The sequence below is a fragment of the Coffea arabica genome, chromosome 9e, assembly GCF_036785885.1.
Source record: "Coffea arabica cultivar ET-39 chromosome 9e, Coffea Arabica ET-39 HiFi, whole genome shotgun sequence".
NCBI lineage: Eukaryota > Viridiplantae > Streptophyta > Magnoliopsida > Gentianales > Rubiaceae > Coffea > Coffea arabica.
Window position 1 is genome coordinate 37,541,762 of NC_092327.1, and position 127,043 is coordinate 37,668,804.

General features: G+C 36.1%; 10 protein-coding genes across 23 annotated transcripts; 6 read left to right on the plus strand and 4 right to left on the minus strand.

Moving 5' to 3' along the window:
- The first annotated feature begins 1,948 nt into the window (after positions 1–1,948).
- On the plus strand, positions 1,949–12,907 carry LOC113710213 (uncharacterized). 2 transcript variants are annotated; one of them, XM_072066031.1, is made up of 13 exons: positions 1,949–2,398; positions 3,148–3,319; positions 3,415–3,632; positions 4,734–4,803; positions 5,822–5,894; positions 6,628–6,705; positions 7,547–7,708; positions 7,898–8,062; positions 9,782–10,244; positions 10,408–10,794; positions 11,082–11,285; positions 11,636–11,769; positions 12,429–12,907. In XM_072066031.1, exons 1-13 carry the CDS (start codon positions 2,009–2,011, stop codon positions 12,601–12,603), a joined length of 2,691 nt encoding a protein of 896 aa, XP_071922132.1. In that variant the 5' UTR covers positions 1,949–2,008; the 3' UTR covers positions 12,604–12,907. The 2 variants fall into 2 exon arrangements, with proteins under 2 accessions (XP_071922132.1, XP_071922133.1); XM_072066032.1 differs by lacking the exons at positions 7,547–7,708; positions 7,898–8,062.
- A 1,087-nt stretch (positions 12,908–13,994) lies between these two features.
- Positions 13,995–47,076, plus strand: LOC140014775 (protein ILITYHIA-like). Of its 3 annotated transcripts, none has more exons than XM_072066176.1 (60): positions 13,995–14,361; positions 18,456–18,832; positions 18,944–19,075; positions 19,210–19,591; positions 20,233–20,379; positions 20,518–20,702; positions 20,805–20,931; positions 21,061–21,134; positions 21,521–21,597; positions 22,644–22,680; positions 22,761–22,927; positions 25,044–25,227; positions 25,978–26,055; positions 26,854–26,973; positions 27,062–27,121; positions 28,494–28,619; positions 28,712–28,810; positions 28,911–29,075; positions 29,669–29,971; positions 30,109–30,225; positions 30,318–30,419; positions 30,503–30,652; positions 31,607–31,771; positions 31,845–32,021; positions 32,277–32,399; positions 32,586–32,666; positions 32,754–32,870; positions 33,329–33,501; positions 34,235–34,312; positions 34,632–34,779; positions 35,322–35,444; positions 35,561–35,617; positions 35,751–35,861; positions 35,949–36,140; positions 36,219–36,392; positions 38,351–38,461; positions 38,573–38,642; positions 38,737–38,815; positions 39,065–39,167; positions 39,247–39,417; positions 39,516–39,638; positions 39,742–39,855; positions 40,460–40,566; positions 40,664–40,715; positions 40,802–40,908; positions 41,004–41,063; positions 41,153–41,267; positions 41,422–41,532; positions 41,623–41,760; positions 41,831–41,953; positions 42,089–42,160; positions 42,529–42,641; positions 43,915–44,073; positions 44,283–44,379; positions 44,462–44,644; positions 44,917–45,111; positions 45,472–45,651; positions 45,736–45,868; positions 46,011–46,089; positions 46,551–47,076. In XM_072066176.1, exons 1-60 carry the CDS (start codon positions 14,229–14,231, stop codon positions 46,594–46,596), a joined length of 7,902 nt encoding a protein of 2,633 aa, XP_071922277.1. In that variant the 5' UTR covers positions 13,995–14,228; the 3' UTR covers positions 46,597–47,076. The 3 variants fall into 3 exon arrangements, with proteins under 3 accessions (XP_071922277.1, XP_071922278.1, XP_071922276.1); XM_072066177.1 differs by having other exon boundaries at positions 28,712–28,805; positions 28,906–29,075; XM_072066175.1 differs by having other exon boundaries at positions 35,949–36,392.
- A 4,083-nt stretch (positions 47,077–51,159) lies between these two features.
- LOC140014776 (protein neprosin-like) lies at positions 51,160–56,784 on the plus strand. 2 transcript variants are annotated; one of them, XM_072066178.1, is made up of 7 exons: positions 51,160–51,549; positions 51,665–51,751; positions 51,996–52,268; positions 53,582–53,752; positions 53,928–53,981; positions 55,768–55,914; positions 56,175–56,784. In XM_072066178.1, the coding sequence occupies exons 1-7, from the start codon at positions 51,304–51,306 to the stop codon at positions 56,550–56,552; spliced, it is 1,356 nt and encodes a 451-aa protein (XP_071922279.1). In that variant the 5' UTR covers positions 51,160–51,303; the 3' UTR covers positions 56,553–56,784. The 2 variants fall into 2 exon arrangements, with proteins under 2 accessions (XP_071922279.1, XP_071922280.1); XM_072066179.1 differs by lacking the exon at positions 55,768–55,914.
- A 4,509-nt stretch (positions 56,785–61,293) lies between these two features.
- On the minus strand, positions 61,294–69,969 carry LOC113710552 (solanesyl-diphosphate synthase 1, mitochondrial). 3 transcript variants are annotated; one of them, XM_027233615.2, is made up of 12 exons: positions 69,379–69,969; positions 68,743–68,835; positions 68,127–68,207; positions 67,982–68,053; positions 67,214–67,345; positions 66,456–66,542; positions 65,885–65,956; positions 64,962–65,047; positions 63,801–63,933; positions 62,754–62,843; positions 61,827–61,925; positions 61,294–61,667 (listed from the first exon to the last, which is right to left on the minus strand). In XM_027233615.2, exons 1-12 carry the CDS (start codon positions 69,538–69,540, stop codon positions 61,488–61,490), a joined length of 1,287 nt encoding a protein of 428 aa, XP_027089416.1. In that variant the 5' UTR covers positions 69,541–69,969; the 3' UTR covers positions 61,294–61,487. The 3 variants fall into 3 exon arrangements, with proteins under 3 accessions (XP_027089416.1, XP_027089418.1, XP_027089419.1); XM_027233617.2 differs by lacking the exon at positions 68,743–68,835 and having other exon boundaries at positions 69,379–69,806; XM_027233618.2 differs by lacking the exon at positions 69,379–69,969 and having other exon boundaries at positions 68,668–68,805.
- An 8,100-nt stretch (positions 69,970–78,069) lies between these two features.
- LOC113709737 (uncharacterized) lies at positions 78,070–83,110 on the plus strand. 2 transcript variants are annotated; one of them, XM_027232586.2, is made up of 7 exons: positions 78,072–78,393; positions 79,397–79,471; positions 80,348–80,436; positions 80,909–80,993; positions 81,512–81,593; positions 81,796–81,849; positions 82,758–83,110. In XM_027232586.2, the coding sequence occupies exons 1-6, from the start codon at positions 78,223–78,225 to the stop codon at positions 81,825–81,827; spliced, it is 534 nt and encodes a 177-aa protein (XP_027088387.1). In that variant the 5' UTR covers positions 78,072–78,222; the 3' UTR covers positions 81,828–81,849; positions 82,758–83,110. The 2 variants fall into 2 exon arrangements, with proteins under 2 accessions (XP_027088386.1, XP_027088387.1); XM_027232585.2 differs by lacking the exon at positions 81,796–81,849 and having other exon boundaries at positions 78,070–78,393.
- A 392-nt stretch (positions 83,111–83,502) lies between these two features.
- Positions 83,503–96,126, plus strand: LOC140014518 (ammonium transporter 1 member 2-like). Its single transcript, XM_072065455.1, has 11 exons — positions 83,503–83,894; positions 84,014–84,073; positions 84,174–84,221; positions 86,204–86,336; positions 86,446–86,522; positions 86,978–87,076; positions 87,164–87,234; positions 87,327–87,417; positions 87,496–87,602; positions 94,053–94,489; positions 94,758–96,126. Exons 1-11 carry the CDS (start codon positions 83,667–83,669, stop codon positions 95,870–95,872), a joined length of 2,466 nt encoding a protein of 821 aa, XP_071921556.1. The 5' UTR covers positions 83,503–83,666; the 3' UTR covers positions 95,873–96,126.
- A 1,297-nt stretch (positions 96,127–97,423) lies between these two features.
- On the minus strand, positions 97,424–101,344 carry LOC140014819 (uncharacterized). Its single transcript, XM_072066321.1, has 2 exons — positions 100,832–101,344; positions 97,424–98,272 (listed from the first exon to the last, which is right to left on the minus strand). The coding sequence occupies exons 1-2, from the start codon at positions 101,237–101,239 to the stop codon at positions 97,748–97,750; spliced, it is 933 nt and encodes a 310-aa protein (XP_071922422.1). The 5' UTR covers positions 101,240–101,344; the 3' UTR covers positions 97,424–97,747.
- A 525-nt stretch (positions 101,345–101,869) lies between these two features.
- LOC113710341 (uncharacterized) lies at positions 101,870–105,992 on the minus strand. Of its 5 annotated transcripts, none has more exons than XM_027233295.2 (9): positions 105,694–105,992; positions 105,287–105,346; positions 105,094–105,171; positions 104,842–104,909; positions 104,608–104,748; positions 103,835–103,876; positions 102,761–102,891; positions 102,430–102,531; positions 101,870–102,295 (listed from the first exon to the last, which is right to left on the minus strand). In XM_027233295.2, the coding sequence occupies exons 3-9, from the start codon at positions 105,168–105,170 to the stop codon at positions 102,167–102,169; spliced, it is 690 nt and encodes a 229-aa protein (XP_027089096.1). In that variant the 5' UTR covers position 105,171; positions 105,287–105,346; positions 105,694–105,992; the 3' UTR covers positions 101,870–102,166. The 5 variants fall into 5 exon arrangements, with proteins under 5 accessions (XP_027089096.1, XP_027089094.1, XP_027089095.1 ...); XM_027233293.2 differs by having other exon boundaries at positions 105,647–105,992; XM_027233294.2 differs by lacking the exon at positions 105,287–105,346.
- A 914-nt stretch (positions 105,993–106,906) lies between these two features.
- LOC140014713 (protein CANDIDATE G-PROTEIN COUPLED RECEPTOR 7-like) lies at positions 106,907–108,214 on the minus strand. The gene has a single exon (XM_072065813.1). The coding sequence runs from the start codon at positions 108,212–108,214 to the stop codon at positions 106,907–106,909; it is 1,308 nt and encodes a 435-aa protein (XP_071921914.1).
- Positions 108,215–113,602: 5,388 nt separating this feature from the next.
- LOC113710267 (bifunctional TH2 protein, mitochondrial) lies at positions 113,603–120,901 on the plus strand. 3 transcript variants are annotated; one of them, XM_072066006.1, is made up of 8 exons: positions 113,696–114,122; positions 114,567–114,675; positions 117,403–117,693; positions 117,869–118,283; positions 118,404–118,670; positions 118,999–119,049; positions 119,940–120,545; positions 120,656–120,901. In XM_072066006.1, the coding sequence occupies exons 1-7, from the start codon at positions 113,725–113,727 to the stop codon at positions 120,350–120,352; spliced, it is 1,944 nt and encodes a 647-aa protein (XP_071922107.1). In that variant the 5' UTR covers positions 113,696–113,724; the 3' UTR covers positions 120,353–120,545; positions 120,656–120,901. The 3 variants fall into 3 exon arrangements, with proteins under 3 accessions (XP_071922105.1, XP_027088982.1, XP_071922107.1); XM_072066004.1 differs by lacking the exon at positions 120,656–120,901 and having other exon boundaries at positions 113,603–114,122; positions 119,940–120,440; XM_027233181.2 differs by lacking the exon at positions 118,999–119,049 and having other exon boundaries at positions 113,607–114,122.
- Positions 120,902–127,043: the final 6,142 nt, after the last annotated feature.

The window sequence follows — 127,043 nt, forward strand, 5'->3', positions numbered from 1 at the left end:
TACACCGCATCGTCGCGGTGTTCTCCTCCTAGTTCATAATATAAGGTTGAAAGTTTGAAATTATAGGGTGGTGGTGATGGGAAGTCATCAGTCCTTGTTTACATTGCAATTTAGTGGAAAATTTTCTTGAGTTTCTTAAGAATATCTTTTAAATATATTTTTGAATAAATTTATATTTTATAAACATTGCATTTAAAAAAATAAATTGTATTTTTCTACAAAACTCTCCAAAAAAATGTAATAAAAGAGCAAGCTCTTACTCTATGGTAGAGATTTAGTGTAATGTACTTAAGTTTGTATTCTACAATAGCAGAGAAGAAAGAAAGAAAGAAAAAACCATTTAACAGTATCAATTCCTTTTATTTATGAAAACTATCAACAAGCTGACTATATAGAAAATTTGTAAAGAAATTACTCAAAACACACATTTTCTTTTGGATATAACCAGTTGTTATTTAAAAAAAAAAAAACTCCAAATTACTTATCATCATAAGCTGTTTACAACTTAAAATTATCACTTTAGTTGTAATGGACTAGTAACACATATAAACAATAACATTTTCTTACTGTATGCCTGGAATAAGTTTAGTATAAATAGGGCAAAAAAATGAAGCAGCCATTAAACTATATGTTACTCTTACACTTTTAGTCGCTCAACTATTTTATTGATTCAAAATGGCGGTTCAAATGACAAATATGTATTTTAGTGGCCATTCCGTCCAAATTCTTTATTAACGGTAACATAATGAGTTGCATATAACATTGCACGTACCAAAATCATCGTTAAATCCGTTCAAATAGATGAGACAAAAATTTTAAACAGTACTGAACTAAACAAACGATATTCTTTTAGCACTCAACCATTTTTTATTTCAAGTCGGTCCTTAACTCACCAAAATCGTATAATAGTAATCTTACAGTCAAATTTTGTCATTAAATCTACTATTTTCATTAGTTTTTAGGGATCCTGGAATTAATTCACAAGAACTTCATTAAAATAGAATCTATTAAAGTAACTCTTATAAATTCTAATTTTTTAGCATTGAAAAACCTAATACTCTTGTTGGAAAACCTCTCAAAAATTGACCTTTTAAGATCAAAATCCAGAATCAAGTAAAAAACAAATCTTAAGAGAAAAACCGATAGAATTGAGACTAGTTACCATTTTGCTAAGTTAAATGGGCAATTTGAAATGAAAATTTTTTAAGTGGCAAAGGACATACAATTTGCATAGATTAGCGGACAATAAAATTTGTCACCCTATGGTTGGACGAATTTGTCATTGTATTTTGGCATGTGAAATGCGCATGGAGCTCATTCTAGTAGCATTAATAACGATATTTGACTAAATAACCACTATTAAGAGTTTAGTAATTACACTAAAACAAAAAATACTTGAGTGGCCGAAAGTTTATGAGCCGAATAGTTTGGAGGCTGCTGGTGTTTCTTTCCCCCCTGTAAAGATTTAAAATTACCATCCACTTTAAATTGGATGAACTTACCAAAAAAGAAAGATACAAACTTTTATGTTTTAAGAAAAAAAATATAGAGTTAATTTTATATACATGAACAATAATATATATACTATTCTGGGTAGATGCCTAACAAATATGTAAAATTTAGATTTTAAATTAAAATTTACATTACTTATTTTTGCATTGAAATCTACCAGTATATACACTATTAATACTAGTGCTTAACGCATACCTAATGTTCTCAAAAAAATGCATATCCAATGTGTATGTAATCAAAAAATACATAATAGCTATGGTCATAATTTTGAATAAAATTTTTATTACTGAAGCAAACTTTAATCTTTTAAATAATTTTCATAAAATAAATTTATATTGATAATTATAATGTCTAGGTGTGGTTAAATAGTTAAAAGCAAACTTAAAATAATTTCTATTCCCTCCCTTTTCTAAAGAGTAAAACCCCCCTCAACCCAAGGACCCTTATCCACTCCCCAGTCCTGTTCCAACACAAGCCTGGCCACTCCGGGAGCCAAATGGCCAGTCTCCTCCTCCTCCCGTCAAATTTCTATCAATCTTCTTCTAATCCATTTCCACTTCCCCATAAAACCTCCGTCGTGTCTGCTTCGGTGTCATCATCACCAAAAAGAACGAGAAGAAAGAGGCAGCAGCAGCAGCGGCGCCAGCAATACATAGGAGAAGACGAGAATGGCTCCTCGGGAGCACTAGTTTCCATGGCGTCCAGTGCCGAGAAGGTCCTCAGACTGGTGTTCATGGACGAACTAATGGAACGCGCTAGAAATGCTGACGTTTCTGGAGTTTCTGATGTTATTTATGATATGATTGCTGCTGGACTTAGTCCTGGACCTCGCTCTTTTCATGGATTGATTGTTTCTAATGTCCTCAACCGCGATGAAGAAGGCGCTGTAATTACCCTGCTTTTGATATTTATATATAGCTCTAGTTATATTATTGCACGTGCATTTTCCTAGTTGATGCTGGAGTTTTTGCATTTAAGTGTTGCTTCACTATAGCTTGCCCATTAGGTACACTATGCTATTTTTTTGGCGATTATATATATATATATGTGAAGAAGTCAACGAAAAGAAATATTGGAGATTGATGATGCCTTGTCTGGGGGAAAATTTTTGTGGTCTTTGGAGATAATTGATTAGATTAAAGAGCCAGTATATTTACCTCTTCAAGAGTGGGTATTACTGGTTTATGGGAAATTATGAGGGACTCCTTTTGGTTCAGGTGACAGATTAGTAAACGATTGTCTGATCGACTTTAAAGACTGTTTTGTATCATGTACATTAGTGTTAATTGCTGTTCTGCATCTAAATCGCAAGTTCCATTTGGTTAATGAACAAGCGCACTCGTTCAACTCTCTCATTGATTAATTGCCTAGAAAATTTCAATGCTTCATGGTTATGCAAATGTTAAATTTATATCTAGGCATGTTTATCTATGTATTGGTTTGTTTAATGTCAATGTACTTCTCATCGGCTTGCATGGAACATCTCATTTGGCATTAGTGTTAGCAAAATGGTGTGTGTTGCTTACTCATAAGGAGGAGATGCACATCATGTAACATTATATGCCTATGTGAAGTTCACAAACTGCATACTGTATAGGGTAAGATGTAACTCATCAAATAGCTGCTACATTGCAGATGCACGCTCTTAGAAGGGAGTTGAGTGAAGGTCTACGGCCTCTTCATGAAACTTTTGTCGCTTTAGTTCGTTTGTTTGGTTCAAAAGGTTTATCTGCTAGAGGCTTAGAAATTCTGGCAGCCATGGAGAAATTGAACTTTGACATTAGGAAAGCCTGGCTAGTCCTTGTAGGTATAGTGTACTCAAGCCTGTGATACGGTTTGATGATTTCTTAATCATTCCTTTCTTTCTTTATTAAATTGAGTTGGTCCCGTTCCTTGGACCAGAGGAGCTCATTAGAAGCAATCATCTTGAAGATGCCAACAAAGTTTTCCTAAAGGGGGCAGAAGGTGGGCTAAGAGCTACTGATGAGCTATATGATCTCATAATCCAAGAAGACTGTAAAGTTGGAGATCATGAAAATGCACTGACGATAGCCTACGAAATGGAGTCAGCTGGCAGAATGGCAACCACTTTCCACTTCAATTGTCTATTAAGTGTGCAGGTAAGTCATTTGAAGCTGGTGGTGACCTTACTGGTGTTATTGTTTTAAGTGAATAAGTGGATTTTAAGGTAGCTGTCGGTGCAAAAGGTTACAAGTGTTGTAACAATGGAATTTGATGATGTTAAACTTTTTCAGACCAACAAAGTTTTATACCTTTGAGTTTCATTTAATAGACAACTTTTAATATATGTGCCTCCAGTGCATAGTGTTATATAACTGCAATTTGAAAACAAAGAAACTGATTGATACTAGGAATTTTTTCAAGAGTTACCTCTGTCTTGCATTGGTTGATGTTAGCCACTCAACACCATTTGATAAAAGCTAATTAACCAGATATCTAAGTCCAATAAATCATAATTACCCTTGAGTACCAATGTATATCTCTCTTTACAAGTGAAAAGTTCTACAAGAGTCTTCTAAAAATTATTGTGTCCTTTCCTGCTTCCATAACCGCCTTTGTCTGCAGTAATTGTTCTCATCATACTGTAGGTAATAGCTGATCCTGAAGTACTTCTATCTCCTGAAATAACATCCACTAACTCTGTTTTCTTTACCTATATTTCCTGGTTTAGAGACATTGAAGTTTTTTGATGTTCTCTACCATAATGGCACCGTTCAGCTTCTGATACTTATTTTTGCAATCTGAAATTCTCAGTCATGATTGAGAACAGTATTCCTTTTTCTTTGTCCTTTAGGTTCTCTTGTAATAGAATCTCAAGATTGTTTTGCGATGCATCACTTTCACGACTCATTTTCTGTAATTTAATATCTCAAGTTCTTGCAAGTTACAATTGCTTCATCTTCTCTGACACCAATTCTAGCTGAGGAAGAGACTCCTTACTTTAGCTAAAATATGTTTCATTGTGTCTTGTCTTGCTTCTCTTATTGGTCTTTTCACAAGGAACTGAACTTGAATTGGGGTGGATGATTTAAAATATTGGAGAGAGTTCTCTATCCATTTTATGCTGTGGAAGTTTCCAAATATTCCACTTGAATTGGGGTGCATGATTTAAAATATTGGAGAGAGTTCTCTTTCCATTTTATGTTGTGGAAGTTTCCAAATATTCCACTTAAGTGAAATTCCTTATCTTTTTTGGCTAGGCTACCTGTGGGATACCTGAAATTGCTTTTTCTACATTTGAGAATATGGAATATGGAGCATATGGAGAAGGTCTGTTATTTCTTTCCTTGTCAAATTTGTATGAGATCATTCTTTTCCGCTTGTGATTCTTTAGCTGTCAATGATTTCTTGTTGTTCAGAACTTTTTGCTTCTGTTACATGTTATATTATGTACGTCTGCATGATTTTTAGGTAATTCAGGCATTTAAGGTATTCTTCTGGGTTCTTCTCGTTGTGTAGCAGAAATTGGACTTGCTATTTCGCTTTCCAACAGAGATGATAAGCATCTCTTCTTAATAGTTGTAAATGTTTGTAATCACCTGATGAAAAATCTGCAAGTTTCTTTCTGCAGATGTCTGAGTAAAAGCCTGACTGTTGCTGTGCCTTGTTCTTCACAATGACATCTTTCCAAAAATAAAAAGGATCAGTTTTATTATAGATAAGCTTTTTGTGGCTATGAAAACAGTTATTCTTCTAATTGAGCCCCCTTTAATTATTTTCATCTAGTTGTAGGATATAAGGTCAGCATTTGCTTGATAATTTAGGTTTCTGAAACCTCAGAGTAAGTCCTATTTATATTCTCCCACACAAATTTATGATTTGTAAAGAAATTTTGCTGCAAAGCTGGCTTCCAAGGCTTTAGTGGTCTTGAAGTGTACCAGATCATATGACCTAGAAAATGGCTAGAGAGTGGGTCCCATACCCTCTTCCTTCCTTACTGTGGTCCTAAATTTGTCTTAAAAACTTAACCCGTAACTGCTGTTAAAAGATCCGACCAAATTTCTCGAGTGAGTTTGATCTGATGGCTAATAAGCATTCAATCATCAACATCTGGCATGGCCCCTGTCCTGCGAAGGGTCAATGGACAAGGTGTCAGTAACTACTTTCTTGATGTATTCTATTCTGACATGTGACTGTACAGTTGTTGGGCAAGTGAAAACTTTCTGCAGTTGTATATGATTGTCATAATTGAGTGGAATCACTGGCTGTGTTTCTTGGTCACTATCAATCCTAGTTCTCTCATTATTCTAAAGCATTTGTTGAATGACTTTCTACCTTTGGTTGGCAGATTACATGAAACCTGATACGGAAACATATAATTGGGTGATCCAAGCATATACAAGAGCTGACTCTTATGATAGGTAACTTCTAAAGGACTAAACTACTTTTTTTTGGGTGATTTATTCATCTGGTACGTCTTCTGCACCAATTTCCTTTGAATCGTTTGATGATTGTCTAGTATTTAGAAGTTCTATGACCTTGTATTTAGTAAATTGTTCTACCTGTGTTGCTTTGGAGCATAATTTTCGGTTCGTTAAAACTATTGCACTTACAACGTGGGGTTTGCCACAATCTTTAGTCGTTTGGACATCCTTCAGCCCGGGTGCCTTTGTCATCTTTTTAGATTCTTCAAATAAAAAATAGAAGCATGAAAAACCATATTTGTGTAGCATGTTTCAATTTCCTTCACTCCGTGAAAAGCCTACTCACTACCAATATGATCAAATCTGTACATCGAGGAAGGCCCAGAGCTTTTGTGATTAAGATCTTTTTCCAGATCTGGCATCATCTTTCTGATGCCTAGCTCGTTTGCATTTTTTATGCTTTTGTCTGCCAAGTCTATATTTATGCTATACTCTATTGCTTTGGATTTCGAAGTTAACGATCAAATTGTTGAGCCTTATCCTTGGCATGTTTGTTTTTTTTTTTTTCCCACATGCCACACACTTTTTTCTTCCAGCTGAATGCATACGAGAACTTTGCATGTTAGTGAAAAATTATTGTGGTAAACTCTAGTGATCAAAGATATCTGAAGCTTTTCTTTATCCTGTATTAGTGTAGAATTAAGGTACTGTAATTTGACCATGGATGTAGGGTACAAGATGTTGCAGAGTTACTTGGCATGATGGTTGAGGACCACAAACGTTTACAACCCAACGTGAGAACCTATGCGTAAGAAAATCTTTTTTTATTTTATTTTTATCCTTGTTACTATTGGGTAGAGATACTGTTGTTCATTGGAATGACCCATCCTTATTGCTATCAGTACAATCTTTGGAGATCTTTTTGATGTTCTCTTATCGATTATTTAAGAGCTCGTAGCAGGTGGCAAAACAATAATGTGCATAAATTTTCTGGAGAACTCTTCCAATTAGTACTCTTCATAATCATGAACCAGTATCACCTTCTATGATCGGGACTTAATTTCCTATAGTGCAGTGTCAATAGCAGTAAAAGATGTTTGCTTGAAATTGAACTTGAGATGTGTGATGAGCATGACACTGGAACTTAAGCATAGAAAGAGTTATAAACGTAGGGTAATAGGTGAACTAATGACAAGTCAGCTCCAGGTTTATAAAAGGCAATTAAGACCCATTTAGTGAAATGTTGATTGCCTTGTAAGTAGTGTTTGAGCGTGTATTTAGCTAATGCTAGGAAGTTTGCTGCCCAACATGAATATGAGCATAATCCTATGAGCTAATGGATCAACTTTCATACTTACCACATCAAAATTTTCTGGCTAGTGTCCTAATTATTGAAATGATGTAGTGCAAGCGGTAGCAAGATACCACTAGTGGATTTAATAGGCAGATTTGGTTGTAGTGATAAATAACTTGTGCATTTATAATGCAAGAAATAATTACTTTAGGATATCAACATTAATATTGATACTTGATTCATTTGCAATTGCATCTGTTATAAGTTAGGTAGGCTGCCTTCCTATAACCCCTCCAACTGAATTGCAGATGACTTTGTCAATAATAGTTTGGTAACATGATAAGCGCTTATTCAGGTTGTTGGTTGAATGCTTTACAAAATATTGTGTTGTGCGAGAAGCAATTCGACATTTTCGTGCTCTCAAGAACTTTGAAGGCGGAACCAAAGTTCTGAATAATGACGGCAACTATGGGGATCCTCTATCTTTGTATCTTCGAGCCTTATGTAGAGAAGGCATGTTTTTCTTGTTTGCTTTCTTCTTTTCCATCTCATATTGCTATTCTCTCTCTTCAAGAAAGATGAGTTCTTTGTTCCTTCTCACATTTAGACTTTTGTCTATTTTTAGCCAAATATTGTTGAATATCATCATGTCTCATGGTCTTCAATTAAGAAATTTGAGTCGGTAACTTATTTTTACTTCAGGAAGAATAGTTGAGCTACTAGAGGCCCTAGAAGCTATGGCAAAAGATAACGTGCCAATCCCACCTAGGGCTATGATCCTGAGCAGAAAATACCGCACGCTAGTTAGCTCGTGGATTGAACCTTTGCAAGAAGAAGCTGAACTTGGATATGAGATTGATTACATAGCCAGGTTTACATTTCTGTACTGTTTTTCATCAGTCTTTGTGCTCATGTAGAAGATTAGAGGTATATTTTCCACTAAAATATTCCTATTGAGCTTTCAAGAGAATTTAGTTTAAGATCTCAATTCTATGTTGCCCTCATTCTTGATTTCAACTCTTTTTGCTGTGAAATATCAACTTAATGCTTACTTTTGATAAGTAGCAAAATTATTTTAAATTAGACTTTAGTTTCTGTAGTTTCATTTTTGTTGATAGCTTTTGAGAACTGGTATAGTCGTACAGATCCTTAACTGCAGAATTGGACGACAAAATGATTGCATTCTGTAGATTTTTTTTGTTTTGTGTGTTGATTTTGGCATATCTCTTATTAGTCATGGCTGATAATGTCAGCAATAGTTTCAATTGCAACCTAAGCTCAACCAGTTGATGGATTAGAAAAAAGTACATGAGACAATTTGGTGACTCACGAAGCTTAAAAAATATGCTTCTTCTGAGATTTACTGTCATGGTAAATGATTGAGTTCAGAGGTGATAGTGTCTGCTCCATGTGTCAGAAGTCAGAAGTTCTGCAAGTGGGTATGGCTTTTTATAGCTGGACCTTGAGATAGGAGAGCAATGAATCATAGTAAATCCTGAGGCCTTCTGGTTCTGTTTAAGCTAAACAAGAAGTTTGTCAAAGAATTCTTCAACTTTGTGTTGACTATCCAATAAGGACAATGACAAATTTTATAAATCTTTCTGACATTTAATAATGATTCCGCCATCAATATGGGACAGACCCGAAGTGGGGAATGTACCAAGGAAATCCTTCAACTGACCTTTTGGTTGCGGACGTACTCTCTCTCATTTGCAATCAGAATTCTAGTTAATGTTTGTCACATAATTTACTAATATCATCTGTTTTATTAAACAGGAGCATCTTACTTGATTTACTGGGAGATTTTTCCATTACATTACTATGTCAAACATGTATGCATGGTCAACAATATGAATAAAAGGAAAAGTGGCTCAAACTAAGAATCTGAGCTCCTTTTAATCTTCTCCTTTTTGGGTGGGATGCGAGAGTGTGTTATTTTGTACTTTTCATCATTATATTTGTGTTATTGTAGAACCTTCAGCCATCAAATGTGCAATCTGAATGAGCTTTCTTGAACCAAAAATTTACCCTGAAAGTTTAAGAAATGCTCCTTTTGTTTTTAATTCATATCATATACTATATAGTGCAAATTAAAGTGAAATCTGTAGTACTGATTATTTAATACTCATAATCTTATCCTTTTCTTAATGATTCTAATGCAAATTAGCCACATCAGCCCTTGTCTGCTTTTGATCGTGGATACTTTTTAAGCAAATCTGTATCTCAAACTGGTTGTTCATCACAGTGAAACATGCATAATTGAAGCCAATAAAAAAAATCCTTTCATCGTTTTTTAGAGACGATCTTCATAGTTGGTTTCAGATGATTTTTGAAATTTTGAAATCTCCAGATTGTGCTTTAGTGGCCAAAGATATATCTTCAAACTATTGACACTTCCTTTTTGAGGATGATTTGGTGACGTTTTCCAAATGCCTATTTGGTAATTTTATGAGTTAAGACATTCCTGTTCTGCCAACAACTGTGATTTCGAATGGATTTATTTCTTTTTCCTTATTTATTTGGGTGGTTGTTCTTTCTTTGGCTCTTGCCTATTCTAGTTGAGGTTATATAAGGTTGGCTTTGCAATCAGGTATATTGCAGAAGGTGGGTTAACAGGTGAATGGAAGCGATGGGTCCCCCGAAGAGGGAAAACTCCTTTGGACCCTGATGCTGACGGATTTATTTATTCAAACCCTATGGAAACCTCCTTCAAACAAAGGTGTCTGGAGGAGTGGAAGATCCATCATCGAAAACTTTTAAAAACCTTACACAATGAAGGACCACCAGTGTTAGGGGATGTATCTGAATCAGAATATATCAGAGTTGAGGAGAGACTGAAGAAAATTATTAAAGGTCCTGAACAAAATGCCTTGAAACCAAAAGCAGCCAGTAAAATGTTAGTATCAGAGCTAAAGGAAGAGCTTGAAGCACAAGATCTGCCAACTGATGGAACTAGAAATGTACTCTACCAGCGTGTACAAAAAGCAAGAAGAATAAATCGTTCTAGGGGTCGACCACTTTGGGTACCTCCTGTCGAAGAAGAAGAAGAAGAGGTGATCTGATCTTACTAAGTTGATTCTGTTTTTAGAATCCGTCTTTTTGTGATGTTGATACGTGTATCCCTCTTTGTACGTAGCAGAAATCAGTATTGAGTTTGTTGAAAGCGGCTAAATCAGTGATACTTTGTTAATGAACTAAAAGTCTGTGATTTGACAGGTTGATGAAGAGTTGGATAAGCTGATCTCGCGGATCAAGTTGGAAGAAGGTAATACAGAATTCTGGAAGCGTCGTTTTCTTGGGGAGGGATTAAACGAAAATCATATCAAGTCCATGGAGGAGAACAGTTCAGAAATTATTGATGTCGCGGACGAAGGCGATGTTGTTGATGATGTTGCAAAAGAGAATGAAGATGATGAGGCAGATGATGAGGAGGAAGAAGTGGAACAAAGTGAAAGCCAGGAAGTGGTTGACCAAGTGAAGGAAAAAGAAGTTGAAGTGGTGAAACCACTTCAAATGATTGGTGTGCAATTGCTGAAAGACTCAGATCAGACAACTAGCTCATCAAGAAAATCAAGGAGAAAGACTTCTCGAGTATCAGTTGAGGTATAAATAACTTCAGTGCTTTTCTCATTTCTTTGACTTTTAACTACGATTCTAAAATATTCTAATTCCCATTCATAGGTCATTAATAAAGTGAAGAGTGACTAAAATGAAAGTTTGCACAAAGAAACTTGTGAATGACTCTTGTTTTTTGTGGCCTTTAACCAAAAACTCATATGTAAAAAGAAGAGTATTTGCTAGATCAGGATGTTTGTTTGTTATCGTGTGATTACTCAAGATTCTGGCCTTCAAATTTGAAGATCCTTAGTAACTGTATTTTATGAATGCAGAACGATGACGATGAAGACTGGTTTCCTCTAGACATACATGAAGCATTTAAGGAGATGAGGAATAGGAGAGTATTTGATGTATCAGATATGTATACCATTGCTGATGTTTGGGGTTGGACATGGGAAAAAGAACTGAAGAACAAAGCTCCTCGAAGATGGTCACAAGAGTGGGAAGTTGAATTGGCAGTTAAAATAATGACTAAAGTATGCTTCGTGTCCAAGATTATTTGCTCGCCATGTGCTAGGCCAATTTCCTTTTGTTAGATCGTGGCAATCTAAAAATTTTTATCAGAAAAAGAAGGCCATGCATAATGTAGTGAACATTGTAATATTACTAAAAGAATTTGAGATGTTCTTGTGTGCGTGTTTTTGTGTGTGTGTGGGTCCTGTCATGGAAACCAAAAATATCATGTTAAGTTGGTTGTTTCCATACATCTTTTCAAGTTCCATTATTAATACTTGATATATAGCAGTGCTCTGTGCATGCTATATTTATCTTTTCCAGTTTGTTCCCACTTTGCTGATGCATGAGCGTGTTAATACTTGTATTTCAGGTTATAGAACTGGGTGGGACACCGACTATCGGGGATTGTGCTATGATCTTGCGTGCTGCTATACGAGCTCCCATGCCTTCAGCATTCTTGAAAATGTTGCAGGCAACACACAACCTGGGTTATTTTTTTGGCAGGTAAACTGGTTTAGATAAATGTTGTTCACCTGCTCATTGCCTCGTCGAAATGACAAATAATCTATTGGTTTTGGATACACCTGGAACTTTTGAACAAGACCGTGATATCATCTTTGCAATGATACTAGAAACATCTATTTGTTATCAGTTGCTACAAATTCCTTTGCCATCCTCCCCTTGACAGCTACTATCTCCCAAACAAGCATCTGATTATCATCTTAGCAATGATTACAAAAAAACAAAAAAAAATCAACTGTTATCAGTAGCTACAATTTCCTTTATCCATCCTCCCCTTGATGCTTCTGACTGGTGACCCAACTACTGCTATTTTTACTTCCTCCAGTACTTCTGCCCAAAGAGCATGAACTGCATATTTGAGGATCTGATAGTATGAGCTGCATCTTATCATGCTGCGCAGCCATATTATAGCTTACAGATAAAAGTGAAACGGACTGAGTAGCCATGGAGTATTGCTAGCGTGATCAAACAAAATTGTTTGCTCTGTCATGTCCTGTGCCTTCTCAGCTGAATGTGTCGCCTGAATGTTGTTATCATTCACTTGCCTTATTCTTGTGCTCCATGTGGCTGTGAATTACCAGTTTTTTAGTAGAGGATTAGATATCAGTATTCATGTTTAACTTGCAGCTTTTTTTTTTCAGCCCCTTGTATGATGAAATCATCTCCTTGTGTCTTGATCTCGGGGAACTTGACGCAGCTGTTGCCATTGTGGCAGACTTGGAGACCACTGGAATTAAGGTCCCAGATGAAACCCTGGATAGGGTTATTTCTACAAGACAAATGAAAGACATTCCTTCTGATAACGCAGCCCAGTAGTAATAATCTTTTATCTTCCTTTCGTACAGTCGGATTATCCCTTTGTCATTATAAGGTGCACTCTTCAGGAGGGATAAAAGAGATTGATTGGACCCATTTTTGACTTGAATGCATTCTGAGGATCCGCAATTTTGACGCTTTTGTATATAATGAACTGGCACAATATACGCGGACTAATGGATTTATTCTATCGGTAATAGGTTGAGTACCTGATCCCTTGAATCAAGTTCCACCGTGTTTGCATTGCCGTTGAGTATTTTCATTACATTCAGTACCTTTTGTAAATAAAGAATTTTGTCACTCAGGCCCCTTCTTCTGATGAGGTTGCAAAATAACTTGGAAAAATGGATTTAAAGGATTCATTTCTTTTCATGTTGTTTGTGGATTTGTACTTGATGAATTTCCGTATGAATAGAAAGGCTGGTACCAAGGATTATTTTTGGAAAATGAAATCAAGCATAGGTGCTATTGTTAGCTCAGCGGATGTGAATATATTGCCTGTGCAGTGGAAGAGAGAAAATTATCCTTTGGTTCTTGCACTTTTTGTTATACTTCGTTCTTGGAAATGAAAGTTAGAAGTTAGATGATGTAGATGATCCTTGATTTGATTTTTTTGACATTCCTAATGCATGACATGATTGGAGCAAAATTAGTAACCTTGATAAGTTATGAACAAGAACAGAAATTTACTAACCTTCATCTGACCTCACCAGTAACCCTTCACTTTTAGGCGAATGAAAACCTAAATCCAAATGTAACTTTTCAAACAAAAATATGTAGCTGTACTAATTTGACCAGCTAAGTGATAATTTTCTATCAAATTGTTGTACCTTAAATTTTGTACAGCCATTTAATGACAAAATTCAAATAAATGTATTAGTTAGAAAATAGAAATTCACATTTTATAAAATATTTTGGATAGGAGATTAAAAAAATTTGCTATCCAAGCACTATTGTATGTTTTAGATTGGTATTTTAATTAGGGGTGATAACAATTAATTACTTACAGGAGTGTAAATGAATCCAATTAAGGCAAACACGGTGAATACCTTAACGTTCAGATTAGATTGATTATTTGTCGAATTGAAATTAAAAAAGATTTTCGTCAAGTTAGAGTTTAAATTTTATTAAATATAAAATGTTGTTCAAACTTTAAATTTGGTTTGATTAGATGACAATCAAATTCAAATAAATTTTTACCAAATCGACAAGTAGTTTGATTCATTTTGAACTTTAGAGAAATTAATTCAGAAAGAAACAAAATGAAGAGCAAAAAAGAAAGAAAAAAGAAAAAGAAATAGAAAGAGCAATGAAAGAGAGAAGGGGCAGATGACACAACACATTAGCGCATCACCTTTAAAAGCTTGCGCATGCTCTGCTCAGTCCTCTCTACTGTATGCTATACTACCTAAAACCCTAAAGACGACGCCATTTTCATCACTCACCACACTTCATCATCATTAACTTATCCGACGCAAGGCGGCAACAAGCCACCACAATTCGCCGCCGGCGTCTCAGCTCCATCATCATCATCATTATTGACAATAAAAAATTCAGTAGCTCTGTTTTTTTTTTTTTTTTTTTAAAATCAAGACTGAATCTCAAATTTCTAGGACTCAGTTCCGATGGATGCTGCCAATCCAATGGACTCACTGGTGTCTATTGCCGCGTCGATCTCTACGCCATCCACTAAACGGCGAATCCAAATCTTCAGCAATGAAATTCCGTTCCTTGTTACTAACATTCCTAGTTATTCAGGTCATGTTTACGTATATTTATCATATATATATATACCATTGCTTATTGAATTGCTGTTTTATAGGAGTAGTAATGTTTTGCATAATGCATGGTTTGTTTGGACCATCGGAAAAATTGTTATTTGGACGGTGAATTGCAATATCTTTCTCATAGTTTGCATTTAGTTCTTGTTTAAAAGCAAGGCCATAGTTTATTTGGATATTTGGCCAGTATTATGAAGAGCCTGAAGTGTGTGTGGAGACTTCTAAACGTTCGGATATTATGGAGTAGAAGTGGGACAATGTAGCTGATAGCTTAACAGGAGAACCATATTTTTTTTGGATGAAGTTTGTTTGGAAAACTTTTGTATCATTCACTGTAGCAATATTTTTGATGTGATGATGTGTCTAGAAAGATAAATGTGGTTGCAAAATGTGTTTAGGAATAATGGAAAAGTTTTTCTTTTCAAATGATCTCACTTTTAGAACTCGCCTTGATTTCTTGGTAGTTTATTCCATGGATATGATTGCTAGTTTGCTGCCAACGTTGTTCTTGCTTCATTTAGAAAATGTAAGCTTTCTTAGGTCTTTTGCGACCTGTGATCCTTTATTGGCAATCTTCTCTAGACACAATTAGTCACTAGGTATGACATGTAATTAGGGTACTCTATCAATTGGCGCTGTTTAGTTTGGCATTGCCCTATTACTCTTTGTTCAAGGGGCTCTATTAAGTTGAAGAAGCTGAAAATGCGTAATGATTGATGAAATTGGTTATAGGTGAGACAAATCAATGGGACACTTGAAGATTTATTGTTTGAGAAATTTCATTAGCTATTGATAACTTTCCTTGGCTTGAGAGAAAAATGCCTTTAGAACCAAATATTGGTTTTTGGGGAATGAGACTTGGCAGGATAATTGTGAGGATATTGCAGATTGAAACTTTAAGCATTCTAAACTCCTTTATTTAGTGGATAATCATATCTCTCTTTTGTATTATTGGAGTGTTAACTATCAAAATCACCTTGTAGTTTTTGCTGGACAAGTAGAAAGCCCTGTGATGAGCGTGCTTTTGTCTGTTTTGATCATATTTGTTCCACTTGCTGTGATTTTTCTTTTTTTTGGTAAAGTAATAATTAGGTGTTAAAGTATGTACAGTTGAAATGTACTAGTGTTTTTCTCTCTCAATGCACAAAATAGTTAGAAAAAATCAGTGTAAAAAGTTGCAATAAAAATCCTATTGGATTTTGTACTTTAGATTTATGGGCATTGTGCTATAGCTTGCTAAGTTCTTGCTAGATGCATAAGGCTGACTTAAAACCAATTTAGTGCTAGAGTTTTGCGGTTCCTTGTTAAGTGTTATTTGTTTTCAACTTTTTAGAACCTATAGTGTTTAAAACTGATTCAAAGTATAATGAATAAACAAAAACTCATAATTTCACATTCGAATGTTGACTTATAATTTTTCAGTATAGGGCCCATTTGGTTCATATATATTAAGTGGGAGAGATTTTGTGGGATTGTGCAAAATTCTTTTTCCTTTGTGAATCATTTATTCCTTATCATTCCTTTGATTTTCATTTAAAGTTTTACTATCGATCTTAAGAATGGAGGTCTAATATCTTTGAGATCGTCTTTAAGGGAAGTCAAAATAAAGTTATCGTTTGGTTGTAAATTTGTCATTTGTTAGCTTGATTCGCTTTGTTCACATCTGAAGGCAATTAATTGTGGGGTATTAATTTCATGCCTAAACAAACCATGTAAGGTTTAGGACAATGTTCGTGGCCCAATCTCATCTAATCCCATGAGGCAAATATGCTCCTAGAGTGGGAATGTGCTCTATCATAAAAGAAGTGAGAGAATGGCAATGATAACTCCATGATGATGGGTTTTAGCAAAACCTTTTCAGTTGTTTGGTATTGTAACTACAAGGACTGGATTTTCACCTTTGACTTGTTTTTTCTTCCATTTTTCTTCTTTCTTCTTCCTCAGTTTCTCAACCTTCAACCACCACTACCAACTTTGGCGGCACCTTCATCACCGCCATCAGAGTTGGTGCTACCGCTGGAGATTTTCCCTAGGAGCTTTTGAACTTGATTCTTGGGAAGTTAGATGTAGTTCCTGATTGCATCCAGTTTGGGGCTGTAAGTGAATGCAAATCATGGCATCAGTTTATCTGGACAAGAAACGCAAACATATAACAACTATGCTCCAGGAACTCAACTTGTTCTTGATCCCCATCCCTAATAAGAGTAAACAATGTTGCAATTAATACAGCATTTGTTAGCTCCTTCCTTTCTTTTTCAGTTTCTCAAACTTCAACCATCACCACCAACTGCAGCAGTACAATTGCTCCTTCAACCAAATCAAGATACATAAAATAGTAGGGCATGGTGAAAGAATGAAGCAAAGAGGAAGAAGCTGCTGGGTCTCTAATGCCTTTTTCTGTTTTAATTGTTTTTGGCTTTTCATGTTTTAAAATTTAGAAATGGGGTAAAAGTGCCCAGTTTGCTTGGGAACAAGCATTACCCACTTTTGGATTTTCTATACCAATAGATACATACCCATAGGTACCAGCCAAACATCATCTAAGCTCAAAACCCATAGTGTAGAGGGGGATTCCCCACAACCAAATGCCTGGTTAGTTATTTAACTCCGATACCATGAAAGAAATTTAGCAGGCTTGAGATTTAAAAGTAAATTAAGGTGAAGGAGATACTTCTAGGATGGTTTCTCCATGGATTGCTTGCATATGTTGTGGGGATCCTATATAGGGCATGCTTTCAATTTATTCTGGTTTTTTAAAAGCCAAAATCAGAATCCAAAAAGCAAGTATCTCTTTTTTTTTTTTTTAATTATATATACCTCTAATTCCTGGGTTCTCAGCCTTAACCACTAGACCAAGGCGTTCTCAGCCAAAAGCAGATGTCTTGTAGCTTCTAATTTTTTTAATTATATATAGCTTTAAAATGCCAAAAGCTGAAAGAAAAAAGCAGTTGAGAACATTGCATAATAGATTTTCTGAAATCAGAAGCTAAAGCATGTCCGGAAAATGAGTTTAGAACAGATCCATCTTCCTAACAGATTGGTTGTCTACGATATCTTTTATTTGGCTGGATGAGGCAGCAGTTGTTACATATTTGAGATCACTTTACTATTGAAATATGACTGCTTGATGGCTGCATATTTAGCACAAAAATTGGTGTTGTAAATCTCAAGTAATTCTAGCTACGAAGATTGTAGCTAAATACGACTTAAGTATCGACAGTGGTAACATTACCTCAAAACAGCACCAAGCAAAGGTTCAAACTCTGGATATCCGATAGTCACTAAAATTTTCAGCTTTATATTCTAGATTCATTCAGGGTAATTGATACTTAATCTGAAAATAATAAAGGAAAAAGTAAGAATCAAGATCACATGATATCAACAGTTTTTGACATGCATTATGAGGCACTGTTTGGGATATTGATTTCTTCCTTCTTTTCCTCTAATATGCGCAGCTCATCAGGAAATACTTTACAATCTTAGGCATACACTGTTATACACATGCTTTACAGAGCACGCTTTGTGAGGAACTTGTTATCTGACAATAGCATAATAAAAGGGTGCTAGTTTCCTTTTTCTCATTGCAAATTGCTACGAGATGAAAGTGGTTGGTAGTTAAGTTACAAGAGAGTGACTTTTTATTTCATTTTTGTGTCTATGGTTCAAAAAATGACAATTTGCATTTTGTTCCCCTTTTGTCAATTTGGCATGTCCTTTTTTTGAATGGTTGAATCTGGGCTTGATAATGGCTTAGCTAGTGGGAAGGTGATTTAGGGGTCACAAGATGATTTTACTTTTGCCTTATCATGAAACATAAGAGTGCTAGCCGCATATATTGCCCTTCACTATATGCCTGCCTTTGTGGCTTTGATATCTATTAATGTACTGGAAAGTTTTTGTGAACATACACTTTATATGGTGTGTGATGCTTGTTTATTTTGGCCATACACTGATTACCAGATTCCAGCTTTTTTCTTTTCCATTGTGATTTAAATCTGTGTCTTTTCCCTATTTCAGCTTGTAATTCTCACATCTTAATTTTATTGATGGATATACTTTTGAATCATGCAGATTTGACCACTGATTTTACATCCCTCTTGGTAGAAACAATATTTAGAACATTGTCCGTTTATGATGATCGGGGATCGAGAAAAGCTGTGGATAATCTGATTGTAAAAGCTTTAAATGAAGTTGCATTTATGAAAATTTTTGCGGCAACACTAGTGCAGACAATGGAAAAGCAGTCAAAATTCCAGTCACATGTGGTCTGCTATAGACTTATCAAGTGGTCTTGCCTTCTCTTAACAGAAAGTCGGTTTACCTCAGTATCAAAGAATGCACTACACAGAGTAGCTCAAGCGCAGGCATCAGTATTTCATATTGCTATGCAGGGATCATTTCGTGTAAAAAGGGCATCCAAGCAATTACTTTTGCATTTATTCTCTAAGGTATCATCTTTAGTGACTGTATATCATCTTAAGTGACTGTATACTGGTATTCAATAAGATTGTTAAGTGATTTGAAGCAATGTTCTTTTTCTAAACATGCATACTTTGCAGTCACCAGACATTTATTCAACCTACATGGAGGAACTAAAAAATTCAAGGATCTCTTATAAAGAATGTCCTGAATTTCTATTGGTGATTTTGGAGCATTCAAGTGCAAATTTGGTTCTATTTGATCACTGGAGGGTAAGGGTTATTGATCACTGATCAGCTTGTAATGTCATTGATGGTATTTGGACCTTGAGAGATCATATTAGTTTATGTAGCTCTGCATCTTATCTTTTAACTTTTGCTTGCACTGTTGCTTACAAATCTGGCAGGAAACTTTTCTTGATATGTATGTTAAGGCTGTTCTAAATGCAAAGGAGAAGCCAGTGAAGGGCCTTATTGAAGCATTTCTTCCTTTGTTCCCGAAGTTGTCCCATGAAGATTTTAAGAATGTTGTCATCCCCACATCAGTTAAAATGCTGAAGCGGAATCCTGAGCTTGTTTTGGAGTCGGTTGGGGTTCTTTTGCAATCGACCAACCTTGATTTAAGCAAGTATGCAACTGAAATCCTTCAAGTGGTTTTGATTCAAGCTAGACATGCAGATGAAGCAAGAAGGCTTGCTGCCTTAGCCATAATAACATGCTTGAGCCAGAAATCCAGTAGTCCAGATGCTGTAGAGGCAATGTTTACTATTGTGAGATCTGTAATTGGAGGTTTGTACTTATTTCCTGTTGAACAAGAACATGCATTTTTTTTTATTTTGGTTTTTGTTTTTGTTTTTGATGGGTAATTAAACAGTCTGATGTCGATCTTTTAGATACCACGAACAATGCCATTTTATTGCAAGATCATATTTTCTCTTAAACTGTTAAGCTGGAAGCTGTTAACTCCTGAGCCAAAAACTAATTCGCAGCACTCAGAGTAAGATGAGTAAGAAGAAGAGAACATCATAAAAGAAGTTAAACAACTGAACAATGGTCTGGACAGTTAGGACTTGATCAAAACTTGAAGGGGATGTTGTATGCCTCTCTGCTTTTTTGTTACTTCGGTTGAAGTCCCATTTTCATGTTCATGAAAATGTTGAGGTAGTGGGCCTCTAGGCTGTTATATATGTGAAACATGGCATAAACTAAAATAACATGGTATCCACACTGATCCGAATTGTAAGTTAATTGGCTTGGATTTTGGGGCATTGCTGTAATAGGTTAATTATCCTTTGTCAGGTTTGGGAGACATTATAGAAAAGGGGTTGCCACCCCATCATTTTAGTTTTGCTTTTTGATGCCATGCCTTAATGGAGTTATGAAAACTGCACGGTTGCAGGCCATCTCATAATTTAATGTGACGTGAACAGGTTCTGAAGGGAGATTGACATTTCCATATCAGAGAGTTGGCATGATTAATGCATTACAAGAATTGTCAAATGCTCCTGAAGGAAAATATCTCAGCAGCTTGACACCAACTATATGTAGTTTCCTTTTGTCTTGTTACAAGGATGATGGTAAGCCACATCCTTCTGATTATCCTTGGGCTGCGTGAGCACACACTCGTCCCCATTGTGTTTCTTTTGGGGGATTATGTATGCTTATAGGCTACTGATTTCTTTTTCAATTCTTTGCCCTCCCTCCTGTTTGAACAGGGAATGAAGAGGTTAAGCTGGCTTGTTTATCTTCTTTAGCTTATTGGGCTGCAAGATCTGCAGTTGCTATTCAGCAAGATGTAGTTTCATTTATTGCTTCTGGGCTCAAGGAGAAAGAAGCACTAAGGAGGGGTTTTCTTCGTTGTTTGCGAGTTATATGGAAAAACAATGATGCAGTTATCCAGGTGGGAAGACTTACGGTGTTTGTATTTGGAGTTCTTATGTGTTTTAATCATGCTGTCCTCGCTTTTTATTATCTGGCTAGCACTTTTGTTTTGTATTTGCAGATGTCATCCTTGCTGGTGCCTCTTATCCAACTAGTCAAAACTGGTTTTACAAAAGCAGCTCAACGTTTGGATGGCATTTATGCATTGCTATTAATGGCAAAAATTGTTTCTCTTGATGTTAAAGCAGGTATATCCTGTTGGTAGATTTTCATTTTTCTAATTAGCCTTAAACCCTCAGTATTTTTCCTATACATAAGCTGATTTTTCTTAATGTTGTAAACTGACATATTATATAATTTTTTTCTCCTTTCTCCAGATGAGATGGTAACCAAGGAAAAGATTTGGTCTTTGATAGCACAGAATGAACCTTCTATTGTGCCACTTTCTCTGGTAAATGTCGTCTATGATTTACATCTATATATTTCCCTTTAGTCTTGGTGGATTTTTATTTTATGCTTTTGTATTTGATGTTTTTACTTGTTATAATTATCAGCTTTTGATTAATTACTTGAATTTGATGGCCAATTTGCACTTGAGTTCTTCTTAGTCTTCATATTATAATGATCTATGTTTGCCACAAATTTGCGAATTAGTTAATTCTGATGTGCAAATAGAATGAAAAACATACAACAGGCATGATCTTCAGGACTGGGAAATGCTTAGAATGTTCTTTTATTTCTGTTGAATGCTCATTTGTAAGCTGTCTTTGCTTGTTTCTGTGTAATTTCTTTGAGTTTCCACCCCGCCCCTTTAACATGCTTCATTGTTTTATGTAGGCAGCAAAAGTATCACTTGATGACTGTATGGCTTGTCTTGACCTTTTTGAGGTGCTGCTTGTTGATCATCCTCATAGGTTTGTGTTTCTGTGTGGTCTAGACAAAGATGGTGCCCGTCCAAGGAGCATATGTTGGTTCGCATAATTTTGTTGACACCTGTTGGATATCCAAATTTGTAAATCTGATTTGCTTATTATCCTCTTTAAAGTTGGATGAATTGCGGTATTTGAGCATGCCAAGGATAGAATAGGGCTTCCTGATGACATGGTACTTTTTGTCTAACAAAAGGTTTATCTAAACGGTTAGTTAATGGAAGGTGTAAATTTTAGTTCCATCTGCATTGAGTTTTTTTGAGATTAAGAGTCAGAAGCTTCAGCTTCTGGGTTAATCAGAAGAACAAAACATAAAGAGCTTTGTGCCCTATTCAAGGTTGTATTTACCTCCTAGCTTATTCCATAATCTTGAAGGTGCTGCATCTTGTCCGAGTTCCCACTGGCCTAGTGATTACTTAATGGATATGTGTTGGTCCAGACATGGCTCTAGGGCTTAGTGGCTTGGTACTGACCAGACTCTCATTTTCCTCTCTCAGATTAAATAATTTTTAAGTGATTAGGCTGTTAATTATTGTAACATCGTGGTACCATCATTGATATCAGATATGGTTGGTTCTCTTATATTTTTAAATGTAGCATCGTCAATTCATTTTACCATTTAAAGAAGCTAGCCAATTCTTTATTTCTTTCCGTTATTTTTCATTAATTTTAAAGAACAGTTTAATTTGATTCCTGTTGTTTGTTAAGTTACCTTGAACTTATACATCTTCCATTTAATCCCTAGTCTTTAAAAGCTTGATCAAGCAATACTTTTGTTAGTTTTCCTTTTAACGTCAAAGTGATTATTATATGCATTGGTGATTTGCTTCCTAAAATTTCTATAGCACGTTAAAAAGTGTGTATCTGGACTGCTGTAATTTTTCGGTTTTGTTTATTTGTGTTTACTATATAGACACTTATACTCTGACTTGCTCTTTATTGAATTTTGAAATGGGTTTTAATGTTTACTTAATATGTTTTTCTGGCATTTCCTTTGGTGGTGACTTGATCTTTATATTTCCTTTTTCTAGAGTATTGGAGAACTTTTCTGTCAGTGCATTATTGCAGGTTAGTGGGCTTTTTGCATTTTTTTTTTCCATGTGTTCTTCCTTTAAACCAGTTTTTGCTAATCTGTTATTGCTACACAGTTTCTGCTGTTTTCGCTGTGTCATCCAAATTGGGACTTTCGGAAAGCAGCTTATGATTCAACGAAGAAAATCCTTGCTGCTGCTCCACAATTATCTGAACCAATTTTGCTTGAATTTTCAAATTATCTCTCAGTTGTTGGAGAAAAGGTGCTTCTTCTGAAAATGAGGTCAGTTTGTGTATATGATGAACTCTCTCTTTCTCCTGTTTTATCTTTTGTTATAGGTTCTAGGACTTCTAGAAAATTTTTTGTTTAACTTTTCTCTCTCTATTAGTGTAACTTTTTTGTTTTTGGATATGATCTTCTTGAGCTGTGTGACTTTATCGCAACCACAGTACCCAAAATTCTTGTCTAAAAATTGCACTAACGTTGTGTCCTTGTTTTATTGATTAAAAAGAGCATTTTTCCTATTATTTTACCCTTGTAGTTCAGTCAATAGAAGTTCCTGTCTTTGAATTGTTTATTTGGTTGATTAGAGGTTATTATTAGACTTTTGGCTATATAGATAGCTTTCAACTGTAGCAAGGACGTATGTGCTGCATTAACACAACACCCAAGGGGAAGTTTATTGTTATTTGGAAAGAAGACAGGAGGTTCCAGTTTTAACCATAGGTCTCAGTGGTTCTTAGTGTTTTATACCCTTTCTTTTTCCTTGAAAATAATTAACTCCAAAAATGGTATTCTTTATTGGTCCCACGATGCCTTATTAGAAGCACAACTAAACTGCATTAGGCAAGAAACTCTTTTTCTTGCACTCTTGGAGCACCTATAATTTGACTGCAAAAGATGACAGATATTATGTTATGGTGGTTTTTCTGTGTTTCAAGCAATATGAGAGGTAATACTGGACCAATTTTCAGATTTTTGGTAATTCTGGTTTTTGCATTTGCCTTATTTGATGAAAAATTTATTGAAGGTTCGTTGATGTATATAATCCCAAAAAGAAACTTTTAATGAATGACAAGATGCAATCAAGATGATAAGAAATCTTCTAGGATACAGTTAGTGAGATAATTTGCAAGAAATACCATTCCCCAACAGGTGAAGTGTAGAAAGAAATATGGCTATCCCAATTCAACTCTATGGGTATAAATTTATGTTTGAATATCCCATATTCTGCCCTTCTAGAGGCCATAACCTCGGAAATTGCCTTAAGATTTTACCTGGCTTAATCTTTCTAAAACCAGATGTTAATTGCTACGACATCTGTAACCAGTATTAAGCCTTCCCACCTGGAACACTGGGATTCTATTTGAGAGAGCAATTTTATGCACGAAAAATTGGATGAATGCAGTCTGTCTTTTGTTTCATAGGTTGATCAAGATCTAAGAATGTAAATATAGAGAAAGATCTGTTTTTCTTTCCCCCAATAATTAGACTAACTTAAGACTTTCTAATGAGCAATGACCAGTTTACAGTAATTTTGTAGACAAGTGTAGCCTAGAAAACGCTTTGATCTAGATGAATTTTGTCCTCATGTTTGCTATTTATATGCTAATAATTTTTTCATTAAATTTCCATTTATTTAGTTTAGTAACTGTGGAGGAATTATCCAAGATAACCATCTTGTTGCGTAAATAGGTCCCCATATGTTATGCAGTTTGGATGCCTTGGAAGTTGTTCTGCTTTAACTTGTCTGGCTAAAGCCAATTTTAATTTTTTTTATTATGATTTCTTCATCTCTGGGTGCTTTAGGATTTAATATATTATGAAGTAAACTGCAAATTGTCCTTGATTGCCTATAGTTCATGTGAATCTTGATGTTATACTTTAAGGATCTGGTAGAAGTGGTATTATAGTTACAGTTCAAAAGGTTGTGGTAGTGGTGATTTGTTGGTCAAAGTGATGCTGTTTGATTGTGAGATATTTTGGAGCAGATGCAGCTTAGTAAGCATGTATTTTCATGCTGGAGTGCGGATGAGTTAACTAATTGTGCAGTTTTGGTTCAAAATTGATGTTGGAGTTCTGGGCATGTCTATGAATGGACTTGGCTGGGTACTGGACCATGTTCCTTGTACCAGAGGTGTTTGAGGGGCCATGTAATAATATTAACTATGTTGTGGTTTTGTTTCCCTCAAGGAATGGCCTCCAAAATCCTGTGCACCATTTTTCCTACTATATTTTTGCCTGTAAGATAGATTCTTGTATGTCAGTTTGTCTTTTGGCTTAAACTTCAGTGCAGCAGTTGGAATTTAGTTGATTATTCTGATCTTGTACTTACCCTTGTACATAATTTACTTATTCTTTTTTGTTCTTTTTATTTATTTTATTGTTTGGCTTGCAGTGACTCTGAAAATTTGTTGGATCCTCAAGTGCCCTTCATCCCGCCTGTGGAGCTTTTGGTGAAGGCTTTGCTTGTAATTGGATCTTCCGTTTTGGCAGCTTCCAAATGTATTTCTGTCGAACTACTCTGCTGCTCACATCATCCATTCCTTATTGGCACATCGAAAAAAAATATAGTCTGGAAGGTAATTGTTCAACCTCTCCTTTTGAAACTTATTAATGTATAAGATAAGATATAGAAAACCTGCTAAACTATTTGTTCTCTAGCTATTACAAAAGAGTTCTCTGGTCTGGCTTTCAAGTCTAATGACTTGTTTTGCTACAAGTGGAATTAATACCCAAGAGGATGCATCTTTGACTGTTTAGAGCCTGTTTGTTGTTGTTTGCTGTGGCTAGAAATTGAGCCACGTGCCTATATTTTGGGTTGGGCTTGGGTGGTATTGGGTGTGGTCCCTAAATGATTCTCTTTGAAGCTTGGTATTGATGGTATGAGTCAGCATAAGTCAATAGAATCTTATTTAGTCTCAATTATACTTGCATTCTGGTTTGTTGAAGCTAGGAAATGCTGATGATTAGAAACAATAATGAGCAATTGATTTTTCTGCTGAATATGATGTGTCAGTACTCAAATCAGTAAGAATTTTCTCACTGATCAGAAGAATACAATGTTGCCTATAGTCTTATTGGTCTTTTTGGGATGATTGGATTGGATTGGATCTCTTAAGTTTAAACATTTTTGGTGATATTGATGCTGTTTCTACTGATGGTGGTATTCTTTACTATTAGTAGATTGCACATACCAAAAATTTTTGGAAGGTTATTCAAGATTTAATGTGCTAATTGATGGTGTCTTGTGACTGTTGTTGACCTGCTTTGCTTTTGGCTTCCCCTAGATGAATGTTAATGTTGTGGCATACCGTTTTTTCTTTTTGCAGAGGCTGCAGAAATTTTTGCAGCTGCATGGTTTTGATGTCATTGAACTTGTTGCGGCCAATGTGGTTAATTTGTGCAAGGTGAAAAGTAGTTAACATGCTATTTCTGTGGTCCTTGTGTTTAGGAATTACAGTGTTTAATGGGGCTTTAGAACAAATGGTTTTTTTTTTCTTTCTTGCATCGCATATGCAAGCAACCTACAGAATTTTTTTCCCTTCAAATTTGACTGCATCCATGATAAAAAATTCTTGGTACAAGACGTATCCATCATTGTCTCATCATTTTGGGAGATATTTGTGGATTTCAATTGTGCAGAACGATTTATTATTGGTTGACAAATAACTAATGGAGGTTTTACAAAAAAAATTTTCGCTGTCACGTTTTTTACTGGGTTTTTCCAATAATAGTGCATAATCTTGTGAAGTCATTTGTCAAGGAAACCTATTTTTTTGTCTTTAGTAGCAAGCAATTATACAATCTTTGCTCATTAGATGGCCAATATGGTTTATCTCTTGTGCCTCTACTCTTGAAATCCTTTGTCTACCATGGCAAAGCAGCAAGTCCTTACAACAAAATTACCTTCTTTTGCTATGAAGCAATTAAAGAATATCTTCTAATTGTTTGCCCTTCTTTTCGTGGTGGATCAATCTTATGCTTTTCAAATTTTTTTGGTTGAAACGAAAATCAGTTGTAAACCATCTTCAAACCATTGTTTTGATATTGGTTTCGTTTCTTGGCGGATCCAGCCTATACTGTTTGATTTGTTTTGGGTCGAAGATGCCATTAATTGGAAGTGCTAATGACATAATATGGATCTATAAATCACTCATTAATTACTACAAAGGCTACACCATTAAACCTGACTTCTCTTATTGTAGGGTTTGTTAGGTTCAAGGGGATTGATGAGTCCTTGTCATCTTCAACAAGATGCGGCTGTGTACTCTCTATCAACTTTAATGTCTATAATACCTGGACATGCTTATGCCGAGTTTGAAAAGGTTAATTTCATATATGCCTTGCACTGAATGGCTGAACAATTTTATGTTGGTTTGTACAGTCTCTCAACTTATTAATTCTCTTTGACAGTACTTAAAGAGTCTCCCAGATTGTTATGCACATGATACTCTTACAGAAAAAGATATCCAGGTGAAACATGAGTCCATTACCTTACTTTATTTCTGCTTTTACTTATTAAGATAGCTGCATGACATTCTTGTTCTCAAACCTGTTACTTTCTGAGACAGCTAGCTAGTCTAATGAACATATTTTTTTCAGAAATTCAGTTAAGGATATTTTTTCTTCAGATGATTTTAATTTTCTGTCAAGCACTAATGTTGCCCCTGTTTCATTATCTTGATAGTTTCTCTTGGTGGATGTTTTGGCATTAAACCTTGGTTTCCTTTGTTTGTTAAAAGCTACTTCATGATATGATGGTATCTTAATTTTCAGTATAAGTGCTCCTTCATTTCTGGGTGAGATATTTATTGTGCCCGTGGGTGTGTTAGGAAAATATTTTCCATGACCATCTTTTCGTGGGTGTCTTTTCTTGGTGTCACTGCTTCTGATATCTATGTTCACTTGAATGTGTAAAACATTATAGCTTGTGCAGTCTGAGGTCAATTGGCAAACATACTAAATCCTTTTCGCTGCTATCACCATGGAATGGAATCTAGGCACACTCGATGTGTTTTTCAAAATATCTTTATTTGGCTGTAGTTTGTAGTGGATTGTCTAAATTTTGAGGGGTCTTTAATTTTTTTTTTTTTTTTTTTTTGGTTATTGATATAGCAGTAAGTTATAATTTCCTGGCTAGTTATCTGGGTGTTAGTTGGTAGTTTGTTTCCTTTTCTTTTTCACCCTTAGTAATTAAAATTGGTGGTTAAAAATGAAACTTAAAAGGGAGAGACACTGCAGACCAAAGGGTGCCCTCTCTTCATGTATAGTATAGTTTGTCTTTGTACTCGTCACTACTTTACATTGTTACAAGTGGCCCAGGCCCCTTATCTTTTTGCGTTTATATGATTGACTGATTTTGAATTGTTGTAATGGGAGCTGGGCATGCTTAGAGAGTATTGTTCTTTGCTGATCTTCTGTAAACACGTTACTCAGCAAAATATGTGGTTGCTTGGTCAAACATTTTACTTGCTCGGCTCAGCATCATGTGCACTTTTGAGACCAAAGATGCTGGTGCTTTCTCTTAAGCATTTTTACATTGTCTTGTATTTCTTCTTCAGGAGCCACTAATTTTATCTTAATTACTGTAGTTGGTAATTGGATGCCCATGATTTTTGTTGCTTTCTGAAGAAAGACTTTGTATCTGCTGAAACATGGAGAAATAAGTCATCAAGTATGGTAAAATCCAGTGTAATGGGACCTGCCAGATAGTTTCTAGTGGTTAAGTTTTTACATTATTTTGTTGGCCATGGTTGTCTGTTGTCAAACTATTTGTTGTACTTGAACTGTCTCCCTTTCTGATTATCTTCTGAAGTTTTTCTGGAACTGTTTACCATGTTTTCAGATCTTTCATACTCCTGAAGGTATGCTTTCCACAGAGCAAGGTGTTTATGTAGCAGAATCTGTTGCTTCCAAGAATATAAGACAGGCAAAAGGTCGTTTTCGAGTTTACGAGAATGATGATAACTTGGTGAGGCATTTGATGTTTTTGTCATCTTGGAATTGAATTTAGAGTTATTTTTGGACGAGATTCATTTGTCAAAGTGCTTGGGTTACATACAGGGTGAGGTCAAATCTAATCATTCTGCAAGAAGGGAGTCTTCTAACAAAGATCTTGTTGGGACAAAGGATACTGGCAAATCACTGAAGAAACCAGGCACTGTCAATGTTCTGCTGTGTGTTTTTATTTGGCATTACATGTTGGTGAAAGGTGACCAAGTTGGTCTGACTATGTTTCTAAATCATTTAATCTGTAGACAAGGCAAAGACTGCAAAGGAAGAGGCACGCGATTTGCAGCTCAGGGAGGAGGCATCTGTACGTGAAAGGGTGATGCTTATACAAAAGAATCTTTCATTGATGTTGAGGGCTATGGGTGAGATGGCTGTTGCTAATCCTATTTTTGCGCATAGTCAGCTCTCTTCTTTGGTTAGTCTATTCTGTACTAATGACTTTTTATTTTCCAATTTGTTTTGTAATTGACTGGTGGTTCTCATTGCATGTGTTTCTGAATGTCCTTTTTGCATTCTGTGATGGAATGCTTTTGTTCTCTTCTTTGTGCTGGTCTTGTAAACTGATAACTACAATTTGTTTCTTTATTTTTTTGGGGTTTTATTTTTCTAGGGGGAGGGGTGGATTTTTTTTTTTTGGGGGGGGGGGGTGGAGGAGGGGAAGCTTTGGAACTCTATATGAAAACCAAGATCACTGAGATATGCTTTTTTAGTCATAGGTCTAAGTTTGAAATCATCTGTAGTTCTAAATTGCGCATTTTGGAGTCTCCTGTTTTCTTATTTTAATCATGTTATTAGTTCCATGCGCTGTTGAGTAGAAATGTCCTCTTTTGATTGAAAACTTTTGATTGAAAAGGAGATCACTTCTACTCTTAGAATCCTTCAAAGTGATAGTCCTTAATGTTTTGCCTTCTCAAAAAAAGACAAGTCCTTTATATTTCCTCTTGGATTGATGAACCTTTTTTTATAGGGGTTGGGGTTGATGATATTGTATGTTTTATGCTGTTTCAGGTCAAGTTTGTTAACCCATTACTCCGTTCACCGGTGGTAGGTGAAGTTGCCTATGAGACCATGGTGCAGCTTTCTAAATGTTCTGCTACTCCTTTATGTAACTGGGCACTTGAAATTGCAACTGCATTACGGGTAATTGCAACTGAAGATATTAATGCAGTGTGGGATTTAATTCCCCCTGTTGGTGAAGGGGAGCCCAGTGAAAGGCCATCCTTGAGTCTCTTTGAGCGAGTTAGAAATGCCTTATCACTTTCATGCAAATCTGGACCTCTTCCAGTGGATTCATTTACTTTTGTGTTCCCAGTAAGTTTCTTGCTTATTTATTTGCCATTTTGCTTGGGTTTTCAAATATTTTTTCTTTTCATACTTTGGCTTTTTTCTTTTTCTTTTTCTTTAGCTGCCATAGTTCATGTAAATGCATTGGTTTTGCTTTGATGCAGATAATCGAAAAGATCCTGTCATCTCCCAAGAGGACTGGACTACATGATGATGTTCTCCAGATATTGTTCTTACATATGGATCCTATTCTACCCTTGCCTAGGGTTCAAATGTTATCAGTATGCAGCAGCCTACCTTAAGCCCCTATGGTTTTTTCCTTTTCCCTTATCCCGTATTTTTTTTCCAACTGCCCTCATGTTGTGTTTGATAGGTTCTTTATCACGTTCTTGGTGTTGTTCCTGCTTATCAAGCTTCAGTTGGGCCAGCATTGAATGAGTTGTGTCTGGGTCTGCATCCACATGAAGTTGCATCTGTATGTTAATTGGTCCATCAGCTCTTCTGTAGCTTGTTTTAATAACTCTCCTTATCTCTTTGTTTATTGAGAGTTTTGTGCAGGCCATGTATGGCATTTATGCCAAAGAAGTTCATGTAAGAATGGCTTGCTTAAATGCTGTAAAATGCATTCCTGCTGTCTCTAATTGTTCCATTCCCGAAAGTGTTGAGGTTGCAACGAGCATCTGGCTTGCTTTGCATGATCCAGAAAAGGTATAGCATTTACTCTAACTTTTGGCTGGTTGTTTTTCATTTTACATAATTGGTACAGCTTCATAGATATTTTTTAGATTTCGATTATTTCACTCACCTTGTCATTTTTTGAATGTGAGGTTACTGCTATTTGACTTTCTTTGGGGCATCTGATTTAAACTGAGTTCATGGTTTATGATTATTTGATACGAGTCCTTGTGTCATTTGCTGTGTTCTATCGTTTAATTTTTTTTCTTGGTCTGTATGCTTGAGGACATTTATCTTGTGAGCTGATTATTTATATTTCTCCTCTTATGACAAAAGTGTCATTTTGTTTCTTTGAGAAACCACTACGTTTGTAGCCTGCTGGTCGACATGAAGAATCCTCAGCTGCCCTGGTACTCGTGAAATTGGATGAGAAGCTTTAACGCTATGTGTGTTTTTTTAATGCTATATGCTTGTTACTCTGCTAGTTGGTTTACTTCATGCATATTCTCTGTCATGGCCTCAAAGGTGATGTCAAATTTGAACTGAAATCTTTTTTTTTTTTTTTTTGGGATATCTGCTGCTTCTTAAAACAATTGTAGTTTCTGCTTTATGAATGATTTGAATGTTGCTTGATTCCCTTCTGCTGAGAGAGGGAATAGGGAGAAGGCAAAAGAATGATGAAAGAAATGAGAGAACTGGTATTACTAGCATGGAGTAGCATGGGTTGAATAGCTTACTTTTCAAGTTGTTTCATCAAGGTTTCTGAATCAGGCTTTTGTGGTTTTGTTGTTGCGTTTGCCCTACTAGCCGATCCTTTGTTTCACATCTGTTAGATGCTACTGATTGATCTATTTCCCTTCTTTGGCATATTACTGTTGCTTGCAATTTTTATCTATTTATTATAAGTTTCGGTTTAAACCGGGGTGGAAAAGGCATTCTTCTCTTTTTTATGCTTATGTGGAAAAAATAATGCTTTGTCCTGTTCAGTCTGTTGCAGAAGCTGCTGAGGGTATCTGGGATAATTATGGAAAAGAATTTGGGGCTGATTATTCTGGGATCTTTAAAGCACTTTCCCATGTTAACTACAATGTTAGAGTGGCTGCTGCAGAAGCATTGGCTGCTGCTCTGGATGAAAAACCTGATACCATACAGGTGACTTTGAAATTCTTTGGATCCTGTTACAGATGATAAATGTAGTATCCTTACGTATCAGAGATACTTGCAGGAATCGCTGTCCACTTTATTTTCATTGTATATACGTGAAGTTGGCTTTGGTGAGGACAACATAGATGCTGGCTGGCTTGGTAGACAAGGAATTGCATTGGCACTGCACTCGGTGGCAGATGTACTTAGGACCAAAGATCTTCCTGTTGTTATGACATTCCTCATATCACGAGCACTGGTAATTTCTTGCTTACTTTAGGTCCCTTTTTGTCAAAATACTTGATTGTTTTTCTAGAGAGGATCTACGTGGTGACTGTTTGTATTGGATGTCACATGTATTTTATTGTTGCCATTGACTTTGAATAGCTCCTTTACCATGTCTTCATTACATGTGCCAGGGCTACATTTTTGTCCTCTGCTTTTGACTGCTGAATGGCAGTAAATTTTTGGCATAGCATTGTGGCATAATAACGAGGGGTGCTTTTGACTGCAGGCTGACAGTAATCCAGATGTTCGTGGAAAAATGATCAATGCTGGTATCATGATTATTGATAGGCATGGCAGGGATAATGTGTCCTTGCTCTTCCCCATTTTTGAGAATTACTTGAATAAAAAGGTTGATTTTTTTAATTTAGTTGCTTACATTTTACTCTTGTTCTCCAAACTTTAAGTGGTGATATTTTAGGATCCTACATGTATAAGGATCATGCCATTATGACCCTCTTTTTCTGGGTTTACGTTTACCACGTTTATAGGATGTATCTCCTTACCTAATTTTCTTGGTTTATGTTTCGTTCTTCAGGCATCAGACGAAGAAAAGTATGACCTGGTCCGTGAAGGTGTGGTTATATTTACCGGAGCTTTGGCTAAGCATTTGGAAAAGGTGCTTTACTTATTTATTTTATAACTGAAGTCAGGCGGAGGACATCTTTCACAGTAATTATCTGTGTTAACTTCTTTTCCCGGACAGGATGATCCTAAGGTTCATACTGTTGTAGAAAAGCTGTTGGATGTGTTAAACACACCTTCTGAAGCTGTTCAGCGGGCAGTTTCAAGCTGCCTGTCTCCACTGATGCAATCAAAGCAGGTTTGTTTCAGAATCTCGCCAGTTGGATTGTCTCAATTTTTAAGTGAAATGACAAATTTTATGCTGTTATCCATAGGCCCTAAATTGTATGCTAGCTCTCCTTTTACAATCTGCTACTGTTTTTAAAGGTCAATTTTACAGGCTTCATCTTGGGGTACAAGTTAAATTTTGGGATTGCATTGTAGCATTGCAACACAATTAATTATGGGATATTTCAGGTTGTAGTTAGTATCAGACTATCTGTGTAGATTACTTATTTTTGCTATCCAGTTTTGCAAATTAGTTAACAATTTTTCTGCATTGATTTTGCAAATTAGTTTGTGCCATGTGGAGTGTTCAGAATGCCTAAGAACTAGTTCTACATTCTGTTAGAAGGATCTGAATCTGTGATTCTTTTATGTTTTTCTGTGATTTACATTTAATGCAATTCTCTTGCCCCCTGTTATTTGTTTCTTCAGGAAGATGCACCAGCTCTAGTTTCTAGGATTCTGGATCAGCTGATGAAGAGTGACAAATATGGGGAGCGCCGTGGAGCAGCATTTGGCTTAGCTGGTGTAGTAAAGGGATTTGGAATATCTAGTCTGAAGAAGTATGGCATTGTGACAGTCATGCGAGAAGGTCTAGCAGACAGGTATTTGACAAAAACAAGTGGTTCTGTACGTATTCTGGTTGTAATGTTAGATGCCCTATCTTGTCAAATTGTAACTTGTAGCAGTATGTCTAAAAGCAACAAACTGTTGGCAGAAAACATGCATGCATATGATGAAATGTGCTTTTTGTCCGACAGGCATTACCATTCTATCTAAAACTTTGGTACCTTGCTCCTCTGGCCCAGTTCCTATGATCTATAAATCTTCTGCCTTTTTTGACTGACTTCAGAGGCATTTCCAGTTGCACTTGAAATAACAATTGTTATAGATCATTAGAATACACAATAAAAGTTGTATAACAGTTTAATCTTTTTGCTTCTACAGTTGTCTTTCTTTTCTTCTTGGTTTTCAAATTTTCTCTGCATTTAAAGAGCTATTTTTTGGGGCTTTTCTGATTGGTTAATGCCTGTATGGTATGCAGTATGTTTCCAGTTTGATGTTGTTTTTAACAATATGAATAATGGCCGACCATTCTGTTTTATAGCTTTCTGTAATATGGATTGTCATTGCACTTCATATAGGTTTTCTTGCTAAGTGAGATTTAGTGTGTGTGTACCTGTTCTTGGCCTTGTACTGCTACTGGGCCTTCCTGTGCATAGTGCTGACCTTTTTCTCCACTTGGGAGTTCTTCTTGCTTTCATGAATTGGCCTTGTTTTCCTGTCTCTTTTTGCAAATACATTTTCTATCAAATGTGAATCTATTTGAAATTTCAGGAACTCTGCTAAAAGCCGTGAAGGAGCATTACTGGCATTTGAGTGCCTTTGTGACAAGCTTGGAAGGCTCTTTGAACCGTAAGTGTGGAATGGTGATGAATCAGAACCTGTCACTGAATTCCACTCTGAGAATACCATCTGACACCCCTATGTTTCTGAAAGATGACACAGGCAGACATATCTACACTCACACATGCACAGAGAGTGTGAGAGACCCACACTTTGCACAGACACAGAGAGAGAGAGAAAGAGAGAGGCTGTCATATATACTGCACTAGCATGCAAAGAGAGCAAGAGACCCAGAAACATGCAGAGAGAGAGAAAGAGAGAGAGAGAGAGTTTTAATATTTGTTCTTTTTTGCTTGGGGAGTGATTGCACTGACTTTCTTTAAAACAGGTATGTGATTCAAATGCTACCGCTACTACTAGTTTCTTTCTCTGATCAAGTTATGGCTGTTCGAGAAGCTGCTGAGTGTGCTGCTCGTGCAATGATGTCTCAACTCACTGCTTATGGAGTGAAACTTGTTCTTCCGTCTCTGTTAAAGGTTTCTATGCTACATTCAATTAATCGATAACTTCATTTAATTAAATCGAGCTCCAGTTGCTTTAAATTTGTGCAAAGCTTGTTGCAAATTGTGTTTATACAGTTGTTAGTATGGGAATTCCACTCTATAATGGAAAATATTGTGTCAATGTCATTATAGGGACTAGGGAGTTTAGTGACTACCACACCGTGCTTTAAAAGAACACAGTGCCATTTGTTATTCACATGATTAATAACCTTCATATGCTAGCTGGTGACACACATACATCTCTCCAACTTGTTAAAGTTTTCTTGCGGTCAGCTCTGCTTGGTGCTAAGGAGTTGGAACATTTCAACTTCCTGTGTTCCATATAACTGGCCCAACAGATTGTTGAAGTTCTAATTGCTTTAATATGTTTCATTGAAGGAAGTGATGATCCTTACAAATATATGTTCTGAATAATAAATGATCTCAAGGGTGGTCGGATGTGGATATACTAATCTATCTTTGCATTGGTATTGTATAGTTTCCAAAATTGTGTGCCAATTGCATTTTTATGTCAGGGACTTGAAGATAAAGCTTGGAGAACAAAGCAAAGTAGTGTGCAGCTACTTGGAGCTATGGCGTACTGTGCTCCACAACAACTGTCTCAGTGTCTCCCTAAGATTGTTCCTAAATTAACAGAGGTTTGTTATGCTGCATACTTGATTCCCATATTTTCATTCATAAAGTGGTAACTGAATTCCTTGGAGCAAGTAATATGTGTATTTGATATTAAGCTGCTCCATGAATGTTTTCGCAGGTTCTAACAGATACTCATCCAAAGGTTCAGTCTGCTGGGCAGACAGCCCTTCAGCAGGTAATCGTTCTTTTACTTTGTAAATGTCAAAAAGAAAAAGAGTGAAAAAGTTTTAAAATTGTACTGATGTGCTGTCTTATTGGAGTTTTAGCACCTTTTTTGCAGTACTAATGTTTCCATTTTTTTTTTTCAGGTTGGAAGTGTGATTAAGAATCCTGAAATATCAGCGCTTGTTCCAACTCTGCTGATGGGTCTCACAGATCCAAATGAATATACAAAATACTCCCTTGATATTCTCCTGCAAGTAAAGATCTCAAAATATAGATTCTCGTTTGGCCTCAATGCATAATCTTTCGCAAACTTACTTCAAGTAATTATATATTTTTTGCAGACAACGTTTGTTAATTCTATTGATGCTCCTTCACTTGCTTTGCTGGTACCAATTGTACATAGAGGGCTAAGAGAAAGGAGTGCTGAAACTAAGAAAAAGGCTGCACAAATAGTTGGTAATATGTGTTCACTAGTGACAGAACCAAAGGACATGATTCCTTATATAGGATTGCTTCTTCCTGAAGTGAAAAAGGTACCTTTTCACTTGACAAGCCTAATAATGTGGTTGAATGATGAATTTTGGATGTTTTATCTATTTCAAATAAAACAGGTTCTTGTGGATCCAATTCCGGAGGTTCGTACCGTAGCTGCCAGAGCCCTTGGTTCTCTAATAAAGGGGATGGGAGAAGAGAACTTTCCTGACCTGGTTTCTTGGTTGTTGGATACCCTGAAATCTGATGGCAGTAACGTTGAGCGGTCTGGAGCTGCTCAAGGACTGAGCGAGGTATCATTTTCTTAAATTTTCTTGCTTATTTTCTTCCTTTGTCCTCGAGAACAAATTATGTTAGTTATGAATCCTTATTTAAGAAATTTTCTCAGATACCTTCTTAAAGTGACCTACATTTTGAGTATCCTTTTTTTTAAGTATTGATTTGTTTAAGACCAAACACATATGAAGTGGAGAAGCAAGAAAATTATGGAACCAATTTACTGATAGAATGCATTGAAGAGCTCAAGGTGAAGTATTTATCAGCATACTGTGTGTTGTGAGAAACATATCACTGATTGAGTTTTACATTGTCACACTAGAATTGCCCGTCTATACTGATGCATCTAGTGTGGGAATACAAAGATAGATGTCTATCAAGAATGCTAGCTGTCATGTGCCAAACTAATACATGAAACTCTTTATTGCTAGCTGCCATGTACCAAACTAAGACATCAAACTCTTTATAAGTTTGGATACAAGGGAGTGTATTGCAACATGTAATGCCAGCTTGGAGACACGTTGAAAATGCTGAATTTTGAAAACGTTGGAAATTTTGGTCTTGTCAATTCTTATCGAGAATTTGACTAAAGAAATATAAATGGCAATAAACGTACCAGTCCCCCTTTTCAGGGCCTCATGTTTCATTATACTTAATTAATGTGTTCTAGACACACGACTTGATCTATAGATCACTGAAGATACTTCTATTATTCTCTGTTTGTTATTTATGGCTGAAGAACTTTCTTCCTAATACTTTATTTAGTAAGATAACATTTCTTGCTGTCAAGAAGGAAGGGAACCGAAAGTATTTATTACCAGTTCAAAGTTGGTCCACGGCTGCATATTGACAAAAACTACAAAATAATTGTACAGTTGGAGTCTTAAAATTTGTTTCTATGTTTCATTAATATATGGTAATTTTAATTTCAATGTTCTATCACTGCCTCAGTGGAAATCAGTATAAAGCCTTAGTGAAGTGGTCAGCTTCTTAATTTCAAAAAACTTTTGAACACTACCATTCAAGTGTGAAGTTTCTAAGATCTCCAATCCTTTTATCAATAAGCATACCACTTCTATGCATTGTTTCTCCACAGTTTACCTCTTCTGCACACCTCAATTCCTCTCCTTTACATCACTTGAGCTAAGCTAAGCATAACATCCCTATTTTTTTCAGTGCGTTTACCATTTCTTATTTTCACCCTGCTTGCTTCTTGACTTTTTGTTCTTCTCTTTTGGGCTTGAGGTACCCACATATTGACTCTATCTCTCTCTCTCTTCTTCTTCTCTCACACACACACAATGCATCTATCTCTCTGTCTCACTGTGATTGTCAATGTTGCCTCTCTTATCTTGCATGTCATAAATTAGTGACCGATTGACATGTTGCTTGCTTGATTTGGTCTTTCCTATTAAGGGGAAAATACCATCTGCAACTGAGAGAATAGTTGATTCTTTCTTCCTAAACTTTGCAGATGGCTTCATATGATTTAGAAGTATACTTTGCAGATGGCTTCATATGAACCATCCATAGATTGGTCATTCATGTTATGGTTTCTATCCCTCTGATCAGAAATTTGTGCTTGATTACTCTAGAAATGAACTTGAGCTGATACAAAACTATAGCTATAATCTGCTTGGGCCTCTGATCCTCTTAGATCAGCAGTTAGGAGGCTGATTTTAGGAAATGCATACTTGAGCAGTCACGATGATAATTTGTCATACGTTTTGAGAAAATATGTGCATGACTTTGTGCATGTCCTTAATGTTCTTAATTTGTCCTTAATTTTTTGAATTTGTCCTTAATGTTAATTTTTTGAATTTACGTGCTTCATTTGTCCTTAATTTGTTAAACTATTTTTGTCATAGGTTTCAATTTTGTTGATATGCTATCTCCGTAAGTGCATAGGCTTGGGGGGGCCTACCTCTCTGGAGTAATGTTCTTCCAATGTTGATGCTAATCTTTCTTCATTTAGGTGTTGGCTGCACTTGGAACCAATTACTTTGAGGACATCCTTCCTGATATTATTCGTAACTGTTCTCACCAAAAAGCACCAGTTCGTGACGGCTACTTGACGCTTTTTAGAGTAAGTAAAATGATTGAATTATTTTTCTTGTTGCTTTAATGTTCATGATTCCTTCATAAATTTGAAAATTTTCTAATGATGACGTATTTCGTTGTGTTTCTTTTATGATAGTATTTTCCGCGGTCATTAGGTGTTCAATTCCAGAACTACTTGCAGCAGGTTCTACCTGCCATCTTGGATGGTAATTTTCTGTGTCAAAATTAAGTTTGTCCTGTTGTACCGTCAATGATCATATATATCTTCTGGTACGCTTTGAACTTTTTGTTGTCTTACAGGCCTCGCTGACGAGAATGAATCTGTACGTGATGCTGCACTAAGTGCTGGACATGTTCTGGTGGAACATTATGCAACAACGTAGGTTCTCTTTATGCTTGTTCATCTGTTTTTTACCCTTAGGTTATGCTCTTCTGTTCTTGATTCATTGTTAGATTCAGTGCATAATTTTAGTTGTAAGAGAGTTGGAGCTTTGTTCGATTTCAACACATGCAGTTGCACACACTACAAATGAATTAATGTCTTTGGATGTGTGTATGCTTCTAGATTATCTGGAATACTCCATCTTGAAAATTTTTTAAACCGTGTTTTTCTCGTCTGTCTTTCCAGGTCATTGCCACTGCTCCTTCCTGCTGTAGAGGATGGCATCTTTAATGATAGTTGGCGAATTAGGCAAAGTTCTGTTGAATTATTGGGTGATCTCTTGTTTAAGGTGATAATCATTATCTTTGCACTGTTGCCTTTAGTGTGGACCCCACCTTATTCTTTTTTATTTTTTAACTGTCACCTAGGTTGCTGGAACATCTGGAAAAGCACTTCTTGAGGGTGGTAGTGATGATGAAGGTGCTAGCACTGAAGCACATGGACGAGCCATCATCGAGGTACTCGGTAGGGATAAGCGTAACGAAGTTCTTGCAGCTCTATATATGGTTCGAACCGATGTCAGCATTACAGTCCGTCAGGTGATCATAGTATCAAAATAAATTAGTTAGTCCACTTGGACTTTGCCTTCTTTTTAGATTTTAATGACTATATTAATGGTATTACTCTCTTGTCTCAGGCTGCATTGCATGTTTGGAAGACTATAGTTGCAAATACTCCAAAAACCCTGAAGGAAATAATGCCAGTTCTGATGAATACTTTAATTAGTTCTCTTGCTTCATCATCCTCTGAAAGAAGACAGGTTCTTTGTTCTGCTCAGAATCTTTTGCTCAGTTTAGAGATTTAAATTGATCTGATTGTGAGACATTTGAAAGAAAAATCTGATATTTCTTCTGACTTTGTAGGTTGCCGGACGATCGTTGGGTGAGCTTGTTAGGAAGCTTGGGGAAAGAGTGCTTCCTTTAATCATCCCTATTCTATCTCAGGGGCTAAATGACCCTGATCCTAGTAGGAGACAGGTGAGGCTTGTGTTTTACACGTTTCTGCATCCTTTTACTTTGTTTGTCTCTAAATAATCTTTCTGTTCTTTCTCATATTCCCTCCCGCTCCCCCCCCCCCTTTCTTTTTTCCTTTCTATAAGTTCCTGAACCATCTTTAGTGACCAAAATTATCAGGACTTCCATTTGATTTTGATCTTTGTTTACGATTTCTGTTAATAAATGGTGGATAACTTTGTTTTGCCTGGTTCCAAAGACAACAGCCATGTACCTGCATGGCTGCACCACAGAATGAATACCTTTACTAACAGTGTGTGAATGATTTGATAAAATTTATAGCTCCAGATAAACTTTATCTGAAGGATCATGGTAATGTAACTGTGCAGTTTCTATATCTATGTAGATTTTTAACTCAAGGAAATAAGAAAAAGGCTAGATTTACCTACAATATTTGATAGTTTAACAATTGATGTATATTAGTACATCCCAATCAGTAGATAAGTGTAGTGGTTTCTTCTTTTATGTATCGCCCAGCCTTGTGTACTGCTATTCATTGACATGATCTCAGTGTGGTTTTACTAGATCTTTTACCTTTTCTAATGCTTGATTCCATTGGTATCTTTAGGGTGTCTGCATTGGTCTGAGTGAGGTCATGGCCAGTGCCGGCAAGAGCCAGCTACTTAGTTTCATGGATGAACTTATCCCTACTATCCGGACGGCCCTTTGTGACAGGTACTTCATGATCTCATCATAGTGATGCTGTTGTGCGTAGTGGTAATTTTCTTCTTTCTTGTTCATTATCTGAGTTTCTTTTTGGCCGCTTGAATAGTATGCCTGAGGTTCGTGAGTCCGCTGGTTTAGCTTTTAGCACGCTCTATAAGGTATGCTGTCCTTGTGCCTTGTTCTTCCCAGTGATTTTAAATCTGTTGTACTTTGAGAAATTAAAGTTTATCATATTTACTTGTAGAGCGCTGGAATGCAAGCAATTGATGAGATCGTCCCTACTCTACTTCGTGCTCTTGAGGACGATCAAACCTCTGATACTGCACTTGATGGACTGAAACAAATTTTGAGGTTTGATTTTCAATCTTTTGTAACTGCTTTTTTTTTTGGCAGTCTATTCACAGCTTTTATTGGTTATTATGGAATCTATTTGCTGTTCTATGCAGTGTTAGAACCACGGCTGTGCTTCCTCATATCCTTCCTAAGCTTGTCCATCCTCCACTTACGTATGTACATATATTGATACTTGTATTTTGTCTTGTGGCAATTAATGTATAATACCTCGGTTGATGATGAACAATTTGAATGCCTCCAGTGCCTTCAATGCACATGCTTTGGGAGCTTTAGCAGATGTTGCCGGTCCTGGTCTTGACTTTCACCTAAGTACAATTCTTCCTCCTTTACTTGCTGCAATGGCTGATACCAACGAGGTATGTCACTTTGCATGTTACGTGCAAGCTTTTCACCATATCTGTCATCCTCGCCATATACTTGTGTTTAGTCTCTTTGTTTCCATTCTTTGATTATTGACCTTTATTGCATTTTGGCTACCTTATTGATTTTTAAGTTATTTTGCTACCGTAGGATGTTCGCAATTTGGCTAAGCAGGCTGCTGAAACTGTTGTATTGGTTATTGATGAGGAAGGCATAGAATCTCTGATATCTGAGCTTGTAAAAGGAGTTGGGGACAGCCAGGCATGTCTTATGGTTTATTTGCTTCTCCTTACATTTGTTTACACCCTCAGAAACATCTCTTTTGTCCTAACTTGTTTTTCTTATGTCCAGGCTTCAATTAGACGATGTTCATCATATCTAATAGGCTACATGTTCAAAAATAGCAAATTATACTTGGTTGATGAAGCTCCAAATATGATATCCACCCTCATTATTTTGCTAAGTGACACAGATTCCCAGACTGTTATGGTAGTCTTCTGAGTTTTAAGCTTTCTTTTAAGACTTCATTTAGGATGCTATCTTACCATGAATTTGTCAGGTTGCTTGGGAAGCTTTGTCAAAAGTAGTAAGTTCCATACCTAAAGAGGTTCTTCCTTCATACATAAAGTTAGTCCGTGATGCTGTATCTACCTCTAGGGATAAAGAACGTAGAAAGAAGAAGGTGAACATATTTATTTTCATACTTGAGATCAGACTTACACTTCATGCTTTGTGCTGTAATATTGATGATTTTTGCAGTGCTTCTGCGTGCAAGCTCGTTTACCAATTTGGCGTATGTTTTTAATTTGTGATGCAGGGAGGTACTGTTGTTATACCTGGACTTTGTCTCCCAAAAGCTCTTCAGCCATTGCTACCAGTCTTTCTTCAGGTATTCCAGCTAATGTTATATATATTTTACAATTGACATCATCTGAATTAAGTCAACAAATTGATACCTTTAAAATGTCTTGAATATAAAAGCTCAAATCAAAATATGCTCATGCTCACATGATCCTATGCATGGTCACTCAGTATCATGGATCGTGACACGGCACACAGCTCTAATTGAACAGGTTTTGAAGAAAATTGATTATTTGGTTGCTGTAATAATGTTTTAGCTTGTCTAATATGTGGTGATAAGTATCATCCCCTTTGATTACTTGATGAGATTCTTTTGTGATCCCTTAATCTGCTCATGCCTTTCAAGATAAAGCAGTTATCCTTACTGATCCATTTGCTACAAAAAATACCTTTTAGGGTCTTATAAGTGGATCAGCTGAACTAAGAGAACAAGCTGCTTTGGGTCTCGGGGAATTAATCGAAGTTACAAGCGAACAAACTCTGAAGGAGTTTGTAATCCCAATCACTGGGTAAGTACCATGATATGTGAAAGGATGTCGTGTACAGTGGTCGTTCTTTTATCCTTTTTTTGTTATACCCTCCAAAAGAGAGACATCAGCACTAGCTTAGTTCTTTCAATGTGATCTGGGTGTCATGTTACCGCTTTCTCTCATCATATACCAATCAGAATGGGACCAGTTGGTTCACCAAACCCCCCTGACCCAGTACTTTTTTACTACTGTTGGGAATTCTAGACTTTGTTTGAAAAAGACTGTTAAACTTCTGCTTTGCTTTCATTTTGGTGTATGACTGTAACTCTTCTTGCTTCACAGCGGTATTTAATTGCTTCAAATTTCTTGCAAGTTAATTGCTTTTTAGTTCAATCCCATGGTAGTTGCTGTGTATGAGTGGCATCCCAGTTCAAAGTCACAGTGGATTTATGTCAATTTCGCCTTTTAATTTGTGTATACACTTAATCAACATGATAACCATTGAGAAGGTTAGATTTCCTGAAACTTGGAACTAGGTTACCACTTGATCATCTTAGCAACTGCACTGCCAACTTAAAGCTGTAAATTCTTTTGGCAATTGCACTGCCAACTTAATGCTGTAAATTCTTTTGCCAACTTAAAAGTTGAAAAGAAAGGAATTATCTCCATTTTAATCTTATTTGGACATTTTTAAAGTTATATTTTAATGGAAGTCTAACTATTTATTAGCATTTTTTCATGGGGTAATTATCTTTCTTGTGGGTTGCTCAATGGAGTGGGTTAGTTTGGTTGGTGATAAAAGAGTGGATGAGAAACCATAAAGGTCCACTCCTTTGATATTTTATACAAAGCCAAATGGATCTTGATTCAGGAGTGCGATAATTATCCTCTATGCATAGCATATCTTTATGTACTTGTTGCATGTTTATCTGATATATACATATGAAGGAGAAGAAAGTCATATAAATCTTTCTAAAGCCATGATCATACAAAGAAAAAATAAATGGACTGTTTTTATTCTGCTGGATGTATACAACAATAATGAGCTTGTGACATGTCATTTTAAATGTGTAAGGTGAATTTAGGGGCTTATTACTCTTCCGTACAAATTAATTTCAAGGTTTAATCCGTCCTTTTGGATATAGACCAGTTGCACTTTACTTTTTCTATTGACATGTACTTTCTCTAGTTGATTAGTTCCATTACCTTGTAATTAAATGTGTTATGGTTGAATATATTCTCCGTATTAGATTAAACGTAATACTTTGAATAAGGAGCTGGTTTCTAATTTTGGTAAATTTGCACTATGTAGGCCTCTGATTCGTATAATAGGTGATCGATTCCCTTGGCAAGTAAAGAGTGCTATTCTTTCGACTCTTAGCATCATAATACGGAAAGGTGGGATGGCATTAAAACCTTTCCTACCTCAGCTTCAAACGACTTTTATCAAGTGTCTGCAGGACAATACAAGGTTTGCTAGTAACAAGCACCATTTCCACTTATTATCATTTTAGATTGTTCAGTATCATAGGTTTGACATTTTTTTAAAGATGAGCACATTTATGTAGTGCTTGTGTACTCTCTAACTTTTCAGTAAGTTGTTGAGTCTTGTTTGGTTACATTGTCACAATTAATCACCGGTATTTGTCCTTAAATCATGCTTGTCTGCTTAAATTGTAGGACTGTCCGTTCAGGTGCTGCCCTTGCTCTTGGGAAGCTCAGTGCACTTAGCCCTCGAGTTGACCCCTTAGTGGGTGATCTCTTATCTGGTTTGCAGGTATAACTTGTGTTTTTATTTGTTGTAGTTTATTGATTGTGTAGCTAAATGACTGATTACCAGCTGGATTGTTACTGGTCAGACATCAGATGTTGGAGTTCGCGAGGCAATTTTGACAGCTCTGAAAGGTGTGGTCAAACATGCTGGTCAAAGCGTGGGAATTGCTGCTAGAACACGCATCTATACGATTTTGAAGGATTTAATTTACAATGATGATGATCAGATACGAAGCTCTTCTGCTAGCATATTTGGCATTATTTCTCAGGTCAGTGTGAGATTCCTGAGGATAGTTCGTACCATTTTGATTATATCAAGTACATCATTGCCCAATTCACTTAAGAAATTAGTGTCTTCTGCTTGGCTAAATAGTTTCAGAGATCAGCTTCCATGTATTATGGTTTCCTTTTCTGTGTGCTGTAATGACATACGACTTGCGAAATTTAAGTGTCCTTCCAAGTTCCATATCTTTTTCAGTTTATTTTCCTGACCTTTTTTAAGTCTATTCTTGATGCTAGCTGAGCAAACTTCATTTTACAGTACTTGGAAGATGATCAAATTTCTGAAGTGCTGAAGGAACTCCCAACTTCAGCATCATCTCCAAGCTGGTTTACAAGGCACGGATCGGTTCTTACCTTGTCTGCCTTGTTAAGGCATAACCCCACCATTGTTTGTGCCTCTCCATCATTCCCAATGGTTGTGAATTCTCTGATGAGTAACTTGAAAGATGAAAAGGTATCTCCAATCTTCTTGAAACTTAAATTACACTTTGCACCTAGAAGTTTCTATTGAGATTCTTGCCTTGCAATTTTGACTTGTGACTCTGACATTGGACCCTGGACGATCTATAATTAGAAAGCTTTAAATTCCTGCGGCTGTTATACTCCATTTGAAGTTCCCTGAATTCTCCTGGGGCTGGGAGGGATGAAATTTTGAGGTTGAAAAAGTGACTGAAAACATATGTTACATGAAATACTAGGAGCAACCTGAAACATTATTGGAACTTCTAATAGCTAAAAGCGTGAAACTTCCTTTGATATAATAGTTTCTTTTCTGTATTTTGTCGTATATGTCTGATGCTTGTACTCCATGTAGTTTCCTGTTCGTGAAACATCAACAAGAGCACTGGGAAAGCTTTTGCTTCATCAAATCCGGAGCGATCCTTCTAATAGCTCTGCTCATTTGGAAACTCTATCCTCTATCATATTGGCAATGCAAGATGACTCGAGTGAAGTTAGAAGACGCTCCTTATGTTCGTTGAAAGCCGTTGCCAAAGTTCGTATTTGACTTGAGACCTTCTGTAGAACAGAACTTTTTAATTGTACTCCACAAAAAATAAATTTTGACGTTGTATGGCAGGCTAATCCAGCTGCACTTATGATTCATGCTGCAACATATGGCCCGGTGCTTGCTGAGTGTTTGAGGGATGGCAATACTCCAGTGAGACTGGCTGCAGAGAGATGTGCACTGCACGCTTTCCAGTTGGCAAGGGGTAAAAGTTTTGTCGTACTGTTAGATATCTTTATCATTTCTAATAATTAGGAGGCTGGCTTTTTTCGTAGCTTGACCTTTCTGCAGTGTTTCAGCCAGTCAGAAAGCTACTTTTTCTAATGGCTCATTCTGTTGTGTTTCAGGTGCAGAAAATATTCAAGCTGCACAGAAGTTTATCACTGGCTTGGATGCTAGACGGATATCAAAGCTTTCTGAAAACAGGTAATGCATTGAAAGGTGTACGAATTGTAGTTTTTAGATGTCTTAATGGTCTATTTCTTTTACTATGCCATGTACTCGATGTGTGATCTTAAGATTTGTTGGTTGGTTTGTGTTACCCCCCCCCCCCCCCCCAACACATTGATTTCTGAACAGTGGTATCCGAAACCATGGAGTTCAAAACAGCCAAACAAATTTATGCTCCTTTTGGTTGTTCCACTAAACCTCAGAAGCAATGTCCAATATCTAGACTTGACAATGAATTCAATTTTTGTTAATCTGCCAGAGCTCAAAGGCACCTCTGTTATGATGAAAATTGGAGATTATACTTTTATCTGCAAATTCTAGAAGCCACCTCAGCAGAGTTATTATTTTGTATTTCCTAGTGCATGTAATCAATAATGATACATTTGATTTGCTATAAGTATTTCTTGAAAGAGTAATTCCTCGGTATGATAATGCAGCGACGAAAGTGACAACAGTGAAGATGAAATGGGAAGCGGATCATAATTGATGCTCTGCTGAGTTGCTGTTTCAAGAGAACAAAACCCTTCATTTTGGAGCCTGGGACTTTCATGGCAGTTTTTTGTAGCTAGAGGAACGTATGCACATGGACATGCCGCAAAAGAGGTTCTTATATATGAAGAATTTTCATTGCTAGGTCATCCATCCATCTTGTAATTGTTTATATGATGAGATTTTTTTTTTTTTTTAAACTCTCGAGACCTCAAAATTTTGTAGAACATGGTAAAATAGTGAATGGCTCAAGATGACTGTCATTTTTAAATTGGTTAGTAGTAAGTGTTGGATGTATGTGGTGGTGTAATACCCGAGTGGAATTGAAGAGCCAGACTAGCCTGAATGTGTAAGATAGGAGGTATTTTGTATTTTATATGTGAATGTACAGAGGAGCAATACCAACTGGATACATGGTGTCATTTATTCTGAAAGAATTCGAGACTGAAGGTATCAGAGCAATGGTTCACCGCATCTGACATTATATCTGACTGATTCATAAGAAAAATTTTGTTATGCTTGCTTTGTTCAGTATTATCTTGTTATTCACGTTCTTGTCTTTCCGACCATGGCAGCTGCTTAACAAAATTTTCTACTGAAAAGTTGCATTCTGGTAAATCTTTAATTGTCTGGGTTTCCCTTCAGCATTCAATATGCATGACACTGTGTATGTTTCTGGCAGAATGTAATTTGTACTTTACAAGAGTACCATTGGGAGTTGGCTTATGTGATCAGTTGCCTGTTAAGCTAAGTACCTATTTCGGTGCTCCAGTTTGCCCAAATCTGGTTGATTTTGTAGTAGTCATGCTCAGCTGCTCCTCTATTAAAAAAAAAAAAAATGCTCAGTTGCTCATCAAAGGAAGTAGCAGCTTATAGGTAGCAAGGAATAAAAAGGCCAAGCGGTGTTCTGCTTTTTTTTTTTTTTCCGGAGATGACAACTATTGTATAACCTATGTATCCTAGACTACAGGGGAGGGGAGTCTAAAGAGGCCGTGTTTAGAGCTAGCAGGTACATAGATTTTACTAGATCAAGGGAGTGTTTTGGTACAATTTTTGAATTTTTTTTTACTGTAGATGGGATTTGAACCCTGACCTACAGTCTAAAAGGGGACTTAAGACCGTCTCTGGTGGCCACTGAGCCAATCTCAGTGATTCAAGCGTTATTCTGCTTCGGCTACAGCAATTTCTGAAGAATCATTGAATAATGTTGTAAACCATTTTTCTTTTCCAGTCTTGTGAACACTTTTTCCCTTGTTTGTTCCCGTTTCGCATTTCTCCGTCTCGCTCAATTCTGCTGTAGCGTCTGGAATGGGCATATCATCCAAATCTCGTTTCAGGACGGAAACAGATCTTTATTTGCGCGGACATACACACTCGGCCTAACAATCCTCACGATATGAAAGTAGTTGAAAAAAAGTTTCTTTTTTTTTTTTTTACTTTTTCTTTTATCAAATTTGTAGGGACAAAAAATGATCATTTGAAGTTCATTCGACATGAGTTAACTGAAATTACATGTTCTTAAGTATCTACGAGTTGCAAAAAGTTACTGAGCTCATCCATTAAAACAGAGTTTAAACGGTCAGCAGATGAGAAGAAGTTATGATGCAATACCGATCGATTTGTCAACGAATGTTAGTGCATTTATATCATCCTTCACGTGAGGGAGGTAAGATCCATAGCAAAATGCAGCACCATTTTGGTGTTCAACGTTCATGATCGTTATTGTGGAAGAAGTTGGATGAAATTAATATAGAACACCAAAACTTGTGGGGTGGTCAAATTCCGGACTTTCAGGTTTGATGGGGAGTTAAAGAAGCTGACAATCTAAAATTCTAAATGTTGTTTTTTGTTGAATGAATAAGAAACTGACGCATTATTAATGATCCTAAATAATTTGCAGCAATCGAGATTCGAGAATGGAAGCCCAAACCACTGGTACCAGAATTTAATAAACATTTAACTTAGTAATAGGATTAATTAATTAGCACTTGTATTCGCATATAAGACAGCTTAGATTGTTCGATGCCCGGAGCATGTCCTACAATCTGCCCAACTTTTAAGGGAGCATGTCTCTCTCACCCCACGCATCTTGTGCATTTGGTGTTTAAAACTTAGAAGTTTCAAGTCCTTAATTAGGAAAACTCGCATTCAAATAAACTTTAGACCTTGTTTAAATTGCTATTTTCTGAAGTTTTTGTAACGATTTGACATGTGTGAAGTAAAAAAATATATATACTTCGACAATTAATTATCATTAGTTTACGTCACTGCTAGGATATATAGCTTCTTAGGTTTAAAGATTCTTTAGTATTACTATTATTATTAGTTTGAAAATGAGGTTCAAAGATCTTTAATTTCTATTTTTCCCTCAAAAAAGAATTAAAATTTTTTGGTGCCATAGATGATTCCTCATCGATTTTTATGTATGAAGAAGAAAGGATTTTTATGTACGAAGAAGAAAGGTAGATCTACTGCAAACATTGAAGGGGTGACATCGATCTCACATGACTGTCTACGATTCCATTGCATGTGCTCGGGGTAGCAGTTTGGTAACATGCTTAATTCCTTGTGTATATGTAACTAAAGATTATTTATATTTCAAAAGTATATTCAACATATAACGCATGATGATATACTCATAAGAAAAAAAAAGTGCAGATAAATCAATAAAGTCCAGTATATCTAAATGTTTAGAGTTCAATTCTGAATATATCCTCAATTGTTTCGTCCAAGGCAGTAGAAATACAAGCTAGGAGAACCACCCCATTTCATTGTTCTTATTTATTAATCTTAATCGCTTATTAAATTTTTTGGATTTTTTTTTAAAAAAACTTTTCCTCCTAGAAGAATTGCATAAACCTTAATTTGACTCAGGATGTAGACAAGATAATATAGCATTAACATCAGATGCATCATCAGTTGCCATGTTATGTTGATTAATAAGTGGGCCAGCATTAGTCATTTCTGCATTCTTTCCTACTACTTTTTAATGTTAGAATTCTCATGATTAGGCAGTGGAGATATCTTTTTCATACTTAGTTGTATATGATTATAATATCTAATCTTAACGTAACTCAAAGACAGCAACATATCTTACGTTCAGTCCCATACGTAAATTTGAGGTAAAGAAAAGTATGCAGAGAATGAAATTTATCCAAAGAGGTCCCAACCCCCCAACCAAAGGGGACACGAGGGAGAATGTTCAGCTTGTGACCTACTGGCAACTGGACCGAAGTAGGGTTAAAGGAAAAGAAAGAAATGCTTTCTTTCTTTTTCTTAAACCCTACTTCAGTCCGGTTGGCTGCCATCTTGGAGATTTCCATCCTAAACTAGAAATATACACCAAATCATAAAATCAGTGAACATGTAGGAGGAGATGATAGACCAAAGCATGAGTTTCATGCATTGACTTGTGAGTTACAAATCACTAAAATCACTTGTGGGCCTGTCCTCATTAATCTCTTCTACAATTTTGCTTACAACTGCAAGTGATTAAAAATTGTGCAGTACAAACTACAAAGCAAATCAATAACTTTTTATAACTACAAAAGAACTGCAATAAGAATTCAAGTTGAATGTGAAGGTACATGCACTTGGCTTTTTAATTTTAGAGGCGCTGTAAATGAAAATAGAGCTGTCCAAGTCTTCAAGATAGAATTGGCCCCCAATTTGACTATCACATGCAGGTAGTTTTCACAATGAGTTGTGTCCGAAATCTCGCATTAATTGTTCCTATCCTATTGTTTAATACTAACATTTAACCAAAAAAAAAGAAGATTATCATAACCAAGCATTTCTGCTAAACAAAATTAAAAGACAGGGGCACGTGTGCGTGACACAAATCTCACCAGTAAAAACCTAAAGAAATGAAGAAAATACAAGTAGGGCGTGAGGGAGGGAGGGAGGGAGGGAGGGAAGGAAGGAAAGAAAGCAAAAGAAGCTATCCAATCCAAGTGACTAAAAAGAAAGGGTGCAACTTAAGGGTAAGGACTAAGGGACTATGCCTAAAGGAAGGGTGTGTGACGTTTGGAGAGGAATATTAATGGCGAAGATTGTGTGGTGGCAGGGAGGCAGATGCATATAATCAAGTGCCAGTAAGGTGCAATAAAAGAAGGGTCTGTTGGGGTGGGGAGGGAGTTAGGTCTAGATGTTTATAATGGCTTTGAATATCCCCCCTTATTGAACTTTCTTGATGGTGCAAGCAATGAAATCCCAGTGCAGCACCAGCACTATTGCATTTGCAGCAACTCTTAGGAAAAAACAAATTTTAACAGCTGATTAAATGTTACTACTACCTTTCACTAATCCCTTCCCATGTAGCGAGGTGTACTAGTATATTTATGCTGCTGCTGCTGCAAAAACAATCATGATGATTATCCTGTTGCTGTAACTTTCTTTTCTTGTTGGGGTTTGTGTTACTGTCTTGAGCAGTTTTCTTAATTGTCCTCCACCCACCACCCTCTCCATCTGCCTCACCCCCTCAAGAGAGATCAAGAAAGAAAGAGAGGAGGCAAGGGGGTCAGGTCACCAGCTTGGATGTATTTAGTAGGGGTCATTTTCTGAGTTGCATTTGTTGTTGGGACCTTTTCTGGGGGGTTATTAAGAGGAGTGTTTGTTGAACTGGTCAGCTATATTTGTTTTTTCCTAGTTATGGTTTTGTAGTTTTCCTCAGAGTTTCTTTCTCTCCTGGCACTGAATGAGATGGGCACTTGTTCTTCGCTAAGGAGGAATAATAGGAGAGAGTTTTCGGCAGCTCTTGTTCTTGATCCTTTTCTTCTGCTGCTGCTCCTCTTCTTCTTCCAGCTTGTCTTTTTCTCCCAAAGGTCTCTGGCTGATAATTCAGCTAGCTTGAATGTGACAAAATATAGACAAGTCAGTAGCTTGAGATTGGCTAGGATTGAAAGGCATTTGAAGAAGATCAACAAGCCTGCCGTCTACACCATCGAGGTACAGTACATCACATATGCTACCTAATTCATTCTTCTTAAAAACATTGTTTTCTTAATCTTTATTTCTTGCATGATGTGGTATCACAATTTAATTTCATGGTTTTAACTTTCAGAGCCCAGATGGTGATATCATCGATTGTGTTCATAAGAGAAAACAGCCAGCTCTAGATCATCCACTTCTCAAGAATCACAAGATCCAGGTAAAAGACTCCTCAAAACTCATAAAGTGACACATAGCCACACACCCTACACACACTTTCCATCATTCGCGTTAAAAAAAATGCCTTTTATTTGAGGAAACGTAACGCAAAATGACTTTATGGTATGATTTCAATTAGTTTCTCAACTACCAACTACCTCTTTTCTTATTTTACCGCGTAGTACCAACATTACAATTTTTTTCTTTTCTTTAACAAATAGGGCTTATCTTTTATAATGTAACAGAGAGTTCCACCAGAAATGCCTAAGGCGAAAATGATGAAAACAGATGGGGTGAGAGACACAAATACTAGTAGTAGTGGTACAAGAGGGCGAGCTTGGCAATATTGGCATCATAGTGGACAAAGATGCCCCAAAGGAACTGTTCCAATTAGGCGGAGCTCGGTGAATGATGTGCTGAGAGCCAAATCTTTGTATGATTTTGGGAAGAAACAACGTAAGATGTCACTCGCTAGGCAAGCTGATGCCCCAGATGTTGTGAGTGGCAATGGCCACGAGGTATGTTCAAAATTCTTAGTCTAGCCTCTGCCATTTCTGTTTGATGATATTTTCTTCTCTTGTTTTTTGTTCCTTTTTTTTTTTTTAATTTTGGTACAACTTAGAAAAATGATTCCTTTGAGCCGAGACCAGAAGAGGGTTTTGACTTGTATGAACTGTAGCCTGGCTTGTTTATGACTGTGTTTGTGTACATGACATGAAAAATGCACTCTTTGTACCTTTCTTGAGGTTTAAGGGTCCAATGAGGTGAATAGGAAGAAAGCTCTTCTAATTAGCCATTCATGAAAATTTACCGAACAATATATAGATTAAAGGAAGTAGGAAGAAAAAAAAAAGGAATCATCAAATTTCACGCCTTGATTTGACAGGAAAGCAAACAAATATGGCCAACAAACCATGAGATAGAAAACAAATAAGTATATGTGCAAGGAGAAAATAATTTGTTTATCTGCATTATAGGAAACTTTGTACCCTTGATTTCTAATGTTCACACAAATGGACACTAAGTAACGAACATATTATACTCTTCATGGAAGGCAAAGTATAGCAAGGGGACGAGAGTGAAAGAAACAAATGACAAAGGAGGATATTGGAAAATTATGAGCTGAGTTTTATGAACTCTACGACTAACCAATGGAATGTCAAGATTTTGAGAGGGCCACTTAGAGGGGCTTACGGTAGTAAAAGGTTAAATTTTACTGGGATAAATTCTAGTTTGTATAGGATTAACCATTCTTTCTATGAAATGGAAAAAATAGTACTACCAAGTTTTCTACCAAGTTAGCCTTTTACTACCATCTTTAAACTAGTGCAATCTAGAGGTTGGTACTAATGATCCAATCCCCCATCTTAAATGCACCAATTTTTAGGAGAATGAGGTAGTTGGTATCCACCTAGAAGCATGAGGATGATTTTATTTATTACAAGCCATCAAATTTGGTGATAAATACACCACACCACTATTATTATTATGTAAACTCTCTCTAGGGACTAGCGAATATACTACACGTTATGCAATGGAGACGGTGGGGTTGGACTCTAAATAGTGATCTTTCATTTCACCTTCTTGCTAGTAAATAAATTAATTTTGTGATTATTATTATTATTTTTTTTTTTTACTCTTCTGTCTCTTACTGTCAAGTACAGGATTCGAATCCTGAATCTAACAGTAAAAAAAAAAATCTTAAGAGCTCTCCCTTGAACACTGGGTCGACCTCTCAGTGGTTTAACTCATTCAATTAATTACTAAATTGCAAATCCAAATTCTTTAATGTTTATGTTTTTTTTCTTTTTTTTCTGGTGTGGTGCGCTAGCACGCAATAGCATACACCGGAACGTCTCAAGAGGTGTACGGAGCAAAAGCGACAATAAACGTGTGGGACCCGACAATCCAAGTGGTCAACGAGTTCAGTCTATCCCAGATTTGGGTGCTTTCTGGATCTTTCGACGGCTCAGATCTCAACAGCATAGAAGCCGGCTGGCAGGTACTTCTTCCATTTCCTGCTCTCTACTACACGCTATCCAACACTCCCATTTATTACCAGTACATCTTAAATTATTCTTTTTATTCAGTCCATAATTTATTTTAACCCTCATAAATAACAATAATAATAAAAGAAGGAGTTTGAATTCTGAAGCTTTGATCCTTCTACTAGTCAGGTTAGTCCGGAGCTTTATGGTGACAGCAGGCCCAGATTATTCACTTATTGGACGGTCAGATTCTCTCCTCTTTTTTTTTTTTACTTTCTTTTTTTTGGGTCTTTTTTTATATAAGTGGAAATGATAAAAATTAATTAAAAAAATTGCAGGGATATTCAACTTATCTTTTATGTCTTAAGAGTATGATAACTGAAGAATTTTAGGCAACTTTCATCCTGAAACTTGGAGTTCATTTTTACTAATATATACTATAAAACACAAAAAGAACTTTAATTGCCAACCATTTTAATTTAAGCATGACCAGTCAACCATTTTAATTTGAATCACATCTACCCAAAAAACAAGGTAGAGTGTATTAATAAATTATGTGACTATATGTTAAACTTACTACAAATTAATACTCTCTTCTGTCAAAGTCAGCCCTGATTATCAGTCAACATTGTTTAGGGTTCTTGACTGGCAATACCTAAAAAAAAAATCTTACTTAAAGGTGGTTAATTTTCATCATTAAGAAGTAATTTTGTTTTGGTTGTCATTAAGAAGTAAAGTAAGTGCAAAATCACAGAAAAGTGGTTAACCAACCATCATGTCTAGTACTACTACAATTTGGGATTTTTTTTTTTTCTATTTCAACTTCTTTTTTTTTTTTTGTTGGACTGGTGGAAACTGGATCAATTGTCAAAGATGAGAAGCTTTTGAGTTTTGACTTGTTTCCTCGCATCACTAAATTAATGCATTGATAACTGAGTGCGTGCCTTGCGGCTTCAACCATGCATGCTGTCCATAGAGACCAGAAAACTTGACATGAAGACAAAAACAAAAACAAAAAAAATCTCCCAAAAAAACACTCAAAACAAAAACATTGGAATTGAGAAAGAGAGAGAGAGAGAGAGTGTGTGTGTGTAGCAATGCAAGTGAAAAGAACTGAATTATTTTTCCAGTTTTACTAGTCAAAAAAAAAAAAAAAACTCAAAGAATTTGTTACTTTTGAAAAAATGAAAAGGGATTTAATATCATCCTGCAACATGATCGATGTTTATACCAAAGGGGCATCATGACTTTAGTTAATTAATGATTTTGCATTAAAATGCATGTTATGTTAGGTTATACACGTACCCAACAATGAAAGGTCCCATCTAGTATTAGCTAGTTCAATGTCCTATATATATTGAATTCATATTCATATTGAATTATTCATCCCTCATTAACAGCAAGGAATGGATTATGGTTATGGATAGAGAGTAGTTGTTCATAGTATTCTGGATATTGTACAACTTCAACTTCAATTGCTGGTGGTCCATCATGCATAGCTAATTGAACTTTGGGTCAGCAGTGTTTTTCTTCATTAATTAGTCATGTGCCTTGTCAAAGAGGATTCTCTCCCTCTCGGGAACAAGGAACAACAACAAATAATTGGGGTTCCAATCTTCTCTTTCTTTCCATTTCCTTCTTGCTTTCCGTTATTGTACATGTTGTTAAGTACCATCTTGCTATATAGCTCCAAATTTTGTGCCACCAAAAAGGCTAGGCTCAAATTTACATGCAACTCCCGTTTGAAAAGCATGCAAACCAGTAGAGTAGCAGCAGTACAACCAACCATTTTCACTGCCCTTTAGTTTTCATGGCTTGATTGCTTCTGTTGCCTGCTCCATATTTTCATTGGAAACTAAACTCTTATAGTTTGCGGTGGCCAAATTACAATTCAATGCAAGAAATAGCTAAAAGGGTATCTCAGTAGTTTGTAGAGGGTTATTAAAAATGTCAGGACTTAAGGGAACCTTCCCTCCTTCAATTCCTTTAAGAGGGGGGTTAATTTGACTCTCAGTTGTACATTTTACAGAGTGATGCATACCAGGCAACCGGATGCTACAACCTTCTCTGCTCAGGATTTGTGCAGACAAATAGTAGGATTGCCATTGGTGCTGCCATTTCTCCTATCTCCTTAGCTAATGCCAATCAATATGACATCACTATACTCATTTGGAAGGTCCATTTTACTCTCTCTTTTCCGTTTGACTTAAACCCTCTAGTACTAGAAAAAAAAAAAAAGATTAAGTGAAATGGCATACTTTTAAATAAATATATCCAATGTCGTGTCGTATACACACAAGTTCGTGCACGACACGAGTGTCACACATGCATGCACACACACATACATACATATTACGTATAGGAGCAAACGTGTCAAAATCAATATACTATTAGCAGTGTTATTAACAATAACTTGCTAATTTTGACCAAAAACAGGACCCAAAGCTAGGGAATTGGTGGATGGGTTTTGGTGACAACACATTGGTAGGTTACTGGCCAACTGAACTATTCACACACTTAGCAGACAGGGCGACCATGGTGGAGTGGGGAGGTGAGGTGGTCAATTCAAGGCCAAATGGAGAACACACATCCACCCAAATGGGCTCGGGTCATTTTGCAGATGAAGGTTTTGGGAAAGCAAGTTATTTTCGAAACCTGGAGGTTGTGGATTCAGACAACAGTCTGAGCTCAGCCCAAGCCATTTCAACACTGGCTGAGAATAGCAACTGCTACAATATCAGGAGCTCCAACAACAACGAATGGGGCACTAATTTTTACTATGGAGGCCCGGGGAGAAATTCTCTGTGTTATTGATGGATCATCATCAATTTCAGCAAATTAAAAGTCCATATCAGCCAATATTATTATTTTTTATATATATATAATAGGTCGTAGAATCAGCAATTATGCTATTTCCAACCATGTTTCTGCTAGCTATTCAATATTATTTTTGTCTGTTGTGTTTTTGTCTTATGTTTTGAGAGAAATGTACGTATTAAATAAGACAAAAGCATTAAACATGCAAGGAAATAGCATTATTCTGTTAGAGATTTCTGTAATGCATCATTTGTGGGTTGCATCGCATTATGTGATGTTATCAAGTGACCTCTACTCAATGAAGTTTGACCAACTGCAAGAACTGAAGAAGAATAAAAATATAGATATATATAACAAAGAATAGTAATTCAAATGAGATGTTTTATATGCCCTATATGAACTTCAAATTTCAAAAACTTGGTGTGTTTGGATTGAAAAATTGTTACGTTTTTTGTGAACACATTTTTCACTCATCTTTTTATCTCACACATATCAAATCGCTACAGTAATTTTTCTACAAAAAAAAAGTCTAGAAAAATACAATGCAAACGAAAAGGTCCAAAATTATGATTTTTTTTTTTTTTTGCGTAAATTTGTCTATCCTGATTCACAAATGATTTATGAGCATTTTTATTGGCAAGTACCTGAATTGGAGGTAATTCAATAGGGGAATGGTCAAATTGGAGACCGACAAGTGAAGCATCAAATTTAATGCAATTCATTGCCAAGACAATGAAATATGAGCCATTCAAATGAAGGTTCCAATTCTTGGCAGGAGATTCAGACAAGTAATTAAATTCAGTAACTACTGCTTTTAATTTGCTTTGATGATACAACACTATCACATACGGCTGCCGCAGATGGCAGACCTATTTGAAGTTTGCAAGAAACTGCATTGTCCTAGATGGATGCATCTCATGCAATGATTCCATTCATTTATTCACATCAGCATTTACATATCATCTGACAAATTTATAAGTTTTGCTGTGGATCACTTAGGTAGAACGTTTAATTGTGTAATTTTCCACAGGAATGGTCTGCAGTTAGTATTATGTCAAGTCATGTGTGATAACTGGCTGTTTAGTTTGGCTGTCCTTCTTTCTTTTCCTCTTAAAGTCTTAATATATTCAAATCGTTTGATAATAAAAAATTGAACACTTGCATTAATTAAGTGGCAATGAATTTTTTAGACAAAATTTACTCCCAAAATTAAGTGATAAGTTATTCACTTAACACTGAATGTGATATGTACTCAAATGTATTAGATTTAATACTTAACAATTCAAATAATTTAATGGATTCAGAATTCAGAATTTAGATTTCAAATTTCAGTTTTATCAAACGGTGCCTTAGTGTTCACCTAACCTATCATATATCTATATATATATATATATATACACACACACACACATACTAACAATTATTATTCTTTCTTGTATTTTTATACTTTTCCTATTTAATTTTGCCTACCCTTCCTTGTATTTATTTATTTTTCCTAATTAATCTTATATTTTCAAAAATATAACACTTGAAATATGTCCTATGAACCAATGGCCTTTTGGGCTGTTGGCAACCACCAAAGACTTTTAAGTCTTGGTGGGGTGGAAAATCAAGGGTTCAAACCTTGCCTTCCATCAATGTGCCACTATATGTGGCTTTTTCTAAATTCATACGGGTGCATAGTGCATCCGTTTGATCTGATAGTAGTTCAATCTCCGTTGGTTTCTCTAGACCCCGTTGGGCCTCTCCCCTCCCCCCAGTATAGGTTAGAGTAAGAGTAAGAGTAAGTAGGTTAGACTATGGTGGTTCAGTTTCCGTGGTTTCTCTAGGTTCCGTTGGATCTCCCTCCACACATTATAGGTTCGAGTAGGTCTAGGAGTAGGCTATATTAACTGTTGCTGTCTGATAAAAATATATAAATGCCCTATGAGCTAACCGTTTATCTTTTTGATTGGGTGGTTTAATTAGGTTAAACGGACATATAGATTTTACTAAATTGATTAACTTGTATTTTCTCAAATTAGTTAGTACTTCTTTCTTGGTTACTCCCAAAGTCTCATCTTGGTTCAACTTGCAACTTTATGTTACTTCAGTCAGTGCATTACCAAATACTGGAATATATTACTATTATCTTCATATCACAAGTCAAGTGCCATCCATATATTGGGCAACTAACATGATGAACAAAGGAATGCTCATCCCATTAACCACAGTTCAAGAATACACCATCCAGTAACAGTTAAAAGAACCCTTGACAGTCTCCCCTCTTCCATGATATCCAAAACCTCAATTTAGGGGGCGTTTGGTAAGAGGGTATCGGAATGGGGTTATGGAATAAACCCCATAACTCATGTTTGGTTTACTGGTATTGGAATTGAAATATTGGAATGATATCTAAAAATATGTCATTTCTCCATTCCTGACTAAGTTCGTGGGTTTTGTCCAAAACCCAAATCTTATTCCCGGTCCCTCTTCTTCCTCTCTTTTTCATTATTTCCGTCGCCTTTCTCCCCCCAATTCTCTGCCCTAATTACCCCTTAAAAACACGACAAGCTGGAGCTTTTGCCGTGGGAAGAAGAAAAAAAACGAATGAAAACCACATCTGTGCTACTAGAGAGGTACGCAAGTTTTCTTCTGTTTGTTTTCTTGTTCCAAGTTCTCTATTCTCCAAGTCCATAAACAAGAATAATTTGTGCAATAGTGGATCTTCTTCTGCTGATTCTCAGGGGCTGCTTGGTTAAAGGGTTTGGGAATCACAGAATGGAATAAACCCCTTATTTGTTGCTTGAGTTAAGCCTATTGGAATGCAATTTTTGGAATCATTTCTAAAAAATCATTTCCGAGCAAATTGAGAGGTTTTGGACAAAACCTTCAACTTATTCCCTCAGATAACATTTATGACGGATCTACCCTCTCTTTTTCTCCGTCACACGCTGCACTCCCAATTGATATTCCTTTGCTCTCCTCATAGTCCACCACCCGATAGCTCCCACTTCCCTCGGCGGCGGCCGCCCTCTACCCCCAGTCCCTCCTGGAGTATTGACTTCTTCCGCCCTCGCGGATGCAAAATTTAAGTTCTTATATACAATAGTATTTGTGATAAGCTTTGGATGTTGACTGCTGAAGACTTGGTGACTACTGGGATGTGAGGGACGAGGGAGGCACCGGAGAACGACTTCTGAGGTTGCCATTCCTTTAAACTTTAATTTCGAACTTTTTGATTGGATTTTCGTTCTTTGGTTTATTCGGACCCTGCAAAGATTTCATCAATCCTTAGGAAATTGACAGAGAGAAAAAAAAAAAAAGGGAAAAAAACTGGTAAAAATGTGAAAAGTTCAGATATATCAAACAAGAATGATGGTGGCGATTTTTAAATTAAACAAGAGGTTCAGATATATCAAACAAGAGGGAGTAACCCTTCATTCTAAAGCCATAAAGAGCTGGTGTTTTATTGAAGAACGGGTTTATTTTTATTTTATTCGATAAATAAATTTATTTATGGAAAAATGGTTATTCTGTTCTTATAATGAAGAAAAGCCATAAAGAGCTAGCGTTTTATTGAAAAACGGATTTATTTTTATTTTATCCGATAAATAAATTTGTTTATGAAAAAATGAGTACTCTGTTCTTATAATGGAGGAAAGGCATAAAGAGCTGGTCTTTTATGGGAAAATATGACTTATGTGAAAGTGACCGCGATTTGGTTTATGAAATTATCCCCAGGGTTCGGCGGGTCACTTCAAATATCCCTTCCGTAAACTTCAAAATCTACAAAGTCTCATATTTTTGTTAAATACAAAACCTACCAGTTTCTGCAATTATCCCTTTGTTTTATAAGAATTGTTATATCAGGGGTAAATTTGGAATTTAATTGCATTTAATTCCGAAACACTCATCAAACCAAGCATCAGGAATTGGAATAATGCTAATTCCAATGTATGAACCAAGTTACATGTTGGAATGAAAAGTTTAATTCCAAAACCAGAGTCTATAATTCCATTTCCATTTCCGATTCCTTAATTATCAGACAGGACCTAAATGTATTAAAGAGCTCGTTAGAAAAACCCAAAGATAAAATATGGAAACTGCCACTTCAAATTCTTCATTCTCAATTCTCCTTGCGAGGGTAATCTGCTTGTCGTACATCATAGATTTCTCTATGTGGTATCGATGCATTCTTTGGATGTACATATTTTCTGTTTATTTCTATATTTTTGCTCTCTCATTTCCTTTTTTTTGGCCATTTTGGTAGGAATTTTTTTTTTCTTTCATTCAGATGCCTTCAACACTAGAACACGATTTAAGAGAGAGAAAGCAAAGGAGCGGGATACAACAATAATAATAGTGCATGACAAATGGTGGATAAACTTGAAGAAATGGACATGTAAATGACACAAAATGACGTTACAATGAGCAATGAGTTGATGGCCTCTCTCTTTGTTGGACAATGTTTAATGATTTCGCTTCATCCACAAGAAGAATTGCACTTGAAAGAACTAGCCACGAGGATACGATTACCTCTCGACATCTCACTTGTGCCTTTAGATCAAAGGGAAAATCCAATTTGCAAATGCTCCAATAGGCCTTGGTGCACCTTTTGCAGCTCCTGGATCTGATATGTTCTACCGGAAGAGCGAAAAGCATTCAAAATTTGATTTCATACCCTTCCATCCTTAATTAATTCAGTTGCAATGAAACTCTGTATGTGACTGCCTTTTTTTCACACTTAACAGGACAATTTCCTTGCAACAAAGTGAGGAATATTTCCTCAGAATAATTATTGAACTAACAAAGTGCCAAAATTGAACGAATACAGATGAAATGAATTTGATAGGGTGTTCTTTCCCATGATACGTGAACATTGGTATAGAAAAGAAAACAAAAAATCTGGAACAGCCATCAAATTCATCTTGGTTTTTCTACTCTCCATTTTTACTTTGTTCTTGTAATTACTCTTTGAGTTAATTCTAGAAGAGCCCGCCTTGATTTCAGAACATTTTCATCATCACTCTCCGGAAGAGAATCAATCGCAGCAGAGGCAAGGTTGGCATGCATTGTTGCTAACTCCCTTGTTCTCTCTATTCCCTTGCTCTTTCCCAAGTATTCCAGAGCCTACAAGATTCAAATTTACAGCCCATGGTCAGCCCATCCTATCCATAATGACAGGGTAGGTGTCATGCAGAAGTTGAGAGTCAAATATAGTAAAACATTTCTCAAGTCCCAGATTCAGGCATTAACATCCACAATGAATACGCAACACAGAGAACTTACAAGATCCACGTTCGTGGGATTGTCAAATCCCCTATCAACTATAGAACGCAGCTCAGGGAACTCTTCAATAGCAAACAATATTGGAGCAGTAATTATTCCCTGCAAAGAGATCAGTTCATGTGAAACAAAGAGAGGGTGTGTTTGGTTCGCTCAAGGCGGAACTAGACCTCATTGTCACAGATAAAGGAAAACTGCAGGGCAACCAAGCTTTCAGTTCTAGTTGAATAAATTTTTCAAAACCACCAAGTAACTCAATCAGAGTTCCAAAACAGAAATGCCAACAAAGAACCAATGACGTGCTAGTTATGTGACTAAAATGAGCAAGCACCCAAAAGTCCAAACATTTTTCTCAACTGCAAATGCTAATCAACAATTTAACATATTATATATTCATCCTGTGAGGAAACTCAATGGAAATCACTCCATGAGAAATGAAGAAAGCAGGCACATATTATATATTCATACTGTGATTGTTCCTAAATTGCACACATCAGGTGCGCCCTTATCACTAGTACTTGTAATGCTGATCTATACAAGTTCCTCAAGTGTCAAAAAGTTTTGTGAAACCTATTTCTAGAGCTTGTCAGTTAAAAGACCGAATGCCTTCAGGCATACAAGGATTAAGCGCGTTTAGAATGAGGTTGCAAGGAAGACTAAACTTAGGCCATTCACTAACAAGCAGCACCTTAAATTACAACAAAAAAAAATGCAAATTTTAGTCAAATCTTTTAATGTAGAAGTGCTGGACATCAAGCAAGACCACGCCTAGTTAGATTTACTTGACCACATCCAAAAACAAGAATAACAAGCATATAATTTCTTCAAAATGGTTGGCCTCGTTGACCACCACCATGCTCCAGCATATTATTCCAAACCAGAAACATTTGCATTAGCAATTAAAAAATGCATAAAGACATAAGAGCTTACATGGCTAATGTCAGACAATGAGCCCTTGCCAAGGGAAGCTGATGTGCCAGTGAAATCAAGAACATCATCAATCAATTGAAATGCCAAACCCTGAAACAAGCACATCAAACCTGTTATTCCAAGAGATCAGATTCAGTAAGAAAAACAAATTGGCAACTTTCAGGATACCAAAATCTTACACAAGAACTTACATTTGATTCAAAAACAGCTACTCAAATTTGCCAATGCAAGAAGTGCATCATCAAAGCTTAGCCACTTATAGAAAAACTAATAGCTATTGTCACTGCACTACAGAGCTATTGCTAAAGACACTAGTCCCGTTTTTCGGTTGAGAGTAGTCAACCATATTTTTGGAGGCTAATATAGCATGCAATAGCCCGATATGTCATGCCTTTCAGGTTATAGGGGTTTGGTTTTAATTGAGGCATTGCTCTGCAAGGAACAGAATCGAAGCAAATAGAGATAACTCTTCACTTAAATGAACTTAGAAATTCACTGTCCATAGCTTAGTGCAAACGCTGCAAACTATACCGATCAGCTACTCCTAGGTAAGAAGTAAAAGTTATATCCATCCAAAAATAAGCTCACACAGCGGACAGTACAAATAATTGCTAGCCGAAACAGAGACAGGTTATCCAAAACCATCATAATCAGAACCAGCGGTCATTGACAATGGCAATGGAAATCAGAATTATGCAGAAACAAACCACTCTTGCTTTATGCAAGTATCTATTAGTACAGGAAAAACAGCTTACATAACAGAAATAGTACAAATAATAGCTAGCCAAAACAAAGACAAGTTACTCATCTAATGAAAATCAGAAGTACGCCAAAACAAATGCTTGATTTATGTAATTATCTACAGCTACACAATTATCCACCAAACTAAGCCACATTTCAGGAGCAGAATCAACTAATTGCATGAAACTCAAAATTAATTTCATTCCCAAATTCAATGCCTTGAAACTTGTCTACGGATACGAGATGGCATATGTTCTCCGCCTATAATAATTACCAGTAGAAAAGTACTGTAAAAGGCATACGAACCAAGTTTTTGCCATAGTCGTAAGCCAACATTGCAACTTCTGCAGTTTGCCCAGCAAGAAGGGCAATTGCTTTGCAGCTGTTTGAAATCAGTGACGCTGTCTTGTAGTAGGTCTTTTGCATGTAGTACTCCATGCTGCAGAAAGGGGTAAAACAACAATAAAAGATAAGAGATAACTTCTACAAATCGTTGAACAAAGCCAACCCAAAAAAAAAGACGAATGGTAATTACATGTCAATACCAAATATTAGGCATTTGCAATTTCATATGAACCTCAAATATAAGCCAGTCCAATATCCAAAGAAGTGGTCATTCCAGCATATATTTTTGTTGTGCCTAAGATAACAATTTTCTTCCAGAACTCAAAAGATGCAAAACTATCCAAATTAACGCAACCATCCAAGATTCCACAACCAACTTTAGCTGTTAGGTCAGAGTGAGAACCTAATTCTCGTCGCCACTTCCATCTTAGATTCTATTCAAATCATATAAGATTCAACAGCTTTTCTTAGGATGCTCAACCTTGGTAGAACCTAATACTCCCAGTACTGACATGAATTAAAATACTCTCTCCAAATATTTTTCCTCTCTTTTTCCAAATTCTGATTCAAATATCTATAATATATAGATTTCCACCTTTGTAAAATCATTATTGAACCAACAATATACTCCAAGCTTCTGATACATTGCTCATCCGGAGACAGATCATTAAACAAGCATGGCAAGATCCCACTTCCAAAAAGATAGATATAAGGACAAACAAATAGTAAACTTCCCTATCTCCCCTCATTGCCCTCACATTCCCCACCAACTGCAATGGTCCATAACTACAAATAAAATAAAAGCAAGGAACTGGCATTTAAAGATTATACAAGTTGTTTTGATTTTTAGAAAAGATGACTACAGCAAATCCACTGAAAGATTAATTCTGGGAGCCATCCAAAGTCAATTTCCACATTGCAAATTGGAAACTCATGGCATGGTCAACAATTAAGAAAGTCAAACTTAAACAAGCATGTATTTAGTTGTATGAATTTGGGAAACATAACAAAAGGAAGATCTGTTGCAGATCAAACTTCTGCAATAGCCCTGGTATGTTTGCACCTCAAAGGAAAAAAGAAGAGCAAAATTACCCTAGTAACACCAGAGAAGGAGCAGCGTACCTACAACGTTGTTCAGATGTAGTAGTCATTTGCATTGTTTCACCTGTAACAAGATGCTCCACAACTCTTGCCAAGAGGGAAACAACCTGCAGAATTAGTGGCAGTCCATGATATAGGCTAATTTACCAATGAAGAAACTGAAAACAGTAAGCTGACACCAGAGCTGACAATTTAATAAGAGTCTAAGAAAACACAATCTTACAACCCAAGCTTGGAAGACAAATGCTTGGAAGTCAGATTAGCAGACAAAAGAGACAAGTTATAACCTTGTCCAAGTAGAGGGACACAGCTATTTCAGAGCAACAGATTTATTTTTTTTCTGGCCTCCCTTTTGGCATATGTCATGCTCTGAAAGTTCCACCATTGCATTCTTTCTACTACTCTTCCTATCATATGCAGTCAAGGCTGAATCACAGTTTAGATACTGCATCTTCAGCTCTTCATGCAACCAGGTGAGATGTCAATCAGATGGGGCTGAAGAGAAACTTAATTAGCTAACATCTGTGAATGTGGATCAGAAGGTGAACCACCCAAAAGGTTAGTTCAGATAAGATCTTAGCGATAACAGAGGGGACGTCCTCTGGCTTAAGGAAAGTCAAACTCCTCCCTATTGGAAATGGGCCAAGAACTTATCTATGATATTTCGTGTCCTTGATAAACAACTAATCTAACAGCTTTTAAAAGCAAAGGGACTGTTCCCTTACTGTCTTCTAGCTTCCCTTAGAGTGGAAGGGAAAGCTCAACATCCTTCACATGTTATTTTGTGTATTAGAATCAAGTAGCCATATTCCTGATTCAGAATTTGCCTATTTCATCTGTCAATGCAAAATATGTACTCTGGCAACATATTCACAATTTAGAGCAGCTATATTAATATCAAGCCCCTTCCATTGAAGATTCAGCGCAAAAGTAGTACAATATACCTCTGTGTTTTTCAATGAGGCAAGTGCTACACAGGCTCTCGACAGTAGGAAATCACCAGCCAATACAGCTAACTGTACAATCAAAGTGCAGAAGAAAGCAACAATGAAATCAAAACAAACTGCATTCATGTAATTCAAATTCAATCACTGAAATTTGACAAAAGGAAGGCAAAAAAAAGAGAGAGAAACTATGGAGATAACAATTGCATGCTTCAAGAAATAAAATATAAGATTATCAAAATAAGTGTGAACCTTGTAAAATCTTACATAATTGCCTATCAGAAAGAACTGGATGCAAAAGAATTACTAAAATTTCCAAATAGATCCTTAGGGCATTAGGTCAATCCATCAATCTGATTATGCACCACACATTACGCAAATTGTACAAGTAGTGAAGCTACAAAGGCATGATTTCTTACTTCAGACTTTATTATCAGGATGGATTAGCCCAGGGATCCACATAGTAAGCCAAAAATTTATTCTAACATTTTCCACAAAGAACATTAACCATGCAAACATACATAATTTTTAACATATATGAAAAAAGAAGGAAAAAGGAACAAATGCTAACCTTATTTCCCATTACAAAATTTAGCGAACCAACCCCTCTCCTTGTGTCGGCATCATCTAGTACATCATCATGAAGAAGGCTAGCAACCTACACAAAGTAACAACATTAACATACAATAGCTTGACACCAGACTGAAGATCTGACTAAAAGAGATTCCAGAAAATCAAATTGGCTAGGACAAAAAGAAAAGCAGAACATCAAATGATATATCTTGCTTCAAATAAATATCATTTTGCAAGAAGGTGCAATGACCAAAACCATGCATTCATCTGTGAATGAATAGTTCTTTATATAGTTAAGTTTGAAGATTTAGACCACATCAAAAAGCATGAAAGAAGGTTCTGGACTAGCAACCCATTTGCTTAGTCCACATTCTTGAAGTTCATTGTCTTTTCTTTTTCTTTTTTCTTTTTTTCTTTTGTTTTGAAAAAAATGAAGGTTCACTTGTACTAAAAGCAGACAAAAGATTCTAAGATTGACAAAGCATTCTTATTTATACTTTGAACTTAGCCATATACCCCAAAAACACTCCTATTCAGTCTAGTGAACCACATATCAGTAAAATAGCTCCCATCCTAAGCTTTGCCAAAGAAGAGAAAATCCTTAAAGACTTAGAAGCATGCAAATATGCTCAAGGTGGTAAATCCATCTAGAAAACTGTCTAGGAATCAGATACAAGAAACAACTAAGTCCACCACTTTGCCCCAGAATAAATTTAGTACTATTGAAGAAGCACGGAAAATGGTAAGAAATCTAACATGGATCATCTCTGTGATCTCCGCTACACACTGCTGCCTTGTACGTAGTTCCATGGGTAATGTATCAACTGTTGTATCAGGAAGTGGTCTCAGTATTGGTGCATCTATAGCTGTTGCCATTAATAAGAGTACCTGAAAGGATTCAAAATCACACATATGCAGGAAACAGATAAGAATTATCACCAAGACAGACGTCGAGAAAAAAATAAAATAACAACAAAAAAGGAGACTGAATGGGTTCACAAAGACATCTATACTGGTAGAAGAAAATAGCAGATGTTAACAAGGATGAGGTGAGGAGCTAGAAGCCATGATTCAGAAGTCAAAAGTTGCTTAATCATAAAGTTCATAATTCGTAATAGATTAGCTGCCTGGGGAACAAATATTTCTCAAAGTGGTCATTCCATAATTGGACACGAGATACCAGAACTTCCTTCTTAAGTGTTATGTCTGCTTCATTTCAAAGAGAAACACACTGCACGCATCCGGAACAAATGTTTCTCAATTGCTGAACTGCATTTTTTGGAGCTCTATCTCATAGTACAATATTATCCTTGATCCTAGTTTCCATCATAATCTATCACCTCAGACAACTTAACTCCGTCTTTAATCACCATACTACAGGTCATGAAGAGCATCAATATTACCCAAGGTAAAGCTGTAGCCAAATAAAAGGCTATTATCTGATGGAATGACATAATGAAGCGAACAGACATGATACAACAGATCTAATACCTTTCACATTCAATAGTGAAATTATATTCTTACCGTTGGTCGAAATCGCTTTCCTTCTGCCCCTATCTTGAAAAAGTACTCAGCAGCTGATGCAAGCTTTGGTACCTGTATGATGTCAAAAAACAGTCATCACTGTGCCATTTTAGAATGAAGAACAGTCAATAGGATATTCAAATACCTCTGCAACAACCATTGTCCTCAGTCTGTTAGCAAGAAGAGACAATTCATCAGCAACAAGTGAAAAGGGGTCAAGTTTCTCCTGAAATATGGACAATAGAAAATAAAGACATTTCTAAGTTACAGGATAAAGGATCCCACCCACCAACAAGCTATATATGCATGAACTTACAATATAGTTAAAAAAACACGAAGTTTTTGTAAACGTGACAGACAAGAAGCTATATATACAAGGAGAAAGAAGCACATTATACAGCCAATGGAATAAATATACCAAACCTATAGTACTTTATAACGGATTTACCCTGAAAAAGCAAATTTTTGCTACCCAACAGTAATCAGTTTTGCATATAAAACTTAGAATATCATTTTTGTTCATCTTTGTTTTTATATTTTCTATTTTGTACAAATTCACTGTTCAGAAATTTAAAGTCTTTATATTTGAATCATTCATGTCCATGTGTCCATTACCACAAAAACCAGCATCAAAGTATAATCAATAATCATTTCCTTATCAGCCAAATTTTAAGTCATAGTAAGACCTGCATTCTAGGGTTTTTTTATTATCATTGATCCAGAGATGGTCACGACCAAACCGTCAGAACGTTTAGACCAACCTCAGCTGCAGGGCTGCTTTGACGTTGAGTTTGATGTCCAACATTGGCTAGAGCATTTGAGACCCATGAATAAAATACTCTGCAACCCAAAACCTACTAATCACCAGAATCAACAGAAAAACAGCATAACCAATCACAAATTTTCTATTAAGTTCAAACAAAACCATCATAAAACAAAATATACTCAATTCGGATATCTCATGGTTGTCATTGAGGTCAATAGAACCTATCAAACCCCAGACTGACCGACAAATTACAATGCAATCTATTTAAAGAACCAAAAGATGAAATAAAACTCACCTCACCCATAAGATATAGCTTGCCCCTCGATAATACCCACCCATTCTATACCTAAACCCTTCAACGCAATACTAGAGCCTTGAACTGTAGCTCGGTACTTAATCTATCTATCACCCTTGCTTGCCAGTCAAAAGCAGCTATCAGCACAACGACCGACAGACTACATCTGAACTATACCTCTTTTTCTCACTTTTTTGAATTGAACATGTTCTCCAAGCCTAAAATGACTCACAGAACGCACACAACCTACCCATAGAAAACCGGCCCCCATCTGTTTGACAAAATTTCTGCTACAGGAAAAAATAAAAATGCATACAATTATTGATTTGGATTTACCTTTTGAGAAGAGTCAATGGGAGAGTAAAAATGCGTAGCTGATTCCAGCAACTGGGTCGACTGGTTTCGCGGCGACTGCAAGGAGGACAAAGCCCATTGACACCGACTAGCTCTCGCACTCGCCCTGGCTATCCTATACAACCCTCTTGCAAATAAAACCATTGATTGATCCCTGACCTATCTTTATGCCCTTTCTGCTGCAAGAATGGAATAATAGGCTATGTGCCCAAAGAAAATAAAACAAAAAAATAAGAAGAAGAAGCAGGGCGGTCAAGGAAGAAGAATGGTCAATAGGGTTAGTTTTAACTTCCAAAGGGGTAAATATATTATATATTAATTTTGGCGCTAATACATCAAAGAGCTTCTAAAATTTTAACTGCATTAGTGCGTGGCGTGAGCGTGTGGGTTTGACGTGCATGTGTAGCTGCCTATTATGGCTTCACGCCGCCGAGAAAAAGCAATGGGACGTGATGACGACGGCGGCTTTCCAACCATATGTATATGCATAAATTGTAATCAACCACAAGTGTCGTGTGGGGTAATGTACTCCTCCCGTCCTCCCCGTGGAGGATCTGAAATCAGAACTAACAGGGTCGGGTCGACGGGGTCGGTTCTCGGTGGTTTGGAGGAAAAGAAATGGAAACTTTCCGCTGGAGGCCATACAACTTTGCTATTTACAAAACTGGCGAAACTTTTGATTAATTATCTAAACCCAAAATTTTGTCTCTACTGTGCTTAAACTTGTGCAATGATTGAAATTGGACGGTCAATTGGAATCATAAGACCGAATATGGAGTTTGATACATGTGATGCGGAGTTTGATTCGGAATTTTATTATACACACACAAATATTTGCCATGAACCAACTAAAAGAATTGATAGAGAACTTCTCACCTTGCTAAATCTTTCATCTTATATCAAATTTTGTTCCGTATAATGCTTAGTTTTTTTCGGATTTTTCCCCCCTAGTAATAGTCTAAGTGATTTTTTTTTCACACTTAATTTTGAGCAATTAAGTATTAATTGAGGAAGCAAAAATCAAACTTAAGCACAGAATAGCACTGGGTTTGATATTACGACTAGGAAGGTCGGCATTTAGAAGGAAGCCAACATCTCCACTGGACATTCTCACTTTCCAAAAATGGCGCCAATGTAATTTTTGAATTTCAAACAATATTATTATAGTGCATAAACTATGAGGATTTTTTTTCCTTTTGAAAAATAGACTGTGAAACTTGCAGGTTTTGTTTCAATGGTGATAAGATGTATCATTACCCAAAAAAAAAAAAAAAAAAAGGAAGAAGTATCGCCATCTTCGAAGGTGAAAATAGTAGGGGATGAATGTTTTGTGGTTAACCATCTAAATACCACCTAAGGCGTACTATATTTTCTACTACTCAATAAGTTCGCTTTTCCAAAACTGAACCCCCCTAATACTTAGTTGGTTGTGAGAGAATGAGGCAAATATAAATGTTCTTGTCAATATTTTTGACACATCTACTAATTCTACAATCCTAAAATATCGAGAAGGAAGATGAAGTAAAAACACTTATTGAGGTACCAAATAACTCTATTTATAAAAAAACACACAAATAAATGTATAATTATTTTTATAATAGCTTGATGGCACATATGTAGAATTTATGTAAAGGTGAAAAGAAACTCCTTAGCAAATTATTTTGAAAATTTTGTGTGTATAATAAAATTTGTATGCCACATTAGGGATGGAGAAGGAGTAAAAAAAAAAAGCTAAACATGATAATGAAAAAGAAAAAAGAAATTGAAATGAAAAATTCCTCCAATAAGGCATAAATATAATCACAATTTGGTTGCCTAAATACACTAGCTATTTTTTTTCCAACAAACGTTAACAGATTTATATAAACACTTGATAGTACACGGATTAATTACAAAAAAGAGCCACTGCTCTCATTTCTTTCTGTGCCAAATCTATCAGCCATCTTGGAAAATCTTGTTCCCATTCGACATCATGCACTAACTTAACAGCAAACTGAGCTAGTGAATAGCTGATTTCCATTACTAATCTAGGTATAAATACAAAAGTACAACTTTCAAAGCCTGTTTTGAGTTCCTGCACATCTTCCAAGATAGTTGCAATGTTGTAGTCATAGTTATTGCACCTGTTTATCTGATGATCTACTGATTTGCAGTCTGTATGGACTATTATTTTAGCCTATCCTGCATGTTTAGCCATCAACATTGCGTTTCATACTGCAAGAGCTTCTTCCTTGCTTACTGTTCCTTTTCACTGGTTGACAATCCCTTTTGCTCTCACAATCGTTCCTTTCTAGTTTTTTGCTATTATTTCTTGGCCAATCCTGATCATTTTTTCTGAGTTTGCAGCGTCCATATACATGCATATCACATCTTCCTTTGGTGTTTCTTTCCTGATTTGAGGCTCACTGTTGATGTGAAGTGCAATGTTCTCTTGTTCTGCTTCCCTTGCCTATTCATACTCGATCCAGTCACCTTGCGCCTTCTGAACTGTTCTATATGGATCCGGACTAAAATTTTCAAACACTTTTTTGTTTCTTGCTTTCCAGATTTGCCAGAAGATGTTAATGGTGAGGTTTACTCTATCTTGCCCTTGTTCCTTTGAGATTGATTGAGTAGCCATCTCCCACCAGAGCCACAAATTGTGTTGTTTATCTTTCAGTCCATCCCATCTTACTGGAGCCATTTTCCATACTATTACTATATTTGTACAAAAGAAGAGCAAATGCTCTATGGTTTCCATATTTTTCCCACAGCAGTCACATCTTTCCTCTCTTTTCCCAAACCTTTTGAGAATAATCTCATTTATTGGTAGGCATTTCCACATAAAATGTTTTAGCTTGGCTTTAACTTTTAGTTGCCACAATTTCTTCCACACACTATGTTTTCTTATCTCCCAACTAGTTTCAGCATTGCTTACTCTTCTGTTATAGTGCTAGACATCCTCCTATCTTGCTAATGCATAACCAATCTTCACAGTATATGTTCCAATTTTGGAGAATCTCCAAAAAATTCTGTCCTTTTTGCTTCTATGCTAGTGGGGATGCATTCGATCAATTCAACATCTTTGTTGTAGAACCATTTCTGTAATGGCTCTTTTTTTCATTTCCCCTCTTCTATCATCTCACTTACCCATTCTAATTGGCAATCATCAGGTTTTTCAGAGGTCACTTTACCTTGTTCTGATTCAATTATCCATTTATCCTTCCATATGCTTACAGTATTTTCATCTCCTATTCTTTTCCATAACCCAACAAACAGTAATGTTTTGGCACTGTGTATACTCTTCCAACTCCATGATGCTGAGTTTGGATTTTTTTCCATTCAGTTTGGATCCTTCATGTATTTTGCCTTCATTACCTTACTTACTAGGAAATTTGGGACAATTAAGAATCTCCAAATTTGCTTTGCAAGCAAGGCAGTATTGAAGGCTTTTAGGTCTCTGAAGCCTATTCCCTCTCTTCCTTTAACTTCTAAAATTTTCTTCCAACTTTCTCAGTGAACACAAGTCTCTTTCTTTTCCTTACCCCACCAAAATCTAGCAATTATTGCTGTGATTTCTCTGCACAACCCTTTGGGGAGTCTAAAAACATGTCATTACATATGTTGGCATGGCCATTATGACTGACTTGATCAGTACTTCCTTTTCTTCTTGACTCAGTAGCCTTTGTTTCCACTCTTGGAGCTTGTGGCTGATTTTGCTCTTTACAAATCCAAACACTTATGTCTTAGATCTTCCAATGGCTATTGGTAAACCCAAATATATCCCATTTATCGCCTCTCTTATGTTGTCCAGTCCCTCCCTTGCCTCTTGTTTTATCTGCTCAGTGGTGTTTTTGCTATAGAAGATTGCTGACTTGTCAAAGTTCACTACCTGTCCAGAAGCTTTGCCATATTTTGCTAGGATGCTTTTCATTTTCAATGCCTCATGTTTGTTTCCTTTGTAGCACAGTAAGGAATCATCTGCAAAAAATATATGAGAAATAGCAGGACTATCCCTACAAATTTTGATTCCTATTAGCTCATTTCCTGCCACAGCTTTTATTAAGTAGATTGGATAACCTTTCAGGGCAGATAATGAACAGGTAGAGCGATAAAGAGTTCCCTTGTCTAATGCCTCTACTTGGTTTAATATGCCCTACTTTTAGCCATTTAAATTGAAGGAGTAAGACACAGAGGACAAACAAACCATGATCCATTTGACAAATATTAGACAGAACCCCATTTTCATCATAAGTCTCCCCAAAAATTTTCATTCTACTCTATCGTAAGCTTTGGACATGTCAAGATTAATAGCCATGAAACGAGTTTTTCCTTTTCTCTTATTTTTCAAAAAATGAACTATTTCATGAGCTATCATAACATTATCAAGAATTTGTCTACCTAGAATGAAAGCAAACTGTGAACAACTTATATAGTGCTATAGCATCCTTTTCAGTCGGTTTGCAATGATTTTCGAGGTGATCTTATATAGAACATTACATAAGCTGATAGGATTATAATTCACAATAAACATAGGTACTTCAGTTTTTGGAATCAAAGAGATGATGGTTTCATTCCCTGCTTTGAGCAGGTAACCAGTAAGAAAGAAACTATTTATAGCAGACACCAAATCCTCTTTTATGATATGCCAATAATGTTGGAAGAAAAGTGGAGACATACCATCAGTCCATGGGGCTTTTTTTAGATACATTGAAAACAAGGCTTGTCTAATTTCTTTTCTTCCACAGGCTTAATCAGCTGCTCGTTCATCTGGCCAGAAATAGTGCTTGGAATCTCTGCTAATATGTCCTCAAAGTTATCAGGATTAGTAGTGGTGAAAAAATTATTGTAGTTCTCACTTAGTTCCTCTTCAATCTCCTTCTCATTCTTACACCAAGTCCCATCATTTTTCTATAAAATGCTGATTGTGTTTCTTTTCCTCTTTGTCATCACACTTGTGTGGAAAAAAGCTGTATTTCTGTCACTTTCTTTTAGCCATCTGTTTCTTGATTTTTGGCTTCAATATAGTTCTTCCTCCTTGTATGCTTTGCTTAGTTGGGTTTTTATCTCTACAATTCGACCACTCTTGCCCATATCATTTCCATCTCTCACTTCATTGAGTTTCTCTTTTGGCTCATTTATCCTTATTTTTAGAGTTTCCTTGCATCCTTTTATTCCATTCCAAGATAGCAACCCTACATTCCTTTATTTTCCTGGTCACTTTGTACATTCTGGAGCCTGTGAGAGCCTTACTCCATGCCCCTTGGATCACCTCCCTCGATTCTGAATTCTTAGTCCATTTTTGGTCAAAATAAAACCTCTTTTTTCTCCTGTTTCTCTCTGGATTAGTGTCCATAATCAGGATGAAATGGTCAGATGCTTCATTATCAACATGTGTACACAATGCTTTTTCAAACTTTTGCATCCATTCAACACTGCATGGGTATCTATCCAATCTCTCTTTCACTTCCACATCCCCCTCCCAGCAGTTATTCCACGTCCATGGTACCCCTTGGTAACCTATATCAATTAGGTCATTACCTCTTATGAAACTATTAAAGTCCCTAAAACTACCTTCAGCCCTCTCTCTCCCTCGTTATTTCTCCCCATTCGACTTTATATCATTGAAGTCCCCCACCACTATCCAAGCTTCTTTCCAATCCTTTTTCCTGTCTTCTATATGTTTCCACTGTTCCTTCCTGGTATTACTATCAGCACTTGCATAAAAACACACAAACCATCAATGGTTTTTTGTTTCCTTGTCTTCGATACATGCAACTATATACCAGTCAGTATTGCTCACTTGGTCAATGGAGACATCATTGTTCCAAAATAATACTAGTCCCCCTGCTCTACCTATTGAGTTAACAAAATATCCATTCTCAAACCTGATTTTCTTCTGCACTTGTCTCATGTAATTTTCCTGATTTTTTGTTTCACACAAAAACACTACATTAGGAGAGTGGAAGTTATACTTCATTCAGTTGAAAAATTGTCAAGGGGCCTCCGACACCTCGACAATTTCACGCCGCAGCCTTCATTTACACCTTGGAGACATAAAAGGGTTAGCCTCCAATTCCCCAGTTGACATTGCACTGTTTATTTCTATTTTCATCGCTTTCACTTTTGGGATATCTGCTGCATCTTTCTCCATTGGTTGTGTTTCTTGTTGTAGGGCCTCTACTTTCCTTTTTCCTCCCAGTTCCCCTAACAAGTCCATGTTTGTACTCACTTGTAGTGGGGTTCTGTTTTGCATCACTCTTCTTTTGAATTGTCTCCTTTCTTTCTTCTTGATGTTGTCACTAGCAAGTGTTACTTCCTGCTTCATCTTCATCTCCTCTAGCCCTTCCCTTTCTTCTACCATTATCATATGTTTTCCTATTTGACATCCATTGTTCTCCACCTCCATAGATTCCTGCACTATTACTTGGTTCATAGTGCTCCCTTCTTTGGGTTCCTCAATTGCCTTGTTTGTTTCCTTTTTCTTCTCTTCGTTAGTGGGCATATTCTTTGTTTCCTCCTTCTGGCTCTCTTTTTTCTGGTCTTTCTGGTCCTGTAAGAATTCAACCATCTATTATCGTACACGTTTCTTCTCATGTGTTCTTGGTCTTTCGCTTCCTTTTTCTCCATCTCTATATGGTTCCTTCTATCAGCTTTTATCTTGTTGTCCTTCATTCTAAACCCAACTATTAAGTGATTGCATCTGTCATCTTTCTCCATTTTCTTGCTTTCTATCTCTTTTACTGATTCCACCCTTCCTTTTAATGGTGATACCATGATGTTCCCTACTCTCATCCATGCACCACATTGCTCCTCTTGCTACATCAATCCTTCTCTTCCTGCCACATTACATAACCTGTTACTATGTCCTATGACCTCGCAGTTGTAGCAAAAGTCCGAACAACGTTCATACCTAAACTCAACCCATACTACCTGATCTTTACTTTTTATTTTAGTCCCTTTGATCAGTGGTTGAGTCACATCTATTTCAACCATTATTTTCATGTGCCTTCCCTCTTTCTTTTCAGTTGTTGGAATTATCACCTCTCTTACAGAATTGAAGATCTCCCCTAATTTAAAGCCAACTGCTTTGCTCATCCAATGGATAGGGAGATTCCATCATTGTACGCAGAGAAACGCATGTTGAAAAAATGTTCTGTCCCTTTTGCAACCCACTTCCCATTCCTTTACTATGAGTACTTGATTATCCATTATCCATGGCCTACCTGACAGGATCTTTTTCTTTTTTTTTTTTATCTTCTTCATCTTCCAGATGAAACTGGAACAAATTTGGGCCCAACTCTATTATTTTCATCTTCCTGGGGTATCCCCATACATGGTTGGTGAAGTTTTAGACCCCTGTGAAATGAGCAACTTTTTCCCCCAACGAGTTTTCCAACCAGGCTGTCATGGCACCCTTGTATGCCTTCATCAGTGTCATCCCCACCCAGATCCACACCCTCTATATCCTTTTCCGATAGCTCAAACTTTTGAAAGGCTCTTGCTAGGGATTCTTCCATCTTGGAGAATGTATTAGAGTGATGACAAGCACTATTTCTTGGACAATGAACTACTCAGCTGGTTAAACCTGCTAAAGAGGCAGACAGACAAGCAAACAATATTACCAGTGAATCCAAAAGTAAATAGCAAAGATATTAGAGAAGTGAAAGTTTAAAGGGTAAAAAACAAAAAAGCCCCCTGTGGTAAGTCTAATACACAGAAAAGCCCCCTATGGTTTCAAAATATACAACACGATACCTTATGCTTTGAACTAAATTGTAAAGGTGACGGAATCCGTTAAATTTAACGGAAATGACTTATTGGAACCTAAAAAAAAAATTTTATACTTAATTTTTATCAAATATACCTATTCTACCCCTTAACCCTCAATTCTCTCTATTTAGAGAATAAAACAAATGATTTTTTTGAGCTGTCTTTTGCTTAATTATATCAGGGTATTTTGGTCATTTTGTCCATTTCCGTTAATTTTAACGGATTCCGTCACCTTTACAATTTAGTTCAAAGCATGAGGGGTCGTGTTGTATATTTTGAAACCATGGGGGGCTTTTCTGTGTATTAGGTTTACCACAGGGGGCTTTTTTATTTTTTACCCAAGTTTAAAAATAGGTTGGTGGAGTCGACCGGCTCAAAAAGACGAAACAAAAGACTAAACGTGAGAGAATTAAAGAAGCCACAGTTCCGACAGAGAAAGTTAGTGCTCCACAAATTTGTTAAATGGATCATGTTTTGTTCTAGCATTTACTCCACCAATTACTAGTCTTGATCTCTGGTTCTAACTAGTATCGATTCTGAAATTTTGCGATGAAATCTGGGTTGGGGCCAAGATAGTATAGTGTTTGGGATTTGAAATTTGGGGTTTGAAATTTTGAACTTGCTAAAAGTTTCTACACCAAGAAGAGGTTCTCTAAAGTTAGAGAGAAGGGCTCTCAAATAGAGAGAGAGGCTCTTCTTATTACATAGTCAATAAGACGTTTCTAAATACACTAGCTATTAGCTGTTGTTACAATTGGTTAAATTGATGCCAATTCCTAAATATGTCGGGGAATCTGTAATTAAAACTTTTTTTTGGTACATAACTTGAAAGGTTAGTACGGTCATTTCGTGTAGCCAAATTGGCTGCAATTTGCATCCGAATTCTATAAGGGTTGCAAGTTAATTAATCAAACTTGAGCGGAACAAGACACAATTGTCTCAGATATTATTTTACTTTTTACCACAACGTTTAAAAACCTCGCCTTAAACCCCACTGAACCGGACGGAAAATTAAACAGGCCGTAGTGATAAAACCCTGAAACCAAGAAGTTCGTGGTAATTGGGACAACGGAGATGAAGGAGGACGAGAAGAAAGAGTTGGTAACGCCCGGGGAAGTGTTGGGGACGGCGTCAGAGTTAAAAGCAGGGAAAGGTGCCTATTTCTCAGCCAATGATAAAACCATTTACGCCTCCCTCACTGGATTTCGCTCTATCATCCCTGCTCCTATTGACGCCACTGACCAGGTATATATTTTTTAAATGTTAAAAATAATATTCTGTAGCGGTTGAACCTTGATGTTTAGAACTGGAATATTTTAGACACTTTAATTTCTGCTTAAGAGCATGCAGCCTTCTTCTACTTCTTCTTTTTCTTCTTTGTTTTTTAATTATTATTACATGTCTTAGTGAGCTGCAAACAAAGTCTTGAGTTGTTGATTTAAATGGTTTTGTGGGTCTGGAGCTTTTTTGTGCTGCAAATTATGAAGGGCTGTGTTTGGAATTTGTATTATGTGGAAATCTAGCTTAACTTGAATAGGAAAAAATGGTTAAAATTTGTAATTGCAGTTCTGACAGAGAACCTAATACAGCGTTAATGTATCTCTACCATGTTGTTTGGATAAAGTTGAATAGCTTAACGCATGGTGATGTTTGAACGTTCCGACTGAAGAGGTGATTAACGAGTTATATGGCAACAATGGAGCCTTTGTTTGGTTTGAGGAAATTCGGGAGGGAGGATAAGCTGATGGTCTCAGAGGGAAAGGAAGAAGTTTTCAGATTAATAAAATGAAGACGGGAAAGATTCAATTTTGTTTTTGGAATTCAGAGAAGATAATGTTGGTTCTTTTGGTATTAAAGAAACCTTTTTATTGTTTTTCTTGATCCAGATTTTGCCCCATTTTGGAACACAAACAATCATTGATCTTTGAATGGCTTGTTCTTCCTCTTGTTTTCCTGGCTTTTGTTTGTCAAAATCAATCCAATGACAAAAGATTGAGAATCTCGTAATCCTGTTCTTTGTTTACTATATTACTTCAAAGTGTCTGGTGCGATTTTGATTTTAAGTAACCAGGATTCAGGATTGGAAATAGGATAATATTGTAAAGTTCTGGATTTGGTTAATATTTTCTGCTCATGGATATACTTTTTCTCCGTCCTCTATACCTCTAAGAATGCCTTATTGTGGTTGTACATGGAATGCAAGGTTTAATTGCAGCTTTTTCTTCTTTTTTTTGTGGATCATTACCAGAGACCAACTGTGGAAGTTACTGGCCACAAAGCCCATGGTGCTGTTCCTGAGCCTGGGTCTGTTGTCATTGCTAGGGTAAGGTTTTGGTCTCATATTTTTCTTTTATTTTGTTTCTGGCTGATGCTCATGCTATATCTAGTTATGATATTTATAAGTGCCCCTAGAGAATTAGTATGTTTTAATCAGTAGGACTTGTGATGTAGCTTGAAGCAGCAATTGTGGATAAGAAAGGATTTCGGGATGGTTAGTTATAGATATTGTTAACGATATAATGATAGAAGCGAGCAGCCAGCAATGGGATTTTAGAAGAAAGCAAAAAAGGAAGAGGAAGAGTAGGAATTTCTATAAATCCAGCCGAATTTTCCATCCCAAGGTAAAGTTGTTTGGAGCTTCCAAAGAAAGCTGAATTAACATCATTAAGCCACCGTATTATTATTATACATTTCATCACCTCATATACTAGTTTCTACTGACGTACATAGATGCCCACATATGTAAGACTTCTTAAGGAATAGTAACAACTAAGGAACTAGAAGCTAAGGAACCAGCAAGCCAAATTTTATCAAAGCACTTCTTAGAGTTTGACCCAGCACTACAAAAACCCTAATTTTAATGACATAGTCTGGCTTGGACAAAAGACTTCCTACTTGGGACACATTGACCTATTTCGGTACTCTCTGAAGGTGAAAAATTGCTTTTCAATCACTAAATTCCTAATAAAATGAAACTATAACTAATTGCTCAAAATCAATCTAAAGTGCATTACAGTTATCATAAACAGCAAGAAACTGACAGAATCAAGTCATCGACCAGTGTCTGTAATTTGCCCTAATCCTTTATGGTGTCTAATGTCTCTTGTATCATCATGTCTGGTTTATGTTTATCTCTGGTATAGAAAGAACCACGGTTTTCTAGGTAACCCTTTCTATGTTTCTGTTGTTTTTTCTATAGATAACAAAAGTGATGGCTAGAATGGCTTCAGCAGATATCATGTGTGTTGGTCCCAAGTCCGTAAGAGAAAAATTCACAGGCATCATCAGGTAAGGGATTTTGGTAAGGCATCATCAGTTAAGGGATGGATGCTACCCAACCATCCCTACCCCATCTTATCTCTAGTGACTTCGTCCAGTCAGCACTTAAGCTAACAATTAATCTCTCTGTGTTTCTCTCTCTCTCTCTCTCTCTGTATGTGTGTGTGAATCATTGGCTAGATAAATTTTTATGGTAGGCTCATGTCAATGGATTTCCTCTTTTCAATTGCTTATTCATATGTCTTTGTGAACTATGCTTGTATTCTTAATCCGGAACAATATCTTTTGGTTCTGTACAATAAGATATATGATACTTGGAGTCATACTTAGAGATGTTACAAATTAGGTGTTACTCTTGCATTTCTGTATCCCGTTAAGTTTTATAATGATATCTGCTCATATTGATGTTTCTTCAGTTCATGGGAATTGAAGTACCATAGAACTTCTAATTACGCACCTTGACACTAATTTTGTTGAATAGGCAGCAAGATGTAAGAGCAACTGAGATTGACAAGGTTGAAATGCATGCTTCTTTCCACCCGGGTGACATTGTTAGAGCGCTGGTTGTATCCTTCATGTCTATAAATTTCATTTTCTTAACATTTATTCTTCCTAGATTTATTGTCTTGGCTGAAGTTTTTCACATAGCAAAGCAGTACTGGTAGGATAGGCCTGGACACGTGATGCTTATCTTGAATCTCTTTCAGTGTTGGCTTATTTTATCATACCAAACTGGATGACACGTCTCAAGCACTTGAAATTGGTTAATTTATTGCAAGGCAAAGTGTATCCAACTGGATGATTTTCTCACATTTATATGATCAGCATAGGTATGTTGCAGTGTTTAGTACTTAAATTAAAAAAAAAAAGAGGTTTTTTATGAAAGCAAAAAAGTTATTTAAACCATAGCTGCTCCCTGGTCTAGCAAAATGGTGGAATATTACTTGGCTTTCTAGAGAAATTTTTTTTGAATCTTTTGTGTTTAAATTTATGTGCCTTTTGTTGGTTAGTGTAACATGGTTGTTCTGTATGCATCAGTTTAATCACATTTACAGATTTTAGTTTCTTTAACCTCTTTCATCAGCTGTCCCTAGGGGATGCACGGGCATATTATTTATCTACTGCCAAAAATGAACTTGGTGTTGTATCTGCTGAAAGTTCAGCAGGTAGAGATTCCTGAATCATTTCGTCTGTTTTCTTATGGGATAGTTACCTTGATGATCCATATATCTTAAACTTGTTGCTGTTTGAATTACATAGTTTTGTCTATATACTCATAGTGTCAGTATGTGATTCTGCTCTGTGCTTGTTGAATATTTTTGATAACTCATGTAATTGCAATCTCAAAATGCATTTTTGTGATGGTAGAAGAGGGAATGAAGCTGTTGTTTGGACAGTGAGGAACTGGAAGAACAAAAATTTGTAAGTGTGAGAAAATAAACACTTGGTTGATAGTTTCATAAGGAGTTATAATAAAACATTAAATATTCAAGCATCTAAGAGCCAACAGAAGTCCAAATTTTCATACACACACGTAGGAAAGACAAGTCATTTTGAGTGCGACTTGGTAAAATGCTTTCCATTAAATGTACTATTAGATGTTCAGTTAATGGTTATTTTTGTCCGACTCAAATGTTCAGTTAATGGTTATTAGTTGAATGATATTGTTTGTCCTTTACATTCTTGTTTTTGAATTTTGTAGTAACATCTTTTATCTGATTTTGGATCTTTTTTCCCCTTATTGTAGAATACAATACATTTCCAAGCCTAGACTCTAGCATATATGACTTTGGTTGAAATGTTTGCCAGTTATTATTCTTTTAGAGGCACGTATACTTAGCTGTTCTTTCCATGTTTTGGTGTTGTTTTAGTTGTTCTTTCCATGTTTTGGTGTTGAAATGTTGTTTTAGAGGCACGTATACTATAAAAAAATTGGAAGACAAAATGTAGGCTTTACATCTATAATGTGCTGTTTGGTGTTTGAAGTCTTCCCATTTTTTACTTTTTCGGGGTCATATGCTCATTACAACCTTGCAGACCCAATGAAAGAAAGCATAGAGCACAGCAGTTAAGAAAGTTTGCCGGAACCTTACAGCCTTGCAGCCTGGAACTACTACACATATGACATGTTCTTTATTTACCTGATAACCTTTTAAACAATGACCTGATGGCAAACTTTGGGCCATTTCAAACTGTTATTGACCTCAAATGTGTTTTCATGTCAATTGTTACTTGGTACCCTAGTAATCCTCTAATTTTTACTTGTGATTTCATCACTGGATGCACTCAGGAGGTTTACATGACTTCTGATAGCTAGTTTAAACTTACAGGTGGGGAAATGGTTCCAATTAGTTGGACGGAGATGCAGTGCCCATTGACTGGTCAAATTGAGCAGAGAAAAGTCGCGAAGGTTGGAGCATAACATTGAACAGTGGCAAAATCTCTGCACACCAGCTTCAATGCCCTTCTATTGTTGAAGATGGAGGACATCCTCCGATTTCTGTGCTGTGGCTTTTCACCTGTAATTTTTGCCTCGTACTAGTCCCGGTTTCTATGTTGACTATATCCATTTCTTGTATGCTTAGTAGTATCAAAAAGTTAATTGTTCACGTTCTTTTGGTGCGCCAGTTGTTTTTGAATAATTTGCCCTTGAGCATCTATGATATGCCTCTGGTTTGGTGTATTTACTATTTTTTGAATATGGAGAATGGTTTTTGAAGTGTTTTTGATAAAATTTTCTGCAAAGTGTCAAGCGTGACAATTTACGAGTAAATGTCAAAACAAGTTGACTCAATTGGTAAGAACGATCATTTTCTTGTAAATAATTATATGTTTGAATTTTTCTGCCAATGTAAAAATTGTGTTGGTGAACGATTTATAAAAACCTTCACAAACGACCTATGATTTTGGAAGAGCTGACCAAACATTTTCTTACCAAAACAAAGACATAAGCTGTATTAGCAAGTGTGTGTGTGTGTGTACGACAACAAGCTATAAAAGTAGTTGGAGAAGTTCTCTTTTAGAATTTAACCAGTAAAAATATCAGACGGGTACATTTCTATTTTCTAGGATAAACGAACTCTATTGATCTTTTCCCTTAAAGCACACAACACTGTCCAAAAGCCTTATCCAAATGGACCCCAGAACGTTTTCTGTAATTTCACTCACAACGAACTGAAACTAGTTAAGCTGCCAAAATTTGCGTGGCAAAGCAGCAATTCCCAGTCTACGACAGGACAATGGCTTCATCCTTATCACATCTGCTGCTCCTCATCAAACCTCCTTCCAATTTCCCTTCCGCCCAAAACGTTTTCTTTCTCGGAACCCCACAACCTATTGCGTCCCGCCCTCATTCCAGACCTTTCTTCAGAAGAAAGCTACCCACTAAAATCCCTTTTGCCATTACAGAATCAGGCTCTCCCAAATCCCTTGACCCGGACCCAAAATCCCTTCTTCAAGAACTTGCTGTAAGCATTTTACATCTCTTCTCTCGTATTTTCAATGTGCCCTGCATTTTTGTTTATTTTTGCTAATAAGTTTTTCGTTCGGGGTCGCATTTTGTTCTTTTGGCTGTTTTAATTGGCAGGAGACTTTTGTTCTTCCAGCAGATTACTTTTCTAAGCTCCCTCGTGATCTTCGTCTAGATGTAAGTGGTATCATGTTAAAAACATGTTAGTATGGAGACGGTAAACATGCAATCATTTTGAAGGGTCATGATTGATTGGGATAAATTGCTCCGCTTACAGTTGAATGATGCAGCTTTTGATCTTTCAAATGGACCAGTTAAAGATGAGGTAATTTTTTCATCATTTCCTTGATTAACTTCTGCAACTGCATCGGAAAGTGCTCAATTTCTGCTGTTAGATGCTTCAAAACGATTGTTTGGATATCGGTACCCAAAGGTACTCATTTATGGGTCTTTGCAATAATATTGATATTTAATTCTATATTTAAAGAATATTGATAGTTTTGTATGGTTTTCATAAATAAATAGATAAGCAGATAAAGTTTAAAAAAAAAACCTGCATTTGTGCTCAACAAAAGCATCGGTATTTCTTAAATTTAGAATAAGAACATCAATGTTTTTGTAAAAGAACCCTGCATTCGGGCTTGAAGTTATAGCATTTCATCTTAACTCTGAATAAGATAAAGAAGGTAATACTTCATATTTGTGTCTGTATCTCAGTAGTGAAGCATCATCTTGTAAATAGAGGTGGCAAATCAACCCACTTAAATAAATTTATCCATATCCGCCCATGAATATATGGGTATGGGTATCTTAAATTTTTGTATATGGGTATAAATGGGTTACCTAATAATACCCATTTATTAAATGGGTATTATTGGGTAACCCATCAAACCCAATTAACCCATTTAAAATTCTCTTCCCCTAAATCTCTTCTTTTCCCCCACCCATTTTTTTTTCAAATTTTTCATTTTGTCATAATGTTAACTACTTTTGTTTCATTATTATTATTATTTGTTAGTTTTATTTTATTATTTTGTTTTAACTTGCTCATTTTTCGGCATTACCAATTTATGATAAATTTGAGCCTCTTTTCTTATCTTTCTAAAATGAAATTTTAAATTTATATATGGAAAAAATGTTAGGGGTTAAAAATTTTTGGATTAAATTTTTATATTAACTTTTATAGTACTTAGTTCAAATTTTTATATTCTTATTATTCAATTATTAAATAATATGTAATTTTGTGAAATAGAGTATAAATGAAAAAAATTTGGTAATTAGGCTTATTGAATATTATAAGTAAATATTTAAAACTAATGATGGGTACAAAGAGCGGTATAAATTGATAACTTAGTTTGCAAAAATGAATTTAAATGAATTTACAAAAAATTAAAATAAATGGGTTATAAATGGGTAATTGGGTTACCCAATTCATTTTTTGACTTACCCATTTATACCCATCTAATTAAATGGGTATAAATGGGTTGACTCACTTATACCCATTACCCATTTTACCCAACCCAAACCCGCCCAAGTCACCCATTTTGACACCTCTACTTGTAATTGAAGTTCATTGTGATGTTACTTACTAATACCGTGCTTTTGCTTATCTTTTTCAAAATTTTGGTGTCCATCCAATTTAGAATGCCCGTTCATAAGAATATAGGTGCAAAGGTTAAGTCTGTTTTGTTAAAGACTCGTCTCTTTGAAGCCTTTTGCTCTAATTAGTCGAAAATAAGTTGTATAACTTGGTGCTGCAGAGTTCTTTGTTTGTCCACCATTTTACGTTTTCAAAAATGTTGGCTTTTAGATGGGTCCATGGGATGCTAATCATTTGTCCAGAGTTAGTATACTGGCTAGTGAATAGAAGCCATCCAGCATGGATTCTTATCTGCTTTGTATGTGATGTAATTGGTTATATCTCCTCTGATACAAGAAAGTCAACCTATTATTGATTTAAAAACCTGCAGACCAATTATGATATACATTTGCCCTAGACATTTCTATCATCTGCAATGATAAATGAAGCCAATAACTTGAGGGATTTTTTTTCTGGCCATGCTACCTTGATGCTGTCTTTGCTTATTTCAGCACTTTCTGCATGTTAATCTTACTGCCTGGAAGCTTGATGGAGCTTGCTTTGCCAAGAAAAGGTTTTTGTGATCTTGGTGAATTTCTTTGCTGTTTGAACATGACATAAGTGGTTCTAATTGCTCACTGATCCGTTCATATCTTATGGTGATTGGAAAATATTGTTATCCAATTAAAGGGCCCTTTGGAACTTAAGCATTTGAATTTTACTGGCAGTGTGGTGAAGATCTTGGAGAAATATTGTTAAATATAAGTCGAGCATGGGAACTGGCAGAGGCATCGACTTCTGCAGCTTTAGTAAGCAAGTTACCCGTGATGGTGGACTCATTGACAGATGGGAATAAATCAGGCAAGAAAAGAGGCTTATGAATAGGGTGTTTTGTATGTTGTTGTATCTCCAATCTCTAAGTGAATGCTTGAGCTTCTCTCTGCTGATATTTGTGTTTATTGCTAGCTAGCACTTGGTAAGCGCCTAATATCTGCTGGAAGAAGGTTCCAGTCCATGGGGAAATATGGTCAAGGCGAGCAAGAAATGGTATTTTCACTTTTGTGTCTTTTGTGGACCTACGGAACTAGAACTTTGACTGTGCAAGTGAAGGCATGTCTTTGTGGTTATAGTAAGATTTTGTCAAGTTTGTGAATGAAAAAGCATGCGAACTTATGTACTTGAGCTGCTGTTCAACAAGCCTTAATTGTTTAGTATACTAGTCCTTGATGTTCAATCATATCAGCTTTTGCATTTTCATGTCAACAAACAGCCTTGTTGGCATCTAACCCAGAAATTTACCTTCTCCTCTTAAAAGGAGACTGGCATTATTTTTCCTTGCTTCTTCAAATTTTTTGTCCAGATCAATGGTGACCTTCGTTGCTCAAGCAAAGGTCTTTTACGTAGTCTACCCCTCCACGTAAACACCATGAGATTCACCATACGTGCATTTTCATTTGATCTTTTTCATTTTTGACGTATGAATGGATGCTCAATCAGTATAGATTGCCAAAGTTATGATTAGGACGGGGAAGTTTTTATCTGCAAGAGCAGTAACTACAGTGACTAGTGCAGAACCAAAGCAGGAAACTAGGACTCTGAAGGTTTGTGTCTTGCAGTTATAGGAAGTGAAGATTTTACATAACTATATCAGGAGAAATTTGCTAATGCAACAAGTCATCTTGGCACAGTTTGGAGAGCTTCAGGTTGAACTGACTCCAGATAAAGCCTACATTGGGGCTGTTATAGGCTTGCTTTTCAGGTAAGTTTTTCCCTTTAATTATTTATATTCTACTTCGTTACTGTAAAAGAAGCCTAGACAGTCATGTTCACTGTTTCATGTTTGAAATACAGCACTCTGTCATGGGGATTAAGTCAAGGCATCGAAAGTATACCAGAGAGCTCATTGCAATATGCAAATGACAATGCTTTGCTGCTTGCAAAGGTGCTTGATAGTTATATCACTTGATTGCAAGTTATCTGGTTCCTTGTGCATACTCTATAACAGTAAATCTCGTTGCAGTCATTGCGAGGAGCACTACTTGCACTGTGTTATTCATCTACGCTCTTGTCCGCTTTCACATCTGTGGGACTTCTCTTGCTTGGAGTACAACTTGGTTCAAAAGAAAAGTGATATTATTAGGATCTAATGATGGTCATGATGGTTCTGATACTAATGGATTGGATCAACGATCATTTTATCTGGGCTAAAAGCTGATGCTCATAGTCCTTAATCGAGTAATATATTGCTCTACATTTTTGGTTTCCATTTCTGGTCATTTTCTTGAGTTTACCTCTTTGTCATTGGTCTCTGAGAACGTGTAATTGCTCTGAATGTCAAAGCTGTGACATCTGATGAACTTTCAACTCGAAGCATGCTTTACTTGACATGGGAACAATGTATATTAGAATTGTTTTCCCTTTCAATGCTTTTAGCTTTAGACTTTTGACAGAATTGATAGCATAGAGAAACATTTTTGCTTACTGAAACTGGTGATGGATTGTTCACCTGCTACGGTTTCTTGTCGCCATCATAGTGACAACAGACACAGAAAAACAGATGGTGCAGCGGCGACGGACGCCACATAATTAAGCTCATTTGACTTTTTTCTGTGTTTTTTTTCCTTGGATTCTTCTGCATCATCCAGTGAGATTCCATGACCATTCTGCTGATTCCAAGTTCTATTCAGACAAAACTGGTTGCTGTTCTGGATTCAGAGCATTTAGTTAGTAACATGGAGTAGATCTGACTCGCTTAACATCGCCATCATGGGTTAGATACCATACTACCTCATTGCATATACTAATCAAATTATTAATTGCCTGGTTTAAGCGACTGCTAATCCCTTCAAGGGTCGTGTAAATTACTTGCTTGTGGCCCCTGGATTAATTTGACTGCATCTTGCACCTTTCAGTCTTTCACTATCGGATCTCTTCAACGCTATGTTATAAGGAAATTTAATGGGCATTTCTGAGTCTAATAACATCTAGAGCTAATCAGTTAATATCTCATTCTTTTTATATTCATAATTTTCAATTTGCTCTTTCTGAGTTTACAAATTGCATGACCTAGCCCTTTATTTATTTATATATTTTTTCCTGAAATTGGCTTCAACTGATCTAGTAATCTTTAGCTTCAAAATATTTCTCTAAGTTTTCATCGTGATTTAGAGTTGAGATAACAGAAGGAAAAATAGTTCAAAACGTCCCTTACATTTCGTCAAATGAATTTTTTCATCCTTTATTTTTAAAATGATAACTTTACATCCTTTATAAAATCAAGTCGATAAAATTTGATATCAACCCAACCCAAGTTTTCGATCATTTTTTATCTTGAATCCATTAAATGACTTGTACACGGTCAAATTTTTAAGGGCAAAAAAGTTATACTCTATTTGTAGTTAAACAAATGACCCGATTCCTATTCATTTTGACTCCTAAAAAAGTAGGATCTGACCCGAATTATATTCTTTTTTTTTTTTCCAAAAAAAAGTGGGATTGAACCTAATGCATACTTATTTTTGTTACTAAAAAAGTGGGATATGATCTTTTTATATATAAAAATTGACTAAATCTAGGTCATGTGATGATTTCAATCTAAAAAGTGATCGGAAACTAAAATTGGGATCAAATTTTGCTAACTTAAATTTGCAAGGGACGTAAATTAAATATTTTAAAAATAAAAAATAAAAAATTCATTTGATAAAATGCAAGAGACATTTTGAATCATTTTCCAAGACATAATTAGTTAGCACTATTTTGCTTGCTGACCTTGTTTTAGAAACCATGTACAAATTGACTCTATTATTGGTAATTCAACCATGGGTTACATCACTTATCATTTCTCTTTTCCATTACAAGCTATCATGTCCCGGATCTCTACATTTTGACTTCGTTAATGAATATTCTGTCGGATTCTTACAGCTGTATCCAAATTATTAAGTATTTCGCAAAGATTCAGAAAGTGTGTCCACTGCATACAAAGTCATGAATCAGGTTGTAACAAGTTATCTAACTAATGCATGTCCAAACTGTTACGACTTGTATATTTATTATTTCAATTTGCATGAAGTATTTATCTTTGTTTCGATATAGTTCAGAAGGTTTTAACTTTCAACAAGTTTATAATAAAAACTGGTAACAATTTGTAGCATGACTAGCAATTAAAAAAGCAAAAAGCAAAAACAAAAACAAATGACTAAACTTAATTTAAATATACTTAAAAGTAATATATATATATATATATATATATGAGCGATCTGTAAGAACTCCTATAACAGACTTATAGTGTCGAAAATATGCCCTAATCCGTAGTATGGTAAACGAAGTCGAATCCACCTAAACATATTACTAACCCCTTCCACACACACACATATATATAAGCAAACTATTGCAAAACTACAGCATCTTAATCAAATCAAATCCTGGCCATAATTTGTTTGGATCGAGGATTATTTGCTAAAATTTATTTGCTTACATCATCGTTACAATTTCCAACACACCTTTTTATATTTCCAATTACCTTTTTATCTCACATACATCACATCACAAAAAGTGCTACAGTAAAAATATATCAAATAATTTACAATCCAAACAGACTACACCAAGAGCAAAGTGAGAATTCGAATTAGACTCTTCCCTTTGGTTTTAACTTTTTAACCGCCTCAAGTGCAATGGACTTAGCATCAATTTTTCATAAATGTCAACTTTTACAGTTGTTTTGGCTCGTTCATGCTGTAGCAAGCTAATGATGCTGGTGAAATGAATTTCATTGGCAGTTCGCAGCCTCACAAATTCAAAAAAATCGAGTGCATTAAAAACTCAATAGGAAAATAAACAATTAAAGGAGGAACCATCAATCACGTAAGCAGAGAGATTACAGAATTGAAGTTTGAATGGTAGATGGTTTTATGTCATTTAAATATCGATTTTGGGTTAATCAAATTACTTGAAGTATCTTCCTTGTTTGCTGCATGATGCAAGCAATTAGTCCATGAGCATACATGACCTTCTGTAGTGTACAGGTACTACATGGGGGGTTATTGCAAAGGCATAGAATCTCAACTAGTATTCTTTCCAACATATTTTCTAATAGCTACTTCGTGTTTTTAATGTAGATTAGTTGGGCAACTTGACAGTGAACTAAAAGAAAACAAGGCTCAACATGGTAAACGCTACTTTTTTGGTTGTTTCAATTTTTCTGTGTTGCCTAAAGAGTAAATATATACTTCATTTCAAGGATTGAGAATTTGTTGTCCTAATTGACAAGAAATGTACTCGTATAAGCCTGCTTTTTGAGCTTTTGGTTTCCCTTTTGGGGAAATTGGTGGTCGTCTATGGTATTTGCCCAATTGGATAAAGGTAAGGATGGCAATGGGGGCGGGTGTCCGCGGGAGGCTATTGGGGCAGGAGGCTATTTTTCCCCCCCGTTTAGAAACGGGGCGGGGGAGTATTTAATAATAAAGATATATATATATGTACATAATTATATATATAATATTTAATTTAATTAGTTATAAATTTATAATAATGATATTATTAGTTATATGTATCATTTAATGTATATTAGTATATGTAATATAATTGATATTATCAATTATACTACTAATTATACATGTCTATTAATAAAAATTATTAATTATTTATACTAAATTTATTAATATATTTATATTAAATTCCTAATTACACTTAATACAATAACACTTTTTCTAAAAAAAATATAATAATAATTTAGTGATTATATTTGTATCAAAAGTGAAAACTTGATTATTTTAGTTATATTTGTTATATCATATTAGATTGTATTCAAATAATTTTTATTTAATTATTTTTATGAATTTCAATTGTGAAGTTACAATGAATAATAATTTGATGACGTGTTGATATTTTAGTACTTGATTATTTACTAATATTTAATTATAATGAAATTATATAACAAAATTTTTTAACCCCCACGGATGTCCCCGCGGGGGAAGCGGGGTGGGGCGGGGGAAGCCGGGGGCGGGGGGTAGGGGGAATTAATAGGCAACGGGGTGGGGGGTGGGGGAGGGGTCCTCCGCCCCAACCCCGCCCCATTGCCACCCCTAGATAAAGGCCTGTGGCTAGGCCGGGTGTCAAATCAAAATTAATGGTTTTATTGCTAAATTAATCATACTCTAATTTGATTCAAGAAACGATTCACATTTCGAGTCAACCACTGCTTGAGTAGCAATACCTAAATGATATAATCAACTAAATCAGGCTAAGTTGGCCATCGGGAAGGGGTTTAAGTCCCTCCTTAGGTGTATGTTGGAGAATCAATTCTCTCGACTTGCTTTCTAATTCAGACTTTCTAAAAAGTTTTCACTAGCAATTGATACTGGTTCAATCCCCACTAAATCCTCCATTTGATTCAATTTTATCCATGCTTTCCAAGAAAATTTCACTGACAACTAATTTAGTGGCAGTTTACTCCCCTTCGGAGCTCTCTTTTGTTTCTTTTTTTTTTTTTTTTTTTCTAAATTGCTTTGAACATCTGTTTTCAACTTCATATATAGTAGAACTTTTCGCCCAAGGGAATCAGTTTTACACTAGTTATAAAACCATCAGTCAATTTCTCCACAGCATTTTTTTTAATTACCCTTTTATCGAAAACAGAATATAGAAATTGCTGGTGACTATAAAATACTAGAATGGGGATTCTCCCCAACACCCCCCCCCCCCCCCCAAAAAAAATGACTGGGGATTCTTCTTTGTCCTTTATAAAATTTGAGAGTTAGTATTTGGTCTCGTCATCTTTGTGCTAATTATGTGGCTAATTGTGATACGCAACTCATTAGTATTGGTAAAGATACTCCAAAATAATGCTAATCGGGTTCCATCAATTTCAGATTCATCTTGCATCTAATTCCATATAGTTCCTTGACTATTTATGGTGGAGTTGGTGAAAAAATGAAAAGTTTTTTTCACATCGGATTGTGACATTTAATTAAAACTTCTGACTTCAGGGCCAGGATTCTTTGGCTGCAACTTGACATGCAAATTCACAGATTATAACCATATAAGACATGTATCATTCGAGATCTAACAAAGCCAAGGAATTGCCAAGCAAATGCATTAGTCTTTGGCATTAACGATGGTTTTTTTTTTTCTCTTTCAAGGGATATTTCATTATTTGCAATCAATAACACCAAAGGATTAATTATTTAGTTTCTTGTTCATAAAAAGGGAAATAAATAATTTTTTTTTTTTAAAAAAAAAAACCATTTTACCACCAATCATGTGGATATAACATATGAACTCAGACATTGAACTGGAATTTCATGTTCACTTTTTCGGCAATTTCTTTGTTCATGTTCTATTAGTACTCAGAGAAAGATCGGTCAATCAAAGTTGTCTTGCTTGACTTCGAGCTAAAGAAAATTACCCTCTAGAATGATTTATATGTCACATCCTTTGAAAGGTAGATAGCTCTTCCATGCCTTCCATTACCAGCTTCAGAAAAAGGGGAATGGCAGCATACGAAGCTTAGCCAAAACTATTAAGTCGACTTTTCATGATTCACCTCTTTCTCTCATTTCATCAGCTATACTTTTTATGAGGTTCATGGCAAGTAAAATGTGCAATAAACATAACCTATCATAGACAAGTCACTTTACAACATCAAAATTGTTTTTGGAGGGGGAGGTCATAATTGCAAGGTTACGATTTAATATTCTTCTTATTGAGTTAATAAAGTTATTGAATATTTATTATGTGTTTATTTTCCTCCTCTTCGTATTTAAAACAGTCCATTGTGTGTTTATCGGAAATGAAGATATAAGTGACAAAACAAGATTACATATTCCCTTAATACCCGAAAAGAAAGTAAAAAATTTAAAAACTATGTATAGTCCAATTACTTGGACAATTAGCTGTAAAAAGCACAATAATAAGTAACCTTAGGCTCTTATGTCATATGTTGTACAGTTGAATTCCACAAAATGAATCCCAAGATACCTTATACTCCCTCCGTCCCACTTTGATAGTCCTGATTCTTTTTTCACACAGTTTAAGAAAAAGTAGTTAATTTTGTTGAAACAATCAATTTAGGTAGTTATTTTCCTAAAATACCCTCACATTAATTAGAGTACAACTTTATGGGAACTTGAATTGATGGTAAAAAAAGAATAAACTCTCATTAAATGGGGTAGGTTTATAGTAACAACAACTTACATTAAATAAGGGTATTTTAGAAAAATTAAAATACAACTACATTTTTCAATTAGAAGGTGGACTATAATTTGGGACAGACGAAAAAGGAAAACAGGACTATTAAAGTGGAACGAAGGGAGTATCTTAGGAATTTCCTTAAAACGCTTGCTTATATTCCCTGAGATATTTGTACTGTAAAAGGAGTATTGACCAAATTTATGCACACAATTTCTTACCTGTTAAGACAAGGACATTAACTCAACACCATAAACAAACAATAAGGGAAAAAAAAATTCAACTCCTGCCTCTACTATTCTTCCTCTATAAAATCAAACCTCCCCATGCCATTTTTGCTTCATAGACAAACTAAGCTCTCCCTACCACAACTAAACTTCCTTCTCATTTCAGCATGGCAACTTCTTTAAATTGCTCAGCCTCTGAACTCATCCCTCTTCTAGGCAGCACCCCGAATGCCTCCGCGGCCGCCACCTACATCTGCCAGCAATTTGGTGCAGTAGCATCCAAGCTCTTAGACACCACCTACGCCGTGGACAACACTTATCTACTTTTCTCGGCTTATCTTGTGTTTGCCATGCAGTTGGGCTTTGCCATGCTTTGTGCTGGCTCGGTACGTGCCAAAAACACCATGAATATCATGCTTACTAATGTTCTTGATGCTGCTGCCGGTGGCTTATCCTACTACCTCTTTGGCTATGCCTTCGCCTTCGGTTCACCCTCTAATGGCTTCATCGGCCGCCATTTCTTTGGACTCAAATCCTTCCCTTCACAATCTGGGGATTACAGTTTCTTCCTCTATCAATGGGCCTTTGCTATTGCAGCTGCAGGTACATATGTTGATTTTTGCATATGGATTAATCTTTTCTACACTGACGGTATAAAAAATATATAGTATATATTAATCTTTTCTGAAATGCTTCTTTTGTTTATGTGGCATGACGAACTCGTTGATGTATCAATATTTTTTATCGATGCTTGATGAAAGATTCTATTGGTTATATATCGTAGTTGATTTAATTATGTTTCTTAATTAGTAAAACTTAAAATACTTCAAATTTTCTGTATTAATAAGTTACTATATATGTTCGTTGTCAGGCATCACGAGTGGCTCCATAGCAGAAAGGACGCAGTTTGTTGCATACTTGATATATTCATCATTCTTGACTGGCTTTGTCTACCCGATAGTTTCACACTGGTTCTGGTCTGGTGATGGTTGGGCCGGTGCAGCCAAGGCCGATGGAAACCTTCTCTTTGGATCAGGAGTTATTGACTTTGCCGGTTCGGGTGTAGTGCATATGGTTGGTGGAGTTGCTGGCCTTTGGGCAGCCTTAATTGAAGGCCCCAGAATTGGCCGGTTCGACCGGTCTGGCCGCTTTGTAGCTTTACGTGGTCACAGTGCTTCACTCGTAGTATTAGGTACTTTCTTACTATGGTTTGGGTGGTATGGATTCAATCCGGGTTCTTTCTTTACCATTTTAAAATCATACGGGACCAGGGGTTCTTATTATGGTCAGTGGAGTGCTGTTGGGAGAACAGCTGTCACAACCACATTGGCTGGGAGCACAGCTGCACTCACTACTCTGTTTGGCAAAAGGTTACTAGTCGGGCATTGGAATGTTCTCGATGTTTGCAACGGTCTATTAGGCGGTTTTGCTGCAATCACCTCGGGTTGTTCTGTGGTTGAACCATGGGCCGCGATCGTATGTGGCTTTGTAGCAGCTTGGGTACTGATGGGTTTGAACAAACTAGCGGCAAAAATGAAGTATGATGATCCACTGGAGGCGGCCCAACTCCACGGCGGTTGTGGAGCGTGGGGTTTACTGTTCACCGGCTTATTCGCGGCGAAGGATTTTGTGAATGAGGTGTACCCGGGTAAACCGGATAGACCATACGGGTTGTTCATGGGTGGTGGTGGGAAGCTATTAGCAGCACAAATCATACAAATCCTTGTGATTATTGGATGGGTCTCAGCCACAATGGGTCCACTGTTTTTTGGCCTCCACAAATTGAACTTGTTGAGAATCTCAACACAAGATGAAATGGCAGGGATGGATTTAACAAGACATGGTGGATTTGCTTATGTATATCATGACGAGGATGATGGCTCCAACTTGCCTGCATCCTTCAAGATGAATAGAATTGAACCTACAAATACAAATACTCCTACACCTAATCATCAACATTCAACAATGTTAGAATCCACTGTTTGAGCATATGTGACTCCTCCCTCCACCAATACGCTATCAAGTTGAATTTCAACCATGCCATGGAGCCAATTGCACGATGTTTTTGGTATAAAGTTGGGCCTATGTACGTTACAAAGTCAAATGTGAGCTTACTTGATGTAATATCACTATCATGCTAGCAAAGCATTATTAATTTGGAGTTTGGTTAGATGTGCAATAATCAAATCTACTCCCTCCTTCCCAAAATTTTGGTCACATTTTGGGAATCCAACTTTTTATCAGTTGTGTTTTGATTGTGATGTTTAGGCTTTTCTTTTCAATTTTACCCTAAAAATTCACATCTTAAATTTGAATGTAACGTGCATTTGATTAAAAGTAGAGACAGTATTTAGAAAATAGACCAGAAAGAGTTTTGATTTTCTAAACAAGAAAAATATTTTAGAACATTCCAAAATGAAAAGTAAGACGAAAGTTTTGGGACGAAAAGAGTACTAGTTTTGATTACTTTTGGCAAGGGATGTTTTTCTCTTCTTTATTTGCATAATTGCATAACCTGATGGAATGCATCTTAATTTTGTTAGCTTGAGACTTGAGATAAATTTTTGTTCATTGGCAATAAATGAGAATGGGCTGTGGTTGCACTGTGGTTTTTATCAATCCTTCATGGAATTTCCTTGTAACCTTTTTGAAATAATTGCCGCCTTTCCGTCACTTTCGAACGAGATCCTTAACCCCCAAAATTTACAGCTTTCAATCGTTTGATCACACTACAGGCCAGCTAAATTTGTGTTGATATGATTCAAGTGGCTGGATAACACTTACTTGTGAAGTTAAAACTGGAACCATTGATGCCCTGCCATTTTGATAAATTTGATTGCCACACAGCTCTGATGGACTGATCCAATGAATTGGTCAAAAGATCCTTTTGACCAATTGGCAGTTTTATGAGCAAATTGCATTGTGCCTCACCAGAGAAGAATTTAACTGAAAAAAAAGAGCTGCAATAGGAAGTCTTTCATTCTCTAGCTCCTTTAACCTTTTTTTTTGGGGCTTAAAACTTGAAAACAGGCTTGCTGCAAATAGTATGTGAGCTTGACACAAAGAAATCTATTTTAGCATGTTTTGCAATTATCCATTGCTCATAAGGCTTTCCATGATGAGGTGCAAATTATCAAACAAAATTGTTGCCAGCCAGTGCAGACCTCTTAATCTTCAGTCAGATAAACTGGCCATTATAATTCGGCAAACTCCATGACATGCATATTGTACAAATGCTCTATTATGCTCTGTTACTGACAATGCAAAACGCTTGGAAATTCATGACCATCCACTTGTTATCAAAACAAAAAAGGAATCACAATTTTTGTCTCTGTCTCGTCCTGTCCAAATTGTTGGACAGGGATCATAGGCTGCTTGCTCCTCAATTCCTTGATGTAGAAACTGTCAATACTTTGGATTCTGTACGCAATAATTCATGGATATCATTTGTCAAACTCACGTATAAGGGAAAATTGATCTGTTTCTAGACATCCATGCAAATATGGAAAATTTTGAACTAAATGTATGTACAGGAAGTGTCCAAATCCCAGCAGCCATTCATTTCTACTTCGATCTATGTGCAGAATTCAAATCGTTTTCCAGGTACACACATTTACAAGGACAGAGACTGCTGCCAATCAGTCATTCCAAACTAGAAGACGATAGAACTCAACAAGCTTCAATTTCCTAGCTAAACGCTTACCTCGTATGAAAACAAATACAACTGATATACATGCGTCTGCTCTCCTTGAGATTTTTGAATGGAGAAACTAACATATGGTCCAAACAAATTCAATGAACCAATTAATACTGGTCACCCAGGAATGGATACCTAACGTCACTGAAGAGGACACCACATACTTACAATAATTTGCTCCAAAATCCCAAAAATGGGAAGAAGGCAATGAGCAACCTCACCAGAAGTGGTGTATGCCTGTTTCTTGCTCTTCGACTGAGTTTACCTTCTGTATCCCGTCTTGTTTGATTTGCTCTTGCAGTGTTAGTCTCTTCTTGCATTCTCTCTGCTCTATCAAGCTCATCCCATCCGCCAAAGTTCCGAGCCCTTTCCTCCCCTTTCTCAGCAGAAATGTTATTTGAGCCCCAAGACCAGTAATCGCCAACCCTCTTGCCGTTCTGGCTCCTTCGTTGTTTCTCCTCTTTCATTCTACTACTACTTGTAGCTCCAGCAGAGGTCCTCTTCCTTTTCTGGGACTTTGATGTTGTTCTATGTCTGTTAGTGGGCCTTCCCCATACAGAATCAAATAATAAGGAAAGAGCAGACTGAGCTAGGGGGAGAACTAATGCCATGAAAAAGGTATCTGTTCCAGTCCCTAGCAGCATTGATAAAATGATGGGAGGAATCATCCAGCCAAATGATCTAAGTACCTGCATTCATAATGGGACTTTGTTCAATCATGAAAAACTTAAGATAATGCAACTTGTACTTAAATGAAGATGCTTCAACATAAAAGGTGCGACTGATGATTACTAACTTATAAATTAGTGCAAGAGACAAGACCTCAAAGTTGAAAGTTCTACAGCTTTCAATCACAATTGTCTAGATAGGGGAAAATAAATAAGAACAAAACGCAATTTTCTAACATCCGCCATAAGTTCAGGTTATCTTTCAATCTCTGCAATTGTTCTCTGCTTCAGCCTTAATAGGTATACCTACTCATATCTTCACTATAACCATATTGACTCTAGGAATGTCCATGTTCTCCTTAGACCCCAGAAACATACAGTGATGTTAGATTCAGGTTGCATAGCAAATTAATTTACAGAAGCAGAAAAAGGAACATCACATTGAGATGAAAGCAAAGATAAAGATAGTTACAACATATTGACAAGAAGCAATCATGCTCAGCAAAGTCACTTAATGAATTAAATGGAGCTTCATATTATTTACCAATAGGAAGCTTATAATATCCCTGTTGACATGCAAGCGAACTTAAATGTCCACAAAAAAATTAGAAGATAGATTAAAGGCAAAATGAAAGACAAGTCATACCAAATTTGACAAAAAAAATCTGAGTACAACCAGGTGTTGAAGGCTGATAAATTCTATCACATTGACTGCATGCTAATGCAATGACTTTCAATTGTATCACTTCACCCCCTTAAACTTTTCCAAATAGTCATTGTAAAGAGACAACTACTCCTTTAAGCACCACTTGATCATCTAACCTACTTTGAGAATATCTGACAACAATGCTTACAAAATCGTTCTTCGTTTTTCCTCTAATATTCTCTGCACAACCACATTAAGCACAATACCTTCACTAGCAACAGTTGTGACAAAAACAATTTGAATTACAAGAAAGGTTATTTATGTGCTCTTAAATGCCTTTTGTCAACAAATCAATGAAAAATTGTCAAAGCCTGGTAGGGGCATGCAAGGAGAGAGATCAGTCGTTTTTGTCTGCAGTGTAAAAATATATCTTGATCATAGAGGGAAGGGGCAAATTAGCGACCTACTGACAGGTTGCTGGCAGGAAGAACAGAGAACATGTGTCACAATAGATTAGTTTTGAGCAAGGAAGAGGACACTCGCAACATTTTGGCTAGAGAAGAGAGGGAATCTCCAATCAAATTAGGAACTTGATACCAAGAAATGGTAGGCTGTTCAGCTTTTAGGAGGAGGACTGGCAGTGGTGGAAGTATAAGGATTTTTGGGAGGGCTGTAAGTTGGCAGAAGTCAGGTAAGACCATTTTGCTTATATCACATAGAAACCAAAGCAGAAGTGGTGGAGAATCAGATATCTATTTGCTATTGAATAATAAGCTGTCCTTTAGGGCTTCTGGTGAATGATAGGCATTGGCCCAAATTAACACATGAGCTAGGAAATACCAACAGTAATCTCACTAGGGTTTCTGAGGGGCTCAGAACCATTGCAGTTGGGAAGAAGGCGTGAGAAACACATGGAGGCCTCTCAAAGAAGCACAGAGAGCTTTGACCAGATGCCCCACAGCTATGAGAAACACACACTACCCGAGACCAAGCCGATTGGACCACATTATGGTATTCTCACCCCACTCTATCAGGGTACCGAAGACCTCACCGCGTTATGGGAACCACATTATAAGAATAACCAACTGGCAACTACTTTAATTTATGATTGGGCATCCATGTCATACGGTAGCCTAGTTGCCCAGCATTAGACCCAAATGTTGTGCTATACTGTAATTGTGATTGGTCTTCTGATAAATTTCTTAGATGTAAAGCTATAGTGACAAACGTCATTCTAAACAACCCAGGTTATGAATTCCCTTTGCTCTGTCTTTTATTCAAAAATGGAAACCGACATTTCAAATCTAGATTTTTCTCAATGTCTGCCAAAAATTCTTCTTACATAATGGCCACTGGCAAAAGTTAGATGATCAGAATTACAAACGAAAAAATTGTAGACATACTAGCACGTAACCACGACCAAAGGAAAACATCTTCTAAAATCTACAATAACCAGCCAAAGTTTCAAACCACAATCTCACAATTCAGACATAGGAAATCTCACAGGTGCACTCTTACATAAAAGATTAAACAGGATAGCCACATATAACAAGTTCATTGCAGTCAATGTTCACGATTAGTAAATACTCTTCATATACCTAATGAAATGCCTCAATCTGATTACTATAGGTACTTAGGAGGACTTCAAGATACAATAATATTGACAAGAGAACACCGGTAATAAGTGGAGCTATACGGGGCAACCAATTCTTTAGTTGGGGATACTAAAACATTTGGCTACCTAAAAATTTTCTTCCATTATTTGCTTTGGCAGGTTACTAGTCAATTGTCTTTCTCAAAAGAAAAAGGTAAATTATAATCAGTACAAACTTCAAAAAATAGGAAGCTCGACAGAAGTTCATCAATTCAAGTATGATTGTTTGAAACAAAAGAAAAAACAAAATAATTGAAATATTGGGATATTGATTAGTCACCTTGAAAATGGAAGAGAAACCAATGGAGCCTTCAAAAATCCCTAGCCCATCAAGAAGTTCATCATCATCATCAATGTCAGTGTCCCACGGTGATGAGTCCTCAGACCACCACTTCCTCCTCTGCTTCCTGGCGTTTCCGAGCCCAAACTCGTCCTCATAAAAATCAAACTCGTAACTGGGTCTAGACCGCCGGTGTGGCTCGTGGGTGCTGGTACTGGTCTTGCTCCTCTCCCACTCGGACCCACCAACTCTTCCGCCGGCTTTTGGGGAGAAAGAGAACCCAGTATGGTTGTTTTGGCTACTTGGATTTTGGCTCTTTTTCCAGAATTTTTGGGAACAGAGATTATGACGAGGAGGAGGAGGAGACGAGCTTATTAGGCTGAGCAACTGCAGTGCTCCAGTCCCCATTCAGAGGGGGCGAAAAGGAACTGAAGTTGCTAATTTTTTGTTTCCTTGCCATACCATCCTTCTCTTCTGGGGTGGATTTTATTTCTGGGGCTTTCCATTGGATTAATTATTGAATTTTTACTTAGCTAACAAAACTACTAATAGTAAGAAACTAAGCTAACAAAGCTACTCAGAAACTTCTCTTTGGCTTAGTAAAATCCTTTATTTTCTATTCCAGCTTTGGGTGTAAAACCAAAAATAGAAACACACTCTTCATCTCATGGAAATGCAAATAGTAAAATTTAGAAAAAGGGTCGAAGAGAGCATGCGAGCTTCTTCTTCTTCTTCTTCTTCAGCAACGAATTTTTCAGAGAAAGCATGAATTGAATAATACGAGAGAAGAAAATGTAACTGAAAAATTTCGATTCAACACCTCCATTTACATTTGAAAAAAAGTTCGAGAGCAATGATTTTTCCATACGAATTGTTCTCTCTGATATCAATTATTAACGACAAAGTCAAGTGCATACAGGTTCCATATTGAAGTGACTAAATACAATTTTCTAAAAGAGATTATTATTAGAACTCCCAGATGCTTGATTATATCCAGAAGAATGAAATAAGAAGGTCGAAGGAAAAAGACAATAAAAATAGGGAACGGAACAGAATTCATTACTCCACAGCATCCAAGTTTGATATGTCAAACTCAAATATACATTCAAAGATCAAAGATCACTGCTAGTAATACTACTGTTTACAATACACCTCTTTCCTCACAACAACTTTACTCACTCGATCTCCGGAAGCAATTATTTTGACATTCTGTCACTAAAATGTTGCTATGCATTTTACACGTACATGCATGTTATCCCGGTAGAATTGCAGAACCAATTCTGTGGTGTAAAAGATCAGCTCTCCTTAATGAGCTGGTAAAGAACAGAGAAGCAGTCATCGAATCAATCTCCAGGCTTTATGTATGATTTCATCGTCTATAAAGGGCCGGAGAGACCACATGAGGCAATAACTCTCCATTTCACCCGATGATGACTTCAAACTAAGAGAGGAAACAATCCTTTCCTGCAACAGTCAGTGATCTGATTAGAGAGTAATCAAAGGGACAGGTGAATGTTTGGAAACTTCATCCATAATAAAGGAGAACATAAGAATATATATCTGGAATACAATCATCACCACTAAGGGAGGTGGCTAACCTGCATCTCGTAGTCTTGTTTGACCATACCATATATAACAGCCATTAAGGCAGCATAATCAGTAATTTCAGGTTTCTGAACATGGGCGGGTAAGAAATCCTCCTAGACAAACATAACCAACACGAATGACAAAATAATATCCAAGAAAGGTTATAAGTTTTTATTAGTAATAACTGAGTGAATTTTCATAATTGACCAGCAAAAAGAAATTACTTTGACGCTTCAAATTTGAATAAAATTTCAGTATTCTTTAGTTTGGTAATTTGCTACAAAACCAGATTTGATTTTCTCAAACAAATTGTGGTTCTATTCAAGGGAAGGGACATCATACTTTGGTAATTATATCTGTATTTGAATCCAAGTCACCATGAAAGTCTTTATCCTGCAAATTCTCATTGGAATTCTGGACAGCTGTTGCTGCATCATCCAGAAGGCACTGGAGTTCGTTCACTACACTCTTAGCTGTAATTATTGATACAGGGACAGTTTCAAAAGTAAGCATCAAAAGCGTGAAAAAAATTCTTTTATAGGATCAATTATGTTGAAATTTAAGAAGTGCAAGAAGAGAACCTTTGTTCTAATAGCTCAGAAGTAAAAAACGACATTTTTACAACATAAGAATTTATAAGATAAGCAACCTCCATAGCCTCTAAAGTCTAAATTGGCTTAGATTACACATGGATCACATGAACCCCGTCCTCTAATCACCAAGACAATTTTCCTAAATGACTGGTAGGTGACCTACTCCAGTTAGACAGCCAAACTTATAGCTTCCAGGATGCATTCGCTCACTAAAAGCAACATATGACAACAGCCAGGAGCATAGTCTTAAATCCTATTTCTGTTGACCAGAACTACCCAACGTCTTAACTGAATTGCAACAACATTTCACTTTGGATAATATTTTCTGCCTTGGGAATAATCAATTGTCTGTGTTCATTCCCCATCAATATAACAACAATGATCAAACAATAGATAAACAAAATGAAAAAGCTTTGCTACTATTCTACCAATCAGAGACAGTAAGCAGCATGAGGACAAGAAGGTATTACAGAAAGAATGGAGTGATAATAAAATTTCAAATAAGATCATATTTAAATTTACATAGGTACTTTTGAAAAAATTCAAACAGCACATGAAGTTTGTTTATCTAGCGTTCACCAATAAGGGTTCATTTTTATTGGTAAAATACCAAAAGCTGAGGGGTAAAACCCAACTTTTAGGAATGCAATGTCCAGGACAAAGAAACACCTTCTATTTTGTAAACTGCGTCCTACATTCTGCTAAAGACAAATAAAAATTTTCACATAAAAAGATAGCAGACTAGACTGTTCTTAAAGGACAATGTAGCACCATCAATCAACAACTCAAGAATAAAAAAATAATGTCGTGAATGGGCTTGTACCTCCAATTAAATGGTCCAAGAGTCCATGATGGCAGGTACTCACTTCTCTATGCAGAACAATAACACCAAGAAAAGGAAAAGAGTTACAATAAGATGACAAAGTCCCAAACATCATAAGAACCATTGAATAGAAGCTTTCCAGTAAAGAATAGAGCACAGATAACTTTGACACCGAGGTGAGATGTTGACTGACACTTCAAAACTGAGAAAGCATAAACAAGCTTTCAACAAGATACAAATATTACCATTTTCCCCCTTTTTTTTTCAAATTATCAAGCACCCACCAGATAGTTTAATCCTGACACGGTAACAAACAATACAGTTTGAAACATCTGCATGTTCGCTCCATCAAGTAAATTACATGACACTATTTTTTTAGTCCCTATCATAAGGTTACAGTAAATATCGGCTTAATATTGGAACTGAAGCAAGAGGTTAAGTGAATGAAATTTGATAAAAGGAGTTTATGTAAGCACTTTATAAAAGGGAATCCAAAAAATGCTACATCTAGTTTCAACTATCTGTTTCCTAAATTTTTTCTTGAAACTCTTAAAATTCTCTGACCATCTAATATATCAGGTGCCACAAAGAAACAATTAATAGAATAACAAGGCAAAGCCAAATGAGTAGAAAAGATAATGCAGGGACCTCCACTCAAGAAATCTCCATGCTTGTATCCAAATATCCTAAAGCTCATTTAGTGACATGGATATTATCTTTTCACCTCTAATAGTGTCTACCAACTGAAAAGCAAGCATAAAAGACACACTTACACGTGCCCAAACATTGTTTTCTATCATGCATGTTTACACATCCTGCTTCAATATAAGATGAAAGCCTTCTAGTTTCATTAGCTTTTATAATGTTCGCAACCAATTCTGAAGTCATGTCAATTGGTGGTCGCCGAAGAAAGTCTGTGTAGGCAGAAGTGAATCAAAATTATCAAATGAAAAAAAGAATTCATCTTGATTCTGAGCAATATGTAATCATACTCCATTAAAAATTACCAAGTCCTTGTTGAAAGCCCACAAGAAATCTGTTTCCCACGTCCACTAGCTCCTCAAATTTAGTGATCCTATGTAAAAACGTAAAATTAAGTAATGCTAGTTATGAGTTGTGTCCTATTAATAGCAGAATTTTAATGCAATCATAAGCATAAAGCTAGTCATAAAGGTGTAGAAGGATTCACATTTAAACATAATTGCCTTTTTTTTTAAGCTCAATTTCATTTTCAACCAAGCTAGTCAAGAATAATTAACCTTGTCATGAAATCTGAGAAAATCTGGTACATCTTCTCATAAGAAGGAGATGTCTCTGTAACTTGTTCGCTTTCCATTCTGCAAAAGGATTGAAGGTCAATTTTGTGACTCCACAACCCCAAAATGGAAGAACAACAAAGAGCCAAAAATTCCAACTTTACTACAGAAATGAAAGGATATATATTCTACTCACCAATAAAAAAAAAAAAAAAAAATCGACAATTGCAGTCGAACACCACTTCCGGCGGCTTAGCTGTGAATTAGGGATTGGGGGATTTTTGGGAAGTCAGCACCAATTTGATTTCTCTTTTCTTTGATATATATATATATATATATATATATATATATATATATATTTTGGGTTAAAAATTTCAGCCGCTCCCAAGTGCTAAATTCTTGCTAAACAAAAGAAAAAGCCAAGCATGAATTTATTGAAATAGCCCCAAGATATGATATAAAAGGTTATAAACCATCAGATGTTTCTTTCATCATACTTTAGGCTCCAACCACAGGAATGACAGGATATGATATATTAAAAAATGGGAAAAATTACCGATTGGATAATTTGGTTAAGTCTTAAGCTTGAATTCCAAAAATTACCACAGGAGCGGCTGCTGCAATCTCTGAGGAGCAGTGGTGGTGGAGGAGCTACGGTAGAAAGCAGTGGAAAAAAATCGGTGTTCCAAAATAAACCAGAGGAGCAGGGGAAGTTATGCTGGTGAAGTCCGGTGGTGGTGCACAAGCCTGTTGCTAGCGATGGTGGTGGACTTGTGGAGGAGCTGGAGTTGCGGCAGCAAGAGGAAAGAGCCGAAGAGGCGAAGAAGCCTAAAAAAAAATGGAGAGGCTTTGATTTTGTTTCATATTTTTTCAGATTTTTTTGGGCTCTTTTTTGCTTATTTAGTCGGTCAAATGGAAGACAAGAGTCAACAAATAACCCAAGTTTGAAAAAAAAAAAATTTAGGCAAAAAAAAAAGGGGGAGAAAAAAATCTAATGCCGAAATAAACAAATAAATAACCTTTGGGGGGTTTCCACTTCTGTCTCTCTCTCTCTCTGGGGGGTTTCCCCTTCTCTTAATTTCTCTTTACAGCTATCAAAAATGTTTTATGGGAATATACACTTCACGAAGTAATCCTTATTTCTCATTGTTTGGAAGACAAGTTTTTTTGCCAAGTTTATCTGTTACAAGTATTTTGAAAACTTTACACTCCGTTTGGAATGTGAGTTTTTTGGGTGTTTGTCTAAAACTTTACTGTAACTTACCCTAGAAGTTTTTTAAAAAATTTTTGAAATGTATTTTTTTTTAATATTTTGAAGTATATAGTTTAAAAACTTTAAAAAGTTTTTTGAGGTTACTGTAGTTACAGTAAAGACAAACACCCAAAAAATTCACTTGCCAAACGGGTTCGAAGCATGTATGTTTAATTTGACATACTAATTGAAGCAAAAGCTCTCCGAAATAGTACACAACTATTACGTCTTCTTCTTCTTCTCCTTCTTTTTTGTCCAAGAGAGATTTTAAACCTTATAATTTTCATGTCTTTATTTTGATGCCAAAAGATCACAGGGATTAGCACACAAGTCCTGCAATATTTATCAACTCAAGCTCACTGAATCCATTTTCCTGCTCCAGCATACCACTAAAATGTCCAAGAGTCAGGTAAAAAGGGAGGCCAATCATCCAAAGGGTTACCGGATAAGACGAGAGATAGCAAAAGGTATGAAGAGTATCTTAATAGAAACACTATCAATGCAGCAAGTCATTGAATAGCAACAAACTTGCAAAATGCACCATGATCCTTCCTGTTCTACTACTTAGGATTCCATGGGATCCTCTATTTCTAATGTTTGATTTCTGGTGGTATCCTCAACATCCCCGATGACCAAGTATGGATTTCTTTCTACTGGTTGAAAATGATAAAAGATAAACAAATAGAACACCAAGCTTGCTCCTTCAGCTGCAGCTACCGGCACCCAGTCGTACCTGTAATTGATATTAGCCCCAATTGCTGAAACCACAACTCTTGTGAAGTACAGATAAGCAATGACAACAGCGTAGAATTGCTTGAAAAGTGTTAACTTTTCAAGGTTCTTAGCTGCCTTTCCATCAGTCTTCGAGGCCTCTTTTAGGCTTCTGATAGACCAGAAGATAGGGAACAAAATGGTGCAGCAACACACGACGTCTATCAACAAGAACATTTCAGTCCATGCAAACCAGTCCTTTTTCACGGGACCTGTTTCACTGATGACCACTGAAGCTATGTTCTCTAAAACTTGCAATGGGATTACAAACATCAAGATAATCTTCTCGCGTTCTTGCAAGTATGGCTTCAAGAATGACCAACCTGTTCCTACGAGAACGATAACGGTGAAAAGAGTGACACCTTTCAAGAATCCGAAAATGTAGAAAGCCACATCCCATCCATGAGGAGTACCGGTCTTTCTTATGTACATTTTGTCCTCAGAGGCACAAATCATCTTAAGTGCCTTGAAAAGAAGTAATGCAGCCATGATCAGATGGATCTTGTGGACGGTAAGCCTTTGTTTAATGCAAATAAAACCCCATACAGCCAAAATTGCAACGTAGACCAGAAAGAAGAAGAAATACAATTTTGGCAATGAAGTTTGACCTGCTGGGAGGAAATCCTTCTCCCCGTCATGTATATTATACAGTTCTGTGTGAACATTCATACTCACATGAAATTCTGTCTGACAATTCCCAAAAACTAGATTATATTCATCAGGTTGGTCAATTACTGCAGAGGTATTAAATGTCGAATCAGGGGCAAGCTTGTCAAACCCGAACAGATTCTGCACATACATGCTTGACAGGACACAGAAGCCATCTGTGTAAGAAGACTCGTTCAGGATTTGGGGGTAGGATACATCTCTAACAAGAAAGAATCCCATGGAAGAAAGATCAAGTTTCGCATTTTGATGTTTTGATTTCCAAGAAACACGTTTTATGGAAATGTCAACGTGCCCATCCGGAGCAAATCCAAATTTCTCGAACAAGATTATAGGCCTCGAGTCTTCAACAATGTGCACATCCTTGATCTCACAAGAACCAAATCTGATGCTTGAAATTACGGCTGCTGTTAGTAATAAAAGTGGTTGGATCATCTTGTAGGAATTGAGATCTCGAAAAGTGGCTGCATATCATGATGTCTATTTGAAATTTGATTTTATTAGCATGGCAAATCGGTTAGGAAATTAAAGAAGATTGGGTTGTACTGGCTCAAGTGCTTTAAGTTAATCTTGTTCTATTTACAGCAATTTCTATGCTAAAAATTTGGTTTCTCGAGGCAAAATTAACCACACATCTTTATTGTCGTACAAATCCTCTTTTATTCATCTCCACCGACCAAGACCTTCTATTTTCTAGCTTGGACACAAGGAATATATGTACCGTTTCATAAAAAGTATTCATGGAAAGATACAAAAAGTTTTTATACAAACAATGCAAGCTCATTTTGGGTATAAATTTAGATAGACTTTGATCTAGCATATGCCATAGATGTAGCATATTTGTTTGGATAGGGTATTATTTGAAATATTATTTGGAATAATTACTGTAGCACTTTTTGTGATGTGATGTATGTGAGATAAAAAACTGTATTGAAAATTGTAATGGTGATGTCAACAAATATATTTGGCCAAATAATCTACTATCCAAACAAACCGTTACAAGTTTCAGAGATTAAGTTCCATGAGGCACTATTATTGAATCAACTTCACCGTGTAATGTATCATCCAATGAGGAATGAAAAATATTTCCATGATAAAATTTGGATCTTCCTCTCATAAGCAACGCCTAGCTCGGTACTCCATTTGCTAGAAGTTACTAACTTGTTATATGATACCTACCAAAAATACATAAAAATAGGTTCCAATCCCTCATTGTCTAAATAGCCACCCTAAACATACTTTCACATTCAATCCACTAAAGTTTGAACATCTAATGCATGGCTTTGTTGGTAATGACGGATTATTTCTTTATAAAACATTATGTATCTAAATTTTATTATAATCGAGAATTGTATTAGTGATAATATATAATTACCTCCCTAAAATTCTTATAATTTCAAAAGATGTCCTAACTTGTGACAATGACTGAATTGAAATCACCCAAAAAAAGGGGTCTGAACATCACTTTTCCAACTGGTAGTCCTAATGCTATACTCCAAGGGAAACGAACAGAAAATCATTCTTGTAGCCCACTATACCCAACATGGTACTACTAGGCACTCAGTTTGGTTGACGGTATTAGGGGTCTACTATGAGTTATTAAAAGTGTCAATTTCATTCATGATGCTTGGTTGAGAACTATGAGAGCAACTCTATGGTATGGCAAGTCTATGAGAACTATGATGTGGGGCTTCCCGTCCCACATCGAAAAATCGTGGGGTAGTTACTCTGACTTTAAGGTCCACAGGTGCCACGTTCTATCATCAATTGGCTGAATCGGGTTGCTTTATGGGTCTCCCTTAAATTGTCCTTTGAGTCGTTCTTTGGTGATTCCCCGAGTGTTACTCTAACTGTATGCGTGCGTTCTTGACTTCAGAAACCTCCCTTGAGGTTTCATGAAATATCACCTAGCTTCCCTAAACTTTTCAAAATCTCACTTAGCACCCTTGAAGTGATAGTAGGGTCATATACTAATATCAAATGTGATGAATTGTCAATAATACCCTCATATTTAAATTTTCTGAACTTGTTTTTCTTTCGCTAAATTTCCTACTTTTCTTTAACAATGTCTATACAAACATACATATATATGTATGTATTATTGAATTGCAAATGTTAATGAAATATAGGATTTAATCAATGAAATATTCAATGCATTTGGAGAAAAATAGCCGCAGGTTCTTTTTATTTTTTCCCTTTTTTGGTGTTTCACAACTTTATTTATTTATTTATTTATTCCTATTCATGTAGAGCGCAAGAGAAATAAAGTAATTGAAACTCCAAATAATTTTTCAAATTCTGACTTTTTCTATAATAAAATTTTCATATTTCGCATCCATAAAAAAGTCGGTCTATTTTGAGTAAATTTTTTGTATGATATTGAAGTTAAATTTCATCTATAACTAAGTTTTTTTTGCTCAAATGTATGATTTTACATGCTAATTACCTTTAACGCTATGAAGGGTTCTATTTGTATAAATAGTTTAAAAAATAGTATTTGCTTTTACTATCTCTTCCTACTATAGACGTGACTATTGGCTGTAACATAAAATCTTACCAATTTTCATATCCTCACTTTTAAGATAGTTCCAATTTAGTACTTTTTTTCCTTGGTTTGTAAAATGTTCATTTTTTTATAGCCTAAGGGTGTTAAAGGCACTAAAATAATCTCTCTCCTCAAACATGAATTTTTTAATATTACTTTTGGTTAGAAGGGCTTCCAATGTTACCAAAATGTCAATTCAATGGGTGCTAAGTGAGATTTTGAAAACCTCAAGGGAGCTAGGTGATATTTCACAAAACCTCAGGGGAGGTTTATGAAATTATCCCTTTCTTTTATCGAAACTTATGATTGATTGTACTCTGTTGATTCAAGTGACAATTCTTTCTCTCTTCATCTTGATGAAATTTCATGGGTTTTCTTTTCTTGCTAATATTATGTGGCTAAATTTGTTTGTCATTTTTTTCATTTTAATTTATTTTATATGTATTTGTATAACAAATCTCGTAATATTCCTCATCTTTTCTTCCTTTATAGCATGTGACAATCATTACTTTCATGCTGGTTTGATATTGTATCTCCATTATTTGAAATAAAAATCAGATAAGGTTTGAAATTAATTTTAGGGGTTATTATCACTTTACCCCCTTAACGTTTGGTGCCACTATCAATTTCCTCCTTAACGTTATTTTTTAGTCACTTTACCCCCAAGACTAACGGTCAAACTTAACGGAATTTGTTAATTAAAATAAAAAGACAAGTTTAGCTCTAAAAGTTATTATCACTTTACCCCCATAAACTATAGCCTTATTATCAATTTACCCCATAGAGTTATTTTTTAGGCAATTTATCCCACCACTAAACCAACTTAGCAAGTTAGAAAAAACTTTAGAGAAAATACCCTCCTCTTTGTATAATAAAATAATAAAAAATTTAAAGTGGCTATTTTCATCTTTAGTATCAAAAAAAAAAGTCAAAGTATTAATCTCTTTCTTCTTTTCAATCTTATTAATATTAAAACAAATAGAAAGATTGGGAGGCGGAGGGAGAGGGGAAGACAGAGATAAAGAGAGAGAGAGAGCTCGATTCTTTTTTTAAAAAAATATAAATAAGAAAGAATTAAATATTTTTATTATTTTAAAATTATTTTACTTTACTGTTTACCACCAGATTTCAATCATTATCCCAACAACTTTAAATTAATACAATAATGTTAGATTTTTTTTTATTATTTTCTTTACAAAATCTAATTTTCTGTCTCCTTCTTTCATATCTCTTTTTCTTTTCCTAGAATTAATAAATATGAAAAAATTTTGAGAAAATTCTTTTATTTTTATATTTTGGATCTTTTTAAAGTGAAAAAAAGAAGAATAATCATTCCAACTTTTTCTATTTTTAATTATATATATAAAATGGTCAATATATTTAAAATTTTTTGACCATACTAATTAGATTAACAATGAAGTAAAATGCCTAGAAAATAATGTCAGGAGTTAAAGCGATTATATCACTATAATTTAAAAGAATAAAGTAATAATAACAATATAGTAATGCTATAGAATAAAAGGGTATTTTTGTCCAAAAATTCTTAACATATTAAGTTGAATTACTTATGGGGGTGAAGTGACTAAAAGATAACGTTAGGGGGTAAACTGATAGTAGTGATATAATTGAAGGGGGTAAAGTGATAATAACCCTAATTTTAGTGACAGGGTCTGTTGCTCTATGTTTTGTTAGTGCTCAACTATATCCTCTATTAGAATATTATTTCTTAAGGCTTTTGGACAACATATATATCTTCAGTTTGATAATGGTAATAGTGATTATTAATGAGATTAGCATTTTAATAAAAAAATATTATTTAATTTGTCTTCCATTCCCATTGACGGTTCTAAATGTATCAAACAAGAATATTTTGTAACGATTGTTATCGTTTTCACAATCCAAACACTTGAAAAGTAAAGATATAATCGAACCGAACTAATCGCTTGCGGCCAAGAACTGCACTCGCACTCGGCTTTGATCGAGTGCGAGTCAAGATCGAGTGCCTCGATAGTATTTCGATCCGAATTCAAGTACTATTTTTTTAGGTTCAAAGGCTTGTCGAACCTTATCGAACACCGAGTAATTAATTAAAAAAATATATTTAGTTATTACATTTACTCTTTTAGATTTGGGAGTTGTATAAATTACTAGAATATTGACTATAACTTTAAAGTATTTATAGGTCATATAGTTATTTCGCATGAAAAAGTAAGTTGATAGGTAAAAAACAAAATTGTGTATTTTTTTAATTGGACAAGGATCTCGAGCTCAAGCACTTGACTCAAACTCTATTATAATCGCAAGAAAATCGAGCATAATTGAGTCGATTTCGAGTTTTCGAACAATTCTTCAAACTCGAGTTTGAGCTCCATTTCTATTGCTCGTTCGAGTTCGACCAGTGTCTCCCTAGTGTTGAGTTGAGATTGAGTACCACCATACTCAAGTTCGATTTGACTCGATTATATCCCAACCCGAAAAGAAATGACTTAAACCCGTTCCAATTGAGGAGATTTGAGATGCGTTTGATTAAATTGAGATCTGAAAAATGAAATCTGAAAAATGAAGTATGAATCCATTAAATTATTGAATTATTAAGTATTAAATCTAATACATTTGAGTGCATATCACATTCAGTGGATAAGTGAATAGTTTATCACTTATTTTTCAGAGCAAGTTTTATCTAAAAAATTCAGTGTTATTTTAATTAATTCAGATATTCAATTTTTGGTTATCAAACGTATCTGAATATATTAAGATCTGAATCTATTAAATTTAAATGCTGAATTGGATTATAAACAAGGCCTTACACAGCAATTGCCGTTGCTATTCTGGAGTAGTTGCCAGACGGTTGGCTATGAAGAAATGTAAAACACAAATTTGTCATTTGATGTGTCCTTTATCCAAATATGAAATGCCTCTTTAGCCCACAAAAAAAAAAAAAAAGAGTTGCTATCCTATCACCAGACTACAGCTTAATATGTACTAAAAAACATGGCAAGTTGCAAGTTAGCCCCATGGATTTCTCCAATTATGTTTCTCATTTTGGTAAGCCTAATCCCTTTTACGGTATACACTTGCCTTGCCTGTATCACACTTCTCCTCCAGCAATCAATGAAAACGCCTTCGCCAATCGCCAACCCCAGCCCCAGCCCCACCACCTGGTCCTTACCTATTCCCAGCCCACCCCACCCCAACCCAACCCATCCAAAAAAGGCCCCTTTTAGAAGAAAACGAAATAAACAATTACCCAAAAAAAGGAAAAAAGATTTCACGACTAACAATCGAGTAAAATTTTGACAAATCAAAGAGAACCCCCCATTTCCCGTTTCCAAATGGGCGAGTACAAAGTAGCATGGCATAGTAGAAGTAGTATAGACTAGAGTACTGGTACCCGTACTAGATGCGACTATTATTCCAAAAGCCAGCTCCCCAAATTTTGATCAGAAATCTCAATACCCTCTCCAATTTACCCTTTTTCAACTCCAATTCTTTTTTTAAATCATCAGTATCGTCGCTGTCGTTGTCTGGTCCTGATTTCAGTAGGCGGAGAAGAATCAGCAGTAGTTGTCCGATGGCGACGGTGAGTACTCCAAAGCCGCCGCCGGCGACGACGACGACAACGAAGATTGATGATGGGGTGGGCATAGCGAGCAAGTGCTGGATCAAGTACAGGAAAGAGTCCACGCTTTCTTTGTACTCTCCGTTCGTGGTGTCTTTGGCTTCTGGGAAGTTGAACGTCGATGCTTTCCGCCATTACATTGCTCAGGATGTTTATTTTCTCAAGGCTTTTGCTCAAGCGTACGTCATCTTCTTTCTCTTTTTTATTCAAGTGTTGTATTTTCTCTTCCCCTCTTTCTTGATCTCGCTCTCTCTCTGTGTTTAAATTTTCATTTGTCGTATAATATCGGGGTTATTTCTTTTCTGGTCGGTTTAAGTTCTGGTGGGTTTCTTTTATTCTAGTGAAATTTGATTTTCTTGTTTGATTTCTTCTTTTCTAGGCACACCAGGGATAGGTAAGTGAGATAGGAGCGATTGGTTAGAGATTGTCGTATAAATATCGGGGTTATTTCTTCTTTATTCCTTGGAAGAAACTGTTAAGAGATTTTACATGGCTTTGGAAGTGCTTTTTAAAATTTTAATTTATTATTGAGGCTTGTGTTCTTGGAGTGAGCGTGAGTGGTTATCAAGAACTGAAGGAAACGAGGTCTTTCTAACTTCTTGGAATAAATTAACAAATGATAGGTATGAATTGGCAGAGGAGTGTGCAGATGATGATGATGCGAAGATTGGGATCAATGAATTGAGGAAGAATGTGGTTCAAGAGCTCAAAATGCATAATTCATTCATCCAAGTAAGATTTTCGTAATTTATGCATGTGCTGTTTACTTTTTCTTAATTTTGGGTATTGCAGAAATGATTTGCTTGCATGCATTCAATTGTAGGGATAATGGCCCACTATGCATTGGGGTTTGAAGCTATTAAGTTAAAACTATCAGATAGATGTACTCTTGCCAAATGCGTAGTTGTGTGCTATAATTTGTTTATGAGAGGCATTAGTTATGGCAATTATTTATCTTATGGGAGACATGGGTGTAAATTTTACATTGACTTGATGAAGGAGACCAATTCCTTTGCTGCATTTTATAGATAATTATCTTGCTGGATATAAATCTCTCTGTCTAATAGTAAGGTTTGAACTGCAGACAAAAGAACATTGAAGAAGCACATATATTGAAGGAAAATGTGCAGGATATGTCCCAAAGGACATGTTCAAATGCCAAGGAATGTGGCTTTGCAATATAATGTGATTATGTGGAGCCAAATTAGTATGTTTGATGCATCATATTGTGGTTTATGGCATTCAAGGGAATACCATGTTTAAGGAAAATGGGGATTCGAATTGCTAGAATCTAAAATGAATAACTGGTTAGACAAAAGTAAGGACGCTCTCAACTGGATCTATGTATCCACTTCTCATGAAGTTATTACTTATTTTGCCTTATTCTCACTCTTTGTGTGACTCGATTAACCTTTCAACAATGGAGTTGCAGTAAGCACATGAGAAGATGATTCAATCATTGTGATATATACCTGAGACTTTGTCTTTGATTGATTAATTGTAGAGTTGACTAGTGTCAAACAAAGATGTTCCATAGTTACATTGGCTGCAACTCTTCTTGTCAATTGTCTTGCCCCTAGGATATGTTTCCCCAGAATTTGTAGATGGTGCATTTTGAAATTACCGGAATTACTCAGACATGTACGACCTTGACTTGATGTTAGCTAATTTTTTGGTGATGTGGATAATCATTTTGTTTAGCATGTTGGACCTTGACTTGATGTTTTTTTTCTCAAAAAAAATGAAATCACTTAATTTTTTCCTTGTGAAGGAAATTAACGTTTGGTATGCTGGCAAGTTTTATTTTTTAGTTTTTTCTTAGGTAGGCACTATCGATGCTTGTAGTCATGAATAGGTAATCACATGACATGTCAAGACACAACATTAAATAGGTTGATTTAATGGTAGTGATTCTTATATATAACCAATTAATGACACATTGTTCAGATTGCCACTCCTAAGTCGCTTTTGGTACACAGATAGTTGCTAGCCAAGTCTAAATGAAATGAAATTTGGTGGTATATTTACAAACTCTGACTTACAGAGGAATTTTATGAGCCACGTACTACTTATAAGCCCCTCTTCTCCCCCATCCCTTTCTGCTTGGTAATTATCTGAGCATGAGATATAGTGCTTTTTTAGCTTCTATGTCCAACGGATAATATATCTTTGCATACATATATAACTATACTTCTTTGGAAGAGGATTAGCTTACTGTAAGGGTAATTTCCTGTCCAGCAAACGGGGCCTTACATTTTACCAATTTTAGTATGATCTCTATCCTTAGGTGAAGCTTTCACTTGGGTAAATGATAATTTCTGAAAACATTTATGGTATTTTGTTCTTTTACCAATATATCATATTTCCTATGGTAGGATAAAGTTTAGACCATGAGGCGCATAAGGCAAATTAGTAAGTTAAAGCAGGGAAAAGTGTTTTAATACTCTCATTTCCCACTAGCCAAATGGTGAAATTTTTCTATTAATGTCTCCATTAAGTAAATGGGGCCTATAGTCATCAAGAGCATAGGTAACTTTGTAGACAGATGTTGAAGAATTCCTGACCAATCCATGAAATTTAATGTTTATTGCATTATTCAGTAATTCGTGGTTGTAATATTTATCTTTGAGCCACTGTGGAGAGCCTCTCATTTGGCATGGTTGGGGCTGCTGCTTCCTGCCTGTTCTCGCTTTCCTGGCCCTAAATATGGGGAGCATTGTTGTGCGAACAACTCTCTTTTCCCTGTTCACCAAGTAGAGGGGGTGCTTTTAAAGACGAAACCATATTTGTTTTCCCACCTCCGAATTATTGCAACTGAATTAGCTGGCATTGTTGAATGGCATGAAAAAGAAATTTGTCATGATTCCATCTGGGAAAAAACAGGTTACTTCAGAACTTGTCTTTTCCATTGCTGCACTTCCAATACTCCTCTATTTGGTCTTGCTTTATTAATGCAAAAGATGCATGGCTTTGCATCATAACAATCTAATTTTTGGTTTTTTTTTAAAAATTTTCCATTTTCTACGAATTCAGCTAATCATTAAATGTTGAGTGTACCCAATACAATGTTAGGCAGAGAAATTGCTCTAAAAGTTCCATCTGCTATTATAGTTGCCCTCTTATATAAAAGGTGAGTAACCCTGTTTCTAAGGTTTATACCTGTAAGAGCAATGCTATGTGTAGCTTCTCCGAGAAAAGAGAATCAAACTTAAATGAATAAAGATATTCCCAGTTTATTGTGGGAATATTCTGCGTTACAATGGGTCTGATATGGTTACATGGAAAATTGACATAGACGTGGCTACATGGTTGATTAACTTTTACTGCCAAAGTAGCTAGATGCTTATGATATTTTGTAGATGTACATCTTCTGATTCAGCAATATGTGAATGTTGTTAATTGGTTGAACAATAGTTTTCATTGGGTTAAACAAATCAATTTTGTTTACATGATGTATAGGAATGGGAAACTGCTCCAGCCAAAGAAAGCACACTTAATCCTGCAACGTTGAAGTACACGGAGTTTTTGTTGGCCACAGCCTCGGGGAAGGTTGAAGGAGTAAAAGCCCCTGGTAAACTTGCAACTCCATTTGAGAAAACAAAAGTGGCGGCTTATACTTTAGGTGCTATGACCCCCTGCATGAGGCTTTATGCATTTCTGGGCAAGGAATTGCAGGCACTTCTTGATGAGAGTGAAAGTACTCATCCCTACAAGAAATGGATTGACAATTACTACTCTGATGGCTTCCAGGTTCATTTTCTTCTTGTCTCTTTGGTTTTTGTACTTTAATTGGTTTGCCTTACGGGCGGGTTTCACTTGTTTTTCTTTTGTTTAAAGTGCATTAATGTGTTCATCTGCACGCCCTATTATTATTTACACATTCTTTTTTTTAATTTATGAATTATATATTTTTTTTAAAACTTAGGCATCGGCTCTGCAAACTGAGGACTTACTGGATAAATTAAGCGTTTCGTTGACTGGTGAAGAGCTTGACATCATTGAAAAGCTGTATCATCAAGCAATGAAACTTGAGCTGGATTTTTTTCTGGCTCAGCCACTTGGGCAGAAAACTGTTGTTCCTCTGTCAAAACTACACAAAGAAACAAAAGATCAACTTATTATATTTTCTGACTTTGATTTGACCTGCACTGTGGTTGATTCATCTGCCATCTTAGCGCAAATTGCTATCATAACAGCGCAAAAGTCTGATCAAAGTCAACTGGAAACTCAAATTGCTCGGATGTCGTCAGCTGATCTGAGGAGCAGATGGGGGTTTCTGTCAAAGCAGTATACAGAAGAGTATGAACAGTGCATTGAGAGCATTTTGGTTTCAGATAAAGGTAACTATTCCATCATCTGTCTCCATTTATCTTTTGATTTTTTTGAGGTTTACTATGAACTGAATTATGTGAAGGGTGATGTGTATTAATGAAGCTTTCTCTTAACTTTCATTTTTACAGCTGATAAGTTTGATTATGAACGTTTACGCAATGCTCTGGAGCAACTTTCAGATTTTGAGAAAAGAGCAAATCTGAGGGTAATTGAGTCTGGGGTACTCAAGGGATTGAATCTTGAAGATATAAGACGTGCTGGGGAGCGTCTGATTCTCCAAGATGGTTGTATCAATTTCTTTAAGAGCATCACAGGGAATAAGAATTTGGATGTAAAGGTCCACATTCTTTCCTACTGTTGGTGTGCTGATCTTATTAGGTCTGCCTTCTCTGCAGGTATGTTCTTTAATTCCCAGAATTGCGATATGTGATGTTAGTGTTTGCATTTAGCTTATACTAGGTTGAGATAGATTTGTTATACTTGGTTGCAAAGAGCTATCTTTTATTTATTTCTTACTCTACTGCTTCTGGATGAAACACGCTTTTGTCACCCAGCTATTACATGGTATCACAAGTGATGCCTTGTTATCAGTTGATTAGATGTCAACTTCTATTACTGGATTATGTTTTAGGTAAATGTAATAGCAGGATCATTTCAACTGCCTATTTTCACATGACTACCCCAGTTCTTGTAAAGGAAGACTGAAGGTCTTATATATATCAGGATTTGATGCTTTGCTTGTGGGGTTCAAGGGCTTCCAGTCTTTGCAATTTGGTGATTTCCCATTTACTATTTTGACCAATGTGTTCCAACAGTTGATCTTTTAAAGTGGTTATAGATACAAATTCCCATGTAGATTTGCATGAGATTGAGCATGAAGTGCCACAGATGGTTTTTTGCTGCTATCGCAATTTATATGGTCGATAAGTTGATGAAAAGAATAATAGGAACTATAATTGGTTATGCAGGGAAAATGTTTTTGGCATTAAATTTTGATAATAGAGAATTACAAAATGTGACTTAAATTTTATTTTGCAGTTTCAATCTTTTGCTGCCTAATGGCTTTCTAATAATGAAGTACTGGAACAATATTTAAATGTGTCAAAGGTGTTAGTTTAACTTGTTCTTGTCTCAGTTATGTGCTTGGAACTTGAAAACTGTATTCTTGCATATGGAATTCGACTATTAGCATCCTCACCATATTGAGCAGAGCTTGTTGTGCTCTCCTGGAGCTTTAATCCTGTTCAGTTTTAAGAAAGCATTCCAATTATCTTTTAGAAAAAAAACCTAGGGAAAAATCCCTGGCTTAGGCTCAAGTAATCTCCTAAATGTGCTCTGTCATGTTTTCAATATACCATTGAAGTTTTGGAAGGCCAACTTAATACACATTGCCTTGTTTATGTTTTCCATAGTCGTCTTATTCTGGCCCCGACTCTACTGTTGTTTGACCCTTTAATATTGGTAAAATGGTGCACCTGCAAATTACAGATAAATGGACCAGAAGGAACACTTGGTTGATCTGTTCTTTATTTTCAACATTAGCTAAATTCACTGTGTGCAAAGTTGGTTTTATCATTTCTTGCCTCTCATAAAGAATTATTTGTATGGAGGTAAGTCGGGAGCTTTAAGTATTTTACATTCTGCTTCTGTTTTATGTTCTGCAGGTGGCCTAAATGCCCTGAATGTGCATGCTAATGAATTTACTTACGAAAACTCATTATCAACGGGTGAAATTGTTAAGAAAGTGGAGTCTCCCATTGACAAACTTAAAGCGTTTAGTGATATCTTACAGAACTCCAGCAACAACAGAAGGAATCTGATTGTGTATATTGGAGATTCAGTGGGTGACTTGCTTTGTTTACTTGAAGCAGATGTTGGCATTGTACTTGGCTCAAGCACTAGTTTAAGGAGAGTAGGAAGTCATTTTGGTGTTACTTTTGTTCCGCTGTTTCCTGGCGTGGTTGAGAAACAGAAAGGATGTGTCGAGGGGAACTCAGCTGTATGGACGGGCCTTTCAGGCATTCTTTACACAGTCACAAGTTGGGCAGAGATTAGTGCCTTTATTCTTGGGCAGTAGAATCTTCTCTCCCCTCGCATCCTTTGTTATGTTAGGATATTGAAGAATGTTAATACAAAAATATAATGTGTTGATGGGTTGGTGGCTAGTTTTATTTGAGGCCACGGAATAGCTCTCTTGTTCCCTCGTGTTTTTTCTGCAGGGCCTTCTGTTACAGGATTGTAGATGTGATTCTTTTGGCTGATTGTTCCGAGTGAGTACTGCAATTATCGAGTTGTTTTTAGTCCTCTTTGTCTTTCACCATGCATATTTCTTCTTTCAATGAGGCTGACTATTCTTCTATGATTACTTTGTACCTTTCAGATACTGAGAGCTCATGATCAAATCATCATAAAGAGGCAGTTTTACCAATTATTAGTTGAAGTGTAATATATTCACCCTGTTGGGGTTTACGCTGTTCAGTTTTTTGGATTGAATGGCAATTTGGAGAAAGACGTGACTGCTTGATTTTTTGCAGCTTTCTCCATGAAAGGAAAAGATATTTGTTTGTGGTATCTGTAATGAGATTCTACACTGCTCTCCTTGTATCTCAAGTCAATTTCTGGAAAACTGTCATTCCTAAGTATTACCTTGCTCTATCATCCCTTTAATTTACTTAGAGTTGTGCACCTGGCTTGATATCATTATTATTATTGGCCTAATAAATTTGTTTGAAAAAGTGTCTGAGAATCAGAATGGTCAGTAATAATTTGTCTATAATAATTCAATACGTATTTTGATTAAGCCTTGCCATTTTGACAAAGGGTCCATTTTTAGTTTAGTTATGATTCTCATACAACTTGATAGTTTGATTATTTTGATATCTTGAGAGTAGGGTAACTTTTGGCATCACGAAAAACTAAAACCAGATTATGCTAGTACTCTAAACTAAACCAGATTAAGTTTTGTTCTCCCAAATCATTCATAAAGGTAAAAGTATTTCAAGAATATCCTTTTTCAGAACAGTTTTGCCTAATTTGCTTAATGTTTGATGTGTATTTTTATTAGCGGCCATCCGCAACTAGGTTGGTAAATGTAGAACCTACGCCCTGCAGAAAACTCTTGAGAAAATGGCCTTCGAGAATCAGGTATCAGCCGTATCTACCAGCGTGTTTCAATGGAATGAACGACTCCAAAAGTACTTAAAACATGAGCACCGTACTTAGCTCCAGATTTATGTATAGGAGTGTATTAACATGGGTATTTGATGTTTTTCTTAAAATTAAAAAATTGCTACTTTTTCTACAGTTTTAACCAGGTGAACATGTTTGTATGTTGTTCATGCAAAGCATAGAGATACACATGGACGGGCGCATACACGTGTATATATATATATATGTATGAATTAATCTTTTTATATATTGATAATATATATATATTATCAGTTTAGATGGATGATGATTAATGTAAATTTTAAATTTTGAATATGTATATATCTAATTATTATAGTATATATACTGTTAATGCATATAATGTTGATTATATATATATATATATGCAAGCTTGCTTACGTTTTATATTTTTTCATTCATCTTATTTTTATTGGACAAGTGGATTTTACTCTTTTAAATATGTGTATTGTATAGGGATGTATGGTTTAATGCCAGCGGTGCTTATCTTGACAAAAAAATTCAAATGATTTTCGTTCTTCACGAGCCAATAGTAACAATAGTACTAGTAGTTTCTCCACCTTCAATGGTGGCATGAACGACAAGAGGCAATCATTCCAGACAACTTTGAAGATATGATGTGAACTTGTTGATATGACAGGACTGAAATTCTGGCTGGGTTCCCTATGTACTTCTTTATTTTAAAATTCACATTTATACCTAGTAGTACTTGTGTAGTCATAGGATAAACTTGAAAAATTTTATTCCATTTCTACCTGTGTGCTTCGTTAAAAAGTGTACAACAAGTCGAAATTACGCGACAATGGTTAGATTATAAACATTTAGAGGTAATCGAAATTCTGGTGTAAAACACAATTTAAGGTGAAGCTCACAAACGAACATCGTCCAATCAATTGGTAACTGGAAGTGCAGCTGAGGATCTTAAATCCAGAATAACTATCTCACAATTTTTCGATGTGAGACGAATGACCATCCCCCGAGCACACTCTCACCAATTATTATTGATTTTTTCAACAAGTCGAAATTAAAAAGTGTATAAGATCACAAGCAAAAGAGAATAGGAGGGGACATGAAAAGTATTTTGTCTCAAACTCAACAAGAGAAATTTTATGACAATAGGGTCCGTAGTTTTCTTGCATGTACCATGGTTTCCTTGGAAGAATATATATAACTTCTCTTTAATTCAATTAATGGTGGAAAAAGAAAATCCCTGAAATGCTAAAACTACGTACGCATAAAGTTGAAGGCCCCCGAACGAAAGAGGAGGCTAGCTACGAAACCTTATTCAATTTTGATCACCTGATTTTGGATTATTTATCAGTTTTATGAGCAAGTCAGGCTAGAATAAATCTAGTTTTCTCATGGATAAAACACTCAAGCAAGTACTTAATAGTCACAAAGTAACAACTTATGACTACCAACCTGCAATACACTAAAAAGTGTATTGTTATCATGTGTGTGAATTTTGAAGCAAATACATGGTCAAGAAAGGATAAACATGTGCATGAGAGGTCTAAATTTGCTTTATAAATGGTTTTTAATTTGGTCCAAAAAATCATTAAGGGAAGTTTTTAGGGTGTTTAAGATTTGAGACGACAATTTGCAGTCAAAACCTAAATATCAAAATTTTATGACGTGAAAGAATAAAAATGTGTTTCTACTATTTAACAAAGATTGAGAACAATTTAGATAATCCAACTCAATACGCCATCTTATGAAAGTCTTAATCCCTCGTCTGTATCAAGGGCCACAAATATCACACAAACTTGCATACTTGTAAGTAAGATGGTCTCTGCCCCCGCGTGAATGGTCCAGCGGCAGCGCCTCTCACCAGTGAACCTTGAGGTCACAAGTTCGAGTCTCCGCTCCGCTGGATTCCTCCGCGCACTTAACGCGTTCGGGCCGGGTTGGGGCGCCGGGTCCGGGTCGCAGGGAATTAGTCGGGTCCCGTAAGGATTGACCCGGACACCCCTGTGTCGACCAAAAAAAAAAAGAAAAAGAAAAAGTAAGATGGTCTCTCCATAATCCTGGCATGTAAACAAAACTTCTACCCCGTAACAAGTGCTAATTTGACTACCTTTGTGTTGTATCAATTTGATTAGATTAGCTATCATTGGTCATTTAATTTGCGCATACATGTTGTTTATCTTCAGCTTCCTTCTTAGGCATGTAATAGAATTAGATGGTCATTTTAACGTCCAAGTTCATACCTCTTCCAATGTGGCGGATAACGTTAGACCGGTGGGTAAGAAAAATATCTTGGTGTGGCTTGATTCTTGATGATTTGGTGGGGGCTGATATTCACTTTCACTTGCATAGCTAGCGCCCTTACTCTTGCACTATAGCACCACCTTTTGATGAGTTTTTGTTCTTTTCCCGTCAAATCACGCTGCATCAATAGTATAAGCAACAAGACAAATTAATGTGTTCATGCACAGAAAACAGAAGTAAGATAAATAGTTCAGCTGGGAGTCGCGAGATTCCTAAATGAATGAAGAGCAAAATATGACTAAGATATATTTATTGTTTAGCATTATTATCGTTGATGCACATTTATGTATACTTTTGCCTAATTTGCAATTGTAAGACAAAAAAATGGAATTACGATTCTAAGTATCAGAGAGGGGTTTTCTTATTGCATAACTGATATCGCACTATGAGTTTCTTTGAGGTTCTTTTTCTGCATTTGGAAGTTAAACAAGTCTGAAGCAGCAGTGGAATCAATGGAAAGAAGCAATCACTTAAATTAGATATTTTTTTCATTTTTAATGGTTACAACTAGGAGTGTAATTCAATCGAGTAGTTTGACTCGAGTTCACGAGTAGTTTGATCAATTACTTGACTAGAATTCGATCAATGCCGAGTTCGAGCTACTCGATTGAGGATTCGAATCAAACTCGAGCATATATATCATATATTCGAGAGTTTGTCGAGTTTTATAGAGTATTCGGTGTAATATTTAATTAATATATTATAAATAATCAAATTACCTTTTTAGGTTGATTATTTACAATATTTACGATCCTAATCATTTTTCGAGTTCGCCAACTTCTCAAGCTTTATTGAATCGAGTTCGAGTCTGTCTAGTATTACGTCGAGTCGAGCTGGATGTTTGTTCAAACAATTTGTTCGACTTCAAGCTCGAATTCGAGTATTGTTACTAGGCATCAAGTTCGAGCTCAAATATGGGGATACTCGAGTTCAATTCGACTCGATATTACCCCTAATTACAACTTTTATTTTCCTAATTTTTCGTCGGCTCGTTTTTCATACAGGGCTTGGGATGAAAACTACGAAATTGCGCATAATTTTGTCATGAAAGCTCCAATTCCATCCTTTTCTTTTTCAGAATCAGATGAAAATATTTTGTGTCTATTGCAGCCTCAATTATATAACTAGTGGCCAAAAGAAGCTTGAAATCAAATTCCTGGTACAGTATATTATACACAGCGTAAAGTCGTAAAGTAGTGCAAACCCTAAACGTAATACACACAACAATCTTTCTGTCGGCAAGTCTATTTTTCGTGGAAGGGTAGGGGAGTTGCATATTATTACATCTCAATTGCTCGTTTTGGGTCATGAAGATAAAGGGACGTGGTGGAACGTTTGTCATTTCATGATTATCAAAAGTATATACATTGTTGGATTAGCACTGAATCTACCCTAATCACCTAAATAGTCAAGTTGACATCATTTGACTTGTTATATATTTTTGCTTGCCAACCTGTCTAAGACAGCTTTTCTACATCATCTCCTTACGATGAAGCAATTATTAATGCTACAAATGTTTGATCTTCCCCACTTCTGTCTTATTTATGAAGTTTCTTATCAGCCCAAAAAAAAAAAAGAGTGAAGTTTCTTGGGTATTTGTCTAAAATTTTACTATAACTTATTGTAGAAGTTTTAAAAAAAAAATTTGAAGTATGTGTGTTTTTTTAATATTTTGAAGTGTATAGTTTAAAAACTTTGTGAAGTTTTTTGAGGTTACTGTAGTTAAAGTTTTTAAAAAACTTGTAGCAGATAAATTGGATAAAAAACTTGTCTGCCAAACAAGGAGATAGATGGAAGTTTTTTAAGTTAAAAAGACAAAATCATCTTTCTGGCTCCATCCTAACAATTACAAACCACCTTCGGAAATAAATACACGGCAGACGAACAAGAACTTGTGCATGTACATTTTTTTATATATATATGAATTCATTTTTATCAGAAATATGAGATAGAAACAATTGAGTTTTTAGTACATTTTGTTGAATCACCTTGTTCTATCCATTGCACAAAAGCTCTTCCCTTGTCTAATTGAATTTCAAAGAATTAGTAGCAAAAGGGTGCAAAAGATGGCATTATAATTTGTCCAAGAGAAACCAGTTTGATCCATGAAAAAAGAAAGACAAAAACAAAAAGAGGGGCAAATTAGGATAGCAACATATGCTTCTTAAACCAGAAAATCCTGTACTAATTAAAAGAAAGTCAGACATATTTGTTAATGGAAAATATCTTTTTTTTCTCCTATAAAAAGTTGGAGTATTCTTCGGATTGAAATACATTCCATCCAACCTTAAAATGCTCTGATGTTTTATTAACCAGAATGGCATGATTGACAATATTTTGCGTCTGAAAAAAGAAAAAGAAGATAAAACACAAGGCATGCATCTGCTGGTTGACATGTACATTGCGACCAAACCCATATTACCAACCATTAATCATTTAACACAGCAAACCATTTTGTCACGACTAACTACATGCTATAAAATATCTAATTATGATATAGAAATGGAGAGCTAATTATTATGCTGTTGGCTCTTGGGCACCCCCAAGAAAAAGGGCTATTAGTAGCTATTAGCTATTTGGTTAGGTCATTTCTCTAACAGCTCACTGCCATTAGTTTGAGAACAAAAGAACAGAGCTTAGTGAGTATATATTTTCAATGGTTGTCCTCACTAAAAACAAATACCACGTCGCAAAAAAAACTAAGTAGTGTATGTCTTAGTCTCACCATATGGTATCTATTGGTTTGTTTGTCTCTATTGATCTTTAAATTTGGATCAGCCACCTCATTAATTTGTAATTGCAGCTAAGCAAAGTTGTTTCCTACTTTTCCACTGAAAATTTTACAGTTCAGACATAGACTTCCACTTTAGTAGTTCCATTCCATGAGCGACACCAAACCGTCCTCCCCCACCCCCCCCCCCCTGCTCTTTCCCACCAAAAGCCCTTCCCCGCCCCCACACCCCATGCCAAAAAAAAAAAAGCAAAAAAAATTGCATGGCTTTCCTAAGACTCCAACTTCAATTAAAAAGTTAGTTCTAGAACTATACAATTTTTTTTTTACGGAGACGATAAATCTATTCTATTCTACACTAGACGGAGGAGATAGACCTGAAAAGATCCAAGGGTAATCCAGAGAAGATTGAACTACCACTGAACCAGACGGGTGCACCACGCATTCGTCTAAAATTTTTAAACAAAATCAGTTAATATGACAATGGATGGGAGGCAAGAATTTCTCCCACCCCATCAAATTTTAATGCTTTGATGGTGGCCACTAGGGTTGCAAACGAATCGAGCCGCTCGCGAGCGGT

Excerpts from the sequence above, each read along its gene's own strand:
- LOC113710213 (XM_072066031.1), top strand. The coding sequence starts at position 2,009 with ATGGCCAGTCTCCTCCTCCTCCCGTCAAATTTCTATCAATCTTCTTCT. Across the intron at positions 5,895-6,627 it reads AGAGCTGACTCTTATGATAG|GGTACAAGATGTTGCAGAGT; the intron begins GTAACTTCTAAA and ends CCATGGATGTAG. Across the intron at positions 11,286-11,635 it reads CAGTTAAAATAATGACTAAA|GTTATAGAACTGGGTGGGAC; the intron begins GTATGCTTCGTG and ends CTTGTATTTCAG.
- LOC140014775 (XM_072066175.1), top strand. The coding sequence starts at position 14,229 with ATGGATGCTGCCAATCCAATGGACTCACTGGTGTCTATTGCCGCGTCG. Across the intron at positions 29,076-29,668 it reads ATAGTCAGCTCTCTTCTTTG|GTCAAGTTTGTTAACCCATT; the intron begins GTTAGTCTATTC and ends ATGCTGTTTCAG. Across the intron at positions 44,074-44,282 it reads TGTCTGCAGGACAATACAAG|GACTGTCCGTTCAGGTGCTG; the intron begins GTTTGCTAGTAA and ends CTTAAATTGTAG.
- LOC140014776 (XM_072066178.1), top strand. The coding sequence starts at position 51,304 with ATGGGCACTTGTTCTTCGCTAAGGAGGAATAATAGGAGAGAGTTTTCG. Across the intron at positions 51,752-51,995 it reads TCAAGAATCACAAGATCCAG|AGAGTTCCACCAGAAATGCC; the intron begins GTAAAAGACTCC and ends ATAATGTAACAG. Across the intron at positions 53,982-55,767 it reads GATTATTCACTTATTGGACG|AGTGATGCATACCAGGCAAC; the intron begins GTCAGATTCTCT and ends TACATTTTACAG.
- LOC113710552 (XM_027233615.2), bottom strand. The coding sequence starts at position 69,540 with ATGGTTTTATTTGCAAGAGGGTTGTATAGGATAGCCAGGGCGAGTGCG. Across the intron at positions 61,926-62,753 it reads CATTGTCTGACATTAGCCAT|GGAATAATTACTGCTCCAAT; the intron begins GTAAGCTCTTAT and ends ATCTCTTTGCAG. Across the intron at positions 61,668-61,826 it reads ATCCCACGAACGTGGATCTT|GCTCTGGAATACTTGGGAAA; the intron begins GTAAGTTCTCTG and ends TGAATCTTGTAG.
- LOC113709737 (XM_027232585.2), top strand. The coding sequence starts at position 78,223 with ATGAAGGAGGACGAGAAGAAAGAGTTGGTAACGCCCGGGGAAGTGTTG. Across the intron at positions 78,394-79,396 it reads CTATTGACGCCACTGACCAG|AGACCAACTGTGGAAGTTAC; the intron begins GTATATATTTTT and ends GATCATTACCAG. Across the intron at positions 81,594-82,757 it reads ATCTGCTGAAAGTTCAGCAG|GTGGGGAAATGGTTCCAATT; the intron begins GTAGAGATTCCT and ends TTAAACTTACAG.
- LOC140014518 (XM_072065455.1), top strand. The coding sequence starts at position 83,667 with ATGGCTTCATCCTTATCACATCTGCTGCTCCTCATCAAACCTCCTTCC. Across the intron at positions 86,523-86,977 it reads GTCAAGGCGAGCAAGAAATG|ATTGCCAAAGTTATGATTAG; the intron begins GTATTTTCACTT and ends CAATCAGTATAG. Across the intron at positions 87,077-87,163 it reads AGGAAACTAGGACTCTGAAG|TTTGGAGAGCTTCAGGTTGA; the intron begins GTTTGTGTCTTG and ends ATCTTGGCACAG.
- LOC140014819 (XM_072066321.1), bottom strand. The coding sequence starts at position 101,239 with ATGGGGACTGGAGCACTGCAGTTGCTCAGCCTAATAAGCTCGTCTCCT. Across the intron at positions 98,273-100,831 it reads GTTTCTCTTCCATTTTCAAG|GTACTTAGATCATTTGGCTG; the intron begins GTGACTAATCAA and ends TTATGAATGCAG.
- LOC113710341 (XM_027233294.2), bottom strand. The coding sequence starts at position 105,170 with ATGGAAAGCGAACAAGTTACAGAGACATCTCCTTCTTATGAGAAGATG. Across the intron at positions 103,877-104,607 it reads AAAACAATGTTTGGGCACGT|TGAGTACCTGCCATCATGGA; the intron begins GTAAGTGTGTCT and ends TGCATAGAGAAG. Across the intron at positions 102,892-103,834 it reads CTTGGACCATTTAATTGGAG|CTAAGAGTGTAGTGAACGAA; the intron begins GTACAAGCCCAT and ends CAATAATTACAG.
- LOC140014713 (XM_072065813.1), bottom strand. The coding sequence starts at position 108,214 with ATGATCCAACCACTTTTATTACTAACAGCAGCCGTAATTTCAAGCATC.
- LOC113710267 (XM_072066004.1), top strand. The coding sequence starts at position 113,725 with ATGCGACTATTATTCCAAAAGCCAGCTCCCCAAATTTTGATCAGAAAT. Across the intron at positions 114,676-117,402 it reads TGCATAATTCATTCATCCAA|GAATGGGAAACTGCTCCAGC; the intron begins GTAAGATTTTCG and ends CATGATGTATAG. Across the intron at positions 118,671-118,998 it reads TAGGTCTGCCTTCTCTGCAG|GATTTGATGCTTTGCTTGTG; the intron begins GTATGTTCTTTA and ends TATATATATCAG.